At 39.6% G+C, this 144179-nt stretch overlaps 2 long non-coding RNA genes across 9 annotated transcripts; one reads left to right on the top strand and one right to left on the bottom strand.

Annotated features, from left to right (window-relative positions):
* Window positions 1–7468: 7468 nt before the first annotated feature.
* On the bottom strand, window positions 7469–9330 carry LOC121904252. 3 transcript variants are annotated; one of them, XR_006098194.1, is made up of 3 exons: window positions 9242–9330; window positions 8044–8131; window positions 7469–7926 (listed from the first exon to the last, which is right to left on the bottom strand). It is a non-coding gene; the product is annotated as an uncharacterized LOC121904252 (long non-coding RNA). The 3 variants fall into 3 exon arrangements; XR_006098192.1 differs by having other exon boundaries at window positions 8044–8128; window positions 9242–9328; XR_006098193.1 differs by lacking the exon at window positions 9242–9330 and having other exon boundaries at window positions 8044–8442.
* A 34208-nt stretch (window positions 9331–43538) lies between these two features.
* Window positions 43539–122391, top strand: LOC121904605. Of its 6 annotated transcripts, none has more exons than XR_006098259.1 (6): window positions 43539–43801; window positions 44510–44660; window positions 44922–45068; window positions 94017–94121; window positions 116836–117010; window positions 122228–122391. It is a non-coding gene; the product is annotated as an uncharacterized LOC121904605 (long non-coding RNA). The 6 variants fall into 6 exon arrangements; XR_006098258.1 differs by having other exon boundaries at window positions 43540–43801; window positions 122225–122391; XR_006098261.1 differs by lacking the exon at window positions 116836–117010 and having other exon boundaries at window positions 43542–43801.
* The last annotated feature ends 21788 nt before the right edge of the window (window positions 122392–144179 follow it).

Genomic DNA, 144179 nt, shown 5'->3' with positions numbered 1-144179 from the left:
AACGAACAGATGCTCAACACACGTAAAAGGTTGCAGATGCCGTTTTTATTCATCTATCTCACCTATTGGTACACACATGCAAAAAAAAAAAAATCTTTTCACAGCAACCTGCTTTTGCACCTAAATCTGGGCTGTGCTCAGAAATGCTCCTGCTAGGTATGAAATAATGATGGCACAATATGTGTGTTGAAGCTCCGCGGGGGCATATGTTGAGTCAGACGGTCGAGCGAGATCACCTGTCCAGCCGGAGGGTCTGCGGGCCGTCTGGAGCCTGCTAATGATAAACCTCCAACATACTGACTGTCAGCTCATGGCAGGCCTTCTCCGAGCTGCAGATCCATGCAGGCAGCCCCCGGTCACTTCTGCTCCGCGTCTGAACCCATATTGACCCGGCACGGCAGCTGACGGACAGCCCTCTGAGCCAATAGCGTTGGGCTGTTTGCGTCCGGGCCGACCCGGTGGGGGTGGAGCCATGGCAGAGCTGGGTCGAGTCACCTTGCCAGCAGCGCTCTGCATCGCGCTTTAATGAAGGCAGAGGGGAACTTTGGCTGGAGGTGTTTGTATGTAATCATGTCACATTTCCAAAGAGTCACGGGCAGAAAAGGCAGCAGATAGCTTCTGACTTCTCCAGCAGATGTTTGGAAATGGTGCTAATGTAGTGGATTATGTCTGTGGGTGAACAAGCAGCGAGAAGCTTTGATACGTATGAGAACTGAGTTAGCTTTGGTGAAATGTGCTTTTAAAATAAAAACATATACCGGACATATATATATAAAATATGTCTTATAAACAATGTTGTGGCTGCTACTTTTCCCAGTAACACATTCACTGATTTCCACTTCATTTACATTACACTTACTGGCCTAATCAATATAGTATTTATTTCATTATACAAAAAATTTCAGCAGCTTACTGCTCTTTCTGTCCGTTCATGAAGTCTCCATTTTGGTTAGTAAGTGAGTAGTTAGATATCATTCCTCGTTGAGTACTGAGGAAAGTAATCTCATTACGCTTACTGGAAGGGTGATCCTATTCAGACAGACATTAGTGCTGCCTTATGACTCATTCATTTCAATGAAAACATTGCGTTGACACAGTGGTGGTGTTCATGCAGAGGGCTCTGGTAACAGTTGGCTTAACCTTTGTCGAAAGGTGCCATGTTGACCACTCAAATACATTCAAGTGCATGAAGTCCATTCCTTTTGTTTTTTGTCACCATGATAACTTTTCAGGGTTGTAAAATCTTGTATAATACTATTATAAACCACTGTGCAGTGTTTTGACATCTGATAAGTGTCAGACTCTTGGATCTGTTACTCAAACTTGGATTTTTTGGACTGTCTTCTCATCGGTAGGCCCATCTGTAACACTGCTGTTTTTGTTCTGATCTTACTGATACTTGATGATCAGCAAAAGGTTTCCGAAAATGGTTTTGTACTTGTTTGTCACAAATGCACAATGTCTTTCAAAAAATCTCTATAAACATTGTCTCTTCTCTAACTGACAGTAATGTCCATCTTAACGCGGATGATACTATTCTGTATTGTTTTGCTGACTCTGTACAACTTGCTGTTGAGAACCTACAACTTTCTTTTAATGTTCATTCATGATGCACTTGTCGATTTTAAACTAGACTCTAGAGCAAGAGATATTGATTTTAACAGTCTACACCTATCCACACTGAATGGTAGCAACACTGAGAGTCACGGAGTATAAATATGTAGGTGTTTGGCTTAATGAAACATTTACGTTTAAACATCATATTGAAAATCTTGTCATCAAACTGCAGCAGAAACTCAGATTTTTATACAGAAACAGATTCAGCTTCCCTCTGAATTGTAGAAAGAGTATAGTTGAGTCTTTTTATCAGTTCATCATTCTGCTCTCATTCATTACTGGACATTCCTATGACACTCACCATTGTATTCTGTATGACAAAGTTAGTCGGACTTCTCTGGCTCAGAGGTGTGATGAACACTTGTATCTTTTCATCCGTAAAGCTCTTATTGGACATTGATTGGACCACAGGACCCTACCAAACTCACTCTACTGTCTTATGCTTCAAGTCCTGTGGTTTTATTCTGAACTTGGAATATCTGTCTTTAGTTTTTATACACTTTTAACACATTGAATTATCTTCAAAACATCCTCAAGATCGACACTCTTGCTTCCCCTGGACAATTCAAGACTATGACCTCAAACCACTTCACTTGAGTGTGCAGTTGTTTTCACTAAGTATTGTCCACTTTCGATCTATTTAACTCTGTATCATGACATCATTGCAAATGAGGGAAACTTCAATGATTTTCAAGGCTTAAATAGAGATTTGAATGGGTGAATGAATTATATGCTGATGGGCTGTTTCTGTTAAATTAATACATTATAAGCCTGAAACATTTTTCATTTATCATTCTCAAACTATGGGGCGAAATTGTCACATTGCTACTGAAACACTGGTGTTTTGAGACAAATTCAGGCCTCTTCTCCTGCCTGCTCTCTTCCTGTCTCTCCATCTTCTCATCTCTGTGGAGACCGGTCCTCCTCAAAGCGTCCACTTCCAGCGCCAATCCCTAATCCGGCCCAGAACGCAGGAAGGACGACAGATCCGAAACGTTGTTTACAACCTCAGCTGCTGCGCTCGCTGGGCTGAACAAACACAGCCCTCCCACACGCCCGGTGCCACTTCTCTCCATGGTTGGCATCGTTTAACATTACGATATTTTCCCGGTGTTTGCCCACGGATGATGAGGCTCTCATTGCTATGCATGTGCCAGATGAATCATAAACCTATACCATATGCCATCGCAATTTGCTGATGGGCCCAAGCTGTTTTGGTGGATATAAAATCCAGGGATTATGGAGGCTTGATCCTCAGTGAATGAAGGGAGAGAAGGACAGAGAGACCGAGTGAGTGTGAGGGGAAAGGTGGAGGGTGATGCTCTCTCTCTCTCTCTCTCTGCTTTTCTATTGGTCAGTGACCGTAGGAAGGTAGAAGGCAGGGCTGCTGATTGACACCTCCCAAATTATCTAATCTAACAGAGGCTGTGAGGTATTAACTAAACCTGGTGGTTTGTGAAGGCAAACAAATAATTTCATGTGCACACAGACAACAACATGTTTGTCACCTTGTCCCCAGTGTCATATGGTGGTAATTGAAGTAGCTGTCAAAAACAAAGGGACAAAAGCCGTCAGGGAATTACTGTCGTTGTTAGTCCCCTCTCAAAAATCGAGAGCATCACATATGAGCCAATCATCATTCGTGTTAGCGCTAAAGCTCTTATTTTAGATAAAAACGTGTTTATTGACAAAAGGTGAGGAATTCCACCATGCAGGGATATGATTTTGATTGTTAACTAAGAACAGGATTTAAAAAGCTTAGTTAAAGCTTAGTTTGCATTAGTGAGAGTGAATGTTTTTTTGTTTTTCATTGCACAATACCTGAAATCTGTCTCAAACATTAGTTATGTTAAAATTAAGATTTTAATGTATTTTCGGTGGGAATCTGTCCTTGTAATTGAAGATTAATTGAGATGAAACCGTACTTTTTTCCTCTCAGAAGCTGAATAAATATGCAGGTATTCAGTGAATCTGCAGCAAAAAGTGAGATTTAAAAAGTGGAAACTTATGATTTTATCCTTTTATCCTTAATTACTTTAAATAAAAGTAACAGTGTTGCAGATTTAAATACATTTCAATGATCAAATTAAATCTTTTTAAACTTCTTCCATCTGCGAAACAGTAATAGCAACTATGAGTTTGCTATTATAACCCACTCAGTTATATTAGTTAATGAATGAAACAAGTGAATGAATGAATATATACATTTTAGAAAAATATTTTTTATGATAGATTTAAAGAAATTAAGGCACTTTACTGGGGGAACATACAGTTTGTATTATATTTACATGCAGTATATGTGTCAAAATGTATTTAAAAAAATGTGTTCAGCAAGTTGCTGCGTTTCAACTTGGATTCTCTTTATTCACCTGATTTTTACAGGTAATCCGGTGATTTACAAGAAAACTTGTTACGGGAGGCCAGATATATAAATCTGACTTTGATTTGTCAACTCACAGGTGGACATGAAACATGTGGGGAGTAGTGGTGAGGCAGGAAGTGAGAGGGAAAATTACATTAAAGTGACTTTTGTTTTTGTTTTTTCTTGAGTATGATGTCACTCCCATCTTGTAGATCTTATTTTGGAAATACAGCATATTCAGCATCAGTATATACTTCTTTCTTTTAAATAAACACACACACACAAAATGTTTCTTTTCGTAATTATCTAAATTACATTTTGTCTCTTGAATTTTGGTGGCGAGGCAGAGGGTAAGGGGGTTTTGTTTGTTTGTACCTTAGCCACTGTCTTTCCCTAACCTAACCTTAGTGTTTCGGTTGCCTAAACATAACCAGATATTGTAGAAAACATCATTATACTTGGATGTTATAGCCACAACAAATGAAATATTTGACTCAATCTTGTGACCAGCAACATATAAAGAAGATGTGGGAAGTCTGTCAGACTCAGAGCTTCTAAACTACCAAAACAGCTAAACTAAGACACAAAGCCACGAAAACTGGACTTCCATCCTCAAAAGAGATAAAACACAAAATAAGGAGCAAAAGAAACAAAACACTAAGACGGTAAGAAGACTGATCAGGAGCACCTGAGAGAGAGAGAAGAGAGAAGAGAGGGGGAAGAACACAAGAGGCATCACAGATTGTCCCTTTAAATCAAGTTTTATCATGACTGTCTCTGTTAAAACCTTGATATCTTCAGTATTTACATAATACATACGGAAACAAGACGTTGAAGAAGCCAGCGGGCAACAATAGGCCTACTGTTTACACCGGATACTAATCCTAGTGTGAAAGGTCAAAAACAAACCGATAAACAAGTAAAGAAGCTTAATTCATTTTCAGGTTTTGATTAATATCAACCTTTGGCTTAAGGACTGAGAATATATGTCACGCTAGCGACAGTGGTTGGAGGCTTAAGGATTATGGTTCACAGCAGTGCTGAGCAGTTTTTAATAGAAAAAAAAAAAAAACCTTCGAGTCCAACTTTCTATTTAACTTTACTGCACTTTTTAAAGGTCACTTGAACTTAAACCTTTGATACTTTCAAAGGTTTAATGTATAATTTCTTAAGTAATTGCACAATAGACTTAGGAGCACCGGTGGCGAGAGACTGTGCTAACCACCATAACTCAATCTAACAGCATGTATAAGCGATTACCTCGTACTTTTTAATTGAGTGGGTTCAGAGAAGCTCTAACTTCCGAGTTTTACGAGTCGGGGTCTTTTAACGGCTCGGCCACAGTAATTCGATAATCATTTTCATTTGGTAGAATGCTGGCGATCAATCTGATGGATGACTTCATCAATCCTTATAACGCAGTCGTATAGGCTTAGGAGTCTTAGTGTAAGTTGAGAGGCCATGAATCGTCCCTTTATGAATCACAGTCCAACTAAAACTTGATTAGTGAACTATCGCAGCAGGGAAATACAGCCGCACTTGATATTCATTAAGATAAGGTGTTACTGCCGGCGTTACATGGTTTGTGACAATAAATTTTCCATTTGCATGAAAATGGGCTCAGAAATTTAAATGGCAAAAAATACAGTCTAGCTCATTGTCGCACAGTTTGGCAGCAGCGAGTGAAAATAATTTATTCATGAGGCTGGCAGGATGTTGGGTGCTACCATCTGAAGTGTGTGGTGAGGAGTGCGGATACTTCTTTGATCTTTCATGAGTGAATCTCACTCTGTTTTGTTGTATGTTTTATGTATTTAGCATCTATAAGAAGAATCTATGTACATTTATGTTTACATCAACATTTCAGGCATTTCACTGATCCTAAAATCCACCTCGAATCAAACATGTCAAGGTCGAATTTCTTAATTAACGACATAACAAGCAATAGAGTGCGAGTTTCAAAACAAGACACACTGTTAATCCCTGATCGATCATGAACAACACACACATGATAATTCCCTCACTGCCTCCTCCTCTGACCTCGCCGGCCTGCCTTTGTTTTGCTTCAGCTCTCTGATGTGTTCAAACAATCAGCCAGTGAATCATATTTGTACCATCCTATTAATAATTGAGATTATCCTGATTATCCTGTTTTGCCCAAAAAAGCTTCCAGAACAACAGATAGCGAGGAAATAGTTACAGAGGACTCAAGTAGACTCATAAACATGAAGGTAAATATTTTTTAAAAACACTAAAAATACAGATCAGAATCCATGTTTGTTTTTTCTTTGTCTTTCTTTTTATTTATTTATTGAACAGAATGGAATAAGCATCTTGACATATAGATGTTAAGTAAGAAAAAGAGTCATCAAATTTAAAAAGGAGGAAGAAAGTAAAGGGGAAAAAATAAAGTAAAACATAAACATATGATATGCAAATCATCTGCTCCACCTGTTATCGCTTTACAAATAAGTGAAAAACTGATATTTACATAATTCATTTCATTTACATATACTGTAGGTCTTAATTAAATTAGCAGCTCTTTTAACAGCAGCTATTTCTTCTTCATTAGAGGAATTAGGAACAGCCTCCACTGACCCCTGGTTGACTTTGTCCCCTTCACAAAAACAGTACAAAAAAAAAATAGAACAAAACAATAGGAAATAATTGACTTTGGTTTTATTGGCATAACTCTGGTCATTGGTTTTATGAGTTATGATGACATTGCTCTTACAAAAAAAAAGGGTGCAGTCAAACATGAGGAGTCAGATGATCAGACAGGTTGTTAACTAGAGTAGCTGCCACTTTGTTTGGAGGTAAAACTGAGAGTGAGCGCACTTGTGATGTCACTAATCACCCCTAATTACACAGGAAAATCATGAAAATCATTGTGTGCACAACTACAGTACATACAGTAAGTCTAAGCTGAAACAAGAAGTCGGTCTGTGAACTATGATGAATGTTTACAAAAGATTTCAATTTAGTCTTTTTTCAATTTATTAAATTAATAAGCTAAAATAAGTTTGGTTTGTTTACTACTATGATTGTCTGACTGCTGGAGTTTCTTGCACTGTTGGACATGTTTTTAGCATGTTTGTACAGTTTTATTATAAGCAATGGACTAAATGGCAAGCGCTTCAAAATAAGACCCATGTAAACCGTAGTTTTCCTTTAAGGGGATTTAAGGATCAAGTCAACATTTCTAAAGATGAAAGAAAAACAGGAAACAGTCTTTAATATAAGGATTGTGTGATGATTTCCATCGTAAAATCAGAATTTGCAAGGATGTTTCCCAAATCCATACAATTCAACTGGAAATGTGACAGTTAACTATACTATACAGACTAAAAAGCCCTTGATTTTTGAGTGTGCTGTTGATGGACATTATTCTACCACAATGCAATGCATAATTTCCAGTTACTCAGCTACTACTAGTAGTAGTTATGGTGGTGAAACAGCTGCAAGAACACCTCAGAAAATAGATGATAGTTGTGTTTCTGTTTGTTTTATTAATTCTGAATAAGCAGTTTCTTGTATACTATTGTATAGTATGAAGATTACTGTATAATATATAGTGTATACAGCCTAAGGTTGGGGAAGAAACATATGTAATTCCTGCTGAAACAAGACTTTTTTTTATCTAAATGAGGATTTTTCTTTTATTTGTCTTTCATACTTGACTATTCATGATCACCAAAATCTCTAAAATCTCCAAAATCTAAAAGAAAGACCAAGTGTGTTTTTTTTGCTGTAAAGCCATCATTAGATTTCCCAGCAACTTACATATAAAATGCTACAATATATATTTAACTGTAGAAGTCCCTAATGTCACAGTCATATTTTTCTCTGGCTGTATATTACAGTATATCCCTCCTCCTCATTGACTCGCTCTTCTATCAAATCCTTTTCGGACAATTGACCGGGACAGCCTCAATCATCTCACCCGCCTGGACGGATGAAAGAGAATGACATTAAGATAAAGTGAGAGCAGCCCCTGAGGGCCCGTATGGCTCGGTGGTGAAGAAATCCATCTCCAACTCAAGATTCCCCTGACGTCTTCTCACCTGAGGAAGCCCCTGGGCCAAGGTTGACCCCATCCACTTCCCCCCACGCCACTCGTTTCAGTACCAAACCTTCACTCCCTCAACACTGCTGGAGAGAAACACAGTTACTGATATCAAGCCTTCACTACAGCGTTGGGTAAACGCCTGTCAGGATCTGACACCAGGAGTATCACTGTCTCCTTTATTCATTCTCCAGGAGTTAAAACAGATATCAGTAAAAAATGAAAGAAAAATCATAATTTTTCCAATATTTTTCTCTCAAATGCAGAGGTCATCAAGTGGAAATGGCATTTGTTAGCTTGCCTTGTCTAACGTTCAGTATCAATAATTCATTATCACATCAAGGTCTAAGTTTAATCATGTAGGGGTTTATAATGATATGACAACTACCACAGCTTGAGGTTGAAGCCAATACACAACTAGCTTAAAGTGCCACAAATGAACGCTAGCTGCTGGCTCCAAATGACTTCCGTTCAAAAAGCATCAACTTCTCTCAAGAAATACTAAGTCAATCATTTTTTTTGAGTCATTATGGTTTCAATCTCTAAATTCAGTCCCTGTAATAAGTGTGGTGGTGGTCATTTTATAAATTATTGCTCCATTAATATGATTTGAAGACTCATAGCTCATAGTAGCTTTGATGTCTGCTGTGTGGGCGTTGATTGATAGCTGTGATTGACAGTTGGCTCACCTGCTGCTCTCCCTGGCTCTGGGAGTCGGACTGTTTAATGTTATTTGATTATGATGCCTGCCCTGTTAGCAAGCTAAAGTAGCTAACATTAGCCCAAGTGTGCAGTGCTCGGTGCTCCCAGTAAGCTAGCATTAGCTTTAGCCCTAGTTAGCAGGGCATGTTTCCAGAGTGTGAAAGTCAACATCCTCTTTATTTGGAAGGTCCTGGCTCTAAATGGAAAAAACTGCACCGACCATAAGCTGCAACTCTGGGCTTCAAACCAGCTCTATGTTTACAATACAGTAATATGATAGTTATACTTCTCTAGAGATGGCATCAGTCACCACAATAATTGTATCTTACATCTTGATGATTCCAAGTGCGGCAGATTAGTTCTTCTACTTTCTTCCAACCCACTCAATTGTAACCGGGCCAGATTGAATGATTCATCAGCACCCTAAGTACTGGGCGGCGCCATTCAGCTCTATATCTAGGCGAGTGACTGTTACTCGGATGGACGTTTCCTACCTCTTCCTGGAACCTGGCTTCCATGCTGGTTGGCATGTCCACAGTTTGGCGTGACTAGCATGTCCGCCGTGTCTCTTCGCAATCTGGTTTCTCAGCAATTGTACGGTATGTGGACACCCGAACATTACACCCACATGATTGTTGGACATCTTATTCCAACATCATCTGCTGCTACAACAGCCTCCACTCTTCTGGTTTCTTGCTTTACAGCAGATGTTGAAACCTTGCTGCAGGGATTTTGCTTCCATTCAGCTACACCAGCATCAGTGAAGTCCAACAATGATGTTGGGTGATAACGCCTGGCCAGCAGTCGGCGTTCCAGTTCATCCCAAAGGTGGAGGCCAGTCAAGTTCTTCCACACGGCTGGGAAAAACCCTTTCTTTATGGACCTGGCTTTGTGCATGTGGGGAATTCTTATGATGAAACAGGAAAGGAAAGGGCCAAACACAAACTATTGCCACAAAGTTGGAAGCACATTATCAGCCCCACATTCAGTACTGTACCATGTCAGGAACTTTAAGCGTCTGGTTCCAAGTACCATTTGCAACAGTGTTGTGCATTTGCTGAATTTGCAGCAAACATATATTCAGCCTAAAGGGATTTTTTCGCCAATAGGATCAGTGAAAAACCCACAGTCTTGATTGCATTAAGAAGCTGTCTGCCCCCTCAGAGAGTTCAGCCAATGCTGTATAGAGATCAGAGGTATGTCTCCTGGGGGTATTATCCAACAACAACATACACTATGTACTGAGAACACATATGCATTTTCATTTGCAGTATATGCCCTCCATAATCCTGTATATTTTATTTGTCTGCAGATATTGTTGTAATCTCCAATAGCGTGACCAAACTTGTATGACCTCCAAACTTAGACCGGAGGATCAATGGCTATCAGGTCATTGATGTTGTCATGAGGCCCAAATGAAAATCTGTTGGGGAATCTGCTGACATATTACACAGCTTAACTCCTGCAGTTCTTAAGGCAGGGAGTGGTGATCGGAAGTCACGCAAGGGAAGCTCTGCAGCTTATCCTGTTTCCAGTATATTCTTAATACACTAATGCCTGGAAAACATACATCAAAAATCTTCCTTGGACTGAAAATGAGATGAGATTAAAATATTTAGAGCACGTCTTTTTATATGTGAAACTGTAGAGGAGTAATTCACCAGTTGCAGGCACATGCTGCATTTGTAAATGAGTAAAATAGTCTGATAATTCATATATGTGGACCCAAGAAGACTAGCTGTGCTTTAGGGCACAGCTAATGGGAATCCTAACAAATAAACAAATAAAAATGTCAGTGTAAAATACATACGGATATATATTCATATTTGGAAATCTTGTAGAACATCGTTGCGATTTCTGATTTCAAGTATTCATCTAATCAACTGATTTGAATTTAAGTTTGTCAGTTGTGTATGTGTGTATGTTATTTTTAATTAGAATCCCATACATTCAGGGCCAAGTGTCACATGGCCTTAATATACAGTATTTGTATGCCCCAAGTTTCAATTTATTTGTATAAATTGTATAATTGGGTAAATAAATTCACTGAATACTATTTTAGTATTATATTGGCACCACATGGTTTACCTTTGCTTAATGTGCAAAGGTAAACCATGTTAGCTCCAATTGTCACGTTTGGCCTGTGAGTGGTTGCAGATGACAGAAGCAGCTAAAAATCTAAAGGCAGCTCATTATAATGTACATATATCGATGCTGTTGGCTAAAACATGCAATAAAGTCATGAGCATTAAAAGCATGTCTGAATGTCAATGTATTAGGGAGATTTCACTTGTACACACATTTATAGAGCGCCTCAGGGAAAGATCAAATTTAATTCTCTCTATCATTTGAACGCTGTGACTAACTTGTTATATTTCAACAAAAAAAATCATTCAGAAATACGATTAAATTATCTGTCAATGCTAACTTTTGTGGGAAAAGACATCTGCCACAATCTCATTTATTTGCATATGTGCTGCTTGAATACACAGTATAAAAACTAGAAAAAAAAATAGTACAAGATAATTAAAATATAAACTGAAGCACCTCGAGCTCCTATCAGATGATTCCTCAGTCGTCTTGTGACTTTAAGGCTGAGCAAGTTAATTACAAATCTCACTCAGAGGCTTCTTTAACACACACCCAGTATTAACACAGCCATGTCATTAATAAGGGAGGGAGAGTGACATGTGAAGGTCTCACATTGTGACTAATTGAAAAGACATCAATCATCTCGAGCCATTTTACTTGCCTCAGCACCTGCCACTGTATGGAGGAGGTCACACTTTGAACAGGATCAAGACAACTTAATCTAGATAAATTAACACCGCGAACTGTGCCAGGAGGATGTCTGCCATGTCCCTGATCTCATCCTGCTCTTTCATCGAGAGAGTTTTATCTACAGAATCTGGTCCATCTTGTTTCAAATCTCATTTATGAGAGCAGAGAGTGGGGGTTTTTTACCTCCATTTTTACCTTGTTGGAATTACACAAAACATATTCACAGCTGGGAATTTTTCCAAAGGTACAGTGTTGAAAGTCAGATAGAGTCTTATTTTCTCCTGTAAATATACCGCACCATGGTCATTATCCATAGAGTGGTGAAGTGGGAAGGGTTATATCCAGCATTCAGGGTTTTTAGAAGTCACTGGCTATAATCCCAATCCCCTTATTTGATCATTCCTTATTCTTCACTCCCCGTGTGACGAGGACGTCTATTCCGCTCATTCTTTCCATGATAATGTTATGACTGGCAATTTCAGACTTTATTTATTTTCCATGAAATGCTCAAATCATCCTTACAAGCAATTGGAAACTACATTGAAAGGATTCTGGAAAAAATTCATGCAATAAAACATATTTGAAAGGATTCTGGTTCACAGAAAAAAAAAATTAAAGTTAAAATCCAGAACTTAGGATTCAGTAACCTATACGCTGCTAATGACAGGGAGAATCTAGAGTCTGAGCTTTGTAGGATGTAAATAAGAGGTCAGCGGCTTAAACACAGTCACTTTTGGATTCATTTAGAATCTAATCAATAACTATAATGTGGTATTTTGTTGGTGATTGTAACATAAAGCTCTGTCTGATGTCCTCACAATAGCAAGAGCTCATTTGCTGACTGATGTGAAGCAATTTGTAACCTGGTTTTTGAGAAGTTCTCCATAAATAAAGATTATTGTAATTATATTATATTATAAAGTCTCATGTTCTTAAGTATTTAGTGAAATCTGCCCAAACTATCAGAAAGGATCTAAAGGGAAATTACCTCAACAAAACTAATGTCCAGAGTTTTGTTGTTATTGTGTATTATGAGTCATCAGTAGCTCAACACTATGTCTATGTGCACAGAGAAGGTTGGTAATAAGTCAATTTTTCCAATTTTCCTATCCAAGTGGCAATGCCTTTCCTCTTTTGAGCATGTTCCAAAAAATATGAAAAGGTCGCACATCTCAAATTTCCAAGTCAAGGAGGACAAAATACTAACATTTGATTTGTTTATGTGGCTCACATCACAATAGATAAAACACTTACGTATTTCAGCACAGAGCCTTCTTCAGAGCGTTTGCTTTTCCTCTTTTCTTGTGTAAATTGTAAACAATGCGTATCGACATGCTGTGTGTACATTGTATAACAGAATAGAACGCAACTAATATTGTCCACCAGGGTGGAAAAATTGCCTTTGGCTCACAAAAACACAAAGCAAGAACGTGCAACATACAGAACACAACAAGAAACATATAGAACGAATGCATCAACAACACACCATCTAATCTACACAAAATAAATACTAGCAGGACTATAAAGCACATAAGTACACAGGTTAAAAAAAAACAAAAAAAAACAAAACAGTATTATATAAAATACCATGCAGCAAGGCCTCCACTTCAGCTTTTTCAGTTTAAAATGTTGTTTGCATGTGGAATAAAAGACTTTTTAAATATATTTTTGGTAGCCAAAGCTACCCTGCAGCTCCTCTCAGAGTTTAGAGTCTCAAACTGGGAAAATAAAGGATGAGGACTTAATGCTGACGGTACACAGTTCACTCAGCATCATCTCCCAGTTATTTTACTGGTAATACCAACTAGTCAGCCTGCTACTAAACCTGCAGCTCAGGTGACAAAACCATGATGTTAAAAACCAGTCTCACTCCTAACCAGGGATTTATAAACAACAGAGCTCTGACAAACAAACAAACATACATTTAAAATATTAATAATAGACCACTACACCTGTTTCAAATGTGAGGAAACTAGAAATTTCCAGCAGTTCAGTCTTTACTGATACTGATACTAATACAGTTTCCTCTATTGTTCTCGTGTTTTTTTCTGCTTTGTCTCCTCTGCTGCTTTATAGTTGCTCAAATAACTGAAATATGTTAAATATGCTGCTTGTTTTCAAAGAAATAATTGTGTTAAATATCAATTTTCCTCTTCAGTAGCCAATAGTTGGTTATTTCTTAGATTAGTATTCATCTCAAGCAATGTACAAGAACTGGAATTTAATTCATATTGCAGCGTTACATGCAGCCAAATACTAAAACATAATCAGAAATGTATGTAAGACCCTCTGACCCTGGAACGATCATGTAATATGAAAAAGTTCTGAGAAACAAAATAAGACAGATTGCAGCTTAAGAGACAGGATGGAAGGTCATCAATAACCCACCGCCTTGCACTCAGTCGTGTGTTTATTTTTCTATACTCGCCATGTATATTTCATCCCGGTGTCCCAGCGGTTTAGGCTAGGTCACTTTTTTGAGCAGCACTCCTCAAAGGCTGCGGCGGCTAAACAGATGTTTGGAATGGCAGATGAACACAACTTAGGCCCCACATATGCTGCACAATCAAGAGTTGGAAGTGATTTATTCATACGGGGTGAAAAATTGTAAACACACTTTTTTTAGTGAGCGGGGTCTGGTTTGGGTGTGCGCGACTCAGTTCAGCTCACGACAAACTGATGTTCATGTCAGAGGAAATATCAGTCACTTTTCACTGCGGGGTTAACAGTGTGTTACTCTCCCTCTGCTGTAGCTCAGCAAGCAAACACAAAGGAGGAAATGTCATACTAGAGACTGTTACTTTGGAAGATTTGGAGGACTCAGACTGTCAAAACCTTATAGTATTATCTTTAGATTAAAATATATATATATATATAGTTTCAGAATTAATAAAATCTTACTCTCTTAATGATAGGTTCACAATTTTTCAAGTCTGTCTTAAAATAATGGTTACATGCCCCTATAATAATAATAAATAATAATAAACTTTATTTATATAGCACCTTTCATAACATAAAGCAGCTCAAAGTGATTTACAGAAGGTAAAAACAAGCAAACAGGCAAAAAAAATATATAAACTACAATAAAAAACTACAGTGATAAAAAAGAGGATAAAAGGAGGTAAAATCATGAGATAAAAAAAGATAAAACAGGTAGTAAATAAGCTGATAACAGTAAAAGGCAAATAAAAGGTTGAGTTCATTAAAAGTAAGACCATAAAAATAAGTTTTGAGCTGCTGCTTATCTAATATGTGGTGGGAGTTTGTTCCAGATCTTTGGTGCATAGCTGCAAAAAGCTGCCTCAACATAACTTTTTGCATTTTGTTTGTGTTCACATTTAACAAGCCAGCGTTAAGAGACCTGAGCGAATGGTTTGGAACATATTCTGACAAGCAATCTGAGAGGTATGAAGGTACTCCACCATATATCATCTATCTATCCTTATGAACAGCACAAAGAGGAAATTTCTTCTATAAAGACGTAATAATTTGGACAGTTGAAGCCTCCATCTATATTATCTTCAGATAAAGTTTTGAATACATTTTTGCAAAAAAAAAACAGGACTGCAGATTTTGTCCTCCATCACTTATGATGTAAGACCATTAGGAAGGGATCTCCTAATAACCAGTATGAACAGCAGGAATGATTACAGAGAGCAAAACCTCTTTCACTGTTCATATGGGCACCGGACTATTGTTTCAGACAGACTTTTGTGAATTGTGAAACTGTCCTTCAGTCTGACTCACAGACAAATATTTTGAATGATTCATGTAAAAATCCTGTTTATTTGGAAAAACTGCTCGCACAGCTTCCCCTGAATCAGCCCGTCGGTTTGTGGGAGTTCTCATTTCCCTGAATCTCTATAACTGAACTGGTGAGTGTAAAGTTATTATGACCCCTAGAGCCACACTGGCCACATTTATGGGAAATACGCCAGGTTGAAATATGCCAACATTATCCTTTAAAGTGTGAAAAATAAAAGTATTCATTATGCAAAATGGCCCAATTTAGAGTGTTATATTTATCATATATACACATATATACACATATATATAGTACCAGTTAAAGTTTGGTGACACTTTCTCATTTAAGTGAATGGGAGGATGTGTCCAAACTTGACTGGTACTGAATATATTAACATGTAAATACAAGCAGCATTTTAATGCTGTCAAGGTAGAGCTAATTTTAACGACTTATTCTGACGGCTTGTCTAATCTATAACAAAGCATATCTTATAAGATGATCATATGTTTTAAGTTTAAAATATTTATACTATAGTTAACTTGTATCTATAGCTGTAAAATAAATGTAATAGAGTGAAAAGTACAATATTTCCCCCTGAAATGCCGTCAAGAGGAAGTACAAAGTAGCATAAAATGGAAATACAAGTAAAGTTTTATGCTACTTTGTACTTTTAGTCAGATCTTTTTGATTATTTTTATCTATTTATTTATTTTGTGTCTATCTTGACAATTGTGTTTTTGTCTTTAAGTTTGTATTGTCTACCTCAGAGTTGTTTTACTTATTTTCATATCTCAACAACAGAAAGACTAGCGGCCACTTTGTAGAAGGTAATGGGGATCCAAATAAAGGATAAAAGACGAATACCTCAAACCTGTAGGGGAGACCAGGGGTGATTGTAACAATTTCTCCAATCAGGAACAAGTTACAAATCACCTGATTCACTCTGCACATGCTCAATTGAGTCCTTGTTCCACATTTGAGGAAGTATCACCCAGCCAATTTTAGAAAGAAAAAAACAATTTTGAGGAGGGAAGGTATTTTTTTTTGTGATAGCATTGCCTACTTTGAGGATGAACTCATCAAACTTAAATCATGTTAATTATGTGTCTGTGTAGACTTCTTTCATGCAAGTGGTTAGTGCTAATGTTTTAGTTGTTAGCTGTAAGTTAAGCTAGTTCATGGCTACAAGAGTCTGGGTTAGTTGTAACAACATGTGAAAAAATGTAACAACCTACCCCAGTCTCCCCTATTTAAGTACAGTACTGTGCTTGAATAAATGTACTTAGATACTTTCCACCAGTGCCTGCTATCTAACAGACTGAGAATAGTAGTGACGACACTATCAGAGGTGAAAACAGGACGGTAAGAGTTTGTGTAACTGTGGTCAGTCTGTGTTTTATGAGGATTACCAAACTGACTGGTTAAAACTGCCTGTTTCACAAGACGGTGTATATATACCATAGAATAGGAGATAAATTATCTGCCCCCCCCCCCCCCCCCCCTCCTCGTCTAGTGAAGAAGATTGTTATGGTGAATGGTGAATTAGATATCTAAAATGACCAAATGATTGTAATGACAGCTCTCTGTAAGAATCATTTCATCTGTCTACATTACTTTGGAAGACATGATTAATGAAGCGCAGCGTCCTTCACATTTCTCCACCGCTCTACCTTCTCATTCGCAGATATACTGATCCGCTGACATTTACTTAAGTTTGGGCTAATGTATTAATTCCAAAGATAATTATTCAATATACTTTTGTCACTGTTGATATAGCTCAGCGTCACCCCCGCCTGCTTGGCTCTGAGAGGCTCTATATGACTTTGCCAGATGGGAAACTGACTCCAGCAGAGATCTTGTTCTTTGAGGAAGGCCATATGTGAGAAGTAGCATGGAGCGATAACCAGACGTGAGACAAATGGCTTTCTAGGACAGACATACAGCGCACGAAGCGAATACTGGGCATTTGATGGAGATTGTGGATCAATCACGGTTTAATATCAGACTTTCTTTGACAGAAATGTAGCAGTTTGAGAGTGTGTTGTGGGAATTTTAGGATATCTGACCTATATTTTGTGATATTTACAACAACAAATACAAAACTAAGAAGAGTTTTAAGCCATTAAAGTCTCCTTGAAACCTTCTTGAGAAGGTTAATTTTGTAGAAACGCCTTCAATGCAACTCTCAGTGACACTAATTTGCATCACTGAGCAGTTCCACTGGCTAGCATTGAAGCTTCAGTACAGTAGGACAGTCACGTTGACACGTATTAGCATACAATCAAACACAAAATGGTGCAGAATTAACTTTCACAAGTTTTCTGTGTCTTTATGGTTTTGAGGGTTAGAATTAACAGTGTTATTTCTAAAACTAGTTGTAGCAAAGTTAGAAGGAAACTACAATGAACTATGAGTTTAAATCCTTGCTAGTTCTGGACAGATTGCTGATATTAACAAATGTAGATGTGGAGAATCTCCTAACATCATTTATTTAAAAGGTTTTTTGTATAAATGTTAATATGTGCAGCTATTTGATTATCACATGCAATTAACACTAACACTAATAAAATTATCAATGCTAGATTAGCTAAAGTTAGAAATACTGAATATTCTACACTGGGATGAAATTACTCATGCAGCAGTTATGTTAATGTAACCCATATTGCTAGCTGAATTACTAGCTTGATATGTGTTGTCTCGACTTCACTGTTTACTGTCTCAGTTTATAATAGTTGCATGACTAAAAGGCTAAAAGGCAACAGTGTGGATCACTGTCTGAAGAAGAAGCACGACCATGTGTATCTTTGCTCAATGTTTACTCTCTTTTAGCTCTGTTTTTACTCTCTACCAACTCCTGAGGGAAACATCTGTCTCTTTAGCTGCTAAATGCTCCACTATGTTCACCAGCTAGTCTACAGCTAACTGTGTCTGTCTGCCGTTTGGTGCTGAGCAGGTAGTGTAACAGCTGCATGCTGCAGCCAAAAAATGCTATGAGCCTGCTGAGAGTGAACCAAAACAGTAAAGTTGCAGCCAGACGGATAAACAATAAGCTGAAACTCACTATAAAGCTCCGTTAAAGCCGAGAGGAGCTGCAGAGTCGCTGATAATCCTCTGTAGGTTCATCACTACGAGCCACAACCAACACATTACACACTGACAGCTCATACTTTGTTATTATAAAAACAAATTTATAGTAAAATATAGTAGGCTCTAGCTGGTACTAATTGTTTTCTGCTCTAAAGCATTAAAGAACCTGCAGGATAGACACTTTGATGCTGCATAAAGGGCAGCCAGAGTGAAAACCTTTAACATTATTTCTCAGAAGAGAAGGTAGAAGTGAGGTTTTTTATGCACGGAAAACCATATTAGAGCCCCTTTTTTTTTTTTAGTCCATTAAAGATGTTGGCTTACTTGCACCAAGGGGTCATCTGTCAAATAACACACTCCACCTTTTAGTGCGTTGGATTGACTAAACATCTGGTTGAGCTCAGCGAAAACGCAGGCGTATCTGCTCAAATAGGATCCATATGCCGTTAACTTTTTTTTGTCTTGTGATTGTCAGCAGTATGGCACATCCCCCCCCCCACACAAGGAGCTAGAAGGCAACAGGTGTGAGGGTATATGGGGCGTCTATGAGAAAATAACTTGGCAGAGGTTTCCATTTCCCTTCAAAGTGTGATAAGATGCTATTATGAAAGCTGAAAGACTCCAGGAACCTAAAACTCCCACTGAGAATTCGACAGCCAATGAGGTAAAAAAAAAAAAAAAGACAACCTCGAGTGTTTCCAGAAGAAATATGATCTTTGTTATATCTGGTCTGTGATACAGTATAGTACAATGGAACATGAATCATTAACTGACAGTCACCAGATGTTTGGTGATATATTCTCTCTCTATTTTTTTGTTATTATTCTCATTCCTGTGGGGTCATAATTTCATCAACCAGATAAGCAGTGTATCATTAAAGGAACCCTGTGGAGTTTTCATTGTAATCAAATATGGATTTGTTTATATTTAGTGTGTCTCAACAAATCATATTTCGTGTTGCGGGAATAGCAAACGTATTCATATGAATCCTACATAACCATAAAAAAATATTTCGTAACCTGAATTTTTTTTTTTTATATCAGCTTTTACACTTTGCTACCTCTTACAGAGCTTTAATGGCACTATTGTATATATATGTGTGAGGTCAAATAAAACTGAAGGCTGTCAAATTGATATTCTCATGTCTTTCATTTGACATGTCATGATGTTTTTTTAAGTAAACATGTTTTATTTTTAACATATAGAGCAATTTGACACACAGGCTCAGCTACAAACTAAGAGGTAAGAATATCCTAAAGATTTAATATAACAACATTTTTTCCCTTTTTATTATTCATCTTTCTTACACAAAACTTAACAAAGCAACTAATAATTGCTTATCAGTCAGCAGGAATCAACCATATCTGCTACTTTCCACATAGAAAATATATAAAGCCAGCATACATCTTAAATATCAAGACAAAAATCCTTTACCCAGCCTCAGGCCCAGACTATTGATTATGTGTAAGTAATCTATTGTTCCTCCTAAACTATATTAACGAATGAGTTAATTAATAGTAGTAAGTAAAAACATGTCTTACCAAATGTCTAGTGACGTCTTAGTTATTTGCCAGCTTATCAAGTAAATAACTTCCAGCTTTATCCCACTTTTTTAAGTTTAATCATATTGTTATTGATTATAACAACCTAATGCTACCTAAATTAGCCATATTAGCACAATAGAGCAAACATACTAACAAAATGTGTAATAAAAGCTACTAACAAGGATGCTAAAACTATGGCTACTGCTCAGTAAATTCAGTAAAAGACAGATCTTTTAATCTGACTGCTTTTATCCTGTGTGAATGTAAGTATTTTATATTTATATTATATTTTGTGACAATGATTGAATGACAAAAGAATTGCAGGTATTTTTTTTAAATAATTATTTGAAATTGTTATGGATTTAAAACTGCATTATAAGTGAGTGTGATGCTACAACATTAAATTTTGAGATTTATTATTACTGCAGTAAATGTAATGACTTCCTGATTATCTAAATCCACAACAGACAGATATGAAGTTTGATTTAGTAGCCCAGCAGGTAAAAGGTGTATTTGACAAGCAGTTCCTAATTTTTGTGACATTTTAGGCAGATTTTATACCAATTATTCCTGTGTATTTGTTTTCTATCTACTAAAGATGGACGCCGTTTTTGTCAGACCCCGTCTTTGACCATCTGCTTTTCGCTGCACACCTTGCGGTCAAGATTTACCTCAAGGATTTGAAAGAGTCGCATGCAGACTCAAGATGTAAACACGAATGAACTGCAGTGACATCTTCAGGAGGTCTAGGATACCGTCAGAGGCGCTAACAAACAGGCAGAAGAGGGGTGTCATGGTAGCTGAGAGACCTTTGTTGCATGTCATCCTCTCTCTCCCTGCATTTCCTGTCTGTATCTTGACCCTCACTTTCAAATAATAAAGGTGCCAAAAAAATATCTAAAAAGATTGAATTCAGAGTGACCGTTGAAGGCCTGCGTCATGCTCGGATTTAACAAAGACGCAGCATCAGAAATGCCTCTTTCTGCTTCAAACAAAGCCTCTGACCATCATTTCCTGTTTGCGTGTCAGTCCGCTCAAAAAAGGAAACAGCAGGAGTGGGATGAAGCCCGGAGAAGAGCACATCACAGCGGAGCGCTCATCATCCACCCAGCGAAGACGACATCACAGCAGTGCACACATCAGTGGGGTTGTGTGTCCGAGGCCATCTTGCAGATGTCTTTGTTGTGTCCTCTCTCTCTCCAGGCTGAGCTGGTCGCAGTGTGTGTGTGATAGATACTGGGAGACACGGGGGGGCCCGCCTGTGATATTTCAGCAGCTGTTTCCTTTATGCAGCTGCATCGCTGTAGACAGGACACTTCAAATCATGCTCATCGCTGCCACCACTGTGTGTGTGGCAGTCCAAAGGGATCCCTGCTCAACGTCGCAGTGAGACACAACAGAGAGTCGAGAGGAACTCTACATCTATCACTATGGATGTTATCAGCACAGAGAAAACAGAGGTCCACTGTGGCGTACAGGTCATGTGTATGTCTATGCAAAGAGTATATAACTAGCTGTGTTTATGTGGAGGCATTTATTCCACTTATATCCCAAATAAAAGACATAAAACTGTAATAATCTATTCAAAAGATGATGTAAATACTCTTATGTTTCCCTTTCAGCCGTCATCAATATCCTTCTTGCACAAACGTACACATCTGAGTCTTGTGACAGTTGCTTGTTTACAAAAGATCATGAATCTCCTTTAATATTTTATTCAAACAGCACAAGGGTAAACATATCACAGACTGTCATCAGAAAACTAAAGCATTGGTTATTTGCTCAAACACTTAAAACAACTATATGTTCAGTACAAATCTCTGACAAGAACGTCTTGTGTAAACAATGACTGGATGCCTAGCAAAGACGGAGGTAGCGTGTTTCAGCGCTGTAAAACCTCTTAGGGAGGAGATCAGGGTTCTTCTGTTCACCATGATCACAATTTTTCCCTAGCCATAACCAAGTACTTCATCCTTTAACCTGAGCTAGCATCACCTAACCAGACCTTAACCACAGAGATGACAGAGGTTTGCATCTGGTGCAGCGTTGGTTTCTTCTAAATATGATCATGATCCTTCTCAAAGGGCGTTTTCACATCTTAGTTAGTTTGCTCTGGTCTGAATCAGTTGACGAGTTGCTACTTTGTTGGATTTTCCCTTTTGGTTCGGTTTGGTTTCACATGGCAAAATTTCAAGCGAACCAAAATGTATTAACAAAAGCCATGTGGGAGCTGTCACTCTGTTCATTCGGTCAGAATATCTCGTGGGGTTGGCGGGCAGAGAAAGGACATTTTGTTTTTTCTTCTGGGATAGCTATCAAAAATAGATCAACAGATCAGAACTGGCATTTCTTCATAATTGCGGTCATTGTTTGAGCCGTATAACGAGCCAAAATATGCGAGCAGAAGGGCGCATTTGAACGTACTTCAAGGAAACGTCTAGAGAACAATGTGTCGCTTCTCGTTACGTGAAGAAGACTGAAGACTCAGTCGGCTGAAGAGGAGAAGGGAGCATAATGCACAGCACAGCTGGCTACGGGAGCTGGTTTAATCCAAAAAAATGCACAATGCTTCCTGCATTTGAGTCGGATCCAGGTTGGATCTCATTCATACCACAAACGAACCGTACCAGAGTTCGTTTGTAACCAGACCGAGACCACCTCCTCAACAAGGTGTTGGTCCAGTTGTCTTGGTCCGTACCCGAGTGCTATTGCTGTGTTCACACCTGCCCAAACGAACCGCTCCGAGGAGATAAACCAACCAGAGATCAATTCAACCAAACTAAACAAAGCAGGTGTGAAACTATACTTGCAAAAGAGTATTTCTGGTGTGTTTTCATCCTTCTGATTGGTGCCGACAGATCGGCAAACAGCATCATTTTGGAATGTAAAAATACAAAAAGCCTATCTTGCTGTTAAGGTATGAGCACTGAGCAAAGCTACTGTATGTAACATCAGTAAGGTCAGAAATTAAACAGTTTTATTCATACTATTCATGCATTCAGCTCCTCAGAATATAGATGGAAAATAAATAAATAAAGCATCCAAGTTTCCTTCCTTAAACAGCTGCAAACACTAAAAGTATTTCATCAGTGTCTTTAATTCCATGTGATGGTCTAAATGCATTCTGAGTAGCTTGTCTACAATCTTTGCATTAGAGGAGTGAAACATGATGAGTTTAGTCAAAATTTGAAGTCCCGCTATGTCTAGCTTAAGAGTGAAGGATTAGTTTCAGTGATAGCCTTCAAAAAACACATACCAGAGGAATCCCAATGTCAACACAGAGTTCTCCTGGCTACAACTAGACAAACATCTTTTATTTCCTCATTTATTTTTCATTTAAAGCTGAAACCACATCGGCATGCCCATGAAAAATACAGATTTCACCCTTGTCCGGTTGGGGGAAAAAGATCCAATGAGGCAGAAAGACACATCAACAGGGAAGAGAGGGCGAGAGAGGAGAGAGAGGGGGGGTGGAGGGTGGAGGGGGGGGGGGGGACGACACAGTGTGTCCATTGAGCCGGTGTCACCCTGCTGGGCGGAGTTTGACATTCAGACCATGCGACACGGCTCGACCCAGGGTGGACAGCCCCCCTGCAATATTAACTCTCATTTGGAGAGCAGCTGTGGCTATGAGCATGAAACATTGAAGGAAACAGCTGCCATGGATCCAGTGCCATCGCACCACCTCTCGCACTGTCTATTAAAGGGCCCTCCCCACTGTTCCCTTAAGCCTGCATGGAACAGCACACAAACTGGCTCTTATTCCTCATGTAATTTCCCTTCTGACCGCGGTCTCTCGGCGACTTAGACTGTCTGTGTGTGTGAGGCTTGAATGGCTGGGGAGATGTCACCAACATCTGGACGAGGAAAAGTGCTTTCAAGGCCTCTCTGTCTTTGGCAGTTCACTACTTTGTCTGTTTTAATGCAATGAAGGAAATGACACAGAAAGCATCATTTAAGGAGTAGATAAAGAGCGCGAGAGAGCGTGTGGGGGCAGCGATGTGTTTTTGTAACATCAACCGTGCTGAAATTTTAAACAGTAAACCGGCTGTAAAATATTGAAATCTAACTAGTAGCTGCTGAGTTATTTCTTCAAGGTGAGGGACGGACAGTTAAGGTGTCGGGTGTCATTTTTATGGTTTTATTATGAAACAAACAATGAATTTAATAGACTAACAACTGTCGTCTGTGTAGCCGAAGCATTAGAGAATGTGTCTAATGATTGTGAATAAACCATCTTATTATGATCCTGTGTATATGTAACCTGTTCTCAGGTCTCTCTGGCAAAAAGATTTTGATGTCAATTAGATATCCCGAATAAAAAAAGCTTAATTATAATAGTAATAATAATGAAAGAGCCATAACAAAAACATTGTAAACAGAGAACAAGTCTATAAAGCCCCGGATTATGTTCAGTGACAGTATTTCTTTATGTCCAGTTCCAACATATATATTTCTTTATACATTCATTGGCAGTGTATTTTAAATTCTTGCTTATATATCTGCATTTAATAACTATGGCATTGTTACTTTGTGAAAAAAAATGTGGTTACAGTTGATTAAAAGGCAAACTGATTGCAATATAGACTTAATTTCTAGTGATACTGGGCTGCTGTATTACTTTGGATAAAAGTGGGTGCATATAATGTAATTTATTTCACTTTTATTCATTATTTATTTCACAGAAAGTTCCTCTCATGTGGAAGGTATCTATTGTGATGCCAGTGGCAAAGGTTAAGTCTCCTAAGGCACTGAATGATTATCACCCTGTGGCCCTTTACGTCCCATGATGTGCAAACATTTGCACATATTGTCAAATCTGAAGTTTTACACACAGTGGATGACATGTTGGACCCCTTACAGTTTGCCTACAGGGCAAGGAGGCTACTCTGTTAAATCTTGCACCTGGAGGGAAATAAGAACCATGCACATTTGTTTTTTATTGACTTTTCCTCTGCTTTTACTTGTATTCAGCCACATGTCCTTGCACACAGGCTCATATCTAATTTTAATATGGTTTTCAGTCCAGTATGTCGGCTCACTGACTTCTTAACGAACAGATCTCAGAGGGTCAGGGTTAATGGAGCCTTGTCCAGTAAACTCTCATCTTCCGCTGGATCCCCTCAGGGCTGTGTGCTTTCACCACTTTTATTCATTTTATATACAAATGAGTGTCAGAGCAATCATGTAACAAGATTTGTCCTTAAGTATAATGATGACTCAGTGATTGTGAGTCGTCTGCAGGGTGTGGAGCAAGATCATGGCCAAGTCCTTGATGGATTTGTGAACTGGTGTGACCAGTTCTTTCCTCCAAATAAATGCGGCTAAGCACAAAGAAATGTGAAAAATGATTTTTAGAGGAGAACCCTTCCCCTTTCCCCTGCATTGTGTGTGATTAAGGGTGAGCAAGTGGCAAAGGTGCAGCGATATAAGTATTTGGGCACTGTCCTAGACGAGAAGCTTAAATCTGATGCAAATACAGATGCTATATGTAAGGAAGTTGCAAAGTGATGAAAATGTTTTATTCTTCTTTTATTGAGTCTGTCCTTTTGTTTTCTATGATTTGCTGTTTTTTTCTGTTTTAGTCTGTGCCATAAGATTATTTGTGCTACCTTTAACCTTTTAACCGCCACTGGCATCACACAGTAATGAGTCAAAGCAATCGGCACAATTTGGCTAAGTGGAGATGATTGGAGAGGTTCGGGGACATCAGTGACACCACAAACTAAAAACTCCCAAGCTCCCATAAGGTTAGGCCTAGAAGTCTGGATTTTTATACAGGTTGACAAGATGTAGAAGGTGTTCTGCATAGTTCTGGCATAAAGCATGTCCTAATTATCGTTATTCAAATATGACTCATTATAGACGAGGACCAAAAACACCTTTTTTTGAGCCTTATTTGAACTGATGTAGTTTTGTTTGTGTTTTAGCCACATGCTAAACAAACACATTTCCAGAAACTAGAAGATATCACTTGCCAAATGAAGCCTAATACATTCGCATCATGGCCTTACAGTTCTTCTGCTATAAGCTTTTCCATTTGGGTATGCCAAATAGGCGAAAACTCTATAAAAAGGGTGGATGTTAAGGGGTTAATGACCCTCAGCACCTGTATGAAGTGAGGGTCATCTCAAAGGCATAAACTATTGTTCTGGACTCTCAACATCCTCTACATGGTGAGTTCCAGATGTTTCCATCAGGGTGTAGTTCTAGTCTCCCCAAAGGTAGAAATAATAGATACAGATGGTCCTTTGTTCCATCTGTTATTGGTTTCTTAAACAAACTGTAACCACAGATGTCATCACATCTTTCTTTCTTTTTCCCGTGATTCATGGTGACAGTGTAGGAGATATGGATCTTGTGCTGTGTCGTGTAAGATGCATTGTATTTGTTTTTGTTGGACTACTGTCTGTAAAGCAAATTGACCATTTGGGACATCAAAGTTTCAGGCATCAAGTTCAGCCAGAAAGGCAGAAAGCCGCTGTCCAGACCACAAAGACTGAAAGTCCAACCAGAAAGTCTCACATCAGATTTCTCTCAGCTACATGTGATATGAAATTATGAACAAATATTTTACAGAATTTACCAATTTCAGGTTCATGCCATGATGGAAATACTATGATCTACCCAGATTTTGTTTGTTTTAGTCCAATTCTTGTTCTGTGTCAATGAAATATACAATGCATGCATCACTTCCTGTGCAGCAAAATATCACAAATTGACAGCAAATGTAAAAATTTAACTGGCTGTTGGTTTAATCACTATTGTCTTATAGCAACTGTTGTGAGTGAGGAACTAAAATTTATTGAATTATTCTTTCAAGACTAATAATATTCAGTATAAACACACAGTGTCAATTCTACTACACAGATATATAGTGATATATGAGGTGTTTCTTGTTGATGATGCATTCAGGTGCCTCCTGCTCTTAACCTGTCATGATCCTCCACCCTGCAGTGTTGTAGCTATCACCACCCGACTGCCTGTTCCTCCTGAATCACTTTGAATGCTACAGCGACTCTACTTCCATTTTACAATCACACATTGGTAAGACATGCTGTATTTTAAAAGACCCTCGCCTTGTAAAGGAACTCCTCAGAGACACATGCTAATTTACTTTAGCTTCGGAAGGGATGGTGAGGGGCAAGGGGGAAGAGGGGAGGAGGGGGGGCATTAAAGGTCGTCAGTGATTCCGAGTGACAGGCTGAAAGTAAGTGTGCAGGCATCTGAACCTAAAGCTCCGCTGGGGCCCGGACCCCCTGGTGTTCTCCTAGTAGCTGTACAAGCTCCTGTCGTCCATGCAGTGTGTCAGGGACTGATTCAAAGGCAAATGGCTTTGAATAATTGATCAGTCAGGTCACCGTGGCTGTGGATTATAACCATGTGAACACTCTCCATTTGTGTGTTTAGCCGTAATACAAAAAAAACAAGGGCTCAGAGAGTGACAAAGAAAGATCATGTACAACAGAAATATGACCAAAGAATCCTCCTGCGGAGCTCGCGCCGCCATCGTCAATGTAAATGAGGCCCTGACTCTTCGCCAGCAATGTCGACAATTAAGCTGTTATTAATTATTCAAGAGTGGAAATAATTGATCAGCGAGGTTGAAGTGGCTGCGGATTGTAATGGCATGGGCAGTGCCACTTTCACTGGGGACAATTAGCAACAGGGGTAATTACACTCACAACCAATTTATAATACCAGCATCTCTTAATGCTGCGCTCATACGCCGGCGTTGTCTCGTCGTATCATGCTTAAATTCAATAATGTATGTTTTTCAGGTTTAAAAGAGTGCGGATGGTGATTGTGCTGCACTTGAAAACACAGATAATCTCAGTTATTCTGTGGTTCACAGCAGGAGAATAGTGTTACTGTACGTGTAACTACATACAGTAGATGTGAAGGGAAAAGTTTTCAAAATGCTGAAAAGACGGTTTAGATCAGTGGTTCTCAACCTTTTTGGCTTGTGAACCCTTAAAATAAAGCAATGTCTAATTGGGACCCCTCATTACACATTGCATTGACTACCAGTTAAGTGAAAGAGGGCTTATTTTATTCTATTTAAATAACTTTAAGAGGCTTGAGAAGATAAAATACCATAATTATCAATAAATTAGAGGAATACTTGAAAAACAAATACATTTTTCCTGTCAGAAATATACATTTTTATTGTTGTCCTATCCTGTCTTATCATCTCGCAACCCCTTAGATTAATCTAGTGACCCCCACTGGTTTAGAGGATAGGTTCAGATTTCTTCTAATTAAAAAAATAATTTTACATTTTTGGGAATACACCTATTTGTTTTTTGCAAATCCTGAAACAAGTTGTGGTTTTACAGTGATTTACATGCTGCGACTGTCTTGGTCAGGCACAGTGACAGTCCAGTTTGTCCAGTTGAATATATATCAACACACCGCCTTGCACTAAACACTAATGCTAAAATATAAGTGTGTGTTCATACCTTCATATCTTGTACAAAACCACTGTAGAGCAGTGTGATTCAAAACTGGACACAATCATTTCTCTCCACTGCCTGCTGTCATGGTTTGACCCATCAGTTATATTTCCATATTGACTGGTCACCTTGTTCAGATGTGTTAGAAATTACCAATTAGTACCTCATTTCCACTTGCCACAACGGTAACATCAAACGATTAATTGAATCAGAAGAATCTTCTCATAATGTGTCACAGCTGAGAGGGTGATTAATAAAGAAAAGTTCAGGTCCAGTCATAGAAATATAGCAGTTTTAGAGGTCGTGGTTGTATTTTAAAGGCAAAATCCTCATGGAAGTACTTTTGCTGTTAGCGTACTCTGCTGTAGCCTTAAGAAAATACAATTATTCATCTGTAAATGAAAAATTCTAATACCGACACCATCATCATATCAATAAATGAATGTTAATAACCACACTTGTGGCGTGGCTGTAGGGATATAAATGTCTAACAGTGGGTTGGTCCACCAATTTGGTCTGTCTAGATTGATAGTCTAGATCTGTCTATATTGTAAAAACTATTGGATTGCTTGCAATGGACTTTGGTTGCCTATAAACATTCATGTCCCCTAGAGGATGAATGACTTTGCTGAACATCTGATCTTTCCACCGACAGGTTGATATTTTTGGTTCTGAGTGAAATATCTCAACAACTTTTGACAGATATCCATGTTGCCCAGAGGATGAATCCTAATAACTTTGGTGATCCTCTGACTTTTGGTCATTCGTCATCAATCTGTCCAATATTTTAGACTCCATGACCAAAATAACTGGTATTCCCATCCCAGCTTCGGCTATATTTTGTGTTTAGTGCTGATTAGCAAATGTTAGTATGCTAACACGCTAAACTAAGATAGTGAAAATGGTAAACATTAGCCTACCTGCTAAACATCAGCATGTTAGCATGTCTATTTTGAGCATGTTAGCTTGCTGACATTTACATACACTTCAAAGTACAACGTAAGAGCTAGTCTGGCTGTAGACCTTTTTTCTCTCTATTACTGCACAGAAATGAATCAACCTTTAGATAGTACATAAAAAGTCTTGTTTGTTTGGGAGCACATGAGGACGTTAGCATGAGAAACATAAGGACTTCCTACTTTGTTGAACTGGCAGGTTATCTCTAGAAAGTGTGATGCAGAGGCAGTGCAGCACCTCAATTTGAGACAAAATCCAAAAATTTACATGCACATTTTACCATCGACAAAGTTAACCAGTGCTAATGCAGGATGGATACAGATTGAATGCATTAATTATATGACCTACTGTGCAGCACATGCAACTGATTTACATTAAATGTTATTTAAACACAAGTCTTTTAAGATAACATAGAAGTTACTGACAAAAATTCAGGTTTATAGATGACTCACAGTGTCAAAATTAACACTAGAGCTGGTGAACTTAAAGCTGTGGGTCTCATTATACAAGTATGTTTGTTCCTGGTCACTTTATTTTCACTGTCTAACACACTGTTCCCTTTCTCTCTCTACCTCTCTCTCCCATTTCTCTCATGATTCATTTCCAATGTGCCCTTTGCAATTAAACCTGGGGGTTCCTCACTTAAGACAGACAGGCCAGTCTAGGCGGGTGTCAGCCGAGACCATCAGTCATGCATGGATGCCGCTGTGTGGCTCTATGGATGTGATAAAAAAAAAAAAAAAACCAAAGCGCTGCACTGCAAACAACTGCTGGCTGCTACACACACACACACACACACACACACACACACACACACACACACACACACACACACACACACACATACACAAACAGTCAATTATCAATGAAGTGGCACAACACCCTATTTCTTCTGTATACTGTTTCCCTTTCAATTCCTTCCCTTTCACATGGTGTTCCTGTCTCTCTTGTCACTGTCTTTTCCAGCTCCCCCTCTGTCTCTCTCTCTCTCTCTCTTTCTCTCTCTCTCTCTCTCTGCTATCTCTCATTGCCGTTTTAGCACATTAATTGACTCATTATTCCATTTCGTACTCAGGGAGGGGGGAGGGGACCGCTGATTAACGAAGGCAGATGCCCAGTCTCTGTGGAGGAGCTCTGGATCACTGTTGTTTGTCCCGTTTACATGACACACACACACACACACACACACACACACACACACACACATACACACACACACACACACACATACACACATACACAAATACATGCATAGATTATAAGTGTATGTTCATATTATTGTTATTTTATTCTGTTCAAATTGTATTTTGATGCTTTGGCAACATTGTTCTTGAAACTTTTATGCCAATTGAATTAAATTGAATATTAGAGCAGCTAGAGATTACCGACTGGAAGGCAGAAGAACATATAAATACAGTAATGCTGATGATTAGTTGGTCAATCAATTAGTTAACAAAGAACAATTTTCATAATCAGCCTAAAATGTCAAGCATTCAGCTTCTCAAATGTGAGGATTTGCTCCTCTCTCAGTTTAATATCATTGTATATTGAATATTTTTGGTTTTTGATTGAAACAAGCAATTTAAAGAAACCCCCTTGAATTGTCAGAATGGACAATTTTTACTGTTTTGTTTAGTTTTTTGGACTAAATCATTAATCCTGTATTGACACAGATGGTAATAGCTGAAATGATATTTATGTATGCTAAAGGAATTTAATACTGAGGCCACTAAACATCTGATGTATGTTGGAAAACAGCAAGACCTAAATGAATTTATCAGAGTATATTACAGACGGTCCTCTAATTTCCACGAATCTCAAAAGTATCATATCATATTATTTATTTATTATTATTTATCCTATTTCAGTAAGGAGCTTTAATGAAGCTGTCTGTTGTTGATGTACATGCTGCTCTTTCAACATGTGCATCTTTAAACCTTGAATTAAAGGTTCAACGTTTAGTTTTATTGTCATTATACGATACAGGATTACACTACATACACAAATGTGTTAACAAATATCAAAATATTTTAAATTAGAACAGAATAAAACAAAAATTGTCAATAAAATTGTTTTCACAGCATTAATTCTATTAGTACAACATGTTGTACTCACTACTTGCTGCTCTGAGTTTCACTGTTTTTATTCACTAATTAATTCCAATCATTTCTTTCAGGGTTTTTTTCAGCGTTTCCTGCACATTAAAAACCTTCTTGTGGCTCAAAGGCTTGAATCTTTCTCTTTCCTGTTAGGTTTTTAATGTGAAACATCTGGAGAAAGTGTTGAGTTTCACTAACAGTAGCTTAAAAGTGCAAAGTAGAAGTGATTGGAATAAATGAGAGAATGAAAACAATGTTTCTGATAAAAAAAGAAATTCAGAGAGACAGAGGAGTCAGTATGACATGACGCTGTTGTTGAACTAATAGAACGAATCCTGTGAAAATGCACATTATGTTGAATTTACCATGTATGATATTGGAGTATCTAAACAGTAGTTATTTTTCTGTTCATATTATATTTAACCACCTACAGCGTTATCTTCTGAAGATCAACTCTCCAGTCTTTTAACTTTCAAAATTAGGTTACAAAATTAGTAACTTGACGAGCAAAAAAGTCAAATACAGGAATTCACCAGATGACTCACGGTCCCTCCCCCCACTCCCTATCCTCCACTCTCTCCAAATGTCTCCCTCTATGCGATGCTACCATAAGATTTTTAGGCCATATCTTTAACCCCATTGTTCCGTGGCGACAGCTCAACATTTAGTCGCCCTGACACGTCCAGTTAGCTACAAGCCCAAAGTTTACCTGACACAGGGTGGCCTACTTATTGTCTCTCGCCCCTTTTCCTCTTCTACACCCCCACCCCATCGAATCCACCACCATCACCACCATTCAGTCTCCTCTGCCCCCCGTTCCTCCCCTGCCACCCTCATCATCCTCATACATCCTATTTGAGGGAATTAGGAGGGAATCAATCATTTGTCTGGGCCTACATGTTGTTACAGCCGGCCTTACTTCGCAGCCGGGGCATCTATCTTCTATCTCCAGGCAAACAGGATGGGGTGGCGGGGCAGTTTGGGAGGAGGGATATCATGTGGCGAGACCAGGAATTCAAAGTGACGCAGGTTAGAACTCTGGTGGCCATTGAGCTTCTCTGACAAACTGACTGCAACACCCCCAGGCTCTTTTTCCCTCTCCCTTCCTCTCTATCTGTCCGTCTCACTTCTCTGATGTCCCCTCTGCCGCCGCCACACTGTTCTGTCATTCAGTGAGACAGGGAATCCGCCACCATCATTGTCACTGCAGCCAATGGGAGGTTCAGGGAACACGTAGTGGTCTGTTCTTTAATTGTATGAGGTTGCGGTGGGATTGGTGGACTCGCTGAGGAAAACACAACCCGCTCTGCCTACGTGACTGTGGCTGTGTAAGCACTTATCAGTCTGGATCAGAGCGGTATGCTTTAAAAAAGAAGTGGGTGCAATTCCAATAAAAGATGAGGCAAGACAAGAAGAAGGAGGGGCTTACGCTGGGGTTACGAGGGTCTTGAGAGTGATGGGTTTTAACAGAGGCTGTCTCACCAGATCTACTTAGAATTAAATTACAGTTATTGCATAAAAACACAACAGGATGGCAGCGGATCAACCAAACCAAACCTTTGAGCGCTGTGACAGGTCAGTTTTGTTTTACCCAAGCGGCAACCTCCGGGGCTGAAAAATTAAGCTAACGCGGAAGTGCCAAAAACTGCAGTTCCTTGAATGGCCACTTGAGGCTCCAAAAGCAAGTCAATCCCTATAGAGCCCCATGTTAAAATGCCCAACTTTACAGCAGAAATAAACATGTTTACAGCCTGGTACAAAAAACATTTTGGTCTGTGTAGCTAATTTCCCTTTTCATGACGACTGTATGGGGGTGAATTTTTTTATAACTCACCTGTTTAAATTTTCTTTAGCCGTAAAGCTATGCAGAATTAAGGACGTGGCCGCTTTGATTGACAGCTCACTAGCCGCTAGGTGGCTTGTTTCAGCACCTCAGCTCCACCTCTCTGCCCATTTTGGATTAGCCGTCAGTTAGGCGGAGTCAGGCACTGCCAAGATGGTGATGGGTAAAGTCACGGTGGCTACGTCTATACTTTGTATAGTCTATGGTTTTACCACAGCAATAGGACAGTAAACTCCAAAGTAGTTAGTCCTATTTTTGGTTCTTTAACCAATCCCTCTTATTGTACTGTAGCTGAAGTAGAGAGCAGGAAGTGTGTTTTAACATGTGCTCCTTATATGCCCAATTTCCTTGCAATAGGAATTCTTCTGCCTAAACCATGCAGCATGGTACAAGTGTTTTTTTCATATGACAGTTTCAATTTAATATGGTCAACATGTGCATAGCAGCATGGCAGAAGAACACAGGGAAGGCTTGGATCAGCAGCTACTTGAGATCGCAACACGTTTCAAGCTTGGCACTCTTCCTCAGGCGGCATTTAAATGGCACAGTAAAAGGTGTTGTGATATGTTGGAGGTTTGATTTTTGCACAAACTGTACGTGAGAGTCTGATTTGTGCACCTATCCATCTAACCATCTCATTTCTTCTCTCACATTTCCTTAATGTAGACCAATTTTTACACACAGCAGTAGCTAACATCACGTTGATAAAGGCTACAGGAAGCTGTAGCTGCATGTAGTGGCTGAAATAAAAGCTAGTTGACTGTGATATTGCATGAATCCCTACTCCTGGTACAACAATGATTATATATACAGTTATAACTAAGTAGATTTGATAGTAAAGGTAGATGTGTTACTATATAGGTTGAGTCAGTTACTAAAGTCACATATCCCACAACCTGTACATTTTTCAAAAAGTTGGTTTTTCACTGTAAGAGGATGGTTCATAAGTACTGTCAATGCATAGCGTCATTGTTATTATACTCAGAAACCTCTGTCAAGGTGCTTTGAATAAAAAAAAATCCCTAAAATCACTATTACTCATGGTTTAGATAGTGTCCATTTTAAAGCAGTTATGATCATTACCTCTATATTAACAACGGATCAAACGACAATGCGTAATGGAGAAGGTGTTGCTCACAGTAAAAACTTGGCGGAGTTCAAAACAGAATTAAAAGCAGAGTGACTATTAGATTCATCATGTAGACATAAACACAACTCCGTGAATGCCAATGTTGCTCTGTGTTTACTTGACGTCTAACAAGGCAGCTGTGTGCTAACAAGTTTGCCTTGTAACCTTAAAAGGCGAAATGTCAGTGTTGTGTTTACAGCTTGTTTCCGTGGACTCTAAGTGGCCGAAAAATCCGCTAATCACCGTCTAATGACAAAACTGAACACGAGGATAAGAAATACAAATTCTGCTTGTAAATACAAACAGAGACTCAAGTTTATATGAGAAATTAGTGGCTTTACAGCTAAATGTTGCACAAAATGTCTCCTTCATAGAAATGAACAATAATTGTCACATTTAACTGTTGAGATGCAACAATTACCTATACCCAATTACCAATAACCCTAACCCTATACAGACGACATGGTTTATCTAATATAGCATGTGCAACTGGAGGGATGCTTTTATCCAAGGCACCTTTAAACAGCAAGTGTTTACCTTCTTCAATTCTCTTCTTCTAATTTGCTATTTCATTTTTATATTCTATAATATGTTTATTGCTGCTTTGGTATATATGTGTGTAAAATTTCCCTACCGGATGAATCTGACACATATTTTACAGAGAACAATGGATGTTCCAGGAGTTGACCTAGTTAATGGGTGGCGACACGTCACGAGAGAGTTACACAATATGACTGACATAAACTTAACAAGAAGTCACTCAGCAGATAAGATGCACTGTATGGCAACAGACATAAACATAAGCGCGCTACAAGAATAAATCAACACTCTGCGTGCATGATAGAGATATAAAATATCATACAACAAAAATAATGAGACAAATTAAAATGAAAATGTGTGCGGTCACACCAGAGGGAGTTGAAAGTGCCTGTAAATCTGTGTTTGTAATGACGTCATTAGCTCTCAGCTGTTTAAATAGTTGATTAAGGCCTGTGCAGCTTGCACACCGACCCCTGACACCCACAACATCTGTTTTGTTTGTGTGGGCTGAAAAGCAGTTGCTCTCACACTGCGCAATATGTGCCTTCATAGCAAGGTGACATTAGCTCTGAGAACAACATACCCACTCCGATTAGCTGCACACTGGAGCGACTGCAGAGGTCTCACTTTTTTAATGCAGCGCTGCTCGACTGCTGCTGCTGCTGCCCTCTGACTCCATGCACAGAGGAAATGAATTATCATTTATATCAGGAGTAATTCAGAATAGATGAACAGTGAGTATGAAGGTAAACTTCCTGGTTGGGTTTCCAGGATAAAAGAGAGATTAAAAAATAGAATCCTGCAGTTTGAAATAACTTTTTTTGCAAAGTTGTTAACATACTGTTTTTACCTTTGTTTACCTGTATCTAGCGATTTTAAAGGGCACCCCACTGATTTTGCACATGAAGTTCAAGCTACTTGTCAGGAGGATGGTGATGTCATAGTGATGTTATCAGGGTTATTTGATAGAAACTTCACTTTTTAATTGAGAGTCTATGTTACAAACTGCTTCCATAGTGTTTTACCAAGCAGGGAGGATCCATAGATCTAATGAAACATACTCTTATCTGTGACTGTTGTTGAATTGTCCAATTTTTTTGAACACATAAAAGATTCAGATTTGAGGAAGCCCAAACGGCTGAAATGTTCATAAAGTTTAATGTCTGGATATAAATGCATGAAGAGACCCTCTGCAACAGTTGCTGCTGTCTCTGGAAAGACATTGTAGACATATGGTTGATCTCAGCTCGTCTGCTAACAGGCTAGCATTAGCATGTGCTAATATGTTTGTTTGTTTTTGAGCATAATCTTCTAGAGTCACCGCCCCCCCTTCCCCCCCTTTTGCTTTATCTAGACTTGCAGATGGTGACCCGCTCTAATAATAGTCACTTAAATAGGACATGACTTTCCAATGCACACATATGTTTAGTTCCTGCTCTCTCTCTCTCTCTCTCTCTTTCTCTCTCTCTCTCTCTCTCTCTCTCTCTCTCTCTCTTTGTATTTGGCCCATTTGTTTTGCATCTCACTTTGTGCTTTGCAGCAGTGGCTGCTCGAGGATCCTCCTCGCCTGTTGTACGCTCTGACGGACGGCCTGCTCATGCAGAGCAGTCATGGTGCCGTTGCCGGGCATGAAATGAAACGTTCTCTTTATCAGCTTGGCATGTCAACAGAGAGCGAGGGGTGAGGATGGGGGGGAGGGTAGGGGTGAGACAGAGAGACATTCATCAAGGATAGGAGAGAGAGAGAGAGAGTACAGAGGGGGATCTAGAGAGAGCGAGAGAGATCATCACACACATGGCATGAACCTGGTCGGAGAAGTCACTTGATAATGCATATGTACACATACGGTATGTACACACATGCATCCACGTGCATGTAAACACTGCCACACATACACACACACACACACACACTGCTGCTCCAGCCTCATGTCGTGCTGACTGACATTGAAGCTTTTCTCTCTGCCCATATGGAGCGAGAGCCCCCGCCATGTAAACATAACATAAAACAGGAAGGATCAAAGCGTGTGTCTCCCAATCTCAGTGAAATGGGATCATAATTACACTAAAAATCAATTTTATCTGATTGGAGATAGCTTTGAGGTTGTATTTTACCACATTCTTAATGATGGATGATATACTGTAGGTGTAAGGACTCCGTGTATGTTGATGTGACAGTAGAAAAACCTGAAGAACCAGAAAGCAATGCTGAAATAATTAGTGAAATAATTGATCATATGTACAAATATTTGGAGGCTCCAGCTTCTTGTGAGGATTTGCAGCTTTGCTCTGTCTCACATTAGTAGGAACTGACTGTCTTAATAGGTAGTTGGAGGGCCTATATATTGAGCTCTGGGAACATGTGATGAGTGTTTATCCTTACTTTCAGACACTGTATACACTGAACAGTTACTGACTAATCACAAGAAACTGATTAGTTGCAGCCCTACCTAAATGCATGCTGACACTGTTATATAATTGGCTTTACAGACTTCTGATCATTCTGATTTTACACTTTATAAATATGTATTTCATCAAAATCAAAAAGGTGCCAATAAACAAGATTGAATAATTGAAGAATTCATTATGAGGTTAATGAAGTTAAAATCTGAGGAACTTCTATGAATTCCTTGAAGCCCTTTCAGTGTAACACACATAGTAAAAACCAGAGATCTACAGCTGAACATGGACAATGGTTTCCAGTCTCTGCTTCTTGGCCTCAATCTAATAATTGCTCCATTTTCATTTGTCTATGGCGGTCGCTGCTGCAGACTGCCATGAAAAGCAGCTTATAGACGAGGGAGGGAAGCTTCAAATTCATCCTCTTTAAGTTTTTTTTTGGCTTATGGAAAAAAACATGACACGGATCTTACATATGTCAGAGATTATAATGTATGATGGACTAACAGCACGCATAACTGGGTGGAATGATCCCTGGGTTGTGACAGAGCCCTTTTCATTTCAGTGATGAGATTTGACTGAGGTAGTGGTAACGGTGCAATACTGACTCCCACCAAAAGAGGGCTCCCTCAACCTCCGATGGCCTTAGGGGGGTTGCAGCTGCATAGAGGGGGCATGTGAGCAAGCGAGAGGGTGATTTCTGAGAGGGTTTATTGGTTGGAAAATTAGAGTGGATGGATCAAATATACTCAAAGTAGACTTGCTGAGGAAATGTTGAGGGAGAGAAAATGATGCAGAGAGGGATGCATGTCTGCACAAGCCCCCCGCTTAGCATATTGGTTACTGTTGAGGCTCCCTGTGAGCACAGCACATAACTGCTCCACTGGAGCTGCTCAGTGGCTCACTATAAAACTCTTGGTTGTGCTGTGTGCAGTCCCAGGTGTGATGTGTTTCACTGTGCTGGAAAAAGGAGCATTCTGTGTTCCATCAGCTTTCTCTGGAGGAGTAAAAAAAAACGAAGAAAGGTGTCGTTTCTGCATGCTGCCATATTGTAGGAATTTCCACTTCAACAACCACCAAAGTCACCTGTAGTAAAACCTGGCACCGAATGTGCAAAAGTCGTTGAAATCGAACTCCCACACCGGCCATTTGTGATAAATTGGCCATTCAACGGAGACCATCACGGAGGTCAATGGGCTGCCACCATCAGAGCAGTCTGGGTGTTTTAACGGCTCCACTGTGGGCGACACCGATCTGACACACCTCACATCCCTGTCTATTGGAATAACGTGAGGGGGAGGGGGGTGTGGCGTGACAGAACATGTTTCCCCCGTTGATATCTTGTTCCCCCGTCGACGCCGTCCGACAGTTAGAGTTGCTGCTCCGGGGAGAGCATGGCTTTATAATTGTAACCACATCCAATTAAATTTCCAATTCAGCCTGCTATTAATCAGGCCAGTGATCAGAGAGGCTGAAGCTTCAGAGCATCTCCTGCAGAGACCTATGAAGGGAGCTGTATCAGATTCACAATAATAGGATCATTTTTGAGGAGAATGTTTGTTTTGTTTTGTTTTTTACCTCTCAGTGTTTGGGGTTTAACTACAGGGGGGTAAAGTTAGTCCTGTGTCACAAAGTGTAACCGTAACCTGATAGATTCACTCTGTGCTTTCTCTCCAAATCCTTTTTCTGGCACCTTTGTAATTTCTTCAATAAAACTAAACTTCAAACCCATAGCAGTCAAAGTTATTAAAATGGTTACTAACCAGCCGCTGTTGGCATCAATATCAGTTTCTTGTCATGCTTTAATCTCCCAGAATCCAGACACTAGACTATACAGACGATATGAAATGTCTACTTCTTGAACTATCTATCTCATTACCTCATATCCATTCGTGACCTTTGTCTAATTGCTTCATTGTCACCGTGTATGGGACTTCAGTCCTCCCCTGAATTAATATATTAGCACAAAACCTGCACGGTCTACCTCCCAAATTAGACCATTCCCACAGCTCCTGACACAAAGTTGCATGACTTGTGGGAAACAGTAAGGTCAGAACTGAAGCAGCCAAGATATCCTGGCTCCTACATTTCACGTAATGCAGCCCAATAGCATCTTTCTTTAGCCTTGTAAATGCCAACATCTTTTAAACTCCATGCCACAGGTTGTAATGCAGGCTTTTTGTCAAAAACTTGTAGTCTCTGACCCTGATGCCATCTTCTGGGTTATGTTAGAATATAGAGAGCTCCCTGCAGAGGAACAAAAGATATTATACAGTGTTTTCACAGGCTGAGTAGTATTCCCCATGATGAATAACCTGAACTTGAAATTAGTGGAGTGCACCTTTATTTTTGCGTCCTTCCCATTGACTGTATATCAAGTAGCGATGTGTGACGTCACCCATTGGTTTGCATTGGAGCTGGTTTGAAGTCCAGAGTCACAGCTTATGGTTGGCGTCATCTTTGGAGGCAGAGTACGAGTAATAACTAAGGAGTGCAGGGTGTTGCCTGTCACGTTCTCGGACCAAAGCTAATGCTAGCTTACTGGGAACACTGAGCACTGCACACTTGGGCTAATGTTAGCTACTTTAGCTTGCTAACAGGGCAGGTATCATAATCAAGTAACATTAAACTTAGTGAAATATTGTGACAATAGTCCAGCTCAGTGTGAGTCCCGGAGCCAGGGAGAGCAGCAGGTGAGCCAACTGTCAATCACAGCTGTCAATCACCACCCACACAGCAGACATCAAAGCTACTGTAAGTTTTCAAATCTTATTAATAGAGCAATAATTTCCAAAATGACCACCAGCACAGTTATAGAGAATCAGAATCAGAATCAGAGACACACTTCGTGCAAAGAGGTATCCGCGGAGCCATCTAAAGGGCCCAAATTTTAATGACTTGTTGAAAAAAATTGTTAACTTACAATTTTAAGAGAGAAGTTGACACTTTTTGAATGGGAGTCAATTGGAGCCAGGGATTTTTTTGGAGCCAGCATCTAGTGGCCATTGGAGGCATTACACTTAAAGGTACTTCCACATTGGCTTCAGCCTCAAGCCGCTTGGTCCTTCCTTCTAGGAATGCAGAATGCAGTAAAACTGTGGCACGTCTAGACTGGCCACATCTGTCCCGTACATTATATCAGTGGAATTCTACTGTCTGCCCATTACATAAATCATGCACCCATATGTAACCAAAAGCATTGGGGTGTGACAACTGAAATGGTATTGGGACGTGGTAATAATCATAATCCATCTAATGGATCAGGCAGATCTAATCCACACATAGTTAGAGTTGAGCTGGGGGATGCTAAGTCCACATGCAGCTGCCTGTCAAACAATAACAGAAATGAAAGTCGCTGTGGTGAGCTACCTTTTTTGTAATCCCCATGATGAGTTAAAGTGTAGCAGAAAGAGCTTTTTGTTGTTGGACAAAGCGTAATCTACATGACAATGGGAGTCGCTACAAGTCAGTGTCAGTCACCCTGTAATCTCTGAGGGAATTTAAACCAGCTTTTATCTAAAGCACCTTATAGCGCATTTATCACCTCAATCAAAGAGGTTCCACTTTCACTCGAGAAAACTGTCATCACATCAAGATAATGATCAAATTTTCTATAGTTCTGCCTTTAAATGAATATCAGTATTTAGTTAAAACTATGAAATTAATAGAGCTTTCACAGGCAAACCTTGTGCATAAGGTGGACAATAGAATATCCGTTCATACTAGCTTGTTTAAACTTCCACACCACAGCTGAGCCGTGTAAGATGTCAAATGTCTCTTTTAACATTGAAGCACTCATGTTTAATGAGATTTTTATTAAGGCATACAATTATCAAATGCAGTTGCAGAGTCCAATTTCCCTGATTTTTTAAACCTTAGCAACTTTTTGTACTTTACACATTTAACCCTTAAATCTCACTTAAACCTCAAAAACTCACAAAAACTTCTGCTATGCAGCCAAAACTTGTTCAAACCCACAAAACTTTATTTTTCATTCTAGGGGAGATCCCAAAGTTTCCAATGCCATCAAACATGTCTGGTGAATTTTAGGGAAAAGTGTATAAAAAATTATGCATGAGACTTAAATTATTATTTATATTTGATGGAATGGTGCAGCCATAACAGCATTTATATTTCACTCAAAGTAAACATAATATAGCTTCAATCAATGCTGATTGAGAATATACAGTCCTGTGTGTGATACTATCTAAATAAGGGCATTTTCCCAACCTTAAGGGCAAAAATGGGGTTAAAATGTTGGTGTTGAGATTAACAAAAACATACAATATGTCACTGTGACAATAACGAATTATCTTCCTTCCCTTTCTGTGAGGAGTAGATTCCCCTGATGCTAATTTCATATTCAGTTTATCTGCTTCCTCTTTGCTTTATTAGCAACCGAAGGTAAAGCGAGCCAACAAGTTCATACGTGTAAAAAAAAAGGTGACGAATAAAAGTAATTGAAGCTTAATTTAAATGGGAATGCAGTGTGTTTGTCTAAGTGTACTTAATCCCAGCAGTCAAAGTAGGATGAGGCATCAACAGAAGGTGCGGGTGCATTAACACATGCAGCAGCACTAACTGCTATTGAAAAGGACCTGGTCTGACCTGTGTGGTCGGAGGCTGCAGAGACCAACTAGGCTGACTCATAAGTCCATTGTCACTCAGCATGTGAACATGGATAAGCCCACAGCCTGAACAATAGATCGGGCCCCTTGTATAGGCATCTGACATGCTTTAGCCCAGATTAGTGTGTAAAATATAGGTTATCCTCTGATTTAGGTGACAAATGCGCTTCATAGAAATGTGAACGGTGATGGTGATTTGACTAAGTGTCCTTGTTTTAAAGCCTCCTTCACTGTAATGCTGTCTAATGCTGTTTATTTGTTTGTTTGGTGAACAATATGCAACTAACCATGGCTGATTTGTAAGACAGGGTGAGTCCAGATATCATACACCAGATTCTTTAGAAATCAATGCATGTTTATGCACATAACTCATGATCTAAATGTATTGCAAAACTGCTTTAATAATCTTAGAACTGCTAGCAAAAGAATATAATTTTAGAGTAATTAAAGTAGGGGGGAAATGGTCAATCAGTGCATACGATAATATTAAGTAACTGGACACAAAAATTTATTCAAACCATTAACTGCTCAATAACTCAGTAACTGTACATACAGTATAACAGTAGCTCTATTGTTTTACTACCCGTTGCTTTTAATTCACACATTTGCATTTGTGATAGGGGGTAATTAGGATCTACTTATTATTCACACAATCCCTCATAAAAGGCTAATGAGCATTTGTTTTGACGACAGTAAAAATGCAAGAGAAAACGATTTATATTTGTTAGCACTCACAGGTCATTATGCTGTAGCCATTTGTCAGGGGCGTAGCATCCCCTTGCTTGATCTGAGTCGGGAAGAGAGCTCACTCATTCACTCCTCCTAACTGGGAGGACTGATCTGCCTGACAATGTGTCCTCCCACCGGGGGTCCATCTGTAATACTAACAGGCCTGGATTCATTTATTTATTTATTAGTTCTGTATGGGTTAAGTTTCGTGTCTTGACATAGATGATTTTTTTTTCAAATTTGAATGCTATTTTATTGTTTTCATCGTAAGTTTTTATTGTCTACCATTTCATATGCATAATTATTTAGTTTATTTTCAGAATTTTATGTTTGGTTTTATTTGTCTTTTCTTTTTTTCTATTTCTAGGCCTACTATGTAATTTTGTATGTTTCTTTAGCTTTATTATTGCTTTTTGTGTAGTGCAGGATGACCAACAAGCACTTTGTGTAAGCTAAAGAGCATCCAAATAAAGAGTAGAGCATACATTTCTCAAAAAAAATCTTAATTTGGGAAAACATGGAGGAGGTCAGAGATGGGGTGTGAATGGGTCAGAGGTTGTCATTTGCAGAGTCCTGTTAATCAGTCAATCAAAAAAAAATCTCCCAAATATTTAACTTTTTTAAAACTTTAATGTATTTTAAATTAAACTACATATTCAAAATTCTCCACCAAGACATTTTAAGCTTGAGTTTGTGGTTGCACCATAAAGTCACACCTTGTTTCCATCTTGGCTGTTAATGGAGCAAGAAAATCCTTGGAGGAAAGAGGTCGGTTGAGTGAGCAGAAACAACAGACTGTCATTGGCTGAGACATCTGTCAATCAAACAACCATGCACTTAAAACGTGTTTTTTAATTGAGTTGTTGAAAATTGCCACCAAGACCTACTAGAATCAGTCAAATTAACAATAAGAACATATGAAAAATAAAAAAAGCTAAAGTTATACAGTATATTGACACTGTATTTCGAAGAATTAAGGGTTATCCCAGTCCCTTAAATAAAGAAGTCCCGCCCCCTCTGCTAGCTAATTCCTGCTGTCTTGTTTGACATTCTCCAAAAACCAGATTACAGCCTCCTCTAAAGCTAAACACTAACGACTGGTGGAAAAAGTCAAGAGGTAAGACAAGAGGAAACTAATATGAAATTAATATTATAACTACTAACTGGAAAAAACTATCTAGACATACTAAATATTTGGTGAAACCAGTGTTAGCAAACGTTAGCTCAGCTTCAAACTAGCCAGACTAGCCTGTAGCGAATGTTATATGTAAGGCAGCTAGTTAGCTTGCTAACTGACCGCCCAGCATCATGCCATGGTCATGATGAATAAATGACAAGGGTTAGTGTCATTTTTACAATCATGATTATATCAGCTTTCACTTTGGAAAACTAGCTTGTATCATTTAATCATAATTCAAGCAGTGAGACTATTATTTCTGACTTCAGAGCTGTTATGAAAAGTAACTAAAGCTGCCAAATAAATGTAGTGGAGTAGAAAGTACAATATTTCCCTCTGAAATGTAGTGGAGTGGAAGTATAAAGTAGCATCAAATGGAAATACTCAAGTAAAGTACAAGTACCTCACTTTCCACCACTAACTCTAAGTCTCTTCCACCAAAAAGTAAAAAAAAGAAAAAGATAAATTCATGTTGGCATACCAGCACAGTATAACCAGAGTTCAGTGTTGAACTATCTGTAGGAAATGAGTGAACAGATTTGCACTTATGATAAAAACTTCCCTAACTTTAGGTGGTAAATGTTGTCCTATTTGGTATACTAGGACTTTAGCATGCACTTCATTTGATGATTTGTGCCACTGCTTTAGGTAAGAGGGTCTTCTTGCGATGAGTTGTTTCCAATATGTTCAGCATCCAGCTCGCTGGGAACGGCAAATGGCGTGTGGAGTGATGATTGAGGGGAAATATCAAAAACCCTCTCCCCCCCCGATGCAGAGCTGAGACATTAACAGCTCAAAGGTGAGAGAGGGTTGGTGAACTAGCATGTCTTGACTCTCCCGGAGGCCTGCTGGCCTTCACCTGTTCCCTGTCCTCCTCTCCTTCACCGAGTTTCCCCCCCTGCCCCGCAACAGACGTCTTATCAAACGTGACTGATTGCTGTAATCTGGACTCTAGGCAGCCATTAAGCAAATTACCTGAATCATTGCGAGGATTAGTCTCATTAACACATGATTAGCATCAAATTAAAATAATGAGTGTTTAACTTGTGATGTCTTCCAGTTGTTGGAACAGCTTGATCAGCCACGCCAGGCTGACAGAGGGGGCAGCCCTCTGTGTCAGGGATCCTGAGGTGGCAGAGGCCGACCCTGGTGCAGGGATGGACTACTCAGGATCTTGTCTGGACTTCCAAGAATCGACCAACCCAAGGTGAGTCTCACCTACTAGGTTTTCTAAGAGGAATAAACATGTTTTTAAAATGTTAAGTTACTGTATTTGGCACAAATGTTTTGGCCCCTATGTTTTCAAAGTTCAGTTAACAAGAACTTTAAAAGGAAATCGTTATTAGGTTGTAAATCTGCACCTGTTGTGGTAACATGGAACTGATGTGCATCTTTAAGCGTAAATTATGGAAGACTAATGGTGTGTTGTTGAAGTTAGAATTCAAAGTAATTAATTAAAAAGTTATAACATCCAGTGCTAGTTTAAAATGCAAATGCTATACAACAGTAATTATAACTAATTAACTAACTGACTGACTAACTAACACAAATTACCAGCATCCAGATACACATAGATTCAAGAAAGGTTTGTTGTCATTGTCCTCTATAAAACAATTGCAACTTACTAGCTAGTGATGCCAAATATCACTGTCATGGTTAGAGACCAATATTTTATCCTCTTGTCTCAGCCACTTCTCCACTTATTCACTCATCTGCATCACTCTATTCATCTTAATTTGTGACTGTGACTAGACGGTATGGGAACATCAGTAAGCAAGACACTGATGATACAAATATGAAAAAAAAACAGTGAATACCCCGATTCACAAAGCATGAAAACACTGTCATCTAATGAAAAGGAAATGTGGGAGAAAGTTATTTGAGTTGATTTTGAACATACAGACATACAGACACAAATAAACACGTGAACAACCAAAGTATTCTCAGTGAGATGAATGTATGCGTTGATGAAATGTGATTGTAGTCCAAGTTTATTACCTACATGTTTTGCCGGGATCACTGTGCCTCCTTCTACATATAGTAGCATGGCGATTAAGAAACAAACCATCAAAGCTCTGTGTGAACGTCACCTTGAAACCGGCCTGCAGTGCAGCACCTTGAGCTTTCTCAGGGACGTCAATCAAGACGCTGTGTGCACCCAGAAGATACTCTTCAGTGAGCATCTTCAGGAAGAAGAGAGGGTTTTTTTGGGCTGGTTTTAAAATGCAAATTTGTCTTTTTCATTGTTTTTGTGACTTTAAAAATATCCTCAGAGAGCCTTCTGCTTAGGACAAACAATTAAGAGCTCAAACTGATTTTGTCCTTGATGATCTTTAATATTAGAATGAAAATGTAGGATCACAAGATGGCAAGAAAGTTGGCTGTTACAGAACGCAAACAACCAGCAACTTCAAACTTGAGTGGTCTGTACTCTTATTATACTCATATTTTCAAATAGTAGTATACCAGTATACATTGATTTATTGATATTTTGGTATATATTTGATGTGCGCATCATCTGCTGGTACTACTCAAGCTACTGGTTCTGCTGTATTACAGTGATTAGTTAGTTATAGTTAACTTTGTCCTGCTTTTCTTTGACGTGTCCTACTGCAACTTCCCTTATTAATTGCAGGAGTCCATAATGTTTAATCTAGTCCTCCATTATTTATTAAAATAATGCAGTATACTGTGAATAAACTGTGCGTAGATACAGAAATCTGAAGAGATGTTTCCAAGCTAGCAAGTGCAAAACAAAGTTGCGCTTGATGTCCGTTTGTAACCGGACTTGTTCAGTGTGGATAACAGGAACCGAACGAGACTTTCCTCAAATCCCAGACTCTGCGGACATTCAGTAACATCTGTCAAACCATAATTAATCAACAATCGCAGATGTTGGCTTTACCGCAACCTGTTGATATTTCCATAAAAAGCCCTCGGAACAGAGAACATCTGATTACTCGAATAAATAGTAAAAACGTCGCATTATTATCATCCTCACTATCTTAACTTCACCCGTCCAAAGTGAGGATGAGCAAATGGCTCGAACCAGCCGGGGAGTGTAGTGCACCTTCTGCTTTTATCTCAACAGAAGATTTATTTTAATACCACAAATGCATATTTAGTAACCGCTAAGTGTAGCTAAAAACTATAATGCTAACCTGCTGCTTGGAGATTACGGACCCCGAATGACATTATGTTTTATCAGAAAGGCTGGGGGAGTACGGATGTCAAGTGCTCGCCAAGCAGCACGATTTAATATCATAGTACAATTCCTTTTTGCACTAATGAAAACAATAGCAGCACTAAACACTCTAGCCTACATTTAATTTAATCTTTGAGGGATTATCTTCCTCGGCTAATGTCAGAGTGTAAGACGGCCCGTGAATATTAAATACATTTCATCTGCAGATGCTCCGACAACATCGGCGGGATAATGTCAACAGATTTTTTTCTGAGTTTCTTCATATGGGTGGAATTACTTCATGAAACATTTATGGGGAAGCGTTTGCCTTTGCTGAGTTCTCCATTAAGCTTGAATGTCATGACACAAAGTGGGGAGGGAGGAGAGGGGAGGAGGAGGGGGGGGTTTGAGGATAAAATTTGTGTTAATAGCCTTGTGTTCCTTTGGCTTTGGCTAAATTAAAGGGCTTAGCAAATCCATCTTAACTGTGACTGTGCAGTGAGGGTGAAGGGAGGAGAAATTCACTGCAGCCTTGTGCAGAATATTATAAGTACGGTGACTCCGAAAGGTCTGATTCTATGTGTTGTAATTGAATTAAATTCACGCACAAGTTTAGTTTGAATGACTTTTACGTTAACTGCATTTTGATTGTCCCAACCTCCTGCTCCAGTCAGCATAATACATTAAAACTCACAACTCTACTTTCAGAAATACATCAGTTCCCTCCTCTGCATTCTCTAATACATTCTTATCTTGAAGTTGGACTCCTTGTATGTCATTTCAGTTTAGTTTATGTCCTATTTTAGCAGCTTTCTATCATCTATCTGCTCTCATAGCGTTTAAAAGACTTCTACTATTGCTTTTTTGTAGACACGCTTTACCTGAACACCCAACAGTGGCTTTTGCAAAGTTTTAAGCTAATGATAACTACAACTATTTTGAACCAGATTGAGCCAAAAGAAGACAACCTGCAGCCAACGTAGGAGAACAGAACTATATGATATAAGTCCAATTATTGTCAGTTTTCTTTTTCCATCGCCTGTTATTAAAATTACTGTAAATGAACACAACACTCAAACTACAATTTACATAAACTCTTCTCTTGGAGCTTTATAAGGATCATGGATTATCGATCAAGCCTACCAAGCATAGGCCTAGCGACCATGTGAACATACATATCAATATATATTTCGTTGTGATGCAAAATGGTAAAAAGTTCTTAGGTTCTTTAAAGAAAGAAGCCATTGCTGCTTCTTTAAAGAGAATGATTGTTTTTTATGTTGGATGTATAGTTTTGGTTAACTTTAGGTTCAGTACAGACATAGGCTGCCCAATCTGCTAAAAGAAATCATAAACCTCCCTAATTCTATGGTTGTACTGACCACAAAACAGGCTTTAAGATGTCTTGCGCAGGGGCCCTTCATCTCATAATCCATCCATGGTCATAAACCTGCAGCGTAGGATGTGAAGCTGTCTCATCTGCAGGTGACGGTAGTGCTGGTACTTTGTAAAAATTCAGCAGCCAGCTGGAGTTTTAGTGTGTAAGTCAGCCACAAAATGGCTTTTTGTTATTTCCAGAAGTCACTGATAAAGTAGACAAACAGCCAGAACGCACCATCATTTGGTTAGTGGCTGACAATAATTTCCCCCACATTGTTGCTACTTTTTTGTCTGTCTGAGCCCATCTGTGATCTCTGTAGCAGCGAACAGTATTTCTTACTGAGTGCACTATTGTGTTGGCAGTGTCCAACGTAACATTTTTCCCCACTGGCCCACTTGATCAGAGTTTTACTGGCCTCTTGTATATTTTCACTGGCCCTGCAGCCAAAATATGAAAATAACTCTTTTTTTTTCCATAAGTTCCCTTTAGATTTGATTGTTTTGCTTTTAGTTATGGATATGTAATGTTGATATATTACACAAATATGCAAAATATAAAATTAGGCACCTATTGGATCAGTAAATGAATGATGTATAAGTGTAGGTTTCTTCATATTTTGTGTAAAGCCAGAGATTATGGACTACATAGGGGAGAAGAGAACAGATTTTACGATACTAACATTTCAGCGAGTATGGATGACCTCGATAATCAAGAAGTCAAGAAGTGAGACGATGCTGAGAGATCTGCAGAAATGTACTTGTTAAGATAGAACAGTGAGAGAAAGAAAAATAATGGCATTTGTTTGTGTGCGCATGTTCACTCCAAGCTCCTTCTGTCTGCTTCCTCAAGCCACCTGTCCTCTACAGACATGGAGTTGAACTGGAATGAATGAATGAAAAAGGAGAAAATGCAAAAGAGGAAAAATGAAACAGACACCAAGAGCGTCTGTCTCCCACAATAAATCATCTGTTGAGTGTTTGATGGTTATTTATTTGTTTGCTTTAGAACGTAACCGCAGTGAAACGATCAGAAAATAACCTTTTATTTCTCTCATTCGCTGGCTTTGTTTTCGCTACCGCTGCTCCCTCTCCTCGCTGGACCACCGCTGCTCTCTCTCTTTGTCTCTCATCTTTTCGGCCGGACCACGACAGTGAATGTCTGTCACTGACTGAGTGATGAAGTTACTGGTCGGTAGTATCCCAGAATGAATTTGGCACCAACCGACAGCGATGGCGGAGATTAAGCTTTTGTAATTTTAGCTGTAGGACTGTTAATATGTTACTTTTTTAGTTTTGATATTTTTTCAGGTGAGAAAGTAACCATTTAGATTCCCAATATGTGGTCAGTTAATCCAAATAATGTCTATTTGGAGCAGCTAGCAGCCCGACTCCTGTATGGCGAGTGGATAGTGTGATGATTACCTACCGAAGGAGACTATCATGTGACATTTATGTGAGAAAAGAGGATCTGTGCGCCGTCGCCAGTGTGACTTACTATCAATTTCCACATGTTACACACATCTAGTGTCTTTTTCAGAATTCCTTTCTTTTCCCACCCACATTCCACGAAGACCTGCCCCTACTCTGCCTCTGATTGGCTAGTACTTGTTGCCTTTGTTGGTTGGGCTTAGGCATGAGGAGTGAGATGGTTAGGGTTAGGGTTGGGTCTTGTCAAAATAAAGCACTTCCGTGAAAGCACTTTCGTGTTCATGGTGAATAAAATAAGCAATTTAACAAATACCTTTACTAATGCAAACTTTACACACATGAAACACACTGTATCTGGGTCATTTACACTTAACGTTAATGATTAACTATAGTAATGGCATTAAAACAATTTCAGAGTTGTGGTGGGTAAGTGAAATACAATATAAAACAAATTGGCTTCAGTCGAAGCTTGGCACACTTCCTGGGGGGCTTGGTCGCCACTTCCTGTATCCGTTGTTTCAAATTAAAAGTCCTCCAGTACACAGTCCAGACATAAACTAGGTTTTAACCTAGTCATGTTTATAATGAGTGGGGAAGCCTAACTTTACTCTTGTTATCAAATGAAGAGAAATGTTCTACCCTCATCCTAAACTGTACTAAATAAACTACCCATTGCTCTGATTGGCAGTCACTGGCCCAGCCAATCAACTTGCATAAACTTAAACTGGTCCCGGGCCATTGGGCCATTGGTTATGTTGAACCCCGGTTGGCGTACTGCTTTTCTCTGCAAGTAAATGAAAAGTCATCCTAAGGACATAGCGGCGCTGCCTAATTGCAGTTGATTAATAAAATACTAGCACGAGCAGCAGTTGGCAACTCCATTATTATGTTTCTCAAACAGATTAATTGCGCTGAACAATATGAGCCTGCCACCACTGATAGCAAGACTTTGGATACAAAGGGAGTCATCAAGACCGAGCCCGGCCCGCATTAGTCATTTTAAATAGCTCACTCAGTGATTACTCTCATGTACAGTTTCAGTCTGAGGTCCAAAGGATGTGTTGTTATGAGCTAACAGATGCTCGAGCTACAAAGAAATACAACTGACTGGACTTTATCAGCACAAAAAAAAAAGATTCACATCTGTAAAATCCAATCACAGTCAGTTCAGTAAGTGTGCAAAGAACCAGATAACTTTGTATGTTTGCTGATGAGAATGTGAGACCCAAACGCACATATACATACTAAGAATATGGCCTCTGTAGTTTAGGCAGAAGACTCAGACTCAGTTAATGAACTGATGCTGAGGGGAAAAGGGGGTCCCTTCTTCATGACAGCAAATAGCCAAGGGCAATAGCCGATAACTAATGTGTGGAATATTGCAATTAGCATGGCAAAGTACTTACAGGGATCAAATTAAAAAATTCATTAACGTGCGCACTTAATTAAGAAACACTTTTCGGTTTACATGATAAATTATGACACCTATTAAATCTTCCACTACAAGCTGTAATGGCCTTCTTTGCTCCTGGGTATAGACAGTGTTTCCTTTCAGGTTCAAGTAACTCTCCAAGGACCTGAAGTATTTATTAAAGAGTTTTATTAGGAATAATGTTTCCCTGCAAGGGATACAGGAGCAGCCATTTTAAGGGAGATGTGCCAGTGTGTTTTTTTTTTTTTTTCCTCCTTCCGCTCTCTTTTGCTGCTGTTGCACCTCTGCAACTTGTCTGAACATGCGACATTTAATTGAAACAAGATTGGAAAGAGCCTTGAGTTGAATGTATTGTTTAAGGGGAATTAAATTAATGAATTAAGGAGAGTTACATGAGAATAACAAGTTTCATGTTAGAGATGTAAGCTATTATACAAGTCCTACAGCACTTTGTAAGTGTGTTGAGCCGGTCTGTTTGTGGAGAGGGGTTTTAAAAAGCTTTCACTGCTTTCAACCGTCAGTTGTATTAATGAGTAAATGAGTATCAGAAAGACACTAGAAAGTCAAAATGTATCAGTGTTTTATAGAGGTTTAGGGGTTCATCAGTGTTTATCTTAACATCCAAAATGAGCTGGTACAGATGTTGTGATCCTTATTAGAAAAAAAGATACAAAGTAAGGAATAGGGGTGTGCCCGAATACAAATATGTTATTCGGCAAAGCACAAATAGTGTTTTTTTTTTTTTTTTATGATTATTTGTTTAATACAAATATTTAAAAAATTATTTGTTTTCGGGAAGAAAAAAAACAAAAACATGTCAAATACCAGCGCACAAGTCGGTTACATCGTTATCTCAGTCTCTCTCCTCTGCTCTGTTGTTACATCTAATCTCTGACAAATAATTTTGCTGCCTCAACAAATACAGATACAAATACAAATACTGGGCTCTCTGCACATCCCTAGTAAGGAACCTCTTACTTACCTTCTTACTTTCTTCCAGTATTATGCTCAGACATGTATGAGTTCAACAGTTCTGAAGGGTTTCATTACCCCATTAACTCACACAGGGCTACATGTCCTCCAAATTAAACAGCCAAATACGTTGTTTGACCATGTGACTCCAGAACAGCTCGTAGGAGCGTTTTCTAATCTGGCACCCCTATCGGCAGTAATGGAACAGGACATCATTACAGATCACTGTTAAAAAATAAAGTTGTTTTATGATGTGACAACGCTGTGGTTAAGATCATTGTTTGGGTGACAATGATCACTTTGTTAAGGTTAGAGAAACATGTGGTGTGGGTTAAAGTTACTACTTCCTTAAAGTCAGGTGACCATCATCATCAAGGGTACGATAATAACCACAGGGTTAAGGTTGGGGGACGATTGTAGTTGCGTTTTTAAAGACGTAATGTGACACTGTGAAACAAACAGTGGTCTCCTGTGGCAAAGTCCACTGTCGGCTTATATCCTCCATCTACCCTTGAGGAAGTTTGTCGACATATAAATAATTCATCTGAACTGCACCACTGCTCTGGGTTATAATTACTACGGCTGCTAGATGGCATCTGTCACTCAAACGTGACCATAAGTCGTTTTTGGGGCGACTGACATTTACGACCTATTGTGTCATTTTTCTTTGGAGGATGGTCTCATCGCTAAGCATTGGGTGAGTTAGGAAGTAGTCAAGGTGCAACATCATCTAAACATTCATATTCGTTTCAGTTACCCCTTTAATGTCATACAGCTGGGAATAAACAAACAACCAAATCTAAAATGCTGGTGTGGATCACTGGCACCTATTTTACTCCAATCCAAGCTCTAACGATGAACATGCATCAGCTATTAACTTGAGAATTAAACCTCTGCTATTTTTGATCTTAGACAGATGCAACACATCCAGTGGAGCAGCTGTTATTTATTTTAAAGCTTTTGTTTTTGTTTCTTTCTCCCCTCTGCCTTGTTTACTATTATACATTTACACTGTGGATAAATTAACTATATTACAGAGACATATTCATGAATCCTGAGGAGTGGATTATACGCTTTCAGTCCAAATAGTTGTTGATCTGCGGAGATTTGTTAATCAGGGGTTTGGCTGCAGACTGCAGTATTCTCCGACTAAAATGACTGTGTCTTTATGCAGACTCACAGAGAAAAATCTGTGATAAGGTGCCAGCTGATGAGCACATGATGTGCGTTGAAGTTGGTCTCATAGTGGAGGCACCACTGCTGTGTTCAGAGGCGGCTGTTCAACTCCCTGAGCGGGGAAGCCCTGCAGCCTTAATCATCTCATTTATATACCAAAGATGATTCCACACACCAGTAAACATTAAGCTGATCATTTCAAACAAGCAAGTAAATAAATCTGATTTGCACGGCCCTCCACAGATGAACCTGTTGGTACACAACAGAATATGAGGAAATTATATCAATGCAGGCGCCCGCGGTAGCGTAAATGTGCCAGTGTTTCCTCATAACAGTCAAGAAGCTCTTGACAGGAGGCCTCTTGAACTTTGATTGGATGAAGTGGCTGCCCTAGACAGCCTCTTCATTCCAGTGATTTGATTTTCCCAGTGTATCCATGGCCTCTGAGCCTGGGTGCATACAGATGTATTTTAGCCATTTGCCGCAGCATGAATTCTTTCACAACATATATTATTTTATGCAGTTGATAAGTATTGCTTTATTGAATATTGTACAGTTGATCTACAGTACTGTAAAGGCACTAAACCCAGTCTTTTAGCATGGATGGATTAGTGAAGGGGGCTCTTTGAAGTAACTGTTAAAAATCCCCTCCAGACATGATTTAAGATTTATATAAAATATTCTACTTTGAATCATAATTTGCATCTAATGTTTTTGGGGGGTTTTTGGCACAAAAATGTTTAATTATCTCATTAAAATCCTTAAAATAACATCTCCTTCTTCTCCCTTGTTAAAAAATTCTGAATCTATGAATATGCAAATATTGTTCATTTTAAAACTGCTGGATACAAGATGTCTCCTACTTCACTGTAAAGTTCATTCTCAGTGTTTGTGCACTGGAGGCTTCAAGTTTCCACATCACACTTGTGTAAGTTGCATACTGGACCACTATTAGCTCCAAACTAGTTGTGATGTCACAAATCATGTTCGTAAGTACACATCTTAATCATAGATTTTTGCTGAGGACAGAAAATATCCACTTTCGGCAGATGAATTTGAAAACAGGCTTCCAGTGTTAAACTCTACACAGTGAAGCTCAAACATCCAACTAAAGTAACAAGAAGAGAAACACATTTTTGAGTGGAAGGGGACTTTAATAACATTCGTTGTTCTTGTGTGTCTTGTTTTTTGTTTCTGATCCTTAAATATTAAGTGTCTGCCAAGTCAGACCTGATATTGATATTTATAATGTCTTTGTTGTTTGGTTGCCCAGACGTCCTGCGACCCTGCACAGGATGGCTGGTTATAGATAGTTTATGGATGAGGATGATGGTTTTTGTTCTTTTTTTTTTTATACATACAAAATTCAGCTTCACAGTGCATACTTGGACTGCTTTTCTATAATATTATGTCTTGCATGCTATATATAATCTCCTGTATGAACAAAACGCCAAAGTTCAGGTGCACTTTTCCACCAACAACAGAACTTAAGAGTTAAACTTAACTTGCAAAATACCATGGAAAAAGATGCAAACAGACAGCCGGTGATGCGGAGGGAGGGTAGGAGGTGGAACGTGGGCTCATTGTCTTATAAACAGTTGTTTCCAGGCAATTTCTTGTCACTTTTGACACATGGAAAAATAACAATTTTACAAATACTCCAGGACAATAATAATAAGCAGCAAGTACTTCGGTATCTAGTTAAAACTTGGGCCTCTTCAGTGGCTTCATTCACACCTTTTAAACAGTTTGACTTCATGAGAATACAACGTTATGTTACACCGACAAAGTAAGTAAATCTTTGCTAATTTCAGTTAATTGCAGGTCATGCACTTTGCTCATGGTGACAATTAAGATCTTGGGTGTTGAGATAAATAAATAACGGACAGACAGAGAGTTCAGGGTTCAACAGCTTCCTTCTGCTGCCACTTTTTGGCCGATCTCATAACAGAGACGATTATTTTTAGCGTTACATGACTTTGCCACCTCTTTCTTCATAAACCCATTGAGTAAATAATTGGCAGAGCGTGTGACAAAATGGCCGGTGGACAAGTCATGAGCGTGCAAATCTGCGATTAATTTGAAGCCTCGGAGCAGGCGCTGGCTCACTTCTGTTAGATTATTTAAAACAAGTGTCCGGAGCCATGTGCCATGACTAAATTATTAACTGTGTATTTCATAATGTTAGTGACAATATGTTAACGTGTTTTTTCGCCTCCCCCTGCCGTGAACAGATGGGTCCTTTTACTTTATTTTCCACATCAAGTATGATTATTTCTTTGTGCCAAAAGCCACCTGCCGTTCTTTGGTCTCTGTTCTAATTATTTATGTTGGTAACACACAGCAGGACTTGTTATCAGTTGGATGGTATCTTAATAAAGGAAGGCACATCAACATATTGACATCATGTTCAAGGGGAAAATTTATCATCGCGCAAAAGTGGGCAGAGTGGGGGTATCGGAGCCGAGCCGGCCATGTGCCAACACCTCCAAATCTGACCTCCTTTTGTTCCCCGACTCCTGAGTTCCCTCTCCAGCACACATCTGAGGAACCATGTGATGATAATTAGGTGAAAGCCCATTAAAAAGTCAAATAAGAGAGAATACATTATCATTGAGGCGCCAGGACCTGATGATTTTTACTTGCGTGTGTGTGTGACAGAGAAGGACGAAAGGGTCCAACTGCTACTGGAAAAAGACAAAAAGTCATTATTTGTTTGTGGTGCATAATAGGTGTGATGTTTCTTTTGTCCGAACCACACAAGAAAAGTTGATTGTGTTGAGTTTTTTTTTCTATTTTGTCCGCTCAGGCTCAAAAATACCCGTTAAAAGAAAACAATTAAACAAAATTTGCATGGACTCAAGTAGCTTAGAAGTAGCTAAAAACGTTGAAGTAGCTTAGAAGTTTATTGAACATAGTTTTCTCAGCCAGTAACACATTTTAATGGCATCTAATGGTCAGAACTTATCCACACAAGTCCAACCCAACCTCTTGCAGTCTAGGTTTAGGTCATTTAAACCACTTGGTTTATGAATTGGAAGAATTGCAGGATAACAACATTGAGTTATGTCTGCTTGTGCTATTTAAATGTAATTTGAACCAATGACCAATGCTTTTGTATTTTTGGAGATGTCAGTCTCAATATTTGTTGTAAGAAAGAACAAGAAAGGAAATGGATACATATGAACATTTTTATGGATAGTAGTTAAGTGTTTGGCATTGTTGTGTAACCACAAGGTAGTCTTCAGTTCAGATCTCCTCCTGGTCCTTTCTGTTTGGATTTAGCATTTTCTCTCTTTCATTACAGTTTCTTTCCTCCTTGTACAGTACTCTTGATTTCTTTCCACAGACTAAAGACGTGCTGGTCAGGGGAAAAAAGACGTACTAGAAATGGCTTTAAGATGATGTGTGTCGATGCAGTACTGTTTTATGTTGTTTATGTTTGGATGTGTAGTCTGTGATAAAGTGGGGTAAATGATAAAGCATTATATATACTGTTACTGTGCAGTAAGTGCTTTATGTCATTTACATAAGAGGGAACATAAACACACTTGTCTTGATCCATCTGGAATGAACAGAATTTTTTGCTCCCCAGAGTACTTTTCAAAATAATATTTACAAAGCACTTTACAGATGGGAGTGAAGTATAATATACAGACACAACAATGACAAATATAAAGTTATAACAAGATGCTTTTTAAAAATGATTTTCTCAGCTGGCCAAACAAACTGAACTAAAGGAGAAAATCCTGCAGAGCCAAAAAAAAAAAAAACCCCAGTTCCACCAATGCTTATTAGGACACAAGGGAAACATGACATCAGCGATTCCCCATAGATCCAGACAATAGAGATTGAGTCAAAATATTGCAAAATAAAAGTAGCAATTAAGTTAAGTATTCATGGCATTTCAAAGCATCCTGTCGTGGGGATAGGTCACTCTTAATCAGGGCTCCACTGTTCTAAAATGTAGAACACTTACAATTAAACATACTCAATACTTTAATCCCCGGGAGCTAAAAATGAATACACCATAATTACAATTTCACATGTACAGCTCCGCTTGTTTCAAATATGACTGGAAAATGGGTTCAAAAATATGTCATTGATGACGGTTGATGCATTATAATTACAGATTCCTCTATCCTTTGTAAGCTTTTCTATCCATCCCAGGACAAATACAAAAGCCAACGTATTACCCCACGAGGGCAGTAAGCCATTGTAGCACTTCCATTACGAGGCCAGATTTAAAAGGGTTACAAAACCTTTATCTACCCATTTAAGAACATATATGGGCTCACGGTATCCACAAGAGTGCAGTGAGCAAAAGCCATTGTGGAGCTCAGACAATGCACTGACCATAAATCTATAATAGCCTTTAGGATTAAAGAATATGCTCTCTGAGTTTAATTACATATTGCTTCTGAGAGGTTTACCCCGCTGGGATGGAGAGGCACACTGCCGCTCCTGGCGACTGCAGATGAGGGACAGACGGCCAGGAAATTAACAGAAGGATTTATTTAATCTCAACTAGTGAAAGTTTTTTTGTGCTGTAATGCATCCATGTTCACTGCCATGTGGATACAGGGAGACTAAGAATAGGCCAACTTATAGTATATCTTAATAAGACATACATACAGCATACACACATCTGTGTATGCACTAGGAGTGTGCCCAAATACAAATACATTATTCGGCAAAGCACAAATTGTGGGTTTTATACGAATATTTGTTTCATACAAATATTTTAAAAACTATTTGTTGGGGGGTGTTCCCCAGAGATAAAGCTGAGCTACTGACACAAGCAAAGTGCTCCCAACAGACTCTCCATAACCTGTTGTTCCCCTTCTCCTTTCCACAAAGTTAGGTTGTAAAAAATAGGCAATAAATGAAAAGTGCAAAGCAAGAATTAGCTCAGTAATCAGCACAGTCGTCTATGATCTGGGAGACTCCAGTTTAAGACCCGATGTAGGGACCTCCTTTGTAAGGTAGTTTATTCATGAAAACTTTTTCTAAAATTAAAAGTGTTATAAAAACAAAAACAGGATTTTTAAGCCTCTTTCCACTTTTATTCAAATAGAAATACAGATACAAATAATTTTGCTGCCTCAACAAATACATACAAATACAAATACTGGGCTCTCACACACGTTGACAGACACTCCTTCTCATACTGTATACACTCATGTACCTGTTATTAAAACAGGAATGGGAGTTTTCATACAAATTATTGTCCAGCTGTAGTAACATAATAGGTATCCAACCTGTCTCCAGGTCATAAAAGATTTTACATTTGTTGTTTAAAACACGAGCTGTGTCCTACAAGCTTTCTGTAGCCATTTAAACATATTTTGACACAGTCATCTCACAATTCAACTCACAACAGTTGTAAATGTGCTACTCTCTGCTTATAATAAGTAAAAAAATTGTGAATGGTGCTGCACTGGCTTTGATATTTTGTGTTTTTTTTTTTTAATTAAGCTTTTCAATTTAAAACCACGAGTAGTCTTGGTAGCAGTCTGTTTGATTCACATTCATTTCCTGTTACAGGCAAAACAGTGAAGTACAGTATTTGTTCACGTCTTGTACTCTGTCAATTTTGCACTGTAGGGCTGAGTGATGTTTTGATTCAATTGCTAATTGATGAGTGTATCAGACATTGTTGAGCAAAAGTCGGGAGACTCAGCAGCCCCGCTCTGTTTAGCGTCTTCAGGTTAGGCTAACCCGTTGTTGCTAACTTTGGAGCATCTTTCTAGATGTTTATGAGTTTACAAAGTGTGCTACAAGAATGAAAAGCTAATCCCCTTGTATGTGAAGAGTCAAATTATGCCGTTCCATTACAAAGTTTTTCTGCCAGGAATGTGGACATGCGTGTATTTTGTCGGCCAATGCAGTGCATTGCTAGATGATATTGCTTTGCGGTAAATGTCGAGCCAGGTTCAAGTCTCTTGCTGGACGACCCTGAGTTTTATTTCATCGAGCCTCTACATCGGCACCCCTGTTGTGTCAACGCTGTGGTCTCATTGACATAAATGATGAGGAAGCCAAAGACGATGAACAACAAACTCATAGATGTCTGTTTCTTTCTTTTGCTCCATTTGATCAGGTGCAATCCAGTATCCATGCAGATGAATATGTCTGTCCTGTCTGCTGCTGAGCCTTGTAGAAGCGACAGGTTCACGGTTAGGAAGATGTCGAGAAGGACCATATGTTTTCTCTTCTCTAAAGGGTTCGATTCCTGCTTCGCCTGCTTCATAGATGCACTATTTGTTTGAACTTTTTTAATCTTCCACTGTGCTGCAGACACCTTAGTTTGTACATGATTTGTTTGAACATAGATCACCTTTAAATGAGCATTTTTTAGTGATGAGTGTGGTGACTGAATATTGTTGAGTCTTCAGGTTAGACGATACTACCTGCAATGTCATGGGGAGGAATTCATTAAAACCTTGTGAGTAGTTATTTGATTTATAGCAGGTCTTTTAAATCCCTTCCTTTGAATTATAAAGTCTCGCAATTAACAGATTGAGAGGACATTTAACCCTGTGTTGAGGGTGTGCCGGGAATTACAATGAATGATGCCGGAGTTTAGGAGAAAGAAAGTTTGAAATGAGGAAAAAAAGCTCACTCAGATGAAGTGGAGGAAGTTCCCCACAGTACTGTAGGACAGTAGGACAATAATTCAGTACGTTATGGAAATGACTTCTATTCAGTACACTCCTCTGAAGAATATTGGGGGAGATTATTACGCTGCTTTAATTAGTATGCAAATGTATTTCTTTATGATCACTTTCCCTATTTCTTCATTATATTTCATCTCTCTATTTATCCTTCAAGAAAGAGAAAGATTCAATTCACTTTGTCTTGTGTTAGAGCACTAATTTATTGCTGTGTAATTAATTTCAAATGCATTACCCATTAATCAGACACATCTGCACAATTATGCGCACAGAATGTCACTTTCCAGTGGCTGAACTTACCTGTCCATTCTGCAGTCTCACCAGTTTACTGTCAAGGACGTTTAATTTGACAACTTCGACAAGGTCAAACTAGTGATACTTGATAGTGAACAAATTGATGTGATATTTGCTTTTTCACTTTTTCAGTGCACATGCAGTACTTCTCAGAGTCAGTAAACAGTAAAGTTGCAGCCGGACAGCTAAACAATGAGCTGAAAGTCGCTGTAAAGCTCCATAAAGCCGAGAGGAGCTGCAGAGTTGCTTATAATTCTGTGCAGGTTCATCACTACGAGCGACAGATCTGACATTACACATTGTAATTTGGTATTGTTATTATTATAAAGTTATAATTGTAGTCGCTTTAAAGATGATTTTGGAGATTTGTGGCAAGTATTAGGTCCTAAAATGCCTTTTTTTTTTGGTAAAATAATAAAACTTTGCAGTATTTTCCTTTCAGAATCATCTTTATTGGCCAAGTATATTTATGCATGCAAGGAATTTGACTCCAGTTTAGTAACTCTCAACACAACAATCTTCAGAAATAACTTCCCTAAAACGAAATCCTAGAGAGCAGAAGGAAAAGTTCTTGCCAGAATTCACATTTTTGTGGATTTACATCTGTTTACATTTTTGTTTTTGAGTACTTTTGAATGAGTAAAGATTAAGAACCACTGTGGGTGACACCTGCAGAAGCCAGTACAAGAATCTGTTCACCAGAGGGTCTCATCATGTTTCAGCCATAAAACTTTATCAGTCAGACCTTCATTTCTCCATAGCTGTCCAGTCCATGCCTTCCTTTCCACCTTTATTCTTATTCAGATAATGTTTAATTCCCATAATCCACAGCCCTGGATATGGTCTGAATTAATGTAAGCCCATAGACTTCACAGCTAAATGAAACAAGACCCCTATGTTGTCACAACCACGTATATACATTACATAAGGGGGGGGGTGGGTGATTAAATCGCCCCTTTCCTGGGCTCCACTATCAAAGCTTTGTTTTTTTAATCATTGCTGACTAATAACACAGAGCATCCAGGCCTGCAATGATCACATTGTGGCAGATCACCTGCACTAACCTTCTGTCGAGTTACAAGGCCTGTGATGTACTGTGACTGCTTCAATCAAAGCAGCAGATTTGAATATCCACAAGACTTTCCAGTAACAGTCTCCGTGTGAGATTTATGCCCTCATTGAGGAAATTACATTCACTCCCTGTCCTCACTGTTTGGCATCCATTACAGTTCATTATTATCTTCTGAAGCCGTACAGCTCTGTAATAAAAAGGGAAAAAAAGAAAAGCTGAAGTTTGTGCCTAGATTGAGGCATAAATTGCCCCGTCCCTGCTGTTGCAAAACACTGAGCCGTGTCTAATTATTTTCTTTCTCCTCCTCGGTCTGTCTTTCTGTTAGTTCAGGCATGCTTTTTTACTAGTGTTGTGCCGCTTCATTTCATATTGGTCTTTTTTTGCAGCTTTTTGCAGGTTGGTCCATCAGTCCATTGGTGTGTTTGTCCAACACTTCACTGTGAAATATCTTGATTATTTTCAGGGTTTCCGCCAGAAAAGTTGCTTGGGGAGAGGTGCTGAACATGTTGCCGTGTGTAAAGGTGTTACTAGTGATTTGTAAAATACTAAGCATGTTATCAATACTTAGTTGGACGACAGACGCTACAATTACAAACTGAAAGTGTCTGCTCTGTGCGTCCACAGCAGCAGCAGAGTCGCAGCAGGGTGAGACGTCTGTCCTCCCTCCTGCTCTCTGCTGTAAACACACGGAGCTGTTAGTGAGCAGCTGCTCTCACGTCTTCCCCGGCTCTTGTCTCATTCTGCTCTGGTATGGTAGGTGGGTTGCTCTGGTAGCTGCAGCCTCACTGTCACACACACACAGTCTCTCTCTCTCTCTCTCTCAACCTCAACCATACACTCGCTAAGCACTGAGCTACACTACTTGTATAACACATTTCAGTTTAGAAAACATCTTAAAATACATTTTTCAAAAAAATCCCCAATGCTTAGGCCCGGTGAGGGGATAACTCAAGCCCGGTGGGCCACTGGGCTTGCAATACACTGGTGGAAACCCTGACTGGTTGATTTGTATGCCAATTTTAAAAAACAAGTTACAAAAGGTTTACAAAAGACACAAAGCCAAGCAATTTATAGTTGAAGAAATTTGAATAAATAACATTAAAATAAAGTGCAATTTAATTAATGAAAAATTAGAAATGTTAAACCATTAATGTATTACTATTAGAAACAGGTGCGGTAGCGGGACACAACATACCTGAAAGACACAGAGTAAGTGAATTAAACTGAGGGTCATCAAGCATGTTTGGAATATGTACCATTATAATGACATTAAGATTCCTTAAACCTGAGTCTTAGTCTTCCCCCAAGAAAACAGTAGTAGGCTTCATAAGGACATAAAAAAATCAAATATTGGCTGGACTGATCCTCAAATTCAGCTGTCTTTATGATGCTCTTTAAAGACATGAATATCAGATGAGAAGAGTACAGAAAAATCCGTCATTCATACATAAAGTTATAACATTATAGTCATGCATGATTGAACAGCCAATAGATTTCCTTCTTGTCCATGAGACTTCTTTTTACAGCCCTGGTTTGTTTGTAATTATACAGTGTGAACTAAAATAAACTGAATTCAAAAATGTATTACAGTTACCCTTTTTCTGTAGTTCAAGTTAAGGTGTTATCACACCCTTAAACAAAGATGAAAGCTGGTCACATGTGTACCTGGACACTATTCCCAGACCACCAGAACCCCACAAATATTTTCCTTCCCACCTCTCTGTCAGGCAGATGTCAACATCTGTCTGAGGTGAATTCTCTGCTCATCTCCTTCTTCTGGGCAGGCGCTCTGGTTTGCCTTCTGGAACAATCAGAAGAGAGACAATCATCAAGCTCCATGTTGTTATGAAGTTTTATAACTAGGTTCAGGAACAAAGACCACACCTTGAACACATCCCGTTTCCGCACAAAAAGTGTTTAGGCATACCTCATATGTTCCTTTCCCCTTCATCTCAGTTCTCATATGACCTGTGACAGATTTGCATCGCAAACGCGTACCTCCCACCTGTGCTCTGTGATGCACGTTCTGAACGTAGTCAGACACACCCACACGTATCTTTCCACTTGAAGCCTTTTTGGGGGCTCAATCTAATTAGATTGTGTAAAGAGATGGCTCCCCCACTCGATCTCTACTCCCTTGGTTCCCTCCTGTTTTCCTGCCACTAGCTGACACAGGTTCATTGACGTACCCCTCCATCCATCCATCCTTGACCCTTTTTTCCCTCATCCTTCATTCCCCCATCCCTCCATCCCTGGACCCTCATCCATCCCTTCTTCATAATCTTGGCTCCTCTCCATCCATATTTTCCAAAAAACTATCCATATTTTAATTGGCGTGGTCTTTGTAAGTGAAATTAAATTTCTAGAAAAACACAGGTGCATCGTTTTGTTCTTTTTTTTTTTTTTTTCTCTGCATGTATTTGAGTTGTTACCTTGAGGGACATTAAAACAAATGTTTGGAGACAACAGTGGAAGCAGCTAGACTAACAGCTGGGACAGCCGTGGGAGCAGGTGATGTTGGGGCATGAGCAAGGGCTGATACCCCCCGACACACATACACACACACACACACACACACACACACAAACACAACTGGTCTTGAGTCTGAAATGTGTCTCCGAAAGTAGGCTAAGTCAGCACACACACACACACACACACACACACACAGCCTCTAACCCCCCCCCCCCCCCACCTCCAAATTGCTCGGTGAGGAGTCTTCATAAATAATCTTCCAGCAATCTGCCTCTCCCTCCACTCTCTTATTAATTACTTTTACGGCCAAAATCAAACATCTGTCATGCTAGAATATACAAATTAATTATGCAGCTTCTCCCCATCAAGATCCATATAACATTGTTTCTCAAAGCCTACCAGCTTCAGAGGCAGAGGCAGAAACACGGGAGTCAAATACTGTATTTATCTTCTGTATTATTTCTTAAATTCTTTAAAAAGATCAGAGCCTCGAGAGAATTAAAAGAGAATTTACTGTTGTTTCACTCAGGTTTTTCATATTCACTGTGCAGAAAGATTTAAAGAGATTACCTGGACTCCAAGAGCTCAATATGATTATTACATTTTTAACCATTACTTATCCAGGGAAAGTCAATTGAGCATACTTGCTCTTCTACAGAAACAATTTCTCAATCTTTTACTCCACTCTAGGGATGGCAATGTTGGTCGGTCCACCACTTTAGTCCAGACTAAAATATCTCAACAACTACAGGGTGGATTGCCATGCAATTTGGTACAGATATGAATGGAGCCCATAGAATGAATCCTAATGACTTTGATGATCAAAGTCAAAGTTTTTAATCATCCTGTGAAATATCTCAATATCTACTTTATGGCTTGGAACCAAACATGTTTGTACAAACATTCATGGTTTCCAGACTAAGAATCATAATGACTTTTGGCGATCCTCTGACTTTTACTCTCACAGAACCATGATGTTTGTGGTTTTGAGTTAAATGTCTTAACAAATATTGGATGGATTGCGATGACATTTGGACATTTGGTGTCCCCCTCAACTGTAATCTCTTTAGTGATCCTCCAACTTCTCTGAAATTTCAATTTGTCCAGTAACTTGGATTAAGACAAAATACTTGCAAAACTAATGACATTCCTGTCATCCTTTACCATTCTCTGTGTTTAGTGCTAATTAACATGCTAATCTAAGATAGTGAACATGGTAGACATTGTACACTACCTGCTAAACATCAGCATGTTAGCATTGCCACTGTTAGCATTGTAGCATGCTGACATTAAAATTTATCTAAGCAAAACACAGCTGTGCCTAAGTACATCCTCACAGAGCCACTGTAGACTCTTAGTTTTGTTTCTGAATATCATACTCCTCAGGCCAAATGCATAAAAACTCTCAGTTTATGCACAAATGCAAAAATATGGATACATGCTCTTTTCATCTGGTTGATAAAGCTGGACATACACATGTTTCTACTCCCACATTTAGCCATAGATTAACTTTTATGACTTTTATCAGTTATTTGCATGTGAATAGCTTACCTCTGTTCCTAGGCTCAATAAAAGAAAGAACAGTAAAATAATGTGCAATTTCACTGAATTGCAATGATGACGCTCTTTCCAAAGCATCCTTAAACATTACTATTATACAGTATGCAGGAGGTGCCCACATTCTCACCACACATTTATGTTTAGGAAATGATGAATGCAAGGTTCTTGTGCAAATGCATCATTTATACATCTGGCCCCTTGAGCCAGTGACTGCACATTTTAGCCCTGGTCACTGTAGAGTAGGAATCCCTTTTCATTTCAGAATTTCAGTTATATCCTTCCAGAAAATGTTAAATCCTTCTTTGAACTTAAAAAAATCAATCACAAAAATCCTCTTTGTTGCAATTAAAAAATCTTCTAAACTAGAAACCAAGTTGAATATATTTTTGCATTACATTTACATTCGCATTTTGTCATTTGGCAGATGCTTTAGCCATGCAAGACAATCAAGCGTTAGAGGACAGTGACTCCAAAAGAGCCGGGGAACAAACACTCAAGTAGCTGACCAGGTACAAGCACAATGAGAAAGAGCTCTAGACAGTTTTTTTTAAAATATATATAAAGTAAGAGGAAGTAGACAAGTGCATAAGAAATACCGTAAATAGAACTGGGACACTGTCAGCTGCATAAGAAGTTTATCTTGATAACAGGGGTGATATTTTTTTCAAAGTCAACCAAACTCGTACTGCTCTGCGTATCCTGGTTTTACACCAAGTCTCTTCCTGCTGAAATTATACTTTATGTGTGTGTTGAGAAAGATGATCTTCGAGGTCCACAGGCCCACTGACAGAAGACAGCTGTCTGCCCATCCTCCAGCTCGGCTCTGAGGTGTCCTGGGACTCTGCCTGCTCGCGGGTCAGGACCCCAGAGGAGAGACACCATTTGGTACCAGTTACAAAGCGGCAGGGGGGCACCGGTGGCCTCCTCCCTCCTTTCAGTCAAGGTAACGCTGGCCAGGCGAACCCGGGCAGATCCTGGCTGACTGGCTGGCTGGCACGGGCAGAAGCTACCCATCATGCCACAGTGGTGAAGGGCCCGGTGACCTTGAGACAGGCCGGGCTCCTCCCCCTCGCTGTGCTGCAGACTGCTTATGAGAGGATGGATGGAGGCACATTTTGTATGGCCTGTGACTGAACGAAACATGTGCTGCATTAGAGTCACTCACTGTGATGCATTTTTTAACCTGCGTTTATTGTTGGAAGGTTGACCGAACAAATAGTAACATTGTCAGTGTGCAGGCAGCGCAGTTTATCAGCATCGCCCACCTTTAACAGTTCACACAGTTAGACATAGACACATTTACACTGGGTGTTTGAAGAGATTTGTTTGCACTCTGGAGCATTTTATCCTTATGTTCAGTCTTATTTTGTGAGAATAATACCGGTTTAACACAGGCTGCACTGAATAATAGCACCGAGACAACAACAAAAATGTTACACAGGCCTAACAGGTGTGAGCACTGTGTGTTGGGAGTGAAAACATAATGTGAACAAAATACAGGAAACTACCCTTCCAAAAAAAGTATATGGAGACAAATGTTGACAAGTTAATAGCAAGAACTTACTTTTGTTTGGAGCGGCTGGAGGAACAAATGAACACAAGGTGAACTGCAGTCTACAGCGGTGATTATTTTCAGATATTTCCTCATGTGGTTCTACTTATACTGAATACCAAAGAAGTCATTTCTGGCAAAAAAGCTGAAATAAAAGGCAGGTGATGCTAGATAAGGCACACTTTGAGCAATGTTGGAACATTTTAGCAACAACAGGACAACATGAACATCCCATCGGAGTCATGTTTTTGTCCACCAGATGAATGAAAGTGCAATATTCACCGTCTGGCTCTGGTTTCATCTCCACCTACTGACTCTTTAACAGCTACATGTTCACCAGATAATCACTAACATTATCTGTCTGCCATCAGGTGTTTGGCAGGTAGTGTATACAGTCAGCTTGATTTTTACTGATGGTTTTCTATTGGGTATTAATGAGAGCCATTAAAGTCAACCATACAGTCAATGTGCAGTCAGAGAATTAAAACAATTAAAACTCTGCAAAGCTCTATAGGTGGGTGAAATTTTAAAGTGGGTTCAGCAAAACAAGTGACAATTTTGCATCAGAGTCACTTGATTCAATGTTCATATTGAATAAAAGCACACAGATATGACTCCCTACACATGTTCATTCATTTCCATGACGACACACAGAACATATCATAATGTAAAGACCTACTGAGGGCCCATTGACATTTTAGGGCTGAGTATAAAGTACTATGAAAGAAAGAACATAGTCAAAGTTCCAGAAATGCTTCCTGCAAGTCAAAAGCCAGGGCTTTAGCTGCTCTGAATGCTCTGTTTGCAATGTTATCTCTACTTGGCTCAGGAGGTAGAGTGGGTCATCCACTAATCGGAAGATCGGTGGTTCAATTCCTGGCTCCTCCTGTCCACATGTCGAAGTGTCCTTGGGCTGGGTACTGAACCCCAAATTGCTCCTGATGGCTGTGCAATCAGTGTGTGAATGACTGGAGAGGCGCTATACAAGTACAGTCCATAGCATTCATCCATTTACTTCCTCCTCATGATGACATCAGATTGTTCGTGCATGCTCACAAACGGCCGTCCATTCTGTAGCCTTTGTTGCAAAGGTTGCTCCACATGTTGTTTACGTCGTCCACTTGCATATTTTGGATCAGATTCCGGCTCGAACATGCACAGTTGTAAAAAGAAGTTAAATCCTACTACTATTGTTTGTTTATGTAGTCGCCGAAAGCCTGCCAAGGGGGATCTTCTGGAAGCAGCCCAATCAGAACAGAGTGTGCTCATCAGGAGGCGGGGCTTAGAGAGACAGGAGGCCTGTTTCAGACAGAGGCTGAACTGAGGGGCTGCATAAAGGGCCAGTATAAGATAAATAAGGAGTTTTTTTCAACTGTAAATCACGCAAAGATATTCCAGTAGAGTCCCAGAATGTAAATACAGACCTGGAAATGTGCATGATATATCCCCTTTAAGTTTCAAAGCAGTGTGTTGGAGATGTAATAAGGCTTTTTTAGAAAAATTAAGAATAAAAAATAAGGTAGCATCTTCAAAAAGCCCTTGTTAAAAGAGGAATGAGGCTCCTCAATACCTCCGCAAATTTTAAATACTGTCGACATAGAACCCTGAGATGTTTATTAGCTTCTTTTGATATGAAAATCACACTGATAAATCCCATCAGCTTTAAAGCCACCTGTATGTACATATGTATGCAAACACTACCTGCTGTTTGTATTGTCATCTCAGTGCACAAGACTTTTTGTCTTTTTCATCAAACAAAAGACAAAATTTACCAATCCAAAAAATTTATGACTGTTAAGCGTGGCAGCATATATTATGACAAACAACACATGCTCCATTATGCCAGCTGGTGTAATGATGTGGTAATGCCAGACTCATTAACTTCTGCACACAGTTTATGGTGGCCTTTTATGACAAAATTAATTGATTCACACATGCATTAAAACAAAAATAACTGGAATGAAAATGCAGTTGGATGCTGGCCTCTAATCTGTCATAAACACTTCTGGTGGTAAAGCAGGGTGACATTATTCATGTAAATGACTGGTCATATACACAATAAACAACCCCAAACAAGCCTTCAGTCTCACAACTAGCTTTGCATTTCTCACTGAGCAACACACCACAGTGAAAAATCTGTATTTTTTACAACCATTAATTACTGTAGACATGTTAGAAAATACAAATTTACTCTTAAGGTTTCTTGAATCCTTAGAATATGTATGTTTTCTAAGGGAATAATACTGTCAATGCTACCTTCCAGTTACACTGTTTCTCATTTGTTGTCTAACCATGTATGCTAATTAAATCTTCATTATTTGTTCAAATGGGCTGTTAAATGGAAAGATTAATTTGTAAATTGTAATCACTGAACATCTAGATGACTGGATTTGGTGTTTGATGCTGCAGATCTCACAGTCTTAATAATACAGGTTCATTGTTATACTCGGTCAATCCTCAAACCGATAAAAAAGGCAGACGGATGGTTTGTGCCAGATTTGTAGATTGAAAATTGGTGATTGGTCAGGATTCATTACCTTAAAATGTTTTCTTCTTCATATTTTCCATCCGAGTTTTCTCCAGTATTTAATTCTTGTTAGGGTGGACATGAAAAGTCCCAACAAAACCCCTCACAGCAGTACTTCAAACAATCATGTAAAGGCATCTTCATTGTTTTGAGGCATTTCTTTAAATGTACAATGGCACATTTTCATCTAAATCAGGGATACAAGCTTATGTTGAATTCAACATCCAAGGTAGGTTCATTACAGGAACGGCAGCATTATGTTTGAAGTCTTCATCATCATCGTCAGATTTACAGTTTGGATCTCTCTTTCTTGGAACAGCCCAATGAGAGTCCTCTAAGGAAAATAAGGGATTTTCTTCCAGCATATGCGACTATGAAAGTCTGACATTTAATCAAAGATATAGCTCGCATCAAAAATTAGAAAGGGGCTCAGGCTGCCTGCCCCAGATGACTTGCTACCAAGCCATTACCAACAATTTAAGCCATATGTTTAAAAAATTTCCCTGGAATCTCTGAGATGAAACGAAGAAAGGATTTAGCCGGGAGATCATTTTCTGTGCCTCCGCCGTGATGAGGGTCACATCAAAGCGGGTTCCAGCGCTCCATATTGAGGAAATGATTTTTATCTCTTGGGCTGGACTTAAAGGTAATTGTATACAAGCTGTGCTCCGCTTCAAACCCTTAATGAATTCCTTAATCCGAATCTCATTGTTATGAACCGTGCAATTACTTACCCCGAGATAAATAATCCATCTTTTGAAGCTGGACAGATATTGGTTTTAGTAAAGGACGTTCAATCAGTGGATTATGTGTAAATTGCTTTCGCTGTTATGCATCACTTTCACTGGTCGAGTCTGTAACAGAAAGGTTGTTTTCCATTCGATAGAATTAATTTCTCTTGGGGCAACCATTGATTTTTGACGAAATATAAGAAAAAAAGACACTTAACTAAACGTGTACTTACTAGACTTATTGGCTGTTTATGGAGGGTGTCATGGAGATGGCTCAGTTCATCATCATGTGGCCTGGGTATGGGTACTATAAATCACATGATGACAACTGAGCCATCACCATGACAACCAAGCAAACTCCATCTGCTGATGAAGACCAGCAAATGTGGTTGAAGGCACTTTTTTTCTTTCTTTCTCTCCAAAATCAAGAATATTTTTTCAAATTTTCCAATCATCATTGATTTTTTGTCATACGGGGGATTAGAAGAACTATTCTTACCATGAATTTGTGAAGTAAATATTTTTTATTATCTATTTTGTTAAAGCTAGAGATCCCCTATTTATACTTTTTCCAAGCTCAAACAATCCTTAAATTAGCTAAGCTAGGTAAGAAGTAATACACTGTAAAACTGTAACTTTATGAAACTATGTTAATGGTGAATTGACAGTTTTATAGCCTGGTTGCAAAATGGTAATCTATGAGTTACAAGACATCTGCACATAACCTTTCTCTCATACAGTTATTTGCCAAACTTCTTTTCCTTTAAGTACTGAATGTCCTGAAGTGCCACTGAGTACAGGAGCTTTCCCAGGTCTTTGGGACAAGTGTTCAGACTTGTGCAAGCAGATGGGAGTTCTTTTCTCATTTCATTCCAGAAGTAAATCAGCGTTTAGGAAACACTTTGTCGTTGCGGCTCAGAGTAGAAGGAGCCTCGGCCACCGTGGCTCAAAAGCCGCTCAAGATTTCATGTCTGGGGCAATCCTTGTCACAGCTTGTATCACCTCACCGACAGATGTCAGCGAAATCAGCGACAGCCGATCATGCTGATCCCCCCCTTAATCATGTGCGATGATCCCGCCGTGACACGGAGCTGTGGGAAATATGTCCGTCAATACCATCGCCGCGGGCAGATGCACCAGCATACCCCTGCCCATGCTTACCAACTGCCCCCCCCCCATCCCTCCTTCACCCTCCTCCTCCTTCTACTTACTCCTTCCCTCCTTAGCGAGCTGCTGCCTTTTCTCTTGATCTCTCCATTAAGCCTCTTCCCTCCTCCTGGCTACTGTATGTTTAAACTGCTTATACATTTGTGTTTGACCCTTTTGACCCACGTGTTTCTCTTAGAGTGTCATTTCTAGTGGAACGACATGACTGACACGGAGGTTTTAAGAGGCACAAACCTGTAATGTACATGACATGAGGTAAAGAGGGCAGCATTGTTGGTATGTTTCTGCTTACCTTGTGTTTTGGGCCAGGTCATGCATGTCATGTGGCTCACAGAGGGCTGCACAGCTGCTGTCCCTGACCAGCCCTTCCTCCTCCCCATGGCCAAGAGTTGCAGCTCTGTGAAAAAAGGCCACTACACACAAATACAGCCTCCCTAAAACAGAATGTGGCATATGCTCAACTAAGGAAGCCGCATCAAACATTCTTGCAGAGCTCAGCTCTATGTGGCTTCTCTCCATGAAGGCCCTGCGAGGCAAAAGGTTTCCAAACAATTTCACGTTTTCATGTTGAAACCTTGCAAAAAAAAACAAAAACAGGGGGGAGCTCTGCATATTCACACATGCCGCGGGCTAGCACAGTTGCTGCTGCTAGCCTCTGTGTTTCCAGCAAAACCTTGACAAAGGTCACAAACAGTTTGCCGGATACTGTTATTAAGAGAGCTTAGAAAAAGGAAAAAAAAAAAAATAGCACGGATGATCACTTTGCCCAGCAGCTAGCTTCATCATCTGTAGCCATTCCAACATATGCTTGTGAGATAATAAAAAAATGTGGCATTAAACATGGCGGCAGATTGAATTTTGTTCCGGGCTACATATAGCAAGTCAATCCTTCCCTGTGGAAACCTATTTAATATAAGGTAGTTAATGCCACCAGTCACGATGATGTTTCTTGCATAATATAATTTATAGTTGGTAGAGGTCCATAAATGGGAGGCATTGTAAAATATTTCCATTATGTGGGGAATGTCAGTGGGTAATAAAGGCTTTATTCCACTTTTTATGGCTCTCAATCTGTTGTTGTTCCCAGCAATTTTTAAATCTGTTAAAAAATTCTGTGAATATCTTAATGTGCTGTGTTAAAAGCAGGAAATATCAGTGAGTCTTTTACAAAGTGACTCCCAGGGCGCGACTTTTTGACTGGGCATAAAAAACACTGCAAGTCCAGTAAAGTGCATCAGCTAGACTCCTCTTTTTATTACCTCGGCTTCTCTCTCTCTTTTTTTTTTTTTTTTTAATGCAGAAATTATACATCTTTCTTTAACAGTGCTGTAAAGGTTACACAGTCATTTAAGCAGCAGTTCAGACAGATTGATGTTTATGTCATTACAGCAGCGAATGAAATGTGCCTCTCTCCTCTCTTACTCCCAACATAAAGTAGAAATGAGCTCCATCCATTGATGACATTGGAGATACATTAGAGTCAAAGTTGGGTAGAGGAACACAGTGGTTATTACCTGACAGTCTGATGGTAGGAGGTTACCTGCTGCTGTTATAATACCATAAACACGTATCTTTAGTCAGTTTGGTGTTGGGAAATTTCCCATTATAGTAACATAAGAACCAGCAGCACTTTAGAATTACTTTATTCTGGTATATCCAATGGACATTTAGAAATTTCTTTTGACTGCTATCAGTGACTAGAACTGTCATCCGTCAGTGTCCTATTATTAAATCTGGTTTTAGTTAATTAAATCCAGCATTACAAAGTACAAACTTGTGTGTTGATTCATGTTCTAGTGAGTGCTAAAGGGTTTTAAAACAACCTTCTTTTTGGTGTTAAAGCTGTGCTGCTCCATAGACATACAGTACACTGTATTGAGCATGACAGTTCTAAAGCTTGTTTTTTTTGTTTTTCCAGCAAACAAGACCATACATTTTTACAGATGCTTGACTCTCTTTGTATCCAGATACTGTAGATTAGCTTGTCATTACTTCTAGGGTCGTGCCTTACGGTGCTATTAACCCATAAGAACCCATTTCTCCTTAAAGGAAAATTATGGGGAATATAAAACAGACCAAATGGACCACAAAGAACACATTTCTGAATTTTTATTTTGAAATTTTACCTTCAGTGTCAAAGATCTGTAATGTAACATATATGTCATAATGATATTTCCCTTGTTAACTTGTTTTATATCAATTTGTTCAAGAAATGTGATGAGAACAGGTTAAATGTAATACAGGACGTCTTATTAAAGCATCAGCATTGTTAAATGGGTTGAAACTTACCTTTAGTAACAAAAAAATGCTTAGCACTTACGGACTTCAGGAGTTAAAATCAAGGATAAAGCCAGAACATTTCCAGAAAGGGTTGGTGGGGTTCTTCTGGGTTAAAGTAAATTTGTGTACAGTTATGTTTCACACAACATTTTACACCATATTCATATTTTTAATGCATTGAAATACAATATCACATATAAGCTAGAATCACATTTGGCGTTCTTGACGCGCTTTCGTCCAACGTTTGCATGACGTAGGTCGTTTTAGGCATTTTAACATACGACCGGCTCTGTTTTTCTCGTATAGAAATGTCTCACTAAGGCTGATTCAAATAAATGATTCTCATTCCTCCACAATAAATCCAACATCTTTGCTGTGGAGCTCTTGCTGCTGCACATACAACATAATACACTATTCTGAGCTAATAGGAACCACTTTCCAAAGTATTTTTCAACACAATTATCCTACAAGTACTCTAAAATGACACATGAATTTTTCTGAAATTTACATTTCCTAAATATACTGAGTACACCAATTTGATTATATTAGATTGTTTAAAACTTATGATTAAAGAAACCATATCACAAAGCATAACATTTTATTTCACTAAAATGTCAAATTTCCTATTGCCAGCTTGCCATGAATGTTAAATGGTATTAAAATATAATACACCACTGAGGTTAATGATTGACCAGGGGCACACGGATGATTTTAATATCTCTGTTCTTTCTACTTTTTGACGTAATTGTTAGAAGAGCAGAAACCAAAATAGCCACTTTCTTAATTTCTTAGTATAGAAGCTAATTAGTAGTGATTCACAGTTTTATTACTGCTTTTTTGTCTCCCTCCCTAAAAGGAATTACTTGTAGATTACGTCTCTCGTTCCAGTTATTAGAGTACAAGAAAGCTTCAGATAACCAATCAGGGTTTCTTGTTATACTAATTGGGTTCTGCTGTGTCATATGAAAAGGAGGATTATCTGAAGTATTAACATGTGAAGGGGGGAAGGTTTACAGTAGCTGGGACTGTATCAACCAAACCATAAGACAAAACCAACACTGATATCATAACATAGCATTGTATTCACTCAGCCAGAACATCCCCTCACCACCATATGCCACCATACTGTAGATAACCCTCCAACTCTAAGATGCACCTTATCTGATTAGAAATGATCACCAGAACATAGGCTGAGATTTTCATATTATTCTGCCTTGATTAATACAGACATAAAACTTCATAATCAGCTTTTTGCGGATAGCTGGAGGCTCTTCCCCCTCACTCCGCCCCTACGACTCCCCCAAACCCTGACCCCCTTACCCCCCCCATTATACTCGATGACATGTGTTTGTTTATTTATATGTCAAAATATCATCCGCCTACAAACTTCTGTCCCCAAGAAATAATAATCCGCAAGATGAAAACGTGTCTCAGCATGAGCTTAGCCCTGAAAAACTCAATCACACCACCGCCCCGCCCCTCCCATCCCAAAAAAACACTCTAATAAATGGATATGAATTAAGCATCACCTCATTTTTTAAGGATTTAGGGATCAGGCATCTGTAAGACACCTCTTTTAAAGTATCTCAATATGCTCTTTGTAGTCTTTGGTGTTGTAATCTTTGGGAACAACATGAAATCAGATCAAAGTGTAGTCGGAAGGTGTTGAGCTGAAGATTTTTTTTTTTTTTTTTGGCAACAGCTCGAGAGGCGGGACAGATTGTCGTACGCAGACTTTGGATCGCATGGTGATAGCTGATGTAGATATTGTGCTCTGTGCGTTTTGTATTAACGCCGTAATTGTTGTTGAAAATTGAGATAATGGGTCATGTTTTGAAGCACTCTATCTTTATCGTTTTAAACAGTATACAAAACTTTTTAAAAGATACTCTAAAGAAGTTGCAAATCATTTTAGAAATACCAGACTGATAAAGCTGAGTGACAGACGAATAACCTCAGCTACATAGCTACTTATCAATGTTTTTTTTTTACTTCTATAAACATTTTTTGTGTAATTTCTGACAGCTAAACATGAACAAAACTCAAAATTCTCTCAAAAAAACAACAATGCACCAAGTTCTGCAATGGCCTCATCTGTACTTGCATGTAATATCACATACATTAGTGTAAACAGATGCAATACAGTATGCCATATCAGTAATTACTGATATTATCATGCAAGAACGCAGCCATAAAGCACACTGGAGGCTAAACACTACCAGTCTACACCTGCACAAAACCATAAAAGCACTGAGAAAACCTTTTATATATATATATATATATATATATATACATAACAAAAGTAGTTTTCACTGAGGGCAACTATGGCTGAGCGGTCATGCAGCCTGGAGAGCTTCAGTGAGAGGAGGCGAGGGAACACAAGCAGGGAGGCAGGGACATCAGCGCGATCTGCAACACTAGTCACGGCAGATGGACATATCACAAGGCCCCGGCGCGAAGTTGCTATAACACATAATGTTGTTTGTGCCATGTTTCCAGTTCTCAGTCCTGGGCAACCGGCACAAAGGCCTGGATCCTGAACTGAAACAGCTTGACTCGGTGTAATGAAATTGCCTGGATCCCAAGTGCATCCTCCTTTCTGCATCGCTGTATCGGAACAGTGGCGTTGCCAGACACAATGGAGAAAAAAGCCCGAGAGGATGTTTTGACGTCGCTTCTCGGCGGCTCGCGTTTTGTGGGGAACATTTTAAATGAGATGCGATTTACTTGGTTTGTTTTGATGGAAGTACTGTTAATACTTCAGTGACGCATAAAACATGCCAACACTAATAGATACAATTTGCTGAATATTGGTCTCTATTGCTCCCCCCCCCAACCCTCTCCACTTCCCCATTTCTCTGTCTCCCCCACCCTCCCACCTGCTCAGCATGGAGCCATGTTAAAATGATCCTCCCTATTGTCTGGTGACAGTCTAAAATCCAACAAAGCGGGTTTCACTTACTGCTAGATGAAAAGATTATGAGCTCAAATATCACTTTAGTTATGGGTCAATAGCTTAGGGGTTTTAATCTGTTGGTTCCCAAAAATCGTCGTCATCATCATCAAGGGGATCAGGACTTCAGCACAGATGTCTTCGGTTAATCTTTAGGGTGCAGAGATAGATGCCAAAAAAAAAAAGCATGTAAAGTACAAGGATGCAGAGACCCAAGAAAACTTTCACTGAGTCCTAAAGTGTCACTGAGTCATGTGTAGGGTAACACACAATGTGAGTGTGAAACGAACGTGGACTTTGAGATATTATCCACTAACCTGCTAACGCTGCTCTTGTTATTCTTTGTTTTTCACTCGATGTCCCCGTTCCCATCTGTAGCTTCTTTGCTGTAAACAGTCTGTAATAATAGTAAGAAGAAGCAGAAGAAGAAGAAGAAGAAGAAGTATGGCTATAATTATTCAAAAACATAAAATCAACGATGGGGAATATATAAACAAGGCAGAGTCATAAAAAGGGAGGTCAAAAACAAAACAAATCTGTCAAACAAAAGGTCATTACATAAAAGACGAGTCTATAAAGAATAGTTTTAAGAGGTGGTGTTAAGCAGATGTAGCAGCCAGAGCGTCAGACAGACCAGGAGTGTGTGATAATGAATGTTATCCGGTTCATCTGGGGTTAATGCAACTGGGCACCAGACTCTTTAGTAAAAGAGACCAGTCAAGTCTTTAAAAAAATTTGACTGGGGAAGCAAAATAGTGTGAAGTAAAATAGCTTCTTTAGCATATTTCATTTACACATGTAGAGGTCTAAGTAATTTGCTAGTAGGGACTGCATCATTACTTTGTTGGAAACGTCATTTTGGAAACTATTTGACTCGCCTTTTAGGGGTTAATCTGCATTTTTATGACAGTATTATAACATACTGTATGTCACACTGTATATCAAACTATACATTCTTGTATTTAAAGCTGTATTACCAAGAAGAGCATTAATTTGTCACTTTGTTATTTTTAAGGCTAACTGTTAGCCTCATACATTGTTAGCTTTGTATGTACTTTTAAAATGGCTATAATCATTGTTTTTACAATAACAATATATGAAATGTCAGAGGTGTCGCTTGTAGAGATGAACCTACAGACCTCCGCTTGGTTTTATAGCTCATTGTTTATCTGTCCGGCTGCAACTTTACTGTTTTGCTTCACTCTCAGCGCTTTCATAGCGTCGTTTTCAGCCGCAACAGGCAGCTGTTTTCAGAGATGAAGCTCTAAAAGCACCACTGTACACTAGCTGGTGAACATAGTGGAGCATTTAGCAGCTAAAGAGCCAGATATTTCCCTCAGGAGTTGGTAGAGAGCAAAAACAGAGCTAAAAGAGAGTGAATATTGGACTTATATTCACCAGGTGGACAGACGGATGGATGGATGTCAGTGTTGTGTTCATAACTGCTGCCTCCAAGTGGAAGAAAAATCAATTAATGCAGGTTTAATGTTTTATTGTTTTATGCTATTGTTCTATCCTTTATGCTTTAACTTAGATTATCTGTTTCTTATACTTTATCTTTATTTAAAGGCAGTTTAATCTTCATCTCTGCTTTTAAAAAGTGATATTAGAAGGTCAGGGTTTTATTGTCTTCCTTAAGGACGCTTTGACACGTCTAAGAAACAGATTCTGGCTTGTAAAGGGATTAAATTGGCAACCTTTGAGTTAAAGTACTATAATCAATTTTGCCAAAGCACCCTGTTAACCTGAATGTCTGTTCATAAAGAGGTTGCTTTGGGCTTTTTCTTTGTTGTAGATATTAAATGTTGACCTTTCAGGACCTTCAGTGACCTGCTACAGTGAGGTGTCAGGTTGGATTAAGAAATTTCTCCTTTTTCCTCTCGTTACATACAAATCAAAATCCATCAGTGCAGTGACTTTGGCCTTCCAAACATTAAAAAAAAAGAATCATCATGAATGGATGCATGGAGAACCAGATAATCCAATCTAAATACCACATTGGACAGATATTACACAGAACAGATTTCAGACTTTTTAGATGACGAGCTTCCAGAGGGAAGGTCAAAAGTCAATGAAGATCACATTTTAATATTGAATTTAAAGGGGAACTGAGGAGAAGAGTAGAGAAGGGTAGAACCACTAGCTGTGCTGGAGAGACAAAGAGACCCACAGCGAGATTTTAGACACACATGAACCAGACAACAGAGAGCAAAAAGCAAAGAGTCATTTACACAGAAGAAAACACTACAAAAATACAGAGGTAACAAAAAACAAAATAATGCATTGAGAGCAAGTTTACAATCTTGTACCCCTCAAAAGAAATAAGGTTACTGTCAGATTAAGTATGTCAATGCTTGTATGACATTAGAGATGTGTAATTCTTAAGCCATATGCTGTAATCATAGCAGTGATTAAAGCTGCATGAGGAAGGATTTTTATGTAAAACTACAGCTGTGTGATTGTACAACAGACCAATGACATATCAAAACTTACATTTTCCAGAAAATTCAAAATAATTGAGGAGAGAGGTCCAGAGTTCCAGTTTAGGAAGGAGTGAACAAAAAAAGTAATGAAATAAATGTGAGAATGAAGACATATCATTCTCCATTTACAGTGTAGTATTTATAGCATTTATATAAAGGACTCTTGACCTTTTCAGATCACATTCAGGACATGAAACACTATAAAGCAGTCTTTGTAACACTGTAGTGTCGAGCTCTGCATGAAACAGCTGCTTTGGTAAGTTAAAAATACTAATTAAAGCTGTTTCACCTAAAAAATCAATATTTCTCTGACGATGTCCAGTTTATTTCTCTGATAACTTAAGATCCAGACGTCCAATGACTAAAGTCCTTCTTCTGGCTAAAAGACATAGGTAAAAATGACCAAAATTTATCACGAACATGTGGCTTAAAACTGAATAAAAGTCAATTTCTAACAGTTTCTGTGGAACAACCACAACGCTGATGTATTATCTTGTATGTGTGTAAGTTACTCTTTGGTAGACGCTGTTGTAGCAGACAAACACAGCACCGCCGTATGCATCTTGTGCGTGTTTACTCTTTGGTAGAGGAGGTATGACGCCATTGACATGCGACCAAATGAAACGGTCCGTTATTTTGATTAAATTACAGATTTCTCTGGGCTTGAAAATTGTTGGAAACATTTGGGATAATGTAAGTACACAACTCAACAACATATATAACATAGGTCTAGTTGTTTTTAGACAATTTAATGCAGAATAATTACATATTATACCTTTAAACTTTCTGGAAAATTCAAAATAATTGAAGAGAGAGGTCCAGAGTTCCAGTGTAGGAAGGAGTGAACAAAAAAGTAATGAAATAAATGTGAGAATGAAGACATATCTTTCTCCATTTACAGTGTAGTATTTATAGCATTTATATAAAGGACTCTTGACCTTTTCAGATCACATTCAGGACATGAAACACTATAAAGTAGTCTTCATAACACTGTAATGTTGAGCTCCGCATGAAACAGCTGCTTTACTAAGAGTCAAACTAATGTCAAAAAATAACTTGACCCTTAATATCTCAAGCGGCGGAGAGATCTTACAGTCAGAAAATTAAAAAACGCCCAGTTCTGATTGATGCGGGACAGGAGTGAAGGTCTGGACCTCAAAGTATCTTTGACTCTGTCGTCCGTGAGGAGAGAGTGATTCTTTGCATGACGATTAAACTTTGAAGTATAAGGCCACATTACCTTTTCTTTCAGTGATTTATCACCCGGTTCCCTTGACTGTGTCCGGGGGCTTCAGACACGTGGGCGTGATTTATTGCTCCTGATTCATTTAAGTTCTTGAATAAACATTGTGGGAAGTTTTTCATTAATATTCAGAAAGGTTGAACAAAAATGATACCTGTACTGAAGGGAAGTTCTGCAGCACTTTGTGTATAAATATTTCAGACAGGCCAAGGTTAAACGCACTTATCAGATTAAAGGGAAAATGGCTCCAAATGACAATTTGGATGGAAGTTCCAGACCTGGTTGGTTACTCAAATGATGTATTCATGTTGGGAAATCACCATTATTTACCCACAATCTACAAACATTCTTCAAGAAATCATAACCAGTAGGGATGTGTGGAGAGCCCAGTATTTGTATTTGTATTTGTATTTGTATTCGAATAAAAGTGGAAAAGGCTTTAAAATCCTGTTTTTGTTATTATTATGCTTCTTATTTTAGAATATTAAAGTGTTACAATAAGCATTCATGAATAAACTACCTTACGAAGGAGATCCCCACACCAAGTCACACCGTTTAACGTGTAGTGGAGAACTTCAAAGGTGATTCTTGCTTTGCACTTTTCATTTATTGCCTATCAAACATCATCTACAACCTAACTTTGTGGAAAGGAGAAGGAGAACAACAGGTTATGGAGAGTCCCTTTGGAGCACTTTGCGTGTGTCAGTAGCTCAGCTTTATCTCTGGGGAACACCCCCGACTCCAGGAGTGATGTCCAAATTAGGAAATGTGCGTCATGTAGCAGGTGGATGTGACTCCCCTTGTTGAGACCTGCTGATGGACGCAACAGCGGAGCAGAGGAGAGAGACTGAGATAGCGATGTAACCGACCTGCATGCTGGTATTGAAATTAGTTTTTTTTTCTTCCCAAAAGCAAATGATTTTTAAAATATCTGTATGACACAAACATTCATCAAAAACCCCACAATTTGTGCTTTGCCGAATAATGTATTTGTATTCGGGCACACCCCTAATAACCAGTCTATGAGTCATAAAAATTTATTCACTACCAAGTGAAAAAGTCTGCCGGTGGAGGTTAGGTAAACTGTTTTTTAAGACTAAAACACCCTACGTAAGAATGCAAACACAAATGACATTGGGCGCTCTAAAGTCATAGCATGGTTGTTACATCCTGTACGAAACACAGTTCCTCAAAGGTTTGATATAATAGACTGAGCATAAAACGTAAAAAGAAGACAGAATCAGTCTTTTGCCTGCTGTAGTGTCACTCTCACTGCTGCACTTGCATTAGTGGAGAATTTTAGGTGACACATTTTCAATCGAGACTGTTCTCAGCTTTGGTTGTTTGTGTTTTTAAATTTTGAAATAATGACTGGGAAGCAAACGCAGAAATAGTTTATTCGGTGCCACAGAACATCATAAGGAGGAGGTTGGGGTGGATGGATGGATGAGCAAAGCACTTTGACAACCATGATCTTTCCCAAACTTTACCAATGTAGTTTTAAAGAGAAAAAAACCCCCCAAAAACTAGACCTTCCTAGAAAGAACTTTTAGTTGCCTAAACCTTAACCAAAGAGGAGGCAGATCAGAAAATGCTCACATGAAGCATTTTTGTAATGGTCATATATGATTTGGAAGGCATTGACAAAGTCTGGAAGCTGGATGAATTATACCTCTGCTAAAGATACTGTACAGAAATTTAAAAGTGTCTGTAAACAGAGAACATCATGAAAGTTGTACATAAAAGCAAGCTAAGAGATGCATGTTTCAGCTTTAAGCAAAACTATCTTAACTCAAAACTCAATTCAAAAAGCTAAAAACTCTCACAAAGCCCAAATAAAAGCTGAGATGATGTTTAAAGTCCTGCTGTTAGAAACCAGGACTGACATCTTTCAGATAGTGGTTCAAAACCTTTTTGTGTTATGATGAAAATGGTTTTGGCTGAACTTTTCTTGCTCTTGCATGCTGCGTGTTGGTTCCTTTATCATCCATGATCTTCTTGGTGTCATTAGAAAACTTGCTGGCGTACAGTATGATATTCTTCCTCTGACTTTTTCCTTATTTGGTTGCACTGTTGCTCTAGAGAGAAGCATCGGCTGAACAACGCCTTAAATCTGCAAGATAATGATAGCCTCAAACCCAGAGGAAGCCTTCCTTCCACTAACCCTCCACTTGACAAAAGCTGTTTATATTCAGCCTGTTAAATTCATCCCAACAGTCTGACTTTGGTTGAAATGATACATCACATTAGCGTTGCAGGGATTTTAATTAACGCTAAAAACAAAAGGCATTCGCTGCTGCTCACTTTGACAGTGCAGATATGAAAAGTGAAGTCTGTGTCCATATGAAGTAGCTCAACCAGGCCTGTAATTCAGCTCAGGGATACTTGTCGGACAACGTGTGGATGGTGCAGAGCTCAGTGTAGGAAAACAGCAGCCATTAATTCCATCATTAACATTCCTTTGTGCTGCACTGCTAGCACAGAAGGCTTCTTTAATTAAATCAGCAAGGAGCAGAGCAACAGTCGCCATAAGGCGTTTATTTGTCTATACATTGTGCCTCCGGTCGCGTCCGTCCAGGCACGCAGTCATGGGGTTGTGGGGCATATTTTCACATTAAGCTCAAAGAAGGAACAGCTCCTCCTCATCACAACGAATCTGAGCACGGCTGCTTGTTTACTGTGTGATTTTCTGTGAGGGGACAACATCAGCATTTTTTACAGTCTGCATCTCTGGAGCTCAGCTGCTGGCTAGTGTGTGTATGTGTGTGTGCTGTGTAAGGGTGGGAGTGTGTTTGTGTGGTATTTAACTTTAATGTTGTGCATGTAATATTGTATTTTACAAATGTAGCAGTAAATTGTTGTAATAGTAATTTATTTTAATAGCACTTTTCTTAACAGAGATTACAAAATGCTTTACAACACAACAACAGAGTGAAGTAATACAATATGTCAACATTAAAATTTAAAAAGGAAAAGAAAAAATGGTAACAGAATTATAAGTAATAACATGTAAAAAGCGACTGTAAAACTAAGAACTTAGAGGTAATTTAGAAAAATTATTTGTGTCAGTCCGGGTCCAGCTGCAAAAATTTAGAGAAACATATTAAAAACACAAACACACAACAGCATTATTGCACATTAGTAAACAATACTTAAGATAGACTTCATATGGGGCCAAAAGTGTGTGGACATCTCTTGGTCTGGGGCTGTTTTTCATGGTTTGTGTTTGGCCCCTTAGTCTCAATGAAAGGAAACCTCAGTGCTACACCATCATCATCATATTCATATTATTTTATACAGTAGTGTTCTTCCAACCCCAATACCCTAGTACACAAAAGCCAGGTCCATAATGAAATGATTTTCCCAGTTTGCTGTAGAAGACTGACCTGCACAGACACCTGACCTCAACCCCGTCCAACACCTTCAGGATCAACCGGACCACCGACTGCGAGCTAGGCCTTATCGCCCAACGTAGCTAATGCTCTTGTTGCTGAATGGAAGCAAATCCTTGAATCAAAGTTGGGAAATCTTTTGGAAAGGAATGAGACATTCAGAAATCACATATGAATGTAATGTTTGGGTGTCCACATACTTTTGGCCATTTATTGTATTAAAATACAAAAGGCGTACAGAAGGTGGGCTTAGAGACCATGATGCATATTAAGAGAAAAGCTACAGAACAACATTAATGAGGCAAACAGGCTTTGATTTTTATGTTATAAAAACACGTTTTTGTGTCGTTATGTTTTACTCCTCTAGTTAGAGAATTAGTAGGTTAAATGAAACATGTATCTTTGTGTGTTTGTCTTAATTATAAAGTGACATTTTTGGCACGTTTTCAACTGTACTGTGGAAGAACAAAACCTTCTGTGCACATTTGTGATTCTGTGATTCTTGAGTTAGCACCTGCACTTGTTTTCCCAATTACAGAAGATGTGTGTTTGTGTATTAATGAGTGTGTAAAATCATTTCCTGTTATGATGTCTTGTACTTGAACCATGAAGCTGAGACACTATAAACCTCCTCTCTACATTTATTTTCTCTATTTTGTTACAATTTTTATCCCCACATGAATGAATTTGTGTTTATATGTGGAAACAAGAAGCATTTGCCTGTTTGTGTCTTCACACCCACTCGTCGTTGCGTTTACGTTTGCCTGTGCATGCGGACGTGCATGCCAGCACACATGACATTGCATCTGTGTTTATAATATGTGCATGTGCGCTCTGATAAGAGTGGCAGGAGCACGGAAGGATTTCCCCAGCGTCCCAGGTGCTGGAGTTGTGTGTTCAGTGAAGGGTGAGGACCATCTGCCGGGGCTGGGTGAAATCAGTGCAACATGCAGGTGCTGAGGTATTTACCCCAGCACGCAAGGTAAAATACAAAAGCAGGGGGTGGGGCGGGGGTGGGGGGGTTCATGACCCACAGAGAGTGGGGTGTTTGGCTTAGAAAATTCAGACCTCATGGTCAAGTGCAGCATGCATAATTTAAAAGTCTGTCACACTTTCTTTTTTTCTTTTTTTTTTGAGTTTGACCATAAATAGAGTGGTTCTGTGTATTTGAAGGTAATAATCTGCAATATTTTAACATAAATAAATGACCTTTTTGTCGCTTTCTGTCACTGATACCTAAAAAAACAAACAATTACATCCAAAGCCTTTATATGAGATACAGTCTACATCTGCTGTTCTTATGTAATATGTTAATATGTATAATAAAAATAGTCAGAGAAATGGGTATATTGGACAGATCCAAATGAAATTCCAAATATCCAAAAAAAACTTGTGAAATTTCTGATAAATTGATAAAACTGTCAAAAAAAGACTTTTAAGTGGTTTATGCTTGTTTAAAAAAAAAAATTGGGGGGGGGGAAATATTGTATTTCTACATTTTGTACCTTTCAGTAACCACTGATGCATTTGTGTCATTCATCCTGTCTAGTGTTTTGAGAAATTTCTCTCTTGTTTTTTTGTTTTGGTGACCAAATTTAAATTTCATTTTTGCATTTAGTTTTGTGAGTTTTACAGGAACATAACACAAAAGAGATTGAGTGCACTCATATAAGGAACATCTCCATAATTAAATACTTGCATAAAATCTCATGAAAAAAAGATATATCAAGGGTCTTTATAATAATGTACAATGTACAAAACTATATGGAAATAAAAAAAAAGCAACCTATAACCACCCCTTATAGTCTATACTCCTTGGCTACAGAAAAGAGAATAAATAAGTAAATAAATACAATCCCAAGGAATTTGATTCACACTGGAAGACTCTGCACCTCATGATTTACATCCGATGCCCACACAGGAAGCAATGTGCCTTATATGTAGTGAGGTGGAAGGGTGTGTAGGTCTTTGTGTAGCATGTATGACTTTCATTCAGGAAGTTGGACTTCATCTCTCATCACAGACAATTAACTGATGTTCATGTTTTTTCATCATTACCAGAATCTTTCCCTAACTTGGTACTAGATAAATGTATTTATTGAAAGTAATCCAGGGGTTGGAAGAGTCGTGTTTGTCTTGTCTGGTGATAGGGTTGCATCCCTCAGTATCACTTAGGATAAAATTAAAGAACACTGTGCAGCATTACTGTACAGTTCCCTCTTAAATGTGATGAGGGTGTTCGCGGGGGGTGGGGTAAAACAAATTCTGCTTAGGGTCACAAAAAGGCTTGGGCTGCCCATGTTTTTAGTTGCTAGTATGCTAAAATAAGATCCACTTTGGTACATTAAACAGCATCAGATGAAGGTTAAGCAGAGAATCTAAAATGACTAAATAACAGGAGACTTTTATTGTGAAGAATTTACAGGAAATGATGTTCCTCACTGAATTAGCAGAGCTTCGTTAGCAGCGCTAAAAACCAGTCGAAACAACAACGTATGGAGATATTTGGAGCTATTTGTTGAGTGGATCAGTTAGAAATTACGCAGGGAGGACTAGCACAAGCAGAAACAGCCACAGTGGTGATGATGTTTGATGAAGAGCTGCAGACAACCAGCACACCTCTGACAGGTAAACAACTTATCTTACTATGCTGTGCTGTGTAATGGAAAAACACTCACAGCGTGCCAGCTCAACTCAAGTGATGACTCGTGCGTGACTACCTCCAAAACAATAGAAAAACACCATAATGTTAGTGGAGCAGAGCAGTGACATCAGCTTGGGCTGAAAGCAGAAAAAAATGTTGAAAACCGAGGGTTCAGAGCAGTCTGAAGCCGGTACTTTTTGCTCACAGGTCCCCTTTAAGATCTTCCAGCACTTTTGGCCATATTGTGTAAGTAAATTCTGTTGGAAATTTCTCCTAAATTTGTTTGACGTTTTGCTTTTTTTTCGTTGTTGTCTTTGTTACTTTTCCAGTAGCCACTTGAACAGCTGTCTCATCATCATTTTTATGCATAAATACCATATAAGCTGAACCTAAACCTTATAAATCCAACCAAGAGATGGAGATCATTCATCAAATCGGAAGCCACAGTATACGTGTCTGGTCCAGCACAGAGCAACAGCACACCGACGGTATGCCATCAATATATATAACACATGCTCATAGCATAAACCAATTAACTCTGCTTCCATTATTTATGATCTGCCTCAGTCATCGAGGACACTGGGATGTTGAAATACACACAGCTTAGAGCCCTCCAGTCTGCCATACATAATTCTTTCTGATGAATTGTTGTACAGATGTTTGCATGATCTGTCCGTGGACTGCGGTACACGCGCTCAATAAAAACCAACCCTTTCACTGTAATCCTGCATGCAGGGAGGGGGGCGGGTGGATAAAATTAAACAGATATGCTTATCTAAACTATTTATTAAAGAACCATATCCGAGATATAATCCTAATATGTTATCAAGAGCCGAGGGGGATTTCGGACGTACGTACAGCGCAGAAATCCAGGTGTACGGGGTCGTAAGTCGGGGGGATTAGCAGAAAGGTTATTGTAATTTTTTAAATAACACAAAAGCAGATTTCATTATTAAAAGGCTGAACGGACCATCTGGGAGGAGGAAAAGTACTTTGGTTTCATCCACCGTGCTGTGCTGTGCCGTACAGTACCTCCGCACACCAATTATTATTATTGTTTTTCATCAACTCAGACCAGCAGGTCAGTCTCAGACCAGCAGGTCAGTTTAAATGAAAAGCATTTACAAAAGCATATCTGATCATGTACTTGACTTGTAGTATGAGGACACCGCAGTCTCTCTCTGAATAGATTAACAGACTGTACTAGTCCGAGTTATATCAGAATCACATCGTTCACCGTGCACAATGGTTTTACAGTAGGAGTGGGCAGCTTAACCTGTATAAAGGGCGCACCGGTACAAACACCAAGATATGGATTATGCTGCACCGTTTGTATTGATATAACCTGGATTTTATAAGTCACATAACTGCGTGCAGCAGTGCCAACTTTTTAAAACTGTATATATAAGTGTCAAACTCTATATTGAAGCTGTATACTTTGCACTATGTTGCACTATATAAATTGTGAATATATATGTTGAAATACTCTTATGAGGCATCTAATAGCCGAGTGCAGCGTCCCCAGTTCGACTCTGGCTGGGAACCTTTGTTGCCTGCCACCCCCCTGCATAAATACTCTGTACTTCTACTGTCTCTATAAAATAAAGGCAACGTGCCAAGCAATACTTTTCTAGTTTTGTTATGCTTAAAAATTGCTTGTGCATGGAAAACGAAGGCTATATATTTTATATATATTTGTGAAAGTTACCTATAAATAAATCTCTTTACTACCCACTGCTCTGCTTGCAGGATGGTAGAAACTAAACTCTTACGGGTTGCTCATTGTTTGAACAGCTACATGAATATGCATGTAATATACATATACATGCATCATGCATGTGGTAAAAATAATCCAGGTACAATGCACAAAAGGGTATACAACTGAGCTGGAGGTTAAAGGGATGAGTCTGTTTTGCTTACTTATCTCTCAGCACTCACATACATTGAAACAAAATTTGTCCTCTGCATTTGACCCGTCCTATACAGTCGCAGTGCAGCGCCCGGGGACCAACTCCAGCACTGACGGTAGTATTAACCCTAACATACATGTCTTTGATATTTGCATACTGATGTAACAGAATAGCAATCCAACCTGTGTCCACTGATTAGTTTCTCCATGTTCTGTCTCACTATCTGGTGGATCTTTATAGGGAAATATCTGCTGGTGCACAGATAGGATGAGCTGTGACGGCCTCCATTGTTGAACCAAAAAAACCCATAAAATCTAAGCTAACAGATGTAGCTGGACCATTCACATTGTTTCGATTGACACATGATAACACTAAAAAGCTTACAGAAACAACAAAGATGGAGAGTGAAGCCCTATCGTAAAAACAAACCCCAAACACACTACAAAGCAGGAAAAAAAGTCAGAATAAGAAAGTGCTGACGGATACAGACTCACTGTGTGATGCTCCGCTGTGCTCATATTCGTCACCGACTCCCTCAGCAGACTAATGTGACACCAGCCACCTCGTTTTTGAACTGCGCTTGCAGCTTTCTGTGACAGGTACGCCAGCCGGCATCAACATATCCAGCCGCTACAGCCGCGACTCACAACCCGCAGGTTCATCCGTTCTGACGGATATTTTCTGTTTGTTGCCCGAGGGATTACAGGCCCCGATGAAACAAAGGCACAAACATAATGTTTTGTGTTGGAGCTGCTTCTATCTCCTGTCTGCTGCAGAGACAATGCAGTAGAAAAGGAGACTTTTTTTTGCTGTGTTGTTTTATCGTAGATCTTCATCAAAGTGATATTTCTCCAAAAGACTGGACGTTTTTTCTACTTCATTGCTTTGTGTATAAGCTGAATTTGTAAAACATTTCTAAGCTTGTGGAGGTTTATTGTAGCAATTAGCACTCGCCCATCTGCCTCACTTTTACAGTTTTACATCAGTCTTACAGTCCTGTATGATTGGAGAAGAAAATAACACTGTTTCTCAATCATCTGGTTGCTGACAATTCAGTGTTACACTTGCCAGTGGAAATAAGTAAGATGTTGGGAGTGCACCAAGTTGGACATGACAGAATGTGATGCAGGTTGTAATGAATTAGAAATGAATATCTTACAGCAAACCAACACCGTGCCAGAGTAACACTTAAATCTAAAATTATATTTTGACAGAAGGCACATATGAAATAAGTTGCAAGTATATGCTAAAATGTACAATCTACAGTAATCACATACAATAATGAGCTTTTAGAGTGCAGAAAAATCTTTGGAAGTAGTTTTAGTCCAGTTTTTATCCACCTGAAATGCTGTAATCTGCATTTACATCCAGTGGCTGCAGCAACTTCACAGTAAAATCCTTACAGGTGCCATGAATCTGATAAAAAACAAGCCATACACTTGTTTGAAGCAAAGTAGTGACACTATTTAACAGCTGCGGGTACACAAAGGTGTTTTAGATAGAAAATAAAACAAATCTAAATGCATTTGTACATTTTATAACACTCTTTTCTCCAGCAGAGTATGCTAGGATAATAGTGAACAAATATTAGATATACAAAATATTATTATGTGATTAGTTACACCTGCCACTTTTGTTATAACTCCCTCGAATCCCCAAAAATTGCCAGCTCACTAATGAGGTTTTGAAAATTAACTGTGATCTGAGAGGCATTTTGAAAAATCAGAAATGGTTCAATACAAAATGAAATAATTCTTTCTATTTTACACAGCAAACTGAATCTTCATTTACTGGAAACTTGCAACAGATACCAAACATGGGACACAGAGACTCTCTACATCTAAAATATCCAGCAAATTTATCACATATTACATATTTTCTTCAAATATAAGATAAACTTTAATGTCCCCATAGGGAAATTTGTTCTGGACTCCGTCCTGCAGTTCCACAGAAGATAAAATCATACAAACTGCAGAGTAATAGAAAAAAAAACATCAAAATCTTAACAGCACATGGCTTCCATACACATACACAAATACACATACACACCTACTGATAATAGCCACATATTGCACAACCCTTATAACGGTTCTGCCTGCTCTCGGGAATCCTGAATCTTCTACCAGAAGGTAAGAGCTGGAACTCTGGGTGGAGAATGTGAGTTGGATCAGACGCTATTTCCTGTGCTTGTCTGATAATAGACCGCTCGTAAATTATTAGGAGGGACGAGTGTTTTTTAACCCCCAAAATCGAGACATTCCTCACATTCTGTGCGTTTCTACTTTCAGTCATATACTGTAGCTGATGCTTTTGTGCACAAAGACTTCACGTCAAAGTCAGCGTGTTTCTCAAGGACACCTAGTCAGGACTCATTTTCCTGCACAGTGCAATCGGGCCCGTGACCTTCTGCTTACAGGACACTCTCTTTAACCATCAGGCCCGACCTGCCACCTCACAACATGGTCAAATCCCCCAGACTGCTCATTTCACCACGGCAGCGCAGACTGCTGGTATTTACAGCTGATGAGCACGCTCAGTAGGGGCCCGTACGTTGATGTATGTGGAGAGTCACAGTCATGCTTTAGCAGGGGTAAATTCAGAGCCATCACACAGTCGGGGCTCTTACAGCCGCGGTATTGTTTAGAGAGAGAGGGAGGCTGGGGCAGAAGGTCAGCGGCTCACATACACAACATAATTAGAGGAAGACACACTGTGGCGTGACTGACTGCATATCAAATATCAAAGAGAACATTTCCAGTAAAGGGCACTGAACACACCCAAAAATAAGTACTTTTTTTGTGTGGAAAGCTACATCAATACACAGATGTAAAAGACACAGATGTATTGTTTCACCATAAAGGTACAGTACAAAGTAGTTTCTGATATCTTAATTTGAAGAACTCTCCCTGTAAATGTAATACTTGGTTGTAAAATACTAACTAGTTTGGGTTGCCACTTGTTCATTCTTGACCTTAAGATGTGGTCGAAGTTTGTGGACTTTTGAGTTGAGATATTTTGTCAATCATGCTGTGAATTTTGAATTTGAACATATAAGTACACGTGGAATATTTAATTTTTGCCCATGTTCAAATAAGCCCTATTAACCTTCCTCATTGTTGGAGATCAGCACATGTGGACGGTTTGAATTCCGTCATATTATTTGATTTGATTTATTGATTGGGACAGTGTGCAATTAGCTCGAAGCTAATCTGCATCCGTAGTCCCCCACAATCAAAGCATACAGCAGTACAACAACAAACAGTACAAAACAAAAAAAACAACAAAAAACACAGAACACACCATACAAAATACAAAGCTACATACATGTCAATTAAAAATTAATAATGTTAACTAGACTCAGTGGTCTCCATGAGTCTCATATGGTGTCCAATGGTGAAACCTTTTCACTGCAGAATAAAGAAATAAAAATAATCCGTAGGAACTTCAAAAACTACTCCCATAGTGTAAAATGAGATTTATTTTAGTGTAGATTGGGAACATGATACACCGTAAGACAGTGAAGTGATGTATCACGTTTGTTGTTGGAGGTTTGTTGTCTTAAGCTGTCATTAAAAAGTTCTAAAGAAGAAGAAGCAGCTGTCCTCATTCCTTCATTATACCCATGACCTGAAGTTTTAATGTTATAACCATCAAGTTAATAGTTAAACTCCCCCTCCAGACATGTTGCATGCTGGATGTAAGTTGTATACTGGACCATAATTGGCTTCCAAACCAGTTGTGATGTCACAAATCTTTACACATCTTAAACTGAGCTGCAGTCAAACTCTGCACATACATCATTCTGTACAATGAAGCTCAAACATCCAGGGAAAATAACAGTAAGAAAAAGTTACTTGAATGCTAAGAACAACCAACATTACAATATCATAATCTGCCTCTCTATTTATGTATTTATGCTCAGCTCAGTAACATTTTGTCAAAACATAGGACAGGCACGATTACTTGTATAGCAAAGCATAAAACATAGCAAAAATATGGCTAAATACATAACATCAACATAATGTCCTTCTCAAAGCTTCATAGGAATACACTGGCAAAACAAAACTTCTGACTTGTTTAGGAGTTGAAATGTTAAGTTGAAATGAAAAGAAAGTTTGTTTAGTTGTGTGATTTTAATCTGGAGATGTCACTGAATAGTTTGTTTTGAGTTTGTTTTGTTTGAGTGAGAATGTCTTGCTGAGATTAACATCTTTGATTTCAACAAATTCATTATTAAAAGGCACAAAGAACACTACATATAAACTACACTGTTATCAGTTTGGATGTGGCCCTCAGGCTCAGGTTGTCCATGTGGCTTTTAAGAGTTTCACTTAATGACATTCAGAGTGAATTTCTACTTCAGAGCATTTACAGAGAGAGAGAGAGGTTTTATGTTGCTTGGAAAACAGAATTAATTATCACCATAACAAATGTCTGCAGTCTTCATCTGTGGGTGTATGTGTTTATAAGTGTGTTCTTGTACTTGTATGCCTGTGAGAAGCAGTTTGAGTCTCAGACATTTGGAGTGAGTAGTTTTACAGTTTTTAAACTAATGTGTCATTGTCGTATCTATCTTTATAGTTGTACAGTAATGTACTGAAACACTAAAAAAAAAAAAGAAGTGTGGCTCTACTGCGGCTGCAGATGCTTTTCTGCTGTTGGGAAATGCTGATCAGGTTTGTCAGGTCGCACCTGTCCGGTTGACGGTGCCAATACTGTCTAACTTCATCTCTTCACTAAATATTATGTTTGAATTAGATGGACTTTACAGGATATTTTCACTTCACAAACCCCTTTAGATGTTCCCTTATTTTTGTTAAGCACTCTTATAAATTATCTTTAGAGTTTATAAGGCTTATAAAAAAGGATCTGGCTCAGTTAGGACCGTGTTGGGGTTGAATTAAAGAGTTAGTTTAGGATTACTATTTGGGCCAAGAGCTAAGATAATACCTAGAATCAGGTTTGGGAGTGCACAAACCAGCCAAACCACCAATGCATTGATCTACCAGAAGTATTGTGAGTGTATCCAGCCTGATAAATCTGTTTCCTCTGTGCCGTAGACCTCCGTTGTTGTCCAAAAACTATTAAAAACACGTCAGTGAGCCACACTGCTGCACTGGATGACATGTTCCTTCCCCCAGAAGGCATTGCTTACTTTGTACTAAAGTTATTTGAGAAATTTACACTGTAGTACAAAGTCAAGAGGTTGTAATATGTAGCACAAGAAGCTAGCGAAGCTCTGTAAACGTAACTGCGTTCTCACACATGCTCAGTAGCAGAACTACTCTACGGAGACTGAAAACGTGATCGCTCTGATAAGTCAAACCAATTATTTGCTGGTTTGGCTCAGCACATGAGATTTGTTTACAATAACAAATACATAGAAAATCACTGGGTAGTTGGGAGGTGAGAGGTGGTTTGCAACACATTGGCGGAAACCCTGTAACATTAAAGATAGGTTTATGTTAGGTGTTTGGTTTAAAGATTAGGACCAATAAGGATTGAAGGAAATCGTAAAGGTTGGAGGTTAAAATGTAATCAACAGAAAGTCCTTACAGGTCTGACTAACACATATTTGTGTGTGTGTGTTTGTCCCTCTTTGGGCTCTCCTCCTTGCTCTTCACAGATCACTAGCAGTCCTCCAGCCCCGGCCCCCGTCCTGATGATGTAATTATTTCCCAGCGGCACCTGGGAGCCACGGCCGCCATTCGGAGGCATCGCTCACAGCCAAGTATGCAGATGTTTCTAATTGCTTTCCATTACCAAGAATAACAGCTGTTTATATCTATCAGCAAATAATTCACAAGAGTTCCAGACTGTTAGGATAACATATCCCACCTGGTCACCATCACCAGTTGTCAACAGCCGAGCGCTGCGCTTGCCAGGCCTCTTGTTTACTGAATCCCCCCGATAAGCACGGGCTTAGAGTCACCTTCAGCCATGTTGCTTTGCACCTCACAGGATTTCCTGTTTTATCTTACAAGTCAATCCTTTAGTAGCATCCCAAAGAAGGAAAGGAATGACATGTTTTTCCATTCCATCAGTTAAAGCACCACTAATCAATATGTTTCATATTATCAAGGAATCAATCGCCTACATTTAATGGGAAGAGGGTAGTTTGCAGCAACTTTTAGCCTCTTATAGCTCATTGTTTTGGTTTGACTACATTTACTGTCTGGAACATAAATGCAGCAAGTTGTATCAAGGTAATGAGTCTGTTTTTCACTGCCTTATAGCACAAGTGACCTTCAATTTGTACATCTGAAGGATTTTTTACTGTAGTATTAATATATAATAGTTATAATATTCTTTTTAGGATGTAATTATCAATTTGAGGGAATGAGTTAAGAAATTTAAGCATGTAAACTAAGGGAACAAATAAGTAATTTGAGGCATAAGTTACACATTTTAAGGGCAATTTTAAGGAATTGGTGTAAATGCAAATAGCTTGTTTATAGTTTTTTTGTAAAACTGACACTTTTGAAGTTTACTTTAAATATATACAGTAGTTATCATGCTGACACACTGGAGTTTATAACACCATTTTTGTAAAAACTGGTTTAGAAACATCTGCTCAACACCTTGTTCGTAGAAACATATAAAATCATATCATCGTCAAATTATGACCTTAGCTTTAAAATGTGCATCTCATAACTAAGAGGTCTAGTTTAACGGGGAGAGAAGACAGCTGGTTCCACAACTTTGCCTTTTTCTTCATTTGTTATTACCGAGTTGTTGAGTCGTACTGCCAGGGCGAGCAGACTTCCCGTGTCCACAGAGCTGTTTTATTTCTTAAGTGATGACTTCATCGCATGGTGCTTTAAATATTATTGTCCTTGCGGCACCTCTTACATTTCTATTCATGGGGCATCAACCTTTAATTCGGTCCAGCAGTGAAATCAGGGAAGCTCATCGTTGTCCCTCCCTTTCACTTAACTAAAGCAACTTAAGATCTACAGTGTCTCTTTTTTTTAACGCTACCATCAGATTGTCAAATACCGGTCTGTGAAGCATCCACCTGTGAGTTTAACCTTTTATCTGTCAGAATCATCCTCCATAACAGTCATAAATACTAAATCTGATGCTTACTCTCTCTTGTCCATATTTGGAGTTCATTTAGGTTTGGAAACTGGATGTGTACCTAAAAAAAACACACACACATTTTGTCAAATAAAGTGTCTCTGTGGCTACTAAAATTTGGATGTTTGGATTCCACTTGGACTCCACTGGAGCTGCACCCTGTGTACGTGCCCTGCATACATAAACTGTGTGTGGATTTATACAGTATCTCTGGGAATTACATACATATTAGATGATTCCACAGCGCATAAATTACACCTTGTATCAACATTCAGTGCTGGTGTGGGAGGTAGCGTGCCCTTCATGTAACAAAGCAGGAAAAGGATCATCTGGAAGTTTCATGTGCAACCAACTTCCTGTTTTTAAATCATAACCGCAATCTTTCCCTCGCTTTAATCTCAGTGTTTAAGTTGTCTAACCTTAACTGCACCTTAACCATAGTTTATTTGCCGTCATCGCATTATTTCGCCGATCTTAACTGTATCATAGTTTCCAATGCGCAGATATTGTAGAAAGTTTTTAAAATTTTGGGTGTTTCACATTAAGAAATGATGTCATTGAAGTTAATCTGTGGTTTCTTCCAGTGTCAGAGTTCTGTCTGGACACAAGACTGATTTTCATTTCATCTTTACGCTGATTGCCAGCAATAAACACCGGAGACTGACAACATTTTCAGAAATGAAGAATTCAAATCAAAACTGAGCGTTGTCGTAGTGTTTTACGCTGTAGCTCCCGCAGATTACCTGTCAATCAAACAGCACAGGCGGTACTTTGCAGCTTTTGATTCAGTTTCTCTTTATGAAGTGAGAGTTATTGTTGTTGATGCCTTATTTCTATCATTCGTGCTCATGCAAACTACCAAGTTGGCCTATTAACTGTCAGAATTTGCACGACTTCCTGTGAATTTTTACCTGCCCATCACTGTATGTTTACAACAGTATGTATAAAAGATAAGAAAAGCGTAACAGCACAACAAATGCATCGATTTCATAACGTCACCATTGATTACATCGTTACAAAAGTAACATGCTGACTAAACCGAACATTGCGGCCTTCCCACAAATGAAGCCCTGCCTTTCAAGTGCCATTCCTGTTGTCCCCCCTCGTTCTGGCGGCGAGGCCCAGCCCAGTATTGTGTGTGTGTGTGTGTGTGTGTGTGTGCTCTGTCTGACATGCTGGCTGTTGGGAATGAGCCATCTGACGGGGAGTGACTGCCAACAAGAGCAGAATGTCATTATGAGTGGAGGCTGCTGCGGGCCTGCCACCATCATAGGGAATTCATCACCACAAGTGATGATGATAATGGACTTTGCTGCAAATGACTTTGGATGAGCAGTGTTTTTGGCAAGCGGCGCAGGGTTCTGACTGGAAATTTTCCTCCTTACCTCAGAAACCGAGAAGTAAGGCTTTCGGTGTCCCAGCTGGGCCGCGGGATGCCCTGTGGTTGAGGGTATTGACATTGTGTGAATACATTGTGTTTGTGATGCACTGGACTGCTTGTTTATTGTTGTCAGTGTTAACTAGTCAATCAGAAACATTTAGATGAAATGGATTTTGATATAGAAAAGAGACTGTTAGCTATTGTATCCTTTGAATATGAATATTTACTGTAATAAGGTGTTTAGTGATCGCAAACTATGTTCATGACCTTACCGCATGAGTCATTCATCATAAACATTTCCTATCCGGCCTAATGACATTTCCAACAACATCACAAACACTCTTTTTTTTTTTTTTTTTACATTTTAATAAATCACATTCTATAATTGGCCGTTTCCCCTCATGTTCGCTCCTCTGAGAGCCCAGGGATTCAAAAAATAATTGTCCAACTTTGCCAGAGTGCTCAGAGCAAAACTCATCAAGTGATGAATTTAACCGCCTAGTATCGCCTCCACGGGAGAACATAGCTATGGGGAGGTAAAAAAAAAAACTGTGACGACTCCATTATGATCTACAGGAAAAGGAAACATAATAAGGCCAAGGCTCATTATGAAAAGTGACAAACAACAGTTAGTTGGGATCAGGGAGGTTTTGTCACTATTCTTTGACCGAATCCCTTTCAGTGAATATGAAACGCCTCATTAAAGCAGCACACTTGAAAGCTTGCACAATCCGATGTGAGATCAAAATGCAGGTTGCTGCCATGAGAGGGGAGATTTTCATGTGCAAATTAAATAGAAGGTAAAACAGCGCAGTGATAGACTGTTGACCACATAATTAGCAGTTTCAACCCCTTTTTTTTCATAATGCAACATTCTGTCATGCATATTCAAATATGCGATCCTGCTCTGCCATTTTAATTGGTTAAAGAGTTTCAACTGACAACAGAGAGGAGAGGATGGCGGCTCTTTTTTTTTTTCGGCGACGCTTTGGCCTCGCCTGAAAGAGCCGTCAGTCTGTCTGTCATGCAAAACATCTTTCGGGGGTTTTGTTTACCAGGCATGCAGCGGAGTGAGCACTCTCTGGCTGCTAATGTGACAGTTGCACTCTGGCTTTCAGTTCAGTGGACATGTTGTTTTGGAGAGAAAGCAGGAGGATGGTACCCAACTTATCTGATTACCGATGATGTACATCACACATCCCCGACCGACTTCGCTGCGAGACAGCCAAGCGAGAGGGGGAAAGGATGTTGGGTATCTGTAAACAAGGCTTGACTGACGTGGCGGCAGACGATTTGTGAGGCTCAGCTGAAGATCCATGCCACATGCATGCTGCTGAACCGAAGTAGATCAGAGTAAAGGCTGGCACAAAATGAGACGCTGTGGGTCAAATTGGCAGCGATACGACACCTGATGAACAGCTTCATATGCGGCTTTACGACACAATCCTGACAGCTGACTCAACCCTTGTATTGATTATCGTATTGTAATGTTAAAGTCCTCGATTAGAGTGTATGGAATCAATTTTCATGCATAGTTTGAATTTGTGCAAACAAACAGACAAAAAAACAATACGATAAAAATCATCAGTAGAATTATTGCAGATTATTTTACGTTTTTATACTTGCCTTATGTGGGAAAGCTGAGAAAAGATGCAACAGCGGCTGATGGAAACAAACATTACACCCATTAGCCATTCAGCCACAACAACAGTAATGACGTCAGCGACTGATGTTGGGCTTAGAGTCACGGTTCCAGTTCATCCCAAAGGTGTCGGATGGGCTTGAGGTCAGGCCAGTTGAGCTCTTCCACACCAAACTGGGAAAAACATTTATTTATGGAGCTGGTTTTGTGCATGTTCATGTTGAAACAGGTAAGGGCCTTCCCCCAAATGTTGAAAGAGCATTGTTTAAAGTATCATTCTGTGCTATAGCATTAAGATTTCCCTGCATTGGAACTAAGCGGCCAAGTCCAAATCATGACAAACAGCCCAAGAACCAAAAGTGCACCATACACTTTTGGCTATATAGTGTATCTCCACACCATCAAAAAGACTAAATATAAAGAATAAAGAGGTTGACCTGGTTGTCTAAATACCAGATAACTGCACCTTCACTGTTGCTTGACTTCTACACTCTCCATCTCATGGCAATGACAAAATTAGATCTGATATTCTCGAGTAAAACATTAGCACATTGTGCCACAGCTATCCCTCAAAAAGCTTTGAGGAATCTGCACTAATAAATGTGCAATGTAGCTGTTACAAAGCTCTTGTACTGCTGTTATTAATGTAATGAACGTCATCCAGTACAAACCCTATTTTTGGTAAAAATGTACACATTATTCACTGTTGGATTTTTTTTTCTGACTGAATTACAGCCTTCCGTGTGAGTCCTGTAAGTGAAACCATACGGAATGATATACAACTCCTGTAGCCTATATTTTCAACATGCAATCAACAAGCCACCTGATGTTCAGTTAAATAGCTGCTTAAACACATAAACATTGCGTAAACCCTGAATTCATCTGGGTTTCAATCATATGGCAGATGTATTTTCATACTACTAAGCATATGGTCATCTCTCTACACCTCTCTCACTGTAATTATTTCATCCATGGCTAACTCATAATTCTTTCAGCATCATGTACTCTTATTTTTGTTGTGGCTAAATAATGCCACAGGGACCTGTGCTGACTGTAACCAGCCGTAATCTCAATTTGCAATGCATATGTTTTAGAAAAGAGCCCCACAGTTAAAACGAAACCCACCATGAGCGCAGAGGCAGCGACTGCTGTGGCAGCGCTGCATTAATATGCATAGCTTTGCTAAAAGCTCCAAAGTGACCTACATGACAAGGTTCAGTATACACTCCAACTGTGTGCTACACTTGTGGGACTTAGCCGCCCATGTTACCTTAATTAGTGTCTTCTTGCCACGGACCGCTTTTTTCTGGAGAGGCTGTTGAACTTACCTGCCGGGGTCACCACAGGTCACCGCGGTCACTCTGAATGTCTGGCCCTCGACAGCTTGGGCACCTCTCCACAGCTAACAAAATGGTTGCCATTAGCCTGTAGAGGACGAGCGCTAACATCCCCATTAGATGCACTTTAAACTCCTGCAGTGTGTCCCAGCCATTCGATGATGACACTCAAGCTCTTCCAGGTAATCCCAGAGGCCCTTCACCAACAGGATGTATCAATTAACAGATTTGTTTGCTTTCCTCTCCTCCAACCTCATTTGCATAGCAGCCGGCTAACACACCGCTCAAGTTCAAGAGCACTGTTGACACTGTGTTTTTGTTTTCTTCTTTATACTCCACAACAGGCAGCAGAGGCACCAGAAACTAAAAATTACCATACATATTACAACTCAGCTGCTCTGGTGATCCGAAAGTATCCAACAGAAGTGGTTCGGAGCACAGAAAGTTACAAGATGTTAGCAACCACTCCAGGGTAAAGCATTGTTGACACTCACTCCCATTCAGTCTTTGTTAAAGGGGAACTTAGCATTTCCAATGCTAAAGGACAGCTGTTGCTGGCAGGCCTCTTTCTCACTGGCGGAGGCACCACTGTTTAGGGCGGTAATCTGTCAGGGAGGTGGCATAGCCAATGTGCTCTACCCCTCGGTAGAAGCAGAGAAATGTGGCTCGGGGCTCTATGCATAGCAATGAGGCCAGACAGATGTAAAAATCCACTGTGGTTTTACAGCCTCAGTGCTCTCTGTGTGTGTTTGCCTGGATCCTCTTCATCAACCTTTTGAACACATCCACTCCCATGATGCAACACAGTTGCAAGGCTACATTTATGCAGTTTGAGTGGAGGCCTTCACCATGATCCAGAAAATCTGTATATTCCCTGGCACGACTAGTTTACATTTGTGGAAACAGCACATCAAAATAACAAGGCACAACTAGCAAAGCTGTTTTTTTTTTTTTTTAATAAATTCTAAAGGTGCTTCAAGGTCCAGTGTGTAAGATTTAGTGGCATCTAGCTCAACAGACTTGGCAGAAATGGAATATAATATTCATAAGTATGTTGTAATTAGTGTGTAATCACCTCAAAATAAGAATCGTGTTTTTGTTACCTTAATATGAGCCCTTTATATTTACATTGGGAGCGGGTTCTCTTCTGCAGAGCCCGCTAATGCACTGCCATATTTCTACAGTAGCCCAGAATGGACAAACCAAACACTGGCTCTAAAAAGGGTCTTTAGCAAGTTTCGTGGCCACTGTAGGTTCTCCTACATGCTTGGAAGAGGAGGGGGAGGGCTATTCAGTTGGTTGCAATGTGCAACCTCGCCACTAGATGCCACTAAATCCTACACACTGGTCCTTTAAGTGGCTTTTTACAGTCAAGGCTGATTAGCGTTGGATCAGCACTGACATGTATGTAAGGAACACACACATACACACACTGACACTCCCACAGATAATTATCAGTACCACTTGCATACTGTTTTCATGATTAGGTGTCAAAGTTCAGTATCCAATAATGATCATCACCACGCAGCATTTCCTGGATGCACAATTTGTGGTTAGTTGGGGGGAATCAGTACAGTCAGGCGCTATAGATTTAGAAATGTCAGTCAAAATGAATGAGCAGGATAACAGGAAGCAAATGTAAACACTGAGAGAGTATTTTTGACACCACACATAAGGACGTGAAGCAAATTAGCCAGGAAACACCGCCATAAATATGGAGCCTATCCCGCTGCTTAATTTAGCTAAATATGCTAAGGTCTTCTTAATTATAACCACAGCAATTTCCATCACTGCTGCTGCTGGTTTAGCAGCCGCTTCCTGCAAATCACTAAATTGCACTAACTTTTCTTATTCCACACAAGCCTGCAACTATACTGATTTCTATAATTAACATGTATGTTTTTCTAATCAGACAGGATTTATGTGAAAACAACAAACAGGAGGCTTTGTGCTTTACAAAAATATAAAAAAAAATGGATGTCTATTTCCTTATCTTCCTCCTGACTCAATAGCCTTTGTTTGGTTTTTTCATCATACAGAAAGGGGGTGAATACATGATATGTTATTGTTATTTGTCCTGTATCATTTGTACTGATCATACATGTAGTACTCTTTACTATTTAGACACATAAAATAGTTCTCATCACTTGTATACAATAGCTTCTGTGTATATTTATGTTTCATTTAAAGACGTTACAAGTACCAAAATAATCCAAAATAATCTTAAATACCAAAATAATCTTAAATTGGAAGGATACTGAATACATTTCCACTCGTTTGTAGAGCCACAACAATGAATCAATTTCTTACCAACTATTAAAGTAATCAACTATTTTGATAATTGACTTGTTTTGCATCATTTCTCTTGAACAAAATGTCCTAATTCTCTGATTCCAGCTCATCAGATGTGAATATTTTCTGGTTTCATTAGTTTTCTATGACAGTAAACTAAATATCTTTGGGTTGTGGACTGTTGGTTGGGACAAAACAGGACATTTGAGGATGATTGATTGTCATTTTCCACCATTTTTCTGACATTTGATGGACTAAACAAATATGTCAAATATGTTTTAACACTCAAAAACAAAAGTTATATTTATATCTTTGTAACTGGTAGATAAGAGGAAGGTAATTTACAGCAAAGGGTGCAGTTTTACATAAAAGTAACAGAATCAGATTTCACACAATCCGTCCTATAAGAAGCAAATTCAGAAACTTTCACTGTGAGTTCTCAAAGAAAAAAAATATCCCTGTAAGTTTGCACCCTTACAAACCCATTACATTTGACACATCAGAACAGAAGCCATTAGAGACCCACAGCATAAAATGAAGATGGACTACAGTAAGTGACAATGTGAATCATGGGGGCATATTAAGCAGCCTCTCAGCCAAATGCTAATGATTAATGAGGCACATGGGTAAACCTAGCTGCAGATTTCTGCCTCTCCCATGTGCACTTGTCATCAGCAATAAAGTTTGCTCCTTCGCTTTGAAAACTTTAAAAAAACATTCAGTGTGACAGGTTTCCCTCGATATGAGGTCACGTTTTAGTAAATAAGTGAAATGCTTCTGATTAATATATTTTTTTAAAATAATCTTCAAACTAACAAGCAACTTTAAAAAATGAAAGAGCTGTAAGAAAAGTATTTCTCAGTATTTGGAGGCTTATTTTTTTTTTTGTTTAAAGGAACCTTGAGTTGCATATTGAGTCCCTCCGGATCTTGGCTGAATCCCCAGTGAGCTCCTAGTTTTTATGGTGTAAGTCACACGTGGTATGTTTTCAAGCCTCTTATCAACACTTCAGATTAGCAGGCCTGCAGTTCACACATTTTTTAGTTCTTGGCCTGTTAGGATCCTCAGAAACATGGTACTTTGGACATGGTCACACTGCCAACAGATGGTGAGAGCATCTTTAGGTTTAGCGGATGGAGACAGACAGCAGATAGCTGAGTGCTTTTGGTTAAAGAGACCCTTTCCCTTCCCAACAGAAACTCTTCAAGACGGTGACACTAAATGTATGTTCCCCCGAGGCATAATTAATGTCTGTTTTTTAAACGTGTGTGACTGTTTGTGATGCCGGCGGAGACGAAGCTTTCATCAGTAACTAAATAGAAACTGAGACACAAGGAGGCTTTGTGACAGTCGATACGAGGCGTGACGATGAAGAGGTCACTTTATTCTGCTCAAATCAGAGATTAAAAACTGGCTTTTCAAATATTTTGGAGTTTAGAAAAGTTTTTTTGAAGAAAGATCAAAACATGTTGTTATTTACCCCCCACCCAAAAAAATGAAGTGCCTGATACTACTAGTTTTAAGGAATAGTGTTATAGTTTGTAGTCTACTATTAAAACTTCAAGAAAAGTGCAAACAACTAATCTGCAACAGCAAATTCATTTTGATTGTCTTTTTTCCAACATAGTAAATAAACGTATCTAACATATCTGCAAAAAGATAACTGTTGATGTATTTAATTTGTTTTCTCTACAATATCTGCTTGTGGCAACTAAGCATGATTAAAATTTCCTGGTTATGTTTAGGTAGTAGTTATAGATGATGATTTTGGTTACATATGGTGAAAGTCAACAAGACAGGACAGTGTGTTTACTTTTTCAACATTTAAACCAATAATATCGATGGCCGAAGAGCAAAACCTCCTATCTGGAAAATGCACTTTTTTGAGAAAACTAAAAAAAAACTTGTTGTTTTCTTGCAGAATGCTATTTGTTAAGGATACCCAATACATAATACACTGTGTTTGGACTATATTACTATATTATGTGTTAACTATATCGTAATAACCATACAAACTGTTATAAAAATTAGGATTATACTGTGATTAGATGTCTTAAAGTGTTCCTGTTCTGTTCTACAACGTTGCATAAATAGCAAACACAGCAGCTAAGGCTAACAGTGGGGGGTCGGTACTATATATGTCAGAAAAGAATAAAGGTCAGAGACAGGTCAGGAGGGTGTCATCTTGATTTAAAGATCTTCCGCTGGCCACCAATTAAAGAACTGAGAAAATGTCATAACGTTATCTGTGGAATGTGTCTGTAAACAACAGGAGAAAGCTGAAACGCCCATTAGTAAGGTATATAAACCAACTGTGAATGCTCCATGACGAGCCTTTTTCTCTGTAACCCTACCTGTGTGTTGCACTGTGAAACACTCCTTCTTGTACAAGAAAATAAATTCAACTTAAACTTTGATACTTCGGATCCAGTCTCCATTATTTAAAGGTCATTGAGAAGACATTCTTTTGACACAAACATACTGTAAACAACACCATATAATATAGTAATATATTCCAAACACAGTGTTTTATGTATCGGGTATCCTTAACAAATAGCATTCTGCAAGTTTTCTCCAAAAAGTGCATTTTTCAGATAGGAGGTTTTGCTCTTCGGCCATCGAGATGTGATCTGTAATCTCACCAGAATGAAGCTAATCATCAAAAGATATGTGACTCCAGTTCCTGTCACCTTTTTGTAGGAAAGCACCTTGCTGTACTTCACCTTTTGTCATGTTTAGTATATCAATAAAACTCTTGCTCTTCTGGATATATGAAATTGTTGCACATATACAAAAATATTTCAAATCTTATTTTGAAAGTTCGCTCTTAATAAAGTCATTACAGTGTGCGGTGGTTAATTTTGATTTTCACCTTATATGTTCCTGTGACCCATTAGCACCTGTCTGAAAATACTGGCTGTGCATTGGGAGTTCTGTCCTTTTATATCAATATAACTCCTCCTCTTCTGGGTATATGAAATTGTTGCACATATGCGAAAATGTTTCAAATCTTATTTTGAAAGTCTTCAATTAATGAATTTAAGCAGTTAGCCCTTTATTACAAAGGGTATACTTGGATTATGTTGTTAGAAGACATGAGATGCATTTGATTGCACTGAAGTGAAGCTGCATCTTTCTTAATAGCAAACTCAATCAAAAGAATATAAACACATAACATAATTAGTTTTATATATCATTTGGTTTCTGCCTCATGTGTTGCTCGTACTGGAGGTGTTTAGGTGAAACAGATTTTTCTCATGGCTTTTTAGAGCCATGCCAATTAGTTCCTCCTAGATAAATACCAGGGAAACATGTTACAATTTGTTAATTAACTTCAATCAAGATTCACTAAAGTAATAATAAGTGACTCACCTGTAGGTAATATTCACCATAAGAAAGAACGAAGGGCAATAAATGACACCAGTAAGACAATGAAAATAAAAAGCTGACATGATACCAGTCAGATGCGCTTTGTTTCATCTGCTCACTGTGCAACTGAACAATGCCTGCGTGTAAGTGAAGCTAGTTAAAGACGAGCGTCTCCTTTAGTTGTAGCGACTCACAATATGTCTAATGAGGCATCAGGATGAAGTAGTTTGTTGTCTCGCGTAACCAGATGGATGTAGGCCGTGATTAAAACCAATTAACTCTCCCCCAGATCTAAATAACTTTTCTGTCATTAATGCACATATTTTACACCTCATTAGAGGCACGGTGATTGGAGGTGGAGGGGAAAAAAAAGAAAGAAAGAAAGAAAAAAGAAAAGGAGAGAGAGAGAGAAGGGGGAGAAAAAAGAGGAAGTCATTTGCATTTTAGATTCACAATATGCTTAGGATGGGAAAACAGGATATGCATGCAGGGAGGAGAGAAAGAGAGAGATGATGGAAAGTGGCTTAAAACACTCCAGGCCACATCTGTGTGTGCTGAACGAGCTTCAGGAGGTGACACATGACTTCTTCTAATTAACTGTAAGGTTGTTTTTTTTTTTTTTTTTTGTCTTGGTTGTTGTTGTAATATGAATGGCCGTCGCAATCAGTCCCCCCCCCCCCCACTCCACCCTCCCCCTCCTGCGCTGAAATGTGCATCGTGGGGTGAAACGGGCAAGATGTTAACTAATTTTATTTTTAATCTTCCCTTTTGCCGCCGAGCGTGTCGTTCGGGCATCGCGTCTTCTGAAATTTCCTCGCCTCTTTCATGGAAACATATTGGGGCAGAATTCGCCAGCTGTCGGCCTCCTCTCCCTTCTGCTGCCATTATCCTCAGGCCCCACCCCGCCTTATGGCCGGCCAGCCTGCCAGGAACAGGGCCCGTCCAAAATCAAAAGGTGGCTCTTTTCAATTCAGGCCATCGTCACACGTCCCCAAACCGTAACCCCCCTCCCCCCCTCACCCTTTATCCCCCCCCTCCCCTCCCTCCCTCCCTCCTTTCCTCCCTCCAACCACCCGTGCATACAACCTAGAAGCTTCAGAAACATGCGATCCATGTTTGTTGCCACAATGCATATCATACACAAGACACGGCTTTGGCTCTCTAGCTCGTGATAGTGCCTCTCATGTGACCATATGCCAACCTCTACATCCCCCAACCCCCCCCCAAAACCCCCCATCCTCCTCCTCCTCCTCCTCCTCCCACTACTACCACTACTACCCTAACCATCCTCATCATCCTTCAACATATCTATCTCTGCATCGCAATGTACATAAGCTACAGAAGAAGGTTTCTCAAGTAAACACCCTCAAGCTTGTATTTCCTCTTCCTTTAGTACCTTCAGTCTCATTCATACAAGTCAGGACTTTTTCCTTCACAACAAACTAGATCGGTGATCAGTTTTTCTAGCTGCACTTTGGTGAAAATGATTTATTTCCACCTAATAATTCTCTAAATCCGCAACATTGTTGCTTTTTTTTTAGGCGAAAATTTTCGATTTCCGCTAAGTATTTTTCATGGATCAATAAAGTAAATAGTTTTTCTTGAACCTCCTTTAAAATAAAGTTTGACTTCCTCTATGTGGCTCTTCTTTGCTCAATCAGCAAGAGATGTTTAATCAATGCACTCTTCATTATTCTACCAATCTGGCTATTACTGATTGTGATAGCAATGTTGTCTCATTGTGGAACAATAGAAGATGTCTGTAGATTTATGCTTGATGTTTTTGATCACTAGATCATATTATTTAGGGCTGCAGTTATTTATATTAGTGAATCTATTAATCAAAAACTAATTTTACAAAAGTAATGACCAATGCCTCTCACAATTGATTAAAAAGTCTTATTTGTTTGACAAACAGCCAAAAAAAAACCCAAAAATATTGCTATGAAATGGACAAAGATTAAGTTTAGAGGCAGTAACAACTCAGTAGCTTCTTGCCTTTGCTTTCAATTGATTGATCAACTTTAGCACAAGTCTGACTTTTGCTGTTTAAAAGCCAGCATTATTATTAATATTAGTGGTATCACTGCTGCAGTGGGCTGTCGTTAATATATCCCCCACATTAAGTGAGTCCGTCTCCTGTGAAGCTCATCCAGTGGATTATGTAAGGCTGAGTTACTTCCTCTGCCCTCAGGCTCTGTGTCATATGCTGCTTTAGGACCGGAGGGACCATAGGGCCCGTCCCTGTTGTTCTCTAATAGAATCCAGCTTCCACAGAGATCCCTGAGACGTCCATACGCAGCGTTACTGCTTGTCACAATCAGGCCCTCGTCTTGCATCTAAAAAGCCCTGTCAGAATGATGCAAGAAGAGTGTGAGTTGTCTGAGTGGAACAGCGGTTGTCAAACCGGGGGTCCGGGCACTTCCAAGGGTCCCTGAGGTGACTCTAGAGGGTCCCCAAGAAAGAGAGAAGAACTTTCATTTCAGTTTACTTCTCTAGAAATTATCCTAAGAGAAAGTTGTGATCACACGCACAGCTGGAGGTTTCTATTTTATACCAAAACCATCCAAAAAGTTGACTTTGTCCATTCATGAATGATGAAAAAGGAATTATTATTCTAAAAGCTCTTTTCTGGAGTTTAATTATAGGGTCTATATTTGTTTTATATACATTTCCCCAGACCTCAACACAATATGACATGTATGGCATTATAAGTGAACAATACAATATATACAAACATAACTAATTCAACAGATCCCTTGTTTTGTAAAGAATAGCAACAGATTTAGATAATTTCCGTTTGATATACTCTATATGTGGCTTCCAACAGAGTTTATGATCTATAATCACTCCCAAGAATTTTGTTTCATATACTCTATCAATTTCAACTCCATTTAAATTCAGTTTTATTTCACGATTAACTCTGATACCACCGAACACCATAAATTTTGTTTTATTTTCATTTAGTGATAACTTATTGGTGTCAAACCCTTTTTTTTTAACATTATCAGTTCCCTTTCAACTGTTTTCAATAATTCTTTCATGTCCTCCCCTGAACAAAATAAATTTGTATCATCAGCAAACATAACAAATTTCAACTTATTAGATACTGTACAAATATCATTCAAATAAAGTATAAATAACTTAGGTCCCAATACTGAACCTTGTGGACCACCACACTTCTAAACTGTGATTCAGTTTTATTAATTTGTACATATTGAAACCTATTAGTTAAATAACTTCTTAACCAGTGTTGTGTGACACCTTTTATACCATAGTGTTGCAATTTCTGCAGAGGTAAGGAATAAGTTAGGTTTTTATTATCTAATTACAAGTGAACCCAAAATGTCAATGTTTGTCGGCTGTAGGTGGAGAAATTAGTATATGCGCTCTCCATATGTTTACTTTTAGGTCAAACAGATATTTAGTTGTTTATAGCTGTTTCTAGGGAGCTGCAGCACTGATCTTTGCACTCTTACTGCTTCAAGAGCGTTTGAGAGTGGTTTAAATCTTTTCAGGCACTTACTGATATCATCTGTTTACAACATTTCCCTGAATTACCTCATTCCCAGTACTTAAAGGATAAGACTGGCGATTTACTTTATTTTTCTTATTGTCAACAAATCAAGTTGAGTTGATCTACTCACAATCATTGTTTGTGTATCCAATGCCTGATATATCTTATTCTTCTCTACCGAAAACCTCCATTGTTGTCCAAAAACTATTTGAACACATTAATGAGCCGCAATGCTGCACTGGTTGACTTGTTACTTCACCCTTAAGACTTAATTTCAATGCTAGAAACCATAAATGACAACATAAAACAACAAAATTGGAGCTGTCACAGATGTACAAAGTTGAGGCAGTTGTTTCAACTGTTGATCCAGAGACAAACACAGACAAAATATCTGCTAAACATTTTGAAGTTGTTTTTTTTACTTAAAGTGTTGGTGTTTGAGTTAGAGGTCAGTATTCGGTGGGATTTTGCCGCAGTTTTTCGCTCATCTCTCTCTCTCTCTCTCAAGGCCGGCTATCTGGTGGTGTTGGAATGAGGGAACATGGCTGGCATTTCCTCATTAGGATATTCGTTAGCCTCATTTTGGCGCTGTCACAGCCAATCTCCGTTACATCTCTCCACCCAGACCTCCATCGTTTCACAGAGAGAGAGAGAGAGAGAGAGAAAGAAAGACAAGGGGAAGGAAAATCCATCTGAATATCTCAATAAATACTTTCTCCTCTATTCAAGGGCTTGGAGCTCATTAGTAGAATGAGGAGATTGTGAAAGGAGGCTCAGGTGGTTTGGGTGGCCGGAGACACTGTGAAGACATTTTAGATATCAGGAAATGACTTAAACCAATGTTTATAGGCATTACTGATATAAATAAACCCTTTACAGCATCTGCAGCAAAACATTAAAAACTTAAATGTGGATATTGTCTAGTGTCTAGTTGTTGTTTTATTGCATCTGAGGCTGAAATAGTGTGTTTAAATCTGGTATAACTGATCATTTGACAAATCCAACATATTTAAGAGAACGTATTAATTTTAGGGTCAGTCAGCCAGTCGAGTGTGTGTGTGTGTCTGTGTGTGTCACAAAACAAATGTTACGCTCAGACTCTTTTATTTATTTATTATCTTGCTTGTGTACCGGCGTTAATTCGGTCTAACGAAAGCGCTCATTAGTTCTAATAAATCCTGTGACTTTGCCTTGTTCCACTGGAGCCTGACCTTTCTCCGTGCACTGCCCGTAAAATCTCCTGCTAGGATTTTCACTGTTTGATGCCTCCGTTAATTGGGAATGATTTGAGCTTTTTCTTCTGCTTTTGTCGCCAGTCGAATTCAGCATGGAGCTAATGGCAAATGTCACTGTGAATTGGTGGCTACATTAGCCGGGAGAACGCGTCTTTTTTTCTTTCCCCCCCCCCCCCCCCCAACGATGTATGTACATCACTAAAACGGACCGTCGGAAGGCCATCCTCCTCATTAATGGGGGAGATTCCCTGAAAGCGAGCTACGCAACAGTTGCAGGCATCGCACGGAAGCGTCGGAAACAACGGGATTATTTCAACCTCACTAGATCTTGTTATTAGCCTGTGTCCTCCACATCTTAAACACTACTAATGAACAACAGTACAACAGTGATTTGCCGGCTCCAAAAAAATTGGCCCGGCAAAGATTAGAAAGCAACAGGATGATCAGATCTAATTATGCTTGTACACCTCAAACGGCATGGCATTTGGCTGAAAGGTCAAGAGAAATCCCCAGCCTTAATCTGCCGAACCTGTGCCTTCTAGCCCTCTTGGATATTGGCTAATAGCAGCCGGCAAGAAATGAAACTGAAACTTAACCCCTGAAAGAGAGAAGCAAAACTTTGCCCACAGCGTTTGCTTCCTTTGAGAAAAGGTAACTACTACTGTGACAAAAGCACTGTGTGTTTTAAGGGCAGTGATGTTTTTTTTTGACTTAACAGCACTTTATGAGTGCATCTGATCAAATGTGTGGTACAATTGCCTTTTCAACATCATGTAAAACACAATTATAGGTATTAAAAAACATGTGAACTCCCCCAGTACAACCAGTAGGAATCCCTACTTATTCAAGGAAACTCTTGCCCTCATCTTAGTCCCAGACACGCTGCAGACTTCTAACTATTTGTCCGCTCAGCCAAATAATGTGCTTATGTCCTTATCTGTATATTCACTTACTTCCTCAAATTGTATTTTGTTAACAAACATGAAAAATAGCAGGCATCAGATTGCAGCCATTCGTTCAAACACACACACACACACACACACACACACACACACACCCTTGAGACTGTGTCCTCTCAGCTGATATTGCCTTCCATCCCAGCGGATCTATTTGGAGATTGAGGATAGGGATGGGCCATTTTCAAAATGCTATATTCACCCATCATGTGCTAAAAACATAGTCTGTCATAAAACTGATTATATTTTTTTGCTGTTAATGTGCATTGTGGGGGAAAAAAAGGATGGCAGCCAGTGAGATGGAGGGGATGAGGGGATGAGGGGGGGGTGATAGGGAGAACCTTGATTAAAGTAAGATGCATGCGCCTCTATGAATCAGAAAATATAAATCAAGAGTCAATGTAGCAGTGTGCATCTCGGCAGGCGGTGAGTAAACAGCCCATTAGATTTTACTGAGCATCATCACGCTCCAAAGTCTTTCTCTTCTCTCTTTTTTTTTTTTGTAAAAGCTTTCTTTTCTGCACGTCCTGATTCCTTAATGCTTCACCAAACTGACTTTCTGCTTGACTTCTATAAATATGTAGCACTAAATATGTTGTGTTATACATCCTCGAGTTTCCTCAGGGATAGAGAAAAAAAAAAAATGTGTCTGACAGACTGTGCCGTGACTGAGTTCTCCTCTGTGTTGGGTGTCTCTTTGGTGCCTCGTTTCCTTTAACATGATTCACCAGAGCAATAACGGGGCACTTAGGCATGCTCCGGTTTCTGCTTTTGTCCACATCATCATCACGCATGGACTTTGTCGTACCCACTGCACATCGGGCACTAGGGCAGCAAAGGTCCGTTTCAGCCGCAGCAGCAGCTGGACAATAGCAGATGCACTTCTCCGAAAAGAGATGCAAGCGTAAGACGTGTGGCAGAAATATGGGGGAATGGGGCGAGAACGCGTCGTAAGGGCCCGGTTCATCTCTGCTGCTTGTCTATTCTTGTCGAGTGTATGTGTCGTCCTCCCCGCTTCTTACAGGCAGCAGCTGAGCCAGTCGCAGTGGAGTCTGTGCACTCCCCACTCCACTCAGCCTGGCGTCTGCCGGCTCGGGGGCTGACATTTCCAGAGGTGCTAAGTCACTCAGCATCTTGTTACTCCCTCTGACAAGTCGGGCCGCATCATAGCGAGCGCCAGCAGACTTGAGCCGAGGCCAGGAGGAGAGGCCTCTTTCACACAAGTCACTGATCTTCCCTGCTGGAGGTGCGGATATCTCAAGGTGTTTACAGAAGATCGGGCGAGGTGTCAATCACACTTTTGGCCCCGGCACGCTACCCCTGGTGCCAGTCAGGTGTGAGGAGTGGTGCGAGGTCGAGGCGGGGGGATTAGTTGATGGAGGAGAAGGGCATCGCAGTGACAGCTCCGCGGTGTCAGCGGTCAGATTGCCCAAAACCAAACTTCATGGTTGATTTTCTTGGGTGCAGTGGTCGAGAGTGACACAAGTTCCCTACCCGGAGGTAAAAATAGAAGCTTGATTCACTTGTCATTTTGCACCGAATGCAGTCGCAACACACCATGAAGGAGTCCGGGATCATCTGCTCATTCGGCCTGTCAGCCGGAGAGTTATTGGAGGGTTTAGAGAAAAGGTCACTCCACTGCTGAACTGACTGTTCACTCTCTCAGTGAAGAAGAGATGTACGGAGGAGTCCCAGTCATTAAGGCATACTGCTGCTGCTGCACTACAGCTGCAATTTAGACTCATTTCCCAAGAAAAATTACTTTGAAAAATCAGATTTAACTCTGTTTCATCCATCAGATATTATGCAGATTCAGTTTTGTAGCCATTATTAAATATAAAAGAGTTAACTGACATTACTCAAACAGGAAATATACATTATAAATCAACAGAAAGTGTCTCAATAAAATCTGCATTTTTATTTTTTTTCAGACTTCACCCTTTTACAGCCCTTTTCACAAACTTGTTGACTTCATTCATGGCGGCCTGTCACTGCGTTTAGAGCAACAATTCAAGCGATATGATCCACTTTTCTGCTCTGAAACGAACGTTGGAGCAAAGTAACATAACAGATGTAATTTGATGGCTCCATTTTTAATTCCTTTGAAGTCACTGAGACGACGAAGGGGAGGCAGAGAACCACCTTTCTATTATGCATGTGTTGCCATTACCCGGTGAAGAGCTCGGCCTGACAAGGTGGCGTATCCCATCATGAATTAATCACCCTGCGCTATTCATCAGAGGTGACTTTGAAATTTTGAACGTCGCCTGTTTTAAATCAGCTAGACTGATTTTTTTTGGGGGGGCATAATTTATTCAACTTGAGGGTTTACACAGTGTATTCTCAGCCATGCTTCGGCATCTAATTGCCAATATGTACCTCTGAAGGATTCAATACTCTTCACACAAAGATTAACAATAGAAAAATGACTGTTAATAGGAGGAGGAAGGCAAATGTTCATTCTTTTCTCCTTTGGATTTATAGAGTGGATTCCAAGTGTTTAACTTTAATTCAGATAATGGGTGCAGTCCTTTCAGATTACCTCGTACCAGCTTTCTTTTTTACTGAAAGCTATCACTACACAGGACAAGCAAGGGCCTGCCTGATAAGTCTCACTCTCAAATTAATCTATTGGAAAAGAGGAATATTTGGCTATCAGCTCTAATTGTAACATGTTCCGCAAGGCTGATAGTAGTACATGTGGTGCGGACTACTAATTAAGACGGTGGAGACAAAAGGGAGCATGCACAATAAAAAAGGAGTGCAATGAGAGAGAAGGGAGAGAGAAAGCCAGAGTGAAAAGGAAGAAATGACGGTCGGTGATTAAGTTTCATAGAACTACAGGGAAATTTTATCATTAACACCAAAGTTACTGGGCTGTTCCAGGTTTTCCCAGTGAGTTCAGTGCTTTAGCATAGAAAGTATTGACTGATATTAGGCTACAAGTCTGACCTTGCTTAAAGCCATAAAAATCATGTCAGTAATTTTTATTATTTTGGCCTGTGGCTTCATACATTTTCAAATGTTTGAACATATTCAATCGTGATATATTTTGTCTCTTACACAAAACTGGCTTGCTTGGCTACATATTTGATAACCTATAATACATTTCTCACCTTTGAGAACACTCTGGTTCCTTAACATACTAATATTAGCATGCACAACCCAACAGACTACTGTTATCCAATACAATGCATGCTAAAATGTAACATAACCAAAGTTTAATATAGTGTACCAGTGTACCAAAGTATTAATACAGCAATGTAAAAAGTCCTGCATGAAAAATCCTACTTAAGTAAAAGTACACAAGTATTAGCAGCAAAATGTAGTTAAAGTATTAAAGTAAAAGTCGTGGTTTGGTCCCTCTGACTGATATATTATTGTATCGGGGGAGGTGGGGGGTATTACTTATTTATGTTCATAATAAAATGCGCATTATTCATGGTAAATTGACACACTCGACCTCTCTCTGGCCTTGTTTAGTGCTGCAGTGCTGCAATAACTTTACTAACCTTGCTCTACTTAGGCCAGCTCTACAACTTTACACCAGCAGATCCCGAGTAACACCCGACGAATTCATAATATAGACAAATGACCGTTGTGTACCTGTCAAGTTAACATGACTGAAATCTGTGAGCTACCCACCCCCACTTGTTTTTGCCTACACACACACATGAAAAAAGACAACACGTGCAAGCATGGGCACCTGGATATGTTTTAAAATGGGGGAACAAACTTACATGATAAAGATACATAATTGGTGGAGAGTCTGGGGGTTCCTCCTCCAGGAAAAAAACCACCTAACCTCTTAGATTAAGTCAAGAAACAGTCACCTGTACTAGTCTAGATTAGCTAGATTGAGGGTGATTTTTATAAAAACATTATGTAGCCTAAAATTTTAGTAGGTTACCTTAAAAAGTCACAAGAAAGTTTCAGAGCAACAGAGACACAGAGCATCCCTGTAACCATAGTAACTCACTCTCACTCCTGCCTGTGTGCACATGGCGTGAAAGAGGATTGAGAGGCGCTGTGCTGCCTCCAGAAGAGCCGCTGACTGAGATTACTCTGCATGAGAATACATTACAATATAATAGATTTGAGTATATTTCTGGCTTTCACCCTGATAGTCTGAATAACTCACTGCTGTTGCACTGTGCTGCTCTGTCTTGTCTGTCCGTGCGCTGTCAGTGTCCTCTTTTCGTGCTGCAACATTATCAGTTATGAATTTGCTTTTCTCTGTGTGAGAAAATGGACGTAATAAGTTACTTTCCACCACTTTAGTGAACTCCAAAGAGTTCGTATGAAACCTACAATCAGTCAGTGTGCTAATGGTTTAGCATGCAGACTATAAAGATCCCTGATGACTCCAAAACAGATTCATAATAGGACAGTAACACGGATGAAACACGAGCAATTCTGATGCTTCTTGGTACAGTGTGTACAGTCACATGGTCAGTTATGTGTCACATATGGTCATCTGCACAGATTTCCTCGTAGATTGTTGCCAACATGAGCAGCTGACGCTATATCATGAACTCTTGTAGCTACACACAAATGGAAATGATAAATTTTCATCCTTATGCTAAAGTTTTAGTATGAAGCCTGCTATCACTCAACATAATTCTAAATTGTAAGCTAATACACTAATATCAGTCAACATGGTGAGTGGTAAGTAGTAACTTACAGCTTACTAATTACTCAACATAGTGTATGCTAAAGTGCTAGCATGTAGACCACTACTAGTCAACACTATGTATGCTAAAGTGCTAGCATGTAGACCACTACTAGTCAACACTGTGTATGCTAAAGTGCTAGCATGTAGACCACTACCAGTCAACACTGTATGCTAAAGTGCTAGCATGTAGACCACTACTAGTCAACACTGTGTATGCTAAAGTGCTAGCATGTAGACCACTACCAGTCAACACTGTGTGCTAAAGTGCTAGCATGTAGACCACTACCAGTCAACACTGTATGCTAAATTGTTAGCATGTAGACCACTACCAGTCAACACTGTGTATGCTAAAGTGCTAGCATGTAGACCACTACCAGTCAACACTGTATGCTAAATTGTTAGCATGTAGACCACTACCAGTCAACACTGTGTATGCTAAAGTGCTAGCATGTAGACCACTACCAGTCAACACTGTGTATGCTAAAGTGCTAGCATGGTGCCTGCAGCTGTTTAACATACTGGGTAAAGTGTAAGTGTCATTTAACATGCTAAAGTTTTTGCATGCAAGCTTTTGTCAACATACTGTTTGCCAAAGAGTTATCTTGTTAGACTATTATCAGTCAAAAAAACATACTAAAATGTTTGAATTGAGCCTATGACTCTCAGCATTAGCGTTAGCATGCAGATTCACAGCACATGAATGATTTTGTTGTCTATGTTCTCAATTAACAGCTAAAAGTTGGCTAACGGGATAATTTCTTGAAAATACAACATAGTCCTGTGCCATTTTGTGTCCTCTTTTGTTTGGCACACATTCTTGGCAAGTCTCCTCTCTCTCTCTCTCTTCTTTTCTCTTGATGTTTGGACTTTGTCTGTATCTCTCTGTCCTTCTCTTTCTTTCTCTCTACCCCCCTCCCTTTCTCCCTCTCTCTCTCTCTCTCTCTCTCTCTCTCTCTCTCAGTCTCTTAGAGGTTCAGTTTGGGGAGAGGATGTGGGGAACAGCTGGGCCCCATCACTTCTCATTGCAGGCCTGGGAGAGACGTAGCTGACAGAGTGATGCACAGAGCCTGTCCTTGCTAATGACTGCGCCATTCTCCATCATTATCACCATCATTAGGAAATTAGGGGGACAGAAGGTATTTACTGTAAACCTGCCACCTCCCAAGGAGAGATAAATAGAAACTGATAAATGCGATCGTGTGACGCTGCCTGTCTATTAACCTTCCCATTTTCCAGCTCCAGCATATGCACATTTAACAATCATTAATATTCTCTAATTGGGCCAGATTTTAGTTAGGAAAATACTCTTGAAGAGGAAGGACTCTTGTGTTTGCAGCACTTGTTCAGTGTTACTGATGTAGCACCCTGAATACACCACAACTTAAAGTTAGGTTTTGAAGGATGCTGCTGTCAAAGTGTGGCCTGAGATTCACCGCAGAAATTCAGATATATTCTTCCACCAAACAAAAAAGAACATACATAAAGGGTCACAACTTTGTATGCAACTTAAATTAGAAAAAACCCTATAAAATACACTTTTAATTGGCGTCAACCATACATTTTCTGACATGTAGTTTGCAGGGAGGGTTTTGTGTTACATTTTACCAATTTAGCTCTACGGTGTGACAGACTATATGCTAATTTACATCTTGCTAACTGCTTGGCATCATAGTAAAAGGCTGATTGTTTGGTGTTTGACTGCGTTACAGCTGGATAACAGCAGGTCAGGACTGCTGTCAAGGACACACACACACAAAACACACACATGCACCCAGTTCTTGTGGATGTGAGGGAAGATTAGCTTGCTCAGCATATACCTACCTAGTATGTATGTTCTATGTGGGCACTTGCTGTATGAAACACACACACACACACACAGACAGTCACACAAAGCTGGAGGCAAGGAGACTGTTCATTGTAGGAAAAAAGTAGGTTTTCACCACTGCTTAGTGTTTGTGTTTTCACAGTGACTGTGAGTGACGTGTAACCTTGTTCAGTTGTTTTGGTTAGTCCTGCTTATTCGCTGCCTTTAGTCTGATTTTATTTATTTGATTCCAATTAATTTGTCCTCTAACCTTGATGTTTTTGCTCCCCATCTCCTTTTGTTTGAGCCTCATCATTCAGTTTATTCTGTCTGTTCTTCTGTTATTGTGTAGATTGTGTTTTCACCCGCCGGAGGAGCAGTATTTTTTCTTTCTTCTTCTTTGTTCCTTTAAGTTTTATACGCTAAAAACAACTACGACCCTCCAAATATTGCGACACCTCCCAATATGTCTTGAGTTGTGAGTTTATTTTAATAACTTTTAGGTCTGAAGGTGTCAAACTAAACCATATTTTATGATATTAGACTAGACAATAGAAAAATAAACCCTGGTAATCATTTCACAACTCCTTAGATTCATCTTGTTATCTGAAAAAGTCAAGCTACTAGTTTATTAGCTATTAAACAAGCACAGCTACCTTATTTACAGTGAAATGCATTGTGTTTATGGTGGTTTTTGAGCCCACATTGGACAGACATCTTTCACATGTTCATTAACTGGTTGTACAATGATCTGGGGGGGTGTGTGAGTAGGTTGATGAGGGGAAAAAAAACAAAAAAAAACATCCTCCTCAAATCACTGACAAGGTCTTAGTGGACTTTGTCAACGCAGCTGATGAAATTAGATAACACAAGTGTAAATTTTATAATGAAAAACAAAAAAACGCTGATGTGCATTTGATGCAGCAATTAGGAGGGTTCCTAATGATGATAATTTGAGTTTTAATTCTGAACCCACTAGTGACTGGCAGAGTCCATCAATTACTGCATTAAAACAGGCCCCAGCTGCAGCAGCCACGGCAGCCGCCTCCCAAATTGTCGTCTAAACTGCTGTCGTCTCCTCTCCCATCGCTCGCCGGCGTAATTGCAGTTTAACCAGTTCATCATAATCACACAACAGTTTCCCCTCCCGGTAGAACAGGGATGTGATTTTCACTTCAGAGTGTGTGCCATGGAGTGTGTTTGTGTGTACAGATGGCGGTTTCTAGACATATATATACGGTGGGTGGGGGGGTGTGTTTTACAGGAAAACACAGTATTTAAATGATTATGGCGAAACACTTCAGTGGATTCATGATTTCAGGTCCCATGTTTTTCAGTTTCATGATTTGGTTTTCAAGTGCACTATGACTAGAGGACTAGATACTTCTGTATGTCATTGTGATTGGCTTGCATTAGCTCTGGAGGCATTTTTCACCACTACAAATCCCCGTATCAATATTTTCTTTTAAAGATATCCTCAGTGTTGCTCAATATAGAAACACAGACATCTCTTGGATAATTTAACAATGCTAAAGCTTTACGTTATGGCAGTTAGATTTTAATTATTCCAGCTTTATTTCTGAGATATCTTGTTTTCTCCCCCACTTTGATATGACTCAAAATACTACGTTACCCATGAGCCTCAGCCACCGTCGCTATGGAGAAGAGGCCCGTCAGAGGCACAAATCAGAGTAGTAGCATATTCAGAACATTTTCTATTACAATTAATTGCAAAACTCTACGCAGCAGCTGCTGAATTAACTGACCCCAAATATGAAAAAGAAGCATTTTAAACTGCTGAATGTTTTATCAGGTTTCTACTAAATTTAAACTTAAGATTCAACTCACCACAACTAGATTTAAAGCTCAGTAATTAGATGTTTCTTACCACAATGTACCATGAGATTCACAATGATCTTCTCCACTTATATTTTTGTAAACTGCACATGCTTGTACCTTAAACTTTTTTATCAAAGAGTCAGATATTTGTCATGTTCATCCGAGATTTGAAGGTGCTTAAATTGTCAGTCACCTTCACATTATGAGGAAAATGAATCAGACTTGATTCAGGAAACCTGGAAACCAACAATAACTGTTTCTACTTTACAGCTCTAGATGAATGGGTTCAACTGACTGGAGACTTTCAACTGTAAATGCTGCAGATTGGCCTGAGTGCAAGGACTTTGGTGATCATTTAGAGAGGGTTTACATCAAGACCAAGTCTGTCTATGATGCTGTACAAAATAATCTTACATCTACTACTACACATGTAATCATAGAGGTGTACATGAAACAAATAGAGGAATGTTTAAAATCTAAAAAACATAGCTTCTTAAACTCCTTTCATTTGGAAAATCTCCTCCCTTGTCTGATTTTTCTCTCTGAAAAAACAAAAGCAAATTTCCATGTGAAGCAACTCAAGCGTGTTTTTTGCATCTCAGCCACATGCCACTTAGCATGATCAGCATTTCCACCTCCAGCTGCAGGCAGGAAGACAAACAGGGTGAGTGTGTCACACAGAATATGAACCAAGGTGAGTGTGAGCGTGCACTCACTCACTTCGGTTGGCCTCTTGTAGTGTTGGTGTCTTCTGTAAGGCAGAAGCTCATTCTGCTGTTTCAGGCGCCGGAAATGGCTGTGGACAGGAGTATCAGCTGAGTGTCTGTGGTATTCTCATTAGCGCAGGTAGTCTTGCTTTTAATTTGACAAGTTCACATTATTAATTTCTAATTGACATTGTGGGTGTATGTGATGTGCTGTTGTGTGTAGCTTTACGGATGCAAATTAGCTTCGAGCTAACTCTGGTGCAGCGCATCTTTAATGTTTAAAACTGCACACTGTCCCCATCAATAAATCAAATCGACTATAATCTACAGACTATATATAAAGATGGACGTAGCAAGGCGTGATGTCACCTGGCCAGTTTGAAGCCCAGAGTTGCTGCTTTCCATCAGCGTCATCTTTTCTGTTCGGAGCCAGGAAACACAACCCGCTACCTCAGACTGAAGCTAACACTAACTTACTGGGAAAACCGACTGGTGCAGACTTGTGCTAACATTAGCTAACTACCCCGACAGGTGTCATTATCAAGTATTAAACTTACAGAAATATGGCGACAATAATCTGAGTCAGTGTGAGTCCCAGAGTCGGGGAGCGAACTGTCAATCACAGCTGTCAATCAACGACCACATGGCATCCATCAAAACTACTATTCATCTTTATATCTTATTGATGGAGCAATAATTTCCAAAATGACCACCAGCACACTTATCAGAGGGCCTGAATTTAGAGATTGAGACCATGTTGACTTGTTGAAAAAATGTATTGACTTAGTATTTCATGAGAGAAGTTGACACTTTTTGAATGGGAGTCCATTGGAGCCAGCATCTAGCGACTGTCTGGTGTTGCACTTTAAGGGACTTTCAAGCCGTGGTTATTGCCACTTGATGTCCAAAATGTCTCAAAATGTTCAGCTGGGAGGGAAAACAACCATGATGTCTGGTCACTGTGTGCACAAGTCTTAGAAAAAGGTTAAAAATAAAACCTCAGTAATGATCAGACCAGCCGTATCCCTCTTTATAATTCCAGCTTTCATCCAGGGCAGCTGCATGGTCGAATAAAGGAAAATGCAGCAAAATTCTTAAAATACAGCATGCAAGCTCGTCAGAATTCAACAAGAGTCCGACTTAACATCTTTTCGATCTGTTGTGCATCAGACTCAGCAGCAGAATTTTCTACCAAATTATGAAATTGATGAGAAACTTTATTAGATTCACTAGAAGAGAAAGGGCAAACGTCCCGCGCACTAAGAATGGTCATTACAGTAATAATGACAAAATAAATTTTAAAATCAGTTTGTTACACTGCTGGGACTTTTATAGTGGTCAGGGCCCCCATTTAAAATGAGTTATTTGTCTTTTTTTCAGTCAAAAACTCCTTTTGTTGATGTGAACTCTTCATTTCCTGTCTTTACCTTTTATACAGCACTAATCCCATCAGTACAACACCAGTGTCTTGTCCTCTTCACCACACTGTTGCTCTGCATGTATTCCCCTTTGAAACAGTAGCACTGATTTTATTCACTAATTATTTCCAGCTTTCTCCACTTTGCCACAGCTAATTATTTAAGACTCTGACATTATTTGAATGATGGTTTTTATTTAATGTAAGAAATTACAGTGTTTCTACTTTTAAAAAAAGCTCATAAAACATATAAATAAGACAGATTTGGAGTTGTTTGAAGGCACCTTTATTGGAGCTAGGCTAGTTGCTTTTCCCCCCTTTTCCAGGCTTTGTGCTAAGCTAGCTCCAGCTGTGCTGCTCTGAGACGAAATTATTATCTATACTCTCATCTAACTCTCAGTGAGAGAAAGGAAACAAACCTGTTTAACAAAATGTCACCGTATTCTTTTAAATATATGCACTCAAGCACATGTAGAATAAACACACACCATCCTTACTATCCACTTAGTGTGTCATTAGTTACATAATCACACTATCTTAAATCCAAACATCTCTCTCTCTCTCTCTCTCTCTCTCTCTCCAGCAGACCCGTGAAGCTCGATCAGCGATGTTGCGCTCTCTCGTCCAAAAGTTTCCAGAAGAGCAGACGAAGAAAGAAGTCGGGAGGCTGGATCAGCTGGCCTGTGATCTCCTGTGCGAGCCAAGCTGTCTGATTGGCTGGAGGGCTGGAGGGCCATCTTGCCTCCCTGGCAGGCAAGTGGCTCAAGCAGTTTGGTTGAGGAGGTGTGTGTGTGTGTGTGTGTGTGTGTGTGTGTGTGTGTGTGTGTGTGTGTATGTGTGTGTGTGTGTGTGTGTGTATGGGGGCGAGAGGGGGGTAAGAACTTGGAAAAGCAGAGGGTGAAAATGTGTGGGTGTTGGGAGTGTTGGGAGGAGAGGGTTTTATGAGTGGGAACTGTGAAGATGAGGGATTCAGTGTGTGTGTGTGTGCATGTGTGTGTGTGTGTGTGTATATGTGTGTTTGCATGTGGGCATTGGAGCATATGTGTGTTTGACAGTGTGTATTTGTGCGTCTGCACCAGGGAATCTGCAGGTCTTTCAAAAATCATGAGACAATCTGACAAGTGTAAAATATAAAGCTTAAGAAATGTGGGGAAATAATTTGATTTTTTTTATTTTTTAACCTTTTAAGTTTTATAACGAGGAAGCAGTACAATTAATTCAAAGTATAGTTTGGATCACAGTTGACTTTATTTCACTAGACAGCTATTTTCCTTTAATGCTTTTACTTTACGGAACTGTAGATGCACAACATTAGCTTGTTTAAACACAAACATCCCCACAGATTTGCCTTTTTAAGTCGGCCTGAAATTAGATTCCTGAGACAATTATTAGTAATTCCTTGAAAAGTCATGAATTCAGCTCTTTCAAAACTTTCATATACTTGAGTTTGCAAAAGACTGGCAAAAGATTGTGAAACTATTATCAGACTGACTGACATGACTTTGATTCAAAGCCTCCACTAACGAACAGAGGCGCTACACAGACATGTGTGTGTAGAGTGCAAATGTCTCTCAGTGTTGCATATGTGATGGAACAGGTGTAAATGTATGTAAGATGCTGCTTCTTCTATGGTTTTATGTCAACGCCAGAAGGTAAATCCAAATGAACACATTCTGCAGGTGAGAAAACCAGATTATCAATTTCTTTCTTCCTTTATTATCACAAAACCTTATTTTTCAAATGCTAACTGTTACTGAAGACTGTAAGAAAAAGCAATTAGACTTTGTTATTAAGTCAATAATTTGCTTATTGACGTACTTACAGCACATGGTCAGAAGTATGATGTTGGGCAATAAGGCCTGTCTGTGTTCCAGTTCATCCAAAAGATGTTGGATAGGGTTGAGGTCACGGCTCTGTGCAGGCCAGTCAAACTCTTCCACACCAAACTGGGAAAACTATTTGTTTATGGCTTGACTTTGTGCACAAAAATATCATTGAATGCTGTTGCACTTGCATCAAGATTTCCCTTCACTAGGACCAAGAGGCACAAATCAGGAAAACAGACCAAAAGGACCAAGTGGATAGGGGTGTATTTGGTTACATCCTAAATCCTAGAGCTTAAATGCAAAATTACATAAATTTAACCCTATATAAATATCTTTATCTTGTGTTCTGTATGTGAGGGGAAAGAAAGTACAACACACATGAACAAGTGTTTGTTTGTGCATAGTGAAATATTTGCGGATAATATTTTTGTGGATCTTACAGCAAACACATTTCCAAACCTCAGATGGTGAAGCAGAGTCTGTGGACGGGCGGGTCAGAGCGTAGCAGCAGGCCAGTGTTGGCTCTACTCTGGGCTCTGTAGCAGGGGGGGGGACACAGTACAGGCTGAAATGTTAAACCAAGGTCCTTTGTGTTATTGCTGACATTATGTTTCATTCTCTAATTCCCCCCCGGCGTGCACTTTTGATGATCGTACAGCACACGCAGACACAGACACTGAGTGGGCGTAGTAGAGTCGGACAGATAATGACAGTACTTGTGCCGTAATAGCCACTAACACCGGAGCAGCGGGGGATTTTTGACCCTTCTACTTCAACTGCACCATTCTCCTCTTAAAAGACATCACTGTATTTGCCCCGGTCATTTCGCAGTGCATGAGGAACGTAGTTTTAGACTTACTTAAAAATACCTTACAGTGACAATACTAGCTTAAAAACATGGATAGAAATAAACTATCTTATCCTATTTCAGTTTCTTCATGTGTTTTTCATACTGTATTAAAATAAATTACAGTAAATGTCTCTATTTGAGGAAAATGAGCCCTGATAACTCGTATTACTCAGAGAAAACTAACATGTGAAGAGCCTTCTGTTCAAATTTAACGAAAAGACCACAATGTCTTAAAATCCCAGAGTAAGAGGACAAGAAGTCCCCAACATGTAGAGTTTATCTAAGTTTCCAGAGACACCAAACCGAAGTCAAAGAACTGGTGCCAATAAGGGCAGACTGACCGAGAGCTGTATGTTCTGCCTCATCATAGTCTATATTTATGATCCAAAAACATGGAACACAGTATTTTTTTTAACCTTTAACCTTTGTTGTGTAACTTTGTCTTTAAACTTGGGCATAAAAAGTTGGTTTAAGTGTTCATAAAACAGTTCTTCACCGCATTCATTGTTGAAAAATGTTTAATTTTACAATCACTCTACTGGCGTCTTGATATGACGACTTCAACTGGTTCAACTGGTTGAGTATGTACGACCTAAAGGAAGTAGACACGTTAATATGAACACCTGTACATTACAACAACGTAAACGACTACACTTACCACAAAGTCGTATGAATTCAGTTCTAAACATCACAATGTAAACGTGAGCTGTATTTCATTCACTGGCTTAACCTTTCACAATCTCACAGTGGTATCATTCCCAGCGGTTTTGTGTGTGTTTGTGTGTGTATGTGTGTGGTATGACATCATCCAGTGTGGGGCTTTGTTGCCGTGACACCCATGGCCTTCTGGAGCCCAGACACCCCCTGTGGAGACCAGAGAGACGTGTCACCTTGATCACTGTGTCCCCGGGGAGACTGCCTCCCCACACACACACACACACACACATACACACACACACACACAACGCTAACATTTAAATTACTATGGTTGTGGGGACTTTCACTGACATTTCCCCATCTTGACTTGCAATACTAATATAAATCTTTAACCCGACTAACAGATCCATCGCGTAGGAAAAGTTTGCTCACTTTTCTATCCTTGTGAGGACATTTTGTCCACATGTGTGGAGGAAAAACACACCCCGTTTCCTCTGTCACCTATTTTTCCACCACGTCACTTCTCATACTGTGAAGCAGAAATAGAACGTTAGTGGATATAACTGCAATTTATCAATTTCAAGGTTTTTTTTTTAGTTTTTATTACCATGATAACTGACTGGTGGAGCAAAAGTTGAACACAGCAGCATGTTAGGAAATACACAGATTAGAAAGAGATGTTTTAACACTGGATACAATGAAAGAAACTGCACATTTACTGTCCTCAAGAACATAACTTTTACTTGTTATTATTTTTTCCAGGCTAAGTTATTCTCACCTTTAAATATATTTGAGTAAGATATGAGGATTGCCATCATATTTCAGTCATTTTGAAGATAATAATCATGTACCAAGATAAGATTATTAAACTATAAATTCTTCATACTGGCACATGCCCTCCTGCAAAGATTATATTATGATCCATGTGAGGACATTCGGTCGGTGCAGCAGTTAAAATAAAAATAATTCAGAAGCGAAAAGCAGTTAAATGTAATCAAAATCAAAAAAAAAAGGAGTGTAGTTGAAGCATGTAGATTCCGGCTGGTATAAATCACTTATCCTGTGTCCAGTTGTTTCTTACACATACGGACGGATATATGAAAAGGCAGCTTCTAGCTTTACATGATCAAGATGATTTCACAGCCCTCAAATCAATTAGGAGCCAGAAGACAATATGGACGTCGGCTGGCCAGCGGCTGCAGCCTCCCACTGGGGGGAATCTTCGTCTTCTCTTTCCAAGCACGACTTCCAAGGACGGGTGTGATGTCTCGCGAGTGAAAAGGGTGGAGGGTGGGAGGGTGGGAGGGGGAGGAGGAAGTTGGCTTGATGGTGGCGGCAGCGGCGGGGGGGGGGTGCGTTGCTCTCCAGAGCAGCCGGTGTCTCTCTTGTGACAGGTGATAAAGTTTGAAATGCCAACCCAGTGCACTCCGGGCGCAGGTGTGGAGAATATGTCCAGGAATAGCCAAACCCTCTGTTCACAAGTCTCTTGACACCGCTGCGACAAATATCGCCCCCGCTGAACAACTGCCGGACCGGAGACGATGATACGTGTCACCTTGGGTTCTGCTTTTTTGGGGGTTTTTTTTCGGTCGTCTTTTAGATGTTTACATCAGGTCTGCAGTGATTTCTTCTTCTCCTTTCATTTTAACAAGAAGCACAAAGACAATAAACGAATGCAGAATGCTACCATTAGTAGTCATAAAGCAGTGCAGTGTGAAGGAGAAATAGAGACCTCTGAGAAAGTTAACTTCACCGCCACGCAGCACCTTACAGGCCAGTTTACAATAGCACCATTCTCCCCTGAACACACTAAAACTCCAAGCTGGCATTTTTAAGATTTGCCACTGATAAGCAGGGCATGTCTGTATATTAATTGTCTTGTCCCAGCGTTAACTAACATCATCTTTTGACTAAGCCTCAACAGTTTCCTCATGAACAGGCAGACAATGGCCTTTTGAATGTTACACAGTAGACCCAAATAAACACATTCTAGCATGCAGCTCCTTGTAATTGTGGCCAGCTGTTGTTCTTATCGCAGCTCCCGTTTTACCATTCGCTCGGATGTTTTACTATTCTCACATTAGCCTCCTGACCACAGTCTCTGTGTGGCGACAGGGGCTTCAAGATGTTTTCAAATCTCTGCCGCTAATGTCTTGCTGGGGGTGGCCATCTGTTTTTTGCATCTCCCACCGAAGCTGTGCCGGGGATGGGCTCCTGGCTCCCGCATTCGCTCAGCTTCTGTTGGGGGTAATAATGTGTGCTGGTTCTGGGAGCCCAACTGGTGTCCATGAGTTTGTCCTTTACCGCCACTCATCCTTGTCCCAGTCACGCCACAGCGAGGGCAGAGAGCCATGCCGTGATGGAGTGGACTTCAGGGGGCTGCTTTTCATCGCGAGAGAGAGAGAGAGAGAGAGAGAGAGAGAGAGGATTCTGGGCAGCCGAAGCAGAGTCACTCATTCCACACTGCAGTGTCTCTCCTCACTATCATGTTGTATGTTATTAGAGCTGTATCTTATTTTATATTCTTGCAATGCAACATTTTAGGAGCTCGTCAGTACGCTGGTATTCAAATGGACAGATCCAGATCATGACTGCAGTCTATTGAGCTTTAGGGGCTAGCTAAAACCAGGCTGTATCTTCTTAAAAGATGTGTTGTTTTACTCTTACTTATGTTCCCCAACTTTAACCAGGTGGTTTGACTTACCTAAACAGAACCATAAAAACATTTTAAGTAAATATTTTAGATAAACAAACTAAATACAGCAATAATCAGCGTTTCACAGATATATGAATATAAGTTATCGATGGCCGAAGAGCAAAACCTCCTTTCTGAAAAATGCACTTTTTTGAGAAAATTAAAAGAAAACTTGTTGTTTTCTTGCAGAATGCTATTTGTTATGGATACCCAATATATAATACACTGTGTTTGGACTATATTACTAAATTATGTGTTAACAATACTGTAATAAGGCAAGGCAAGTTTATTTGTATAGCACAAGGCAATTCAAAGTGCTTTACATAAAATGCATTAAAACAGAATATAAAAGCAACACAAGTAAAAAGACATATAAAAACTAACTAACCCTAATTAAAAAGTGTTACATTTGGAAACAAAAAGAAGCTAAAAAGGAAATAAGACAGATAAAACAAGAGAATAAAAGTAACAGTGCAGTGTAACCATACAAACCATACAAATAACCATACAAAGATACTGTAAACAACACCACATAGTATAGTAATATAGTCCAAAAACAGTGTGTTATGTATTGGGTATCCTTAACAAATAGCATTCTGCAAGAAAACAACACTCTGCGATGCTCTTCGGCCATCGTTATGTTTTGTTAACTTGATAAAAAGCTGGTTATTTCAAGACTAAAGGTATTTTTATGGTTATATATGTATATGAATGTAATTTTTAGGAGGCAGTGTTGCATTTAAACATCTAGACATACAATATACTTCAGTTTCAGACTAAGATATTATTCCTAAAACACTATTCATAGTTAGTAAATGTAATAGTGCAAAACTCAGTAAGGGGTTCATCATCATATTAAAGATGAACCAGTTCTTCTAGCGGCGGTAGACCTTTACTCTTGTTATTTTGTTGTAACCCTAAAAACAAAATGACTGGTAGGTTAAAGTGCCTCCATATCAGTTGTAGAAAAAATATTTATATAACCCTATAATTACATCTGATGGAGAAGTTTGATCTGTTTAATATCAGACCGTAACAGAGCAAGTGGAGCAAATGCAGGAGGGAAATGAAGTGGTTCAGCTTTTTTTTTTAATCTCATTCCTCTCTCTTTTTTGATGGTTTTATTAGCCTCAATCAGTCTAATCCAGTGGAGTATTATTACAAACATTATGACCTCTGTATAGGAGACTGTAAAGATGAATTTATATTTCTGCCTTCATTCACTTTTATCAGTCGAGTTATTTGTTTTGCCCTTAACTTCTAGTCTGGCCTGTCGAGAGGGGTTCCCGTATCAATCAAGTCGTCAATGGACACACAGTCAGGACTTCCTCTCAGTCCCCCCTTTTTTTGCTTCTGCAAATGTGCTGATTTTGACACTGAGCCATTAAAGAGGTGACTCGAGCCATAGATCAGGGTAATTGTGGCATTAGGCAGCAAATTGGAGCTAAAATAACCAGATGCAGGGGCAGATAGCCACGTCCCACTCCAGCGACGGTTATCCCAAGTTCAAGGAGAGTTCAAGCATAGAGAAAGATACTGTAAACCCCACCGGGTCCCGAGCACGTAGACGCCGACACCGCACTCCTTCAAGAAATTATCTTCACAAATATACGATTTCCGAAGGGTGTAATTGTCTTCACGCTTATGGTCATACATGCCTCATTTCATTTTCCATAAGTCTATATTTTCCTTGGCCTATCACAAGGGTATGTTGCACCTAAGGCTTTTTTCCCGGCGCTTTAGGAAGCTGAAAACTCCTGTCAATATGGATTGGAAGAGATGGTGGTCGTGTAAACTTTTATGATAGCAATAAAGAGGCGCAGCTCTGCCCCCCCCCCCCCCCCCCCCCCCCCCCCAATATCCAATCCTACATCCCTGCAGCCCAGCGCTAACAGAGAGAAACATGAGATCTGACATTGGCCATTAGGAGACCATTGTCCACTGATTTTCACCTCTGACATCAATCTTCACTATTTGCTGGTGTGTACTTGCGTTTTTTTTTAAACATGACCTCTGACAGGAAATCATTGTAACACGTATTACAGCGTGCTGTTGTCATGGCGAGCACTGTTTGATTTTATAATGATGTATTTGTTATTTTAGGGGAAGCAGTTTACTATATTTTGAACAATAACCTGAAGAAAATCCTTAAAAACAACAAAAGTTTTTCATTATTTGATTATCTATCATCTATATTATCCACAACATACATAATGCCTTTTGTCAACCAATAATATGACCATTAGCTTTATTATTATCCATTAAAACTATCAGAATTAGTTTTAATTTTCTGCTAATTATTTTGAAGCCGGTGGATTGGTGTCATTTCGCAACAAATCTCCTCAACAATGTTATTTTCTTAAACGGCACACAGTTATTGTTATTCATATCGACTGTCTAATGCTACAAGCTGCTGAATTACTTTTAAGGCAATCGCAAAGAATCATCCTTTCAATTGCATCACTTCATTAGCTTCTACAATGGGACAATGAGTCCAATTACCCAGAATCCCCATTCCCGCTCTCTATGGCTCCATCTCTGACCGTCTGTGGGGGCTGGCTCGTTGCCAGAGTGCATTCAGCGTGCTCTGATTTGCCGTAATTATCTAAAATGTTCATTATTTTGCAATTTATTCAGACGGTGTGACAGCGTTTAAGTTTTTGCCCAGTTTTCTCAAATTCAGATGAGGCCACAGGCAAAACGACTAAATGAGCGCCCTTTACAAATCGCCTAATATGGAAATGTGGCTGCAATTAAAGATGTTGTGAGGTTAAAAGGAAGAAAAAAAAAGGGGGATATTTTCATGGCAGTGTAAATGAAAATAATTGAATAGAGCGTATCATTTTCTCAGCTACAAAAATAAACGTTCGCCACCTGACAAAGCATCGCCATCAAAGCAAGACAATAGTCATCGTGTCATCGCCACTTTGACAAAAGGCTCAGAGAGGAAGCCAAGCTTGACAAAGCTTTTTACATGAGGGTGAGGAGGGGAGGAGGAGGAGGAGGAGGAGGAGGAGGGGGGGAGTCGGAGAGGTCGGGGTGAGGTGGGTGAGGAGGGGTTGGGGGTGCCCGTGGCTTTAGGCAATGACTAAAACACGATCAACCTTCTCCCCATCTCCTCGCGCTGCCGTGGCCAGCCCCCCGCTAATTAAAGTGATACAACATCTCACAGGCCAGTGCGCACATCTAATGGGCTGGGTGAGGCCCTCCTGCCTCATATACTCTCACTCTATAGCTATGACCACACACACACACACACACACACACACTCCTCCCTCCAAAGATCATGAACTCAGCAGGGCAGCACCGATCAAAGCCTCTTATCCCGACCCCAACATCTAATGTGTATCTGACCTTAAACACAGGCCTTGTCATGTCTGTAGGCTCGTATCCGTCGGTTACGGTGACACAGAAACAGGTACCATACAGACAACGGGGCACGTGTTAGTATCCGGTGGTGAATGAGAAAGAGAGGAGCGTATGGTCGCTGTCATGTGTATCTCCATGATGATACCTTTCAGGAACTGCGAAAACACACTCATTAATATGTATTCAATGTTAATGTGTGTATTTCATCTTATCCGGGATTTTTAGGATTCAGAAATCACCCAAACTTTATTTACAAGGCGTTAACATGACAAAAGTAGGTGCGGTGTTATCTCACTCACTTTGGATAATGATGGTCAGGATCATATGTACAATACTCTTAAAAAAGGCAAAAGGAAGGAAGACAGAAATAAAGTTATGAAAAACAAATTAGAGAGAAAGAATGAATGAATAAGGCAAGAAAAGGCATGACAAATGGAGACTGTTATGGCTGGGATCGAAATACTCAATGATTAAAAAGGAAGGAAAGACTAAAAGGACTCAAACAGCCCCCAAAAAAGACAAAACAAAACAAAAAAAATAAAACCAGAAAAAACAACAAAATCACAAAGACAAAAATTGAGAAGGTTAAGAAACAAGAAATAAAGGACAAAAACAATATAAATACAGAGCAAGAAAGCAGATGTAAGGATGGACATCATAAAGACGCTAAAAGACAGAAAGACAAAACAAAGAGAAAGTAAAATCTTAAAGAAAATAAAAGAAAGCAAAACAGAAAAAAAAAGTAAGCCAGAAGAAAAGACGTAGAAAAGCTTCTTAAAGAATGAGGAAACCAGCGGCCAAGAACGACAGAAATTCAAATATTAATACAAAGAAGAAGAAGAAATAGAGGGAATGAAAGATAAACAGAGATTCAATGATGGACTTCTGAAAGAGAGACGCAGAGAAAACAAAGAGGAGGCGAAGCAAACACTCATCAAGCAGCCTGTGTTTGGTCATTTGGAAACTCTTCTTCTTCTTGGATGATGTTCCCTTGAACCCAATGTGTGTGTGTGTGTGTGTGTGTGTGTGTGTGGTTGAACGCGCACACACACACACACACATACATACACACATTGGCTGCCACGCCTCGAGTTTCGCCTGCCAACATCAAAAATGAAGTGGTCAGCGGACAGCTTGGCTTGTCACAGGAAGCAGTAGGCAGCCATGCCACATGTAGCTCAGAGGACAGGCCAAGGAGGGGCGGGGGAGGGAGGGAGGGGAGGTGGGGGGGGACGGACGGCGGGGGTGTCTGAGAGGAAAATAAAGGGGGATCGGGTGGTAAGAAAGCATCTCCGAACACCCCCTAACCTGATCTCATCACGCCACATCTGTTCAGTAGTGAACCCTTGAGGTGCAGGTGCTCGTGGTTGGGTGTCGTCATCCATATTGGATGAGTGTTGCAGGTTTTCTGTGTAAGCCTTGAATTTTACATTGGTTTTAACAATAAGGCTTACTCCAGTTACTTCCCCCCGCCGCCCCCCCTACATTAATAATGAAGCTAGAACTCTGAGCTAACGCTTTTTGACTTTGTTAACTTGGATTTCACCTTGGCAGATTTGGTAATACTTTCCACAGGCAGCGTTCCAGCTTATTATCCAGTGTTTTAACCGAGAGGTAAACACAGAGGCTGATGTGGAAGTGCTTACAGTAGACAGTTACACCCAGTTATACTGCATGTCCCTCGTCTTCTGCATCATCTGATAATACGTATTTTAATCAATTAAAGTATTAGCAGCAATTAATCAATACTCTATTCATCATTGACATCCCTTTGTTTATAGAGCACTTTTTTAAAAGAAAGTTACATCATGTTTTATGACAAAAAAACAGAAAAACTACAAAATGCATTACAATATAACAAAACAAACAACCACTGTAGTGCAATTAAATACACAATTAAACAAGAATAAAACAAAACAGGATTGAAACATGGTGGTTAAAGGCAACTGTTATAACAGTGACTTAATCATTGCAAGATCTCCTGGGTACAGAAGTTTTCATTAATGTAAAGCTAGTATAGTGATAAGAACAGAGATACTGTAAGACACAAAACAAAACAGCCAGTCACACACAAGCCCATCAGCATTAAATTGATAAAATAAAAGGGAGCCAAATAAAGTAAAATCAGGGTAAGCTATACAATAAAACTGTGATTTGAGAAGTGAAAAGAGGACACAGGCAGATTGTTCAAGAGTCTTTGGGGGCTTTAACAGAAGATGCTCGGTCAACCCTTGAGGATCTGACGTTACATTAAGGTTCAGTAGTCTAACCAGGTGTCTGCTCATGCAATCCTTTAAAAGTTAGCAATAAAAAAATCAAATTCATAAGAAGCTACTGTAAAACAAGTGTGATGTAATCCCGTCTCTTTGTTCCAGGTTTTTTAAAAAGAGGGATACTTTCTCACCTAAGATGTTTGGCGTGGGTCTAACGAACTCTTGTGTGTTTGGTTCGGTTAATTTAGGCTCTTATGTAAACAGTGTTCTCGGTCCAAGCAGACTCTCGTTTGTGGTGTGAAACCAAACGAACCAACCTCAGGAAATCACGACTGTAGATATGTGATTTCCACATGCTAAACTAATCCATCTGCTGATTGAGGGAACTTTAAAAGAAAACAATCTCTTAAGTGATTCATATAATTATCCGAGATCCTTTGGTAACCATGGTAACATGTATCCACATCAGCATGTGGCGTTAGGTACTGGGGATTTTTGGGGAATACATCACAATGTGAAAAGATGTTAAAACAGGTGTGTTGAGCTTGTGTGTTTAGTGAAATGTAGCTGCCACTCAGTAACTATCATCATCCTCCTCTTCCTCAGTCTGTTCTTACCTTGTCCATCACAGTTTATAACATCTGGGGTCCAGATTGCAGAACTGACTTTCTGTACATGACTGATGATGCAGGAAGATCTCATCAAAACTGTCCGATGAATGAGTGACCTGTCAGTTTATGTAACGTCATGTTTACAGCTCTTGGCTTGTGTAAGACAAACAGTGCAAATATGAAACAGACCAGAAGTAAAAGCCAACAGTGAATCAAACGACTCTGTGTAATGTAACGTAATGTGAAAGAGGGTTTGGTTGTAGACAAACCCAACAGAGAATTAGCACCCAAGAGCCTTTAGCCTCTTCTAGCTGATTGTTTGGTTTTCCTGGCTTGCAAACTCCACTCTCATCAGCCTTGTTTCCAGACGATGTTAGCAAAAAGCTGCCAAAAAAGGAGAACATGTAGCAGCTAAACACAGATATTTTTCTCAGGAGTTAATGACCAAAACCAGAAATAATGAAAATTTGCTCTGTGTTTGCTGGATGTCGATATAAGCAAGTATTTGCTAACTCATTAGCCAGAACTTGTTAACCCTAAAACAACATGGTGACATCATATCTGCCATCTAGCTCTGTGCTCATAATAACATTTGTCTAAAGGGTTCCTCCTCTTTTAATTATTAATTGATAACTCTGCCATAATATGATTCCAGTATCAACATGTGCATTTATCTTTCATTCATCCTCTAATACTATCACAAGTCATTCTCAGATGTTATCTAGAAGAAGTGTATTAGTGTATTTTCTAACAAAAAGCAACTGGAAACCAGTTACAAGACTCGTAGTGTCTAAACAGATCCAGATTCTAAACATTGATGTTGCAGAAATGAAGCAGATATTCAATAAAAAAAAAAGACTCCATCTGCACGTAGACTCAGGTTTTATATTATTATCTCCTCTGACTGTAGTAACAGCGGGAGCGCAGCAGCCTGCCCCTGTCTGTATGTTGAGGTGGCATTCAGACTCAGAGGTCTCCTATAATTGGGGAGACAAAGAAAGAAGAGCTAGCGAGGTTTTAACAATCCCACGTCAGCAAGGCTTCATCAGCCGTGAAACAAAAGGGACCCGGTGATTTATCCAGCAGAAGGAGGAGGAGAGGGAGGAGGGAGGTGGGGGGGGGTCTGGGGGGTGAAGGCAGCGAGGAATTATCCGGAAAGGTCATCCTCAATTTCTGTCCAGAAATGATCTTTTCCCACTATGTAATAAACATTTATCTGATCCCTTTATTGGCTTTATTAGATCTGACAGTTTAGTTAAGCCATTTCCAGCCGCCACCGCCGCCGCCGCCGCCGTGGGTCGTGACAGTTAACGTTGCGCAAAAAGTTCCATTGCCTAGGTTTGTATTCACGGGGCTGAAAGGGGGCAAGGACGGTAGGTCTGGGCCCGGCATTATTACCAATGTGAAACGAAGGATCTGCAGACCTGCTCATGCACATTTAGACGCCCATAAATATCCCTCCACCACATGGCAGAGCAGAACATCCAGACACCGGAGCAGACTGGGGGGGGGGGGTTGTGTTTAAGGTGAACATCTGAATGTCAACTGGATGTGATTAGTGTAAAAGTACATCTACGTAATAGGTAAATGGGTCGGACAAATTAATGTAAACCTCACGATGAAAGACCTTAAATGTGATTTAAAGTAGTTCTAATTTTAGGCACCGGTATAAAGTGGGTCACATTTGTTGGATGACAGCAGAAATTGACTACTGTAAATCTTCTAGAGTTTTAAAAGCTATATGAGACAACAAACAGAGCTCTTAAAACGCCAAATTAACTCAAAAACTAAATGATTATCTGAGAGAACCCTTTGCAAGATTAGAGCTTCACCAACAATGCACAACCCTCTAAATACATCGTTATTTTACTTCTTCATTCCAGTAAGCGTGATAGTTCATTGGAAAATAGTCCAATTTTGCCATATTTAGAAATATGTGGTTGTGATTTAAAGTTTAAAGAACATCTTTATCTGCCAAAGTTACAGATGCTGTTTAAGTGAGCATGACTTAACAAGCATGAGTCTCTGGAGAATCACAGTCTGTTGTGTTAAATCAGAAAGAAGAGGATCACAACCGTACACTTTTTTGGAAATTTAAAGACAGTTTTTTGCCAAATTTTTGAGAAGTTTTATTAGAAATGTTTAGATATACTCTGAATACAGGACGAGTCATCAAAAATATTTCCAACGTTTTACAGGAAAAGAGAGGTATTTTGATAGCAATGTGCCAATAATACCAATAATACATACTGTACAATATATTACAGGAGGTTATCATGTAATTAGGCTACTTTAAATCCTTTATCATGGGCAAAAAAGGAAGAAAGAGAGATAGGATTGAGACAAATCTTTAGAAGTAATGCCACAGTACACGTCTATAATCCGCTGATATAATGTACCGTCAGAACAAACGGTAATCGTGTCTGACTGTGGAGCGTTCACAGGCGAATGTGTTGGGTGAAGTAATGACAGTAACCTGCCATCTAGTGATTAGCAGGTTACAAATCCTTCATCAACGCCGCTATCGACGTTGCTTTAAGAAGCTCTGCTGTCCCTCTGTAATGACAGCCAATCCTGCTGTTGATGCTTGCATCAGTATGCGGCGATAATGGTGCGGTTGCAGAAGCAGTTGGGGTTGTAAACAACGTCTGTCATTCAGTTTAATAGACTTGGGGGCATTGTAATGGCTTTGTACCGCTTTCACATTCACTGCACCAAATGTGTAGAGTAAAAGCGCCGGAAGATCATTTTACCTTGAAAATAGATTAAATAAACCTTTCATCTCTTTCATGACTCTATCTTCAAGGACGCCCCACCTGCTAACCCCCCCGCACCCCCCCCCACCCTCAAACCCCCTTCCCTGCTCGCTGCAAACGCAGAATATATTCTGTCTCCATTTCAATCATTTGTGCAGGCAAATGACAAAAGCTCTTTGAAATGAATTCTTATTTGTCTGCTTGAATATTGCTGTATTTACTCAGCTGTCGTCGGGTGAAATACAGTCCATCTCCGCCACATTACCAGCCGCCTCCTTCCCCCCGGTTTGACTGATAAGAACGCCACATACAGTAGTTTCAATCCTCTCCCAAATAATGACCAGCCTGTGCGCCCATGTTCCTCCTATTTGAGAAAGAGCTTCTTATTAGTGAGATTTATGAGGCCTCCACCTCAGCACTCTTGTGGTGGAGCAGCCACCTCAGAATTAGTCATTGGCATCCCAAGGTTAATTAGGTTGATCATGTCTTTAAATAGCAGGATCATCATTGCTCTTCTCTTTTTCGCCTAGCTCTCTATACTCCCCCTGGTTCCCTCTGCTGGATTGCAGCAAGACTGCTCATCGGCTGGGCTCCCGTTCAGGAGCTGTCAGGTTTTTTTTTTCCTTCTCTTCTCTTTTTTTTTTTTTTTTTTTTTCTAAATCCTGGCTCCCAATGTGGGGCAGGCGGGCTAAGTTAGCGCGAAAGTGAAGTTGTCACTCAGAGACAGAGGAGGTGCGGTGCAGTGTGGGCCGGAGGAGCTAACGGTTTGCCTGCGCCTCGCCTCCAATCCAGACCATCTGTGGCCCCAGCTGGAGTGCCAGCGATGGTCTGGCACTTGTACCGCGCCATATTTACAGATCTAAACACAAATGGCTACTGCCTGATTGTTTCACGATTCATTAGTCAGACAAGCTCGGCTCTCGCGCCAGCCCAGCTGTTACAGAGTAAACCTTTGTCACTTAATAGGGCTGCTTATTGCCTCCCCATCAAATGTATTGATCTGTGGCCTCCTCCCTTTAAGGTGAGGTGACTGAGAGCGTAGGGACAGACGAGAGGAGGAGACAGTGACACGGAGGGGTCAAGAGGACGGGAGGGTTTATTAAAACACGATCCACCAGGAGAGATGCGGACAAGAACAGAAAAATGCAACAAATTGATTTAAAGCAGCTTTTTCATGTCCCACAGTGGTGGTGGTGGTTATGTTCTTCAGGAAGTGAAATAAATGGTTTGGAGGACATTGCAACCACAGGAGGTTTCTGGAAATCATTTTTGAGACCTTAGAGTCCCTGAGGAACATGCTCACAGATCACAATGTCTTCAATTTTACTTACAATCAAATGCACACCTGATTTCAGGGGAATGTTCCCTCATGTTTTTTAAATAAAATTCTTTGAAATAAACTTTTGTAGTGCTTGGTTGGAATGAAAAGCTGCAGGCTCTCAAGCAGCAACGACACCAATATGTTGAGGAAAGCATCGCTCTCTTTTTTTTAGCAACACAACAACAATTACAAAAGACTTAATTAGCAGAACCTACAAGCAAATATCCAAGAGAACATGGATAAAAGTTAAAAACAGCACTATTTGCTTAGGTTACATGCTTATAGTGATTTAAATACAGCTTTGATAGCAGGCTGTAGCTCATAATTTTTGGTCTGGAGCTGTTTTTCATGACTTCTAATGCAGAGAAACTTAATGCTACAGTATATAATAACATTTTAGCAACTGTGTGTTTAGTTTATGGCAACAGTTTGGTGAAGGTCCTTCCCTGTTTCAACATGACAGCAACCCCCCGTGCAAACAGCTGTGTCCATAAATAAATGATTTTCCCAGTTTAATGTGGAAGAACTTGACCTCAGCCCAATCCAACACCTTTTGGGATGAATTGACTGTGAGTCAGACCTTATCACCCAACATCAGTGTTGGAACTCACTAATGCTCTTGTGGCTGAATGGGAGCAAATCCCTGCAGCCAGATTATAAAATCTAGTGTAAAGGTGTCTGTAATGTATATTTATGTCAACAGGAAATCTATCTTTTCTGTAGAAACAGACCTTTTTGTGCTCTACCTCATGCAAATCACTCAAATTTCTGATGTGAATTCCCGGGAAGCGTCCAGACTGTACAGTCAGAGCGAGAGTAGCCGTCGGCATGGCGCTGGAGTATTACAGTATGTTATAACAGGAACAGCAGCCTCAGCAGCGTGTGTACTGTGGCAAGAATAAAAGCTGTCCTCAAACTTACGGAGCCATTCCATAGAAGACAAAGAGAGGGAAGAAAAACAAAAAAAGTCAATCCTCAGGTCAAGCGTTGCACACTGGTTAGCGGAGAAGAGTGTATTGATTTCACATTAAGAGCAGTGGGACTGGGCTTCACACTAGTAATTCACTGATCTGGACCTTAAAGACGGGCTCAGCTATTGGCTTTCTGCCATTTTCGATCCCGCTCAGCAGAATCTATGAACATCAGCTGCGGCGTGCACGGCGGCCCTAAAAAGGCGACATTGATCCAGAGGCGGTTTTGTGTTTAAATTTGTCACAGCTGATCACAAGGGAGAAGAAATTAGACGTGTTAAAGGTCGAAGTGGGCGGGGTCAAGGGGTCACACGGGGAGGGCGGTAACAATAGTGTGAAGTGGGGAAATCCCAACGGAGTGATGAGGGTCGGATTTAACCAACAGTGTGACATTTGTATTGACTTCCTGTCATCCCCGCTACAACATGCACGCACGTCATACTGCATCTCCCTTCCTTTCCTACAGTGAATGACACATGCACGGTAGAATAAGCATAACACGTCTCACAACTTTAAATACCTGATTTAATTAACACGTTATTAGCTAATTAGCGCATGTTGATTAATGCTCTATTAATTCTCCTCAGACCCAATTGAATCCTCAATGACTACATTGGGCATTAAAGTGGCAAACGGTGTAATTAGCAGCCCAGGCTCTGGTGGGTTTGCAGCTGTGCGGAGTTAAGATGATTTACAATCAATCCCAAATTTCTCATTTTGATGTTAATGTTGATGTTTGATGTCTGGTTGTAAACTTTGTTACATTTTTCTCTTGTTTACTGCTGTGTGGAAACTTTTTCTGCACGCCTATGTGTGTGTGTGTACGTGTTTCATACATTTTCAGTCTTTCTTAGGTGTGTGTGTTAATGTGCAGGTGTGTTTGTGCATGCATCCCTGAGATCTCAGAGTGTGCACCTGTGTATATTTCTGTATATGTGTGTGTGTCGCTTTTCTATACACACACACACACACACACACACACACAGCTCGGGCTTTGTACAGCTGCCGACCCTCAGAGAGGCGTGCTGGGGGCAGCGTGAGCCTCCAGTGCATCTATCATCACGCTGACAGGGCTGCCGTCCCCACACACTGTTCAAAGTGAGATCTTCAGTATGGCTGCTTAGCAAATAATTGATGGGGTGCTTCCCGGTTTTTAAGGAGAGGAGCGGTTAGACGGCAGGCCAGCGACAAGCACTTTTAATGTGACGCGTGAATCACTCTTTCATGACCCATAAAGCCATCTGGAATAACAGAGCACCCGGCTACCGTTTGGGTCTTTATTCAGAGTTTCAGAGAGTTACCAGCGGAGTTGCTCTTTTTTATTTTAAGTGATTATACCTCATCCTTGATTCCCTGGTTGGTTAATTCTTCTTCTCTTTCCACGGTCTCTTTCTGAGGCATCTTGTTATACCTTTGTGAATAAAGTTAGAAAGAAGTCCTGCTAGCTGTTAGCAAAATATCTAAAAATACAATGAATGTCCACAAATAGAAAATAGATCTAAAAGCTGAAATTTGATGCACAAGCAGCCATTTGATTTATAACTATTACAGTTTACAGTATGTTCTAGTACTGCTGGGGAAATCTCTAACTTCCAGATGTTCTGAATTTGCTGTTTAATATCATTTACTTGCTTGTGGCACGATAAGCCTTTTTAACAGCAGATATTTTGACTTGTCATAGTAGGAAAAACACAGGTCCCAGTGTCCCTGTAAGCCATGACAGTGTGACAGTGACCCAATATGCACAATACCAGCAAAATACCAGGGCCCTGAAACTGAAGCAGCTGAATGGAATTCAGCCGTCCTTAATTTATTATTTACATCTGTGTTTTTATCTACTGTCACATATCAAAATATCTTCAGTGACAAAGGAGTATTGTTCAGCATCGGTAACGGGTTTGTGTTTTACTGCTGTCTGGTACATTTTTCTTGATGTTATTTATTATTTCTATTGTTATGTGCCTTTTTTGGTTTATTTTATGCTGAATACTGTACTGTTCTGAATGTCACGGTGTGTCCTCTGTTTTCTTGGACTGTCTTGCTGTTGAGCTCAAAGCATTTGGTTTTACAATCCCGTATTATAATCAGCAATCATTCCTTGAGTGGGGATAGGGGTAAACGCTTCATTTGCGTCATCAGGTGGGCACCCTCCTGTGTTTTGTTGATAGGCCCACGCAGCAACAGAACTTCAAGAGGATCCGTTGAGTCCAGGTTTCTTCCGTCAATGATTCAGTCCTGTTCATGCGGACTGTAAATCATAACCAGCAGCAACAGAGCTTCAAGAGCATCTGTTGGACTGTCAAGTCCAGGTTTCTTCTGTCAACAATCCCAGCAGTGGGAGCAGCAGTGGGAGTATGGGTAGAGGCTTCACTGAGGTGGACACCCTCCTTCCTTGGTGTTTTATTGACAGGCCCACGACACCTCCAGAGGGCTCAACGGTGACACCTGGCGTCCCAGGTCCACCTACCTCCTCTTTTACCCCTCTTGGTGGCTGATGGTCATCTTGCTGCCCAGTTCTTGTTGTATCTTTTCAGCCACAGCCAGTTGCTGCTACGCTCGGCAGCCTCTGCCTTTGACTTGATAGCCTGTCGGAGGGCCTGTCCTCGGACTCCCATCCCTTTCAGCAGCCTGGTGGTTGACATGGTCACAAAACCCCTGCAGCCGACCTCCACAGGGAGCACCTGTGTTCTCCAGCCCTTTTGTTCTGCTTCAGTTGCTAGATTGGAGTACCTCAGCTTTTTGCCTTTGAATGCTTCAACAACTGCATCCTCCCATGACACCGTCAGTTCTATGATGAACAGGGCCTTTTGTGAGGCTGACCACAGGATCAGATCCGGCCTGAGACTAGTTGGAATGATCTCAGGTGGTAAGGTGAGCTTCTGGTCTAGATCGACCTTCATCTTCCAATGTCGGGCTGTTTCCAGTAGGCTTGATTCTCTCTTTGGTACCTTTCCTGCTGGTACAAAGGCCATAGTGTTTGTGAAGCCAGGGGTTGCTGTTAATTCTTCCAGCTCTAGTGCCAGTTGCCAAAGGACCTGGTTAACTGATTACCTGGTTACTTTCAGGAGGGTAGAAGGGGGTCCTGACCGGATATTTTTAGCCCACACTAAAATAAAAAAGCTGGGTGCACCACATGGTAACAAAGAACCATGAACATGTTAAATATATAAAACCTCAGCAGCTTTAACAAAAGAACGAACTACAGTTCTTGTACTCATTGCCTGTAAGTGATGCAAATGAAAAGACAATATTTTCAACATGTAACAGGTTCTACAGGATGCCTTGGACAAAAAGTAAAACATCTAACACACAATAGTGTTACTGCATGGTTTTACTGGGTGGTTTTACAGTTTGTTTCCTTCTGTCTACAACCTGGATTAATCTAAAAGTGGCACACATTGATAATGACAGTGAACAACTTCCCTCACGTGGAGAATCTTAACTGCTAAATGTGAGTGAGTGAGTTATAATGAAGTTTAATAAGTGCTTTGTATCTATAATTGATTTTCTTTTTTTTATTTAAAAGGAATTTGATGTTTAAGGGTATTGCAAATTTTGTAGTTTAGGAGTGCTGATGGGTGCTATAAGAACATCAGGGAGTGCACCTTCATCAAGTAAGCTGATAAGCGGTCTAGTTTACTGATAAAAAAGAAAATTAATAGATAAAATTTAGTGACCAGTTGTAACATACAGGGTCAGAAAAATATCTTTCTGTTCTATCCCAGAAAAGACAAATCCTCTTTGCCTGACATCTGTATTGACAGAACATAGTCAAAAGCAAAGTGTGATGTCTGCAAAGTCTGTCTGCTGCGCTGTCTTTCCACTTCCTGTTATTGTCCAGCATGTTTGAATGGCGTCTGGAGCCCACTGCACCTTCCCAGCAGATGGACTGCAAATATGGCCTCTGATTTATCTGGCCACTGATTAACTGTGAGAAAACAACACTCCACCAAATGTGTACGTATGTGTATGTGTGCGGTGGGTGGCGGTGGTGGGGAGGACGCTAATATATTCATGAAAATGTATTCATAAAAAATGATAATTGTGATTGAAACCCCTCCGTGGCTCAGAGGATGAGTCAATAAAAAGCAGGCGAAATTGACAGGCGCCTGTTATATGGACAGCACTTGTAATAACAGATGGGGGGGCAGAGGGATGGACTGTGCACGGGCGCCTGATTGATCACACCAAAGTGGGTGAGTGTTAAAATGTTACGCAACAAGCTTTTATTTCATTTCCTTGCACTGCTTCATCATACATGATTTCTCTACAGTAAGAGGAATATTTTGTTAAATCTATTTTCAAGATGCTGCGTCTCACTTTTGTTGTTCTTTGCTCATAATGTTGTGTTACTAAGTCATTTACGGTTAATCTGAGGTCATTACACTCACTATAAATGACAACATCAGCTCTAAAGGTAAATGTAAACATGTATAAACTGACACAGGTTCATACTTCGAGATTAGTTTGCTCTCTCTTTCCTCCACAAAGTTTTTTTTTTTTTTTTTTTTTTTTTTTTACTCATCAGACTTCATCAGCTCCCTCTTTGTGTGAGCGTTTAGCGGCGAGTTGGACAAGACTCAGACATAGATGAATGTCAGCCATTATCGCGGGCGGCCATTTGTGCTGGTATTTGACTCACTAATGATCGTCTTCCAGGCGGGGTTCATCAGCTTCAACACAGACACACACACACACACACACACACACACACACACACACACACAGTCAGACTCAGATTCAAACTTGGGGCTAATTTGTCCCTCTAGTTTATCATTTCACCATAACAATCAGCTCATCCACAAATGCACACCCTCCCTGTTTGCCTTTTAAAGCACTCAGTCAGTATATGTGTTGTGTGAATGGAGTTTGGCAACAGGTTTTTGCAGTGTTAGAGGTACGATATCAGCCCTGGTGGACTCCTGGCCTGGTCGGACTCCCTGCTGGTTCGTGCCAGCCTCGTGTGTTGGCAGGCCCACCTGGACCCAGCACCTGCCTCTGTCACTGGACATGGCAGGGTGTCGAGTGCTGGGAGGAGGGTATTTGTTTATTTGTGCGTGCCTTAGGAATAAATCACCAACAACAGAAGTTGCACAGGGAGAGATCTTCATGTGAGAGAATAAAACTGTCTTATCAACCGAAACCACAAACTTTTAGTAGGTCAGAGTATTATTTTTCATACGCAAAGCTTCTTTGGAGTCAAAAATAATCTTCATTTAAAAAAATATATATATATTATTTTTGTTTATGTTCAGCTTTGATGGAGAGC

The sequence above is a fragment of the Thunnus maccoyii genome, chromosome 9, assembly GCF_910596095.1.
Source record: "Thunnus maccoyii chromosome 9, fThuMac1.1, whole genome shotgun sequence".
Classification (NCBI taxonomy): Eukaryota; Metazoa; Chordata; class Actinopteri; order Scombriformes; family Scombridae; genus Thunnus; species Thunnus maccoyii.
This window is presented reverse-complemented; position numbering and strand designations above follow the sequence as displayed.